Below are 111762 nucleotides of genomic sequence, written 5' to 3'. Positions count from 1 at the left end.
TTGGGTTTCTTGGGTTATCTGCTGCATTAGCAGTATTTATTCTATTGACAAACCTTAACAGAAACCTTATTTTTTCTTCTTCTTTTTTAATCTCAGATTTGTACATTTTATGTTTAAGTTGCTGCACCGTAGACCTTTGAGGAAAGAAATTTCAATCCTGTGTGTTGCACATATCACAATTGACAATAAAGCTGACTTTGACTTTGACTTTTGACTTTGAAAAGTTGTGTTTTAACAACTGAACGTGTGATAAATATTCCCTGACCATAAACATAATTGTGTACAGCTGAAAAAACAAACACTGAAAATATCTTCATTAATGTAATCACACCGAGAAGGATTCTAAAGCCACTCGAGCTGCTACATAACCTAGTTGGAGTTTATTTTTACGGTCACCAGTTTGACCATTTGCAGCATCTCTGACAATGAGGGAGAAGGGAAAAGAAATGGCCTGGTCTGAGTGGGTTTCCTTTTCAGTCGGGGAGACAGATGCTTGTTTACTGGCCTCATTATGTCAGCAGCTGTCCTGAGCAGGTCACTGTGTGGTCCTATGTCCACCTACTGAGACACATACATCCACCACCTGACAGTGGACACACTGTAAAGGGTTTCAAATATGTGAAAAAGCTTGAAAGGCTCATCTTTAAATTGCTGTCACTTGGGCTCTGTGTGCATAAGCATAATTGCAGCACAAAACCTAGCAATGACCTAATAGTTTAGCTTCTGTTGTAGAAAGAAAATATGCCATTTTTTGGCTGATTGAGAACTATGTTCAAATAATTTAATAACTTCCAATACCCATCTCACTCATCTTTTACTCACACTGTACAGAGAATTTAGTTTATTTGAGAAAATTCATACTGGCTATGTTTACATGGGCACTAGTATTCTTCTAATAATCAGAATAATAGCCAGTCAGAATAAAAAGGTCTCATGTAACCACCTCAATCAGAACAGACTGGCCTCATTGGAAGGAATTTTCAATAAGATTGAGAGGGGTGGAGTAAAAATGTGAGAATCCGTTGAATTTCCTGGAGGCATAGAAACATGCCGGTAGCAAAACAACTAGTTTTTGAACATGTGTTTAAAAAAAAGGACTGATGTCGGAATCAGTGAGGGAAGTGCTGCTGAAAACATGAGTCCAAATGGGTTCAACTTCAACCGTCTTCTTTCTCTTCTTCTCAAAATCACTTTGCACATGTTAAAACGCTACGTTCTGATCATTTTATTTAGTATCCATGTGAATAGTTAAGTTTGAACCCCTCATCAGAATACTTTCAGTAATGTTAAAGAAATATTGTCCATGCAAATTGTAGCCACTGTTCAATCAAACGCCAGGTAATTAGAGAAATTATCTTCAAGCTTGTTTGACAGCTTTAACCATCTTATGTGGCTTTTTATTGCACATTTAACCAAGACTATTTTTTTTTTTAGATACAAATCTGTTCATGATTAAACATTTACTGCATTATCTTTTCTGCACTCTAGCTTAAATCATTTTCATGTAGAATAAAACAAAATACATATAATCTAACACTTCAATGTTTATTTCTATGTGCATACTCTCTATTTCTAGCCATGTTTTTACCCCCAATGCGCACACAAACGTGTTGTTGTTCCTCTCTGCAGTCTCCACATCTATAATCCCTTTTATTGAAATCCATGTCACCTGCCGCCTGCGCAGTCCGGCACCCTGAAGCATTAGACGGCTGGCATAGTGACGGGCACTGCAGTGAGAGGAGACAGGGAGGGAGAAACATGACCATAAAGACTTTCATTTCATCGTGAGGATAGGCTTTTAAAAAACACACAAATTTACTTCAAGCCTAAATTTAAACCAGAAGATTACAACTGGCTCATCAGCAGCATCTACAGCGCAGATATACGAGGCAGTAAAAGCAAGTAAATTCTCACTGACAGTGGACCCAAAATTCACTGTGAGCTTGACATGCCCCTGTTGTTATGGCAGCACGCTGTCACCAGGACTGCCCACGACTCTGGTCAGGACGATGGAGTCATGGTGGGCACCTTGGCTGGACGCTTGTTGCCTGTCTTCCCCTATGAGTGCATTAACATTTCATCTTCTCTGGACACATACACAGCAACACCAGAGCGAGCACTGTGTTTGGGTGAAAGATTGAGATGGAGAGGGTGAGATAGCCCACACCACTGGGGAGGTGAAGAAAGAAGACAGAGTGAACGAGGGAAAGGACAGCCAGAGGGAAAAAAGAAGATGGGAGGATTGAGCGTGGGGACCGTAAGGCAATTTTGCAAACCTGTGACGCATTAATTATTGACAAACTTGGGCTAAATGCGTAAACTCTCCCTCCTTGTTCATTCTCTCTTCTCCTTTCTTCACCATCACCTGCGGAAAATGGTCGCACACAAGACATGTACACACACGCACACATAAAACCCAGCGAAGTGGCATGTGACTCTCATAACATGAAGTGGAGCATGTCAAAGGGCTGGGGAAGGTAGCAGGCATAAGGCCCACAAAGAGTGTGAGACAGGAGGGAAGAAGACAGTGAGAGGCAGAAGACAGAGCTACAAAATAAGAGGAGGAAAAGACAAACAGCAGGGTATGGATAGATTGCAGAGACAGTGAATAAAGCATTTGTTTTTTAAAGTAGGTGTAGGGTGATCTTGTCTTTAAGCACTGATGACCAAACAAATATAGACAGCTGAAACATGTAAACATGTGAAACAGAATGGAAAAATAAAAGTGTTGTCTTGAGCATGTATAAAAACCACGCTAAATTCATTCTTCGTTTGGAGAGCAGGATATCTTCCACACACACCTCGGCTTTGCTGCTAATCATTAATAGGTGGCCCGTCTATTTGGCATTCAGTATTCTCTAATCAATTGGCTAGAGTGTTGCAACAGCAAAGCATGAACATGCCTCTGTCTGTGTGTGTGTGTTGAAGCAGGCGCTGCTTGAGCGGTCACTCTGCCCCTCAGGCGATGGTGTGTGTTTGGAAGGGAATGGATCCTCCCCCAGGAGTGCAGGGAGGAGATGCGTGTGAATGTCCCTACAATACTTTTGCTGCAGTCTGTCCTCTCCTACCACAGTCAGGCATCCATGTGCCTTCAAGTACAGACACTGCATTCAAAAATGGCCAACATACACATTTTCTGATCATATAGACAACAAAAATTACTCAGAAATTGATTAAAGTAAAATTGTCAATTGCAATGTCTTCATAATGTGATACAATAAATTGGGTACTACAAGAGTATTTTACAGATTTAACATTCTGGGACATTTTTGAAAAAGTACCCAAATCAATGCGTCAGATCCAGAGGTATCATATATTTTTCCACGTTATCTGATCCTTGTCTAGAACCTGAGAACATGAAAACAATTTGACCTCTAACTGATGCAGTATGCTCGTACCAGCTACTGTAGCCTCAAAACCCCAAGTTTCATGCACATAAGAGGAGCAGACTACGGAGGTCTGCCAAGCTCCCTTCTCTCTAACTCTGCGTCCTCTGGATTTTTTTTTTATTAATTAATTTATTTTTTTAGAGAAATTTCAAACCTCTAGTCTTTAGCCCCAAAAGACACTGACTCAAGTGAATCAGTTCATCAGATTTCCTGCAGCTCTCTGGAGTTGCAAATAACTTTTTTCACACATACTCTTGTCTTTCCCAACATCTGTCAACAGACTAATTATATTGAGAACATTATGCATAGGCTACGCTGCTGACAAGAGCTTGGATGGATCGTTCATCCAGTGCTAGAAATATTCCTCAAAACCCTAAAGATCACTACATAGCAGTATACCAATTATCTGAATAAACCTACATTTATATGTACTGATAAATGTTTGTTTGCCTTGTTGACAAGCATTATTGCTACTTAGCTTAGCATGACTGGGAACAGCAGGAAAAAGCTACACTGTATAAGAAAAATTATTCTTTTCTAATTTTGCCTAGTATTATGCCACACTGTTTCCAATCTCTGGGCTAAATGCCATTTAAGTTGAGCCACTTGAGCAAGTGAAATACGCCATCAGTGACATCAACCAGTCTCTGAGTTAAAGTAAATAAATCAAAAATCTTTTCTGACTCGATTACCATTATTTCTGTTTGCATTCTCTTTTTGTGCAGGCCATATTTTATTCTGTCTGAAAATAAAGACAAAGACATTCACTTTTAGCATAATATCCAATATGCTAATGGCCAAGCAAATGGCCATACATCGCTGTATGCACCTCAGTATCACAATGGACAACTTAACATCACAATGGAGCGCCATTAAGTTATGGTGGCTACCTTGATGCTTACAGCAGGGTGTATGACATTTCTGTGATTTCAAGGGGGACGGGCATTTTGATTCCTGTTGAGATTAGCATAAAAACTATTATGCTGGATTACTATTCAGCCACATGGTGTGTAATGCATATTTGGACTTTTGTGCTTTCTGCTTTACTCATGTCATAATTTACATTAAATTTGCATGTCTACTCTCAGCACATTGTACACATGATATATCAGCAGCTCAGCATTATAAGGTAAAATGGTGACGGACAGAATACATATATTCATGTGCATCACGGAATCTTTACTTTTATTTTGAAAGCTTTGACACACAAAAGGGTGGTCTATATTTGTTCACAATTGCTCAGACTTTTAGCTGTCAACACATCTCAGTGAGTCACTGCAATCAATTTGACCACTTAATCATATTCTGTATCAAGAGCTATTAATATAAGTGCTGATATGAAAATGTCTCATTTGGCTTGTCACAAACCTACAAGTTAATAAAAACAGACTGTACCTCATAGCTTTCTTGTTGTTGTTTTTTTTGTTTGTTTGTTTGTTTGTTTGTTTGTTTTTCTGAGACATGTTCCTTCAGTAAAGAAGAGCCTTCAGCCTTTACCTGCTCCCAGTCCAACTGCGCTGCACTGTACGGTTTTGCCAGTGGTAGCAGTAATGCCATGTTGACTTTTACGCATCAGAACACTTGGGTGGTAGCCAGTTGCTAAGGCACTTAACATCACCTCATAGCTTCACATCACAGCTCCAGCTAAATGAATATAGAGATAGAGCATCATGGGTGGATGGTAAATGGTGACCAAAAACAAAAGTGTGGCAGGATGCATGAAATTTCAGGGCAATTATATCAATAGCACCTGCCAAAAATAATTATTAAGTATACTCAGTTCTGTTCTCAGAAACAGTAATAGTAGGTTACATTGATAGTGACTTAGTATGGACAGTAAGGTGTATGTGTGTGTGGCAGTACAAATACATAAGCAAGCTGTCTGCTGTCTTTTTTTTTTTTTCCTGTTTTGACATACTCCCTGCTGTCTCTCAGAGCCACATGTCACAGGTACAGCCGTCCATTAACTGTGGATTACACACATTGTACAAAATCATCAATGAAAACACAGTCTATTTATTCTAACGAACACCATACAAATTTTTCGCATACTTCGAAATCATTGTGATTGTGAGTTCACACACTTGGTAATTACCAATAGTGATGAAATTATTTATTGTTGTATATCAGAATCAGAATCAGAATCAACTTTAATGGCCAAGTATGAACACATACAAGGAATTTGACTCCGGCAACTTTTCTCTCTAGTACAGAAGCATCTTAAATAAGTGAAATAAAATAAAATAAAATAAAATAAAATAAGATAAAAATAAAATAAATCTCAATTTGTACACATATGTACTGGATGTGCTGATTTCCCCTGAAATGTGTAGCAAGAAACCCCATGGTCACTATTGATAGACTAAAAGATTGAATTAGTGGAATGCAAAGTTACATCTCGCGCAATGCAGGGCTCCGATTCTCACTTATTTACTGCACTCAACAAACAAACAAAAAGCCCGTGATGTTTAAAGCTCCACTACTCTTCATGCGACAAAATGACATATGCCACCATATTAAATCAGAGGATTTGAGTCACATTATGAGGTTAGTCAGAATCTAAAATGTACAAATATCTCTAAATCTGCTAATAATACATTAAGAAATGTCTTAATGGAGAAATTTCACTTGAAATTGTGATAATGTCACATACTGAGTTCTCAGCGTTTTTTCCATACCATGCCAGAGTCTGATGCAAATCTTCATACTGTTAGACAACAACTCAGTTTCACTTGCTCATTTAGACTATTAAAGTCTCAAGTAATGGTCATACTCAACATCAATCTCAGTACTTAGTCTAGAAACCACAAATCAGTAATATGATGAAATGACAACTGACTACATTTTGACTAAAATCTTCACCACCAAACTTCAGCAGGGCCCTATAGTTGACACATTTTTAACACAATGGGTCAATGGCATTTAAAGTTGAAACAGACAATAAAAAACTGCATGGGATATCAACAATAGAGTACAGGTTACAGATATCTATCTTTAACCTATGCGTTTCCAAAGTGATGGGAGCTATATGATACACATGTACACACAATTCAACTGATATACTACTGTATATGTACACTGTCATAGCTGTTATTTAAAGTTTTATTTCAGTTGAAGTCCCCCTCCTCCTCCGTCTTCTTGTGAGTGTCTCTGGCCTGGAGTTGTATGTTTCTGACCTGTGGAGCTCCATTTGTTGTCGTGGTCTCATCAGCCTGCCCAGTCTTGGCCTCCTGCAGTTTTCCACTCCTACCTGAATGAACAATTCTCCAACCTACCTATGATTCCTCTTATATTCTCAAACTGTCATGTAACATCATCAGCTATACGTTGTATTTGTATCACCATCCGATTCTACATGTACACTTTAGTCAGATACACTATATTACCAAAAGTATTCGCTCACCCATTCAAATGATCAGAATCAGGTGTTCTAATCACTTGGCCTGGCCCCAGGTGTATAAATTCAAGCACTCAGGCATGCAGACTGTGAAACAAGACATTTGTGAAAGAATGGGCCGCTCTCAGGAGCTCAGTGAATTCCAGCGTGGAACTGTCATAGGATGCCACTTGTGCAACAAATCCAGTCGTGAAATTTCCTCGCTCCTAAATATTCCACAGTCAACTGTCAGCTCTATTATAACAAAATGGAAGCGTTTGGGAAAAACAGCAACTCGGCCACGAAGTGGTAGGCCACGTAAAGTGACGGAGAGGGGTCAGCGGATGCTGAAGCACATAGTGCAAAGAGGTCGCCGACTTTCTGCACAGTCAATTGCTACAGAGCTACAAACTTCATGTGACCTTCAGATTAGCCCAAGTACAGTACGCAGAGAGCTTCATGGAATGGGTTTCCATGGCCGAGCAGCTGCAGCCAAGCCACACATCACCAAGTGCAATGCAAGGCGTCGGATGCAATGGTGTAAAGCATGCCGCCACTGGCCTCTAGAGCAGTGGAGACGCGTTCTCTGGAGTGATGAATCACGCTTTTCCATCTGGCAATCTGATGGACGAGTCTGGGTTTGGAGGTTGCCAGGAGAACGGTACATTTCAGATTGCATTGTGCCAACTGTGAAATTTGGTGGAGGAGGAATTATGGTATGGGGTTGTTTTTCAGGAGCTGGGCTTGGCCCCTTAGTTCCAGTGAAAGGAACATTGAATGCTTCAGGATACCAAAACATTTTGGACAATTCCATGCTCCCAACCTTGTGGGAACAGTTTGGAGCGGGCCCCTTCCTCTTCCAACATGACTGTGCACCAGTGCACAAAGCAAGGTCCATAAAGACGTGGATGACAGAGTCTGGTGTGGATGAACTTGACTGGCCTGCACAGAGTCCTGACCTGAACCCGATAGAACACCTTTGGGATGAATTAGAGCGGAGACTGAGAGCCAGGCCTTCTCGACCAACATCAGTGTGTGACCTCACCAATGCGCTTTTGGAAGAATGGTCAAAAATTCCTATAAACACTCTCCTCAACCTTGTGGACAGTCTTCCCAGAAGAGTTGAAGCTGTAATAGCTGCAAAAGGTGGACCGACATCATATTGAATTCTATGAGTTAGGAATGGGATGGCACTTCAGTTCATAGAATGAGTAAAGGCAGGTGAGCGAATACTTTTGGTAATATAGTGTATATGTATCTATGACAGACATGTTTATCTCATTCCTCCTGCTGTTCTCTTCTCTCTTTCTTCTGTCTCTACCCGGCTGGCCTTAGGCAGATGGGTCCCTCCATATGAGCTGGGTTCTGCTCAAGGTTTCTTCCTGTTAAAAGGGAGTTTTTCCTTGCCACCGTTGCCTTCAGGCTTGCTCTGGAGGTTTCAGGGCGGGTTTTGTGAAGTGTCTTGAGACAATTTGTATTGTTGTTGACGCTATATAAATAAAAATTTAACTGAATTGAAAAGTGTGCTGCTAATAGTAAATTTTGACATTTAAAGTGATGTAAAAATAAACTTCAATGATAATTAATCAAATAAGACATTTGATTATAATTGTTTACTGTACATAATAAACCAAAGCTAGGGCTGGAAAGGGCTTGTGCTAGACAACAAAATCCACCTACCAACAATGGATTTTCATTCATTCATTCATCTTCTGTAACCACTTGTCCTGTGAAGGGTCATTGGGGGGCTGAAGTCTATCCCAGCTGTCATTGGGCGAGAGGCGGGATACACCCTGAACAGGTCTCCAGTCTATCGCAGGGCTAACACAGAGAGACAGACAACCATTCACACTCATATGCACACCTATGGCCAATTTAGAATCACCAATTAACCCTCCAGGTCCCAGTCGGCCTGGATTCGAACCCGGAACATTCTTGCTTTGAGGCATTAATGCTAACTACCACACCATTGTGCCACACTTAACGGATTTTCAAATTTTCAAAAAATTTAATAAATAAAAGTGTTCACTTGTGAGCTCTAAAGGTGCTGGTAGGAAATGTTTGTCACTTTTGGCTGTTTGTGCTTTTTTGTGTCTGTGCTAAGCTAGGTTTACTTCACAGACAACTGGCTCCAACTACATGTATGCCACATACATCGTTAATGAGTTTTGAGCATATTTGCAATACATCCAACTGTTCCTAGTGTTTGCAGATATTTGGCCAGCACCCTGCCTTCTTTGACAACCCTCAGAGAAACAAACACCTCTTAAGATCCCCCTTCCTTAGCCCGTCACACATGGATGACTACAGCAGACACATTGTAGTTGGACACTGTCACTGTGGCTCGCAGTGGGCTCTGCCTCCGCAGTGCTGGTCCCAGTGGACATGATCTCTGAGGATGTCTAACTCTGTCAGCTGCTGTGTTTGAAGAAAGGGGGAAGAAGGAAGCACAGTTTGAGGTAGCCATTGGGCTTGTGCACTACCGCTGCAGCTGTTTCTCTGTTGTAGAGATTTAAACCTTATTGTTGCATATTTGTGCACAATACAAGTCATTTGTACACACCAGTATTTGCATTACCGGCAAAGCCAGCTGCACTGACCATGTGGACCGTGAGGATGGTCTCTCTGGGCCCGATAGACCAGCTCGCCATGGCAACACTTCCCACTGTGCATGCCCTGCAGCTACATTAGTCTTCTCCACGTTGCATGCAAACCAGGTCTCCAGCATCCTTAACACATATACACAGACAAACACATCCTTTCATAGGTATGTAAACACAAAACATCTGTACACTATATTTTTAAGTTCTCTTACACAAGAATGCTAATCACTTACTATATGCAGAAGGCGGTTATTTCTATTAAGAGTTAACAGAAGTAATACAAATTCTTTTAAAGTGTTTTTTGTAGGCATTAAAGCATCTTGTGAATCCCATGCATTTATAAAAATAGAGGATAAAAAGTTGAAAAGGGGATTTGTTCGAAGTTCATCATGTTTTGCCAGGTTAATTATTGTTGTTAGATTACACATTAAGTCTAGATTAAGTGCTGATGGCTCATAGATGCACACGTTTTGCACAATAAATCCATTGACAATAAGGTGTTCACATTCACATTTTTTTCAGCTAATATGTTTTCATGATTTCATTCGTTCATTCATCTTCTGTACCCGCTTGTCCTGTGAAGGTCTCTCTAACACAGAGAGACAAGCAACCATTTACACTCACATGCACACCTACGGCCAATTTAGAATCACCAATGAACTTAAAAAGCATGTGTTTGGACGGTGGGAGGAAGCTGGAGTACCCGGAGAGAACCCACGCAGACACAGGGAGTACATTCACACTCCACACAGAAAGGCCCAGTTTACCCATGGATTCAAACCCTGAACCTTCTTGCTGTGAGGCATCAGTGCTTACCACCACGCCACTGTGTCGCCCGTTTTCGTGATTTAAAGGTTTAAAATTTTGTTCATGTTAATGCTAAAAGGGAATTCTATTGACAAATCATACAAGAAAAATTTAGTTTTTCTCTTTTCATGTCCTGCCTACTCATCTTATTAGGGTTGAAGTCTTTTCTTTGGCTAGGCCACTCCAAAACTTAAATTGTATTCTTTTTAAACCATTCAAAGCAGATTTACTCATCTCCTTGGAATTGTTATCTCGCTGCATAACCCAGTAGCACTTGAGCTTCAATTCACAGACTGATGACCTGATGTTTTCCTTCAGGACTTTCTATCAGAGAGCAGAATTCTTGTTTCAGTTATTGCAAGTTGCAAAAGCACAGCTTCCTCACAACATCACACTGCCACCTTCATGCTTGACAAGGGGTTTAATGTTGTCTTTGTGGGTTTCTGTGTTTGCTTTACACCAGATGTAAGAGAATCTTTCCTGGCATTTGACTGATCAGTCCATAAATCATTCTCTCAAAAGGTTTCAAGGGCATCAGGCTTTGTTAAAGCCTTTTTTGCCCAGTGTCTTTTGGTCATGAACACTGGCCTTTTTGAGGCAATATAGTCTTGTAGTTCCATGGACGTTTTTCTTGGATCTATCTTGGATGAAGCGTTGGCCTGCTGATGGAGGAATTTGGTTTCGTCAGCCACTTCTGGGAAGTTTCACTATTGTTCCAAGTCTTCCCCATTTGTAGATAATGCCTTTCACTGTGGATTGGAGTCCCAGATCCAAACCTTAGAAATAGGTTAGTGAACCCTCTCAGATTGTTTTATTTCAATCGCATGCTTCCTAATTTCTTCTGGACCTTATTTTATTTTTTTATCTTGTGCTACAGGTGAGGCATTTTATCTTCATGGAACGTCATGGTTCTGAAAATATCCTATTTAAGTTGCCATTGGATTGAATAGGGCATTTAGTAGTAAGGCATGAGCGTGTCTGTTCCAGCTGCAAATAGCTGTCAATACAGTTTGTCCACACAGTTATCCTTGGTATTAGATAACCATTTTCTTTAGTACGTACAATTGTCATTCAAAACGTGTATTTTGTATTTACCCAGATTGGCTTTATTTTGTGTAAAGTTTGGCTTTAAGATTTGACACAGTTTAGCACTGTGTGCTAAATCTGCTCTCCTCTGTCCATCTAGAGCAGACAAGTGCAAGCTCAAGGCACGCAAAATAATATTTTATATCTATCAGAATTGGGTTTGGAATAGTCTGCGGGTACTCCGGCTTCCTCCCACCGTCCAAAGACATGCTTGTTAGGTTAATTGGTGATTCTAAATTGGCCGTAGGTGTGAGTGTGAGTGTGAATGGTTGTCTGTCTCTCTGTGTTAGCCCTGCGATAGACTGGCGACCTGTCCAGGGTGTACCCCGCCTCTCGCCCGATGACAGCTGGGATAGGCTCCAGCAGACCCCACGACCCTTAACAGGAACAAGCGGTTATAGAAGATGAATGAATGAATGAATCTATCAGAATTGGCCTGCAGGTATTTTGCGTTCGCACCATTGATGCTACACCCAAACTACATTGCAATAGCTGAACTTTTGGCATCAGGCAGATACATCAGGCAGCGCCCTCTCTCAACTTTATTGACAAACTCATCAGAGTCTCATGGTTAGCCTGTCGGTAGAGTGCGGCAGCGTGGCACTCGGAAGTCACATCAGTCCATATGGTTGACCCCATAAAGTTCAGGCCACAAGCACTAGAGCACTAAATACTGAAATATGTTAACGGAAATTCTTACACAAAGATCTATTAATGCTGTAACTGTTAGCAGATAACGGGCTGAATCGGTTTGCCTACTGTTCCATGGTAGCACACACAGCAAACAGAAAACTTGACAGCACAACTACAGCTAAACACCAGTCAGTTAACTTATTTACTAACTAACAGACACACTAAAAGTCAGCCAAATATCAGCAGCATGTTTAACATGGCCTTAGCATGCTAATTTAGCCCCGTGGTTAGCTCCGCTCTAATAACCACCATGTTAGCATTGTTTTATTCTGGCATCAATTCAAAGTGTCGATAACAGCAAATTCATACAGACAACCTTAGGAAACCATAACCTTAACCAGCTGTTAAGGATGTCAATGTCTTATGAAAAGTATTGTTGTATTGTCCCCAGTTGGTAAAACAGTCTGGAGAAAAGTATTTGGAACACAACTGCAAGTTTTTGCTTGTGAGACTTTACAGCTAAACACAGAGCAGTTTACATGCCAGGACCACTTCATTGTTGATGTGTATATGATGCTTACTGAAACGAAATGGCTGCTTCGCTAGCGTCGTGGCTCCCTGTGTACATGGAAGGAAGAAGCTGTCTGAAGCAGTGTAGGCACTATTGATTGTCAGGGCAGAGCGAGCTAGCTATGTCACAAATGAGTCAAATTTGAAACGGCTCACTGAAGGACACATTTTCACTCTCAGACTGCTCATAACAAACTGACTGCATGGCTTTTCATCAGCTTTTCTGAGCTGGCAGACGTGCCACACGCCCTACTAAATGTAGAAAAAGCTCAAAAAGTGTGCTTTTCCCCTTTATCCCCCTTCATGTCCCCTTTAAATTTGTTGAATTTGTGAGAAAAAATATTTGAAATAAGTGAGTGGAAATCTCCCAATAGAGTCACACACAAAAATGGCCACAGTTGTGTCTTTTATTTGAAATTACTTGTTTAATCAGTGAGCTTGGTTTTATTCTAAATTTTTTAGTATGGCTTGGAAAAAGTTAATTTCATATTTCTGCAAGAATGATTTCTGATAATATATCTCAAAAGACAAATTTCGTCTCATTTTAAAGAAATATCTATTCTGGTTGGCCCATGATTTGGAGTTAATTCTTAATTTTGGCCCTCTATCTGATTGAGTTTGCTATCACTGATATAGAGTATTTCAAGCAGTCATAGTATATCACATAAATGTGTTCATTATTTTTATTTTTTTTCTTGAACGCATTGCCCATGTTAGTAGCTACTACTTGAAGAAAACATACAAGCATGATAAAGGCCCCTTTTGGTCAAGAGCCAAAGCTGTAATCCAAGCCAGGTGCTGTGACAATGTGTTAACGCAGGGGGGTTAATGCAAGTTTGGAACTTATCTTTTTTCTTACTGATCTTTCTTTTTATTCTGGAGTATGTACACTTGCAAAAAAGTATTAAAATCTGTCTTTGTCCTTATGAAGTATAGGTTTTGAACAGCAAGTAAGCAGATTACAAATCTGGCCATCATGAACTTTATTATGTCACTACAAAAATAGTATGATCCAACATCAATGATCACAGTAGTGAGATGCAATTTGGAGGACTCATTTAGGGATGAGAACTCCGATGGTGGTTTAAAAGTTTGGCATTGTTTTTATAAAGTTTGAAAAAACGTTTTAATGAAGGACACGCAAGGAATTCAGTGATGACAGCAGATTTTATGGATATTTTTAAACCATTTATTAAGTAAAGATACGGACCCTGACTAATGCTGATATCCCTTTCCTTAAGCCTGACCCTAACCCAGGTTAATTGAATTGTATAGATTGATAGGATCATGATTAAAAAAAGAGACCTGTCTGATTTCTACTTCCAGTTGTGAACAACACTCTTCTCCTCAATTCAAATCTGAGGCTTTTTCTTTTCTATCTAAACCCATGTCAGTTCACACCTGAATGATTAGACAAGAACAGTTTCTGTATCTCAGCTCAATTTCCTAATTCAACACAGAAACAAGTTAACAATGCTTAAAGGATTATCTCATCTCATCTTATCTTGCAACTAAGAATATGGCAGAAAAACCTAGGAAATTTTCAGGAAAATGTTCTGTTGATAAAAAAGAAACTCAGTTCAGTGGGAAAATTCAAGTCTGAAAAAAGTTCAACAGTTCAACATTAGTGTTTTTTTTCGTTTCTGGAATGTGCTAAAAGAGGAGAAGACGAAGGAGAATATACCAAAAGGCACCCTTAATTTTATATATATATATATATATATTGTCACATGTTGCTGTAGGTTGACTGATCTGTGTTCATACACATTAAAAACAGTTGGACTAATATGACGACAGCATGCAGTCAGGCTTCAGTTAATTGCATTTATACACTGCATGTAATGCTCTACTATGGCATATCAGATGTAAATACATACATACATGACCAACTGCCAAGGTCCTAAAGTAGATCAGATACACGGACTCTCTCACACACATGCACACATAGTGAGCCCCTGGTTTGTCCCCCTGCCCACTTCCTCTGCAGCCTATGGTGTTTCCGCTGGGGTGAGACAGTGCCAGCTCCCTCCCTCTGCTTCCCAGTGGGGTCCTGCCTCCCGGCATCTGTCAGGGCAGCTGTCTCTCCTCTCCACTCTGCACTGCACCACACTATGCCAGGCCTCACTCAGGATCGTGAGCTACACACTTTATGCATTAATATAGACCAAGACACGATGGGATGTGTCTTCATAATTCTGAAAAGGTTCTCTTAGAATATTTAATCAGTAGATTTAGAGATTGCAATTGCAGACATCTTCATACAAATGAGGTAAAATTAAATGCACTTTTTCAGGGAGAGGGTTTATTAAATTTTGCACGTGTATGTTTTGTGTTCATTAAAAGCAGAAACAGCAAGGTGGACTCAAATATCAAACTGTTAAACTGACACAGTCCTTTCTTTTTCTTCCAATTAGACTGAAACAACATGAAGAAACTGTTGTTTTGTGGAAACTTACACATGGGCCTAAATCATATTTGATTTGTTAGTCAAATGAATAAACCTGAGACACTGAAACATGAGACATGACAAACAGAGGAGAAGAAAAAAGACTGGAGAGCAGAGATGAAAGAAGGAGGGGTAGCTCAGGTCCAGGTGTACCAGAAGCTCCAGGAAGAAAAGGCACCGAGCAACACAGGTGCTGAAAAATGATCCCTTTCCTAGTGAGGCCCAGCAAAGCCGAGGTGTGTGTGTGTGTGTGTGTACAAACTGGGGGCTTGGAGGTGCAGCTGACACTGAAACCACAAGTATATATAACAAAGTGGAGGACAGTGAACTAGAAAAGGTTGTCCATGACTGTAGTTTTGATTGCAAGACTGGAATAAACCCAGCAACAACTTCCTCCCATCTTTGTTGGCAAATACTCACAAAACACACAATACCCCCTTCACACTGTGCACTCTCACAGGTAACATGCACACACACGCCCACGCACACACCCACCCACACACACACACACACACACACACACTTGTGCTCACGTGAATAGACATAAACTGTGTGCATATACAGACAAAAACACCAGCGTCTCTGCTCCACCCCCTCCCCTTGAGGTAGAGGTCCATCCAACACAGATGTAGCCCTGATTAATTGGGCGCAACGCAGGGAAGTGGGTCTGGAAACTACCTGGCAATTTCCTGCAGCCTATCCTCCCCCACTACCTTCTCCCCACCTAAACACCCCTTCCTCCTCAAATTTGGATCACGTAAGTCAGCAGGTGGGCTGCTGGGAGGAGTGTCTGCCGTGTGGCGTTGATATTCTGCCTGCGTCCAGCTTGCTGGGCGCCCTACATTGCAGGCACTCCCTCTGGCAATGCTTGCCTTGGCTCTGGGCTGTGTGCTGGAAACGCTGAGAGTCTGACAGACTCCATGGGCGCACATTCAGGTACACACACACTCACACACATACATGCATCATAGAAAGAGAGAAAGATGGGGCACTGAAGTGAATGAGATGGCAAAACAGAGGAGTTAGATGTAAAAAAATGGACAGACATATTGTATTTACCTCACACTTTTCCAGTAAAGCATGTGGATTACCCAGCACAGCAAGGCTTTTTAATGAAAGCACAGGAAGGAGGCAGCAGCTGGTGGCATGTGTTTGAGCCGAGAGGATAAGACCCCTTGCACTGGGCTCACCAGCCCCCCTTCCTCTCTCGCTTCCCTCATCTCCTAACGCCCCCTTCATCCTACCACCAACACCACCCCACCCACAGAGAATGAAGTCCTTTGTCCGTTCCACTACTGCCTGTCCTGGAGTTAGGCCTTAGCCGCAGGGACCTGCTGGTCAGCCAGCACCAGAACCAGAAGTGAACCAAGTTGAGCCCTCGTAGCGCTGGCTATAGCTTGCCTCCGCAGACCCACACAAATCCCCAGTCACCCTGTGCTGGAAGAGGAAAAAGAAAAATGAGCTAAACAGAGAGAGACATCCACAGAATGTTTGGACAATACCAATGAGAGAGATGGACAACAGAAAAACACAGACAAGACTAGCCAAAACTACAACAGAAAAACGAGACATTTTCCTCAAAGCCATGCAGCCAACAAGATGTCTTATTTTGACTGAAAAAATATGCCCAGCTAAACAGTAAATTATTGGATTAAAGGCCTATTTCCCGTATTACTAAATCTACTACATGCTCAACAAATAGTAACATACTGTACATATCTGGATTGGATATTCTTGGTCAAGAAAGTGAATACAAATACACCAATCAGCCATAACATTAAAACCACTGACAGGAGAAGTAATAATATTGACCATCTTGTTACAATGCAATGTTCTGCAGAGAAACTTTTGGACCTGGCATTCGTGTGGATGTTACTTAGACATGTATCACCCACCTAGACCAGACCAGGCACCCCCACCCCATAGCAATGACACTCCTTGATGGCAGCAGTTCATGTATGTACTGGAACAAGCCTGATCCACAGAGGCCCCTCCCCTCAACCCATAAGTGACCCAAAGGTCCCCACTAACAACATTCTGTTGCCAGACACCACAGGACACCCTCAGAAGGCCCATGTCCATTCTCCTCAACAGTTACAACAGTTTTGGATGCACAAGGGAGACCTACACAATATTAGGAAGGTGGTCATAATGTTATGCCTGATATGTGAATGTGTGTTCAGTAAGAGTAGATGAGAAGAGGTCCACTTATCAGGAGGGGTCAGTGCACAAAAGAGCTTGTGTGTATTTACTAATTGGATCTTTGTCACCTTGTTGCCCCTGAGACCCCAAACTCGTGTTTCAACCTGCTAAAGCTTTACATATAAATGTGCCATCATTATTTCCTGCTAATATTTCTGTGAAACACTCAGTAAAACTAATAAAAGTTTGTTTCCACAAAGCTTTCAAGGATCTTGTGGTTGATAAGAATATCGTATTTGACCCACAGCAACATTGTTTTTGTTGTATTTTTGTTGATAGAATTTACAGGTAGCCAGTCTGTTCAGTTGTTCAGCCAAGGTGGCTATGAGTGCTCATGCTGAGGTCGTGTATTGATTTCAAACAAACTGATGTTGTTGTTTTTTCGGGTAATGGATAAGTTCCCGCGCACCAGAGAGGATTATTCCCAGGAATAAACATCTACTGTATACGCAGCTGTTCAGAACAACAAAATCAACAACTCCAAGAGCTTCTCTGAGTTGGCTGTTATTGTGTTAAAGCAACAAGTCTATCAAAACTGAAAAACAGAAGAGTATTAGTATTACTTTTATCTTTAGGTAGAAATTTTTATAATTTTGTACTGGTAGTTACAGATACCAATTTACTGAGCAAAGTCTTTGAATATCTCTTAAAAAGAAGAATGTTGAATAGTGAATGATTGAGTTTGGACTGCAGAGTAGGCTGCAGAACAGCATGGATCAGGTTAGTCAAACTAGCTGGTCGGTTGAAGGTCTTACATACAGTCCACTGACTCCCCTGAAAATCTGTTTGCAGTAATGTGCAATATAATTCAGTGCCTGTGAGCCTGGGTGAGTTTAAATATCATTAGAACCCATGCTATATAATCAACTCACTGCTAAAAAGGAGATGGTAGTGTATTTGCATTGCTATGGTGTGGTCCAGTGTTTATTGATATACTTCCAGGCTGAAGCTCTAGAAATAAGATGATTGTAACTTCACACCTTAAAGACTTACAGACTTCTTACATTCATGCCACTGTAGTATATGGTACTACTGCAATATCCCATATATCAACTGTAATCATGATAAAGAGCAAACATAAATAATTGGTAATAGTTGTACTGAAGGCTATTTTATTACCAGATGTCTGTTATTGTATGTGTTTCAAAGGAATTATCAAATTGCAAGCTTAATCTGATGGTTGTAAAAATACACAGAATTCCTTTTTATTTGAAATGTGAAATGTGATCGGACAGGAGTGCATTTACCTTAATCTGAACACCGCAAAGGCCAGTATCAATATGCATGATTTAAAAGCAAGCTCAGTTCATGTAAGTAGTTCAAGTAGGTTAACTGTACAAATTTAAAGTGGTTCAGATGACCCGTCGAGTCACCCAAGTGGCCTTTTTATCAAATGGACATCTTCTTTATCTGCTATTCTGTGACTTGTCTCGCTCTGTGTGTACACTCGTGCACAGGGACAGATGATAACATTATTCTGTAATCTGGATTTCACTAACAAAGACCACACCTTTATTGACACAAGGAAGTTTATTGGTAGACAGGACCTGAGGGAGATGGGTGGATGATTGAAAGGGTCGATGGGACAGATGAAAGGAGTTGAAGTGAAGCGATGAGCGGGGTGAAAGGGAAGGGATTAGAGACTCAGGGAGGGGACACATCTCAGGAAGATTCAGCTCCTTGACCCTCAGGTTCCTATGACGAAGGAGGGATGAGGATATGAAGAAAAAAGAGGGACTGGAAGGGTGGGGGTCGAGAACTAAGATGAACAGAGAGAGGAGGAAACACACACCTTTATGTGTAAGTACAAAAAATAGAATGAAATGAGGTCTAGCTTGTTCCTGTACCTAAGTTATAATAACTTCATAATGACTGAGTTGCTGTTTTATAGATGTTTTATAACTTGGGTATGTTTGACACCAATCAAAAGTTTGCTGATCTAAACCACTGCTGCTGATGGCTGCTTCTACACAAACCAGGCTAGAGTTTTCTTAATTCATGCCACATCCCACTGTCTGGCAAACAACCCCATAGCCATTAGGCAATTTCCGTTGCACCTTGACACCTCATCCTCCAGTCCCCTCATGAACCTCACTCACCTCTAAGGAGGATGAACTGACCACGAACGAGGAGGCTCCAATGATCATGCGCCTGTGACATCTATTCTTGGCAGCCACAATGTTGGATTGGTCACAGATCCAAGGAGCAAAAACTGGCTCTGCTGGTCCTGTGACTCAGGTGCTAAGGGTGCCCCCTAGAGACAGGGGAAGTCATTACTAGTCCCTGATGATGATGATGGTCCACTCATTATTTTTTCTATGGCTCTTGAGGTCCTCTCGCACATGCTCCCTGAAGTGTATTGAATCCTTGTCCTCCTGCTCATCAGAACATGGCAGGCAACAACATCCACGCATGGCAACACCAGCCCAACAACCATCTCCTAGCAACATAGGTCCTCTACCCTGGGAGGAATCTGGAGGTCTCTGCTGTAGTCACACTGTGTATTTCCTGGAGGGCAATCAGCATTTTCTCATCTCTTTCCTGGTGTTCCTCTCACCTCGGTACTTCAATCCAGTGGGTTTAGTTGTTTTGGAAGGAGTCTTTCTTGGGATGAAAATTGTAAGTCAAAGAATTTAAAGAAAATTAGACTCATTTCTTAGAAGCATCCTGAAAAAAGTGAAAAGTATTATCTAAAACACAGCAAATAATACAACTAAAACAAAGCTGGAAAAAAGCTCACCACCCATTTTTTAGTTAGAGTTTTACTTATTTATTTTGTCATCACTTTTTACTACCAGAAACTTTTAACTAATGAATAAAACAGTATTCCGTATTTTGCCAAAAGGGAATGTTCCCCATGACCTTGCATGACCTTTTCAAATTTCACTACCAAAGACCATAACAAAGTCCAGTGAGTCTTGGTGTGACAGAAGGTACCCAATCAAAACAGCCTTTGCATGCATCTGCTAATATGCGTGTGCTTTTCCCTTCGGTGCTAGTCTCCTTCTTCCCAGCCCCAACACCACAAACCACCGTTCCCACAGTATTCCCATGACTCTCTGCTGCTCCCCCTCTCTCCCTCCAAGGGCCCAGACTTTACCAAAAGGCAGGAGGGCTGCGTTGGCGAGCAGCGAGCTGCTCTAGCCCACCTTCCTCACATCTGAGAACCTCCGTGAAATCCTAATCCCCAGAGCAGGGTGAAACGCAGGCCCAGCTTGCCTGACCTCTCCGGTTGCCATGGATACAGCGCACTATAAATAAAACAGAGGGGGCTTTTTTTCAAGCAGTTTGGCAGGGCTGTGTGGCCTGCTCACTGGTGGGGCTTATTTTCTCTCTCCCTCCCTCGTTCTGTCTCTCTTCACTCTCATTCTACTCCCCATTTCACTTATTCTCTCAATCATTGAGCGTCTGTCCTCCTTCTCTGTCTTGCGCTTCCTCCCTTTCGTTGTCTCTGTTGCTCATTCAACACTTTCATTCAGCTCCTTCAAATCAATACACCTGGGTTTGTGTCATACCTGGATAGATATATTTATAACATTATTGCAAAGCACTTCAACAAGTCAATGTTTAAATTAAGGGAGTAAAAACACAGAAAGGCAACATCTGAGTAGTAAACCTACAACGAGGAGCATTCAAGTTGGTAAAAAAGAAGACCTATTTTCTTGGTGCTGGCAGAGAGGCAACACGAGACAAGGGAGGCTGCGTGTGCTTGCACACTGAATCAGGACTGCGTTGCAGATTTTTGTCTGGCAAGGCAAATCTCGGGAGGCTGGAAAATAATTCGGTCATGGCTGTGGGAGGTTGTTGGGAGTGGGGTGGGGGGGGGTGAGGGGTTTGAGGGGTGACTGATTGGTGGGAGGGAGGGGGGTGGGGGGGTTTGACCGTCTCGCTGTGGTGAAAACATGCTTGACACTTCATTCCTTTCCAGTTAATGTGGAGCGGACTGCAGAATGTTAACCCTCTGCCTGCCTTTTGATTCTCTGTTTCCACTGTTGTACAAGAGCTCACAACTCCTCCAGCTTTAGTTCAGGACTATAACATTCCAGGACCGTCCAAGTCATGGAATAAGTGCCTTGGACAGTTATGACGGTATCATGTCTACATTAGCAGAGTCTGGATGCACAATCCTTAGACGCTGTCATAGTTATTTGAAAATTTGACCAGTTCGTCTCAGAGAATGTTGAAGAAAAAGCCCCATTTCCTGGAACATCTGCCTCATGTGAATTACACAAAACACAAGACCCCGCACCAAGAAACATCCACAATGTTGCCTGTGAGACAGGGGTCACATGAGAGGATGAGTCACAGAAACCCAGAACTACCTAGAAACCAGCACTATTGAACGGCCTCACGCGTCATGGCACTCTTTACCATTTTCCGACATGTAGAAGGATCCGCGTTGTGTCAGTGCATAAACAACAAGTTACATGCTGCCCTTGGCAAAAGACAAATATACAGTCAAACTTTCAGAATCTGATACCTCAGTAGGAACAAACTTTAGCGGTTGTTTGTGCTAGTTATACACACACATAGCACCATGTGCTGTGTGTATCAGCCTGTGTCTGACCATAGGTCTACTGCTGGTGTGTGAGTTTGTGTGTGTTCATGTGGACCTGGAGAGTAGGGAGTTAATGCAGGCAGGGCTGTGGCAGTCCTCCTGCCCCTCAGCCAGATTAATCATGCAGGAGAGACACAGCAGGCCCCCGTTCATTCTGCCTGGGGGTGAAGCTGTGCCCGCATGCTCTCTGTATCACATGGCCCTGGCCCCCCTCTCTTCTCTCCTCTCTCCTCGCTCACTCTTTCCCTCTCTACTTGGGGTGCTGTGGGGCTGGTGTTGGAGGAGGGGGAGGTAGGGTGGTTATCGGTGGTGTGGTGGAACGCCACAGCACGCAGTATAGCTTTCTTTCTTTCCTCCACATTGTGTTTTTTTTTGTCCCCCCTCCCCCCCACTTACCCTTCTGTGAGTGTGAAACGAGTGAGGCAAAAAAAAAAAAGGAAGAGGGAAACAGGCGTCCATCTCTCCTGCGTGGAGACAACAACAGCCTCTTTTTTTATCTCCCGTCGGAGGGCCCTGACGACAGCAGTGGCCAGGCTCGGTGGATGAAGAGGAGAAGTGTGTGGGGCGGAGGGGGTGAGTGGTGCTGGGGGACATACCAAGGGACTCGCCACAGATATCTCCTGGAAACTGCTCGACGATGTCTCTGTGCATCAGAGAACAGCCACAGCCATTGTTGGGCTCATTGGGAGATGGAGATCTAGGCAGCATAGCACGGTTGCGTGCTTCAGCATTTTCAGTGTGCTGCACAAGAACCTACAGTGTGCACAAGAGGACCTTATATGTTTCACAAGCAGTTACGTTGTAAATCTTAAGTTACTCTTGGTGAATTTGACTGTAAACAATACATGTGAATGTGAACAAAAATAGTGTCACTGATGTCTACCTCTGTATGGGCCTGCAGAGATATAAGTTCCATGTATGTGCAGACAACAGTGCTTAGTTTGCAGTGCATTCTTTGCCACCTGTTATTACTTTGGTAGTGAAACAACACAGAGAATAGGTCAAAAGTTGCTTTACTGGGCTTTTTCAAGTGCATCAAATGAACATTTGACATGCCAGAATTAAGTACTGTCTCAGGATAAGCATTTTTAATACAAACAGTACTGACCACCCTGACTTTTATTCAACAGTGTGTTGAAACCATATGATCACCGTCTCATCTAGTGATAAACACAACCGTGAAAATGGAAATTGATGGAAAGCTCCAAGTTAACAACTGGTAACGTGTCTGTTGACGTTTTCTGAAAAGGCAAAGGTAAATAGCAAGTTGATATGTTAGTCATATTGAGTTGACATCATAATTTCACAATATGTCTGAGGAAAATACTGATATTCCAAACAGTGTCTTTCTACTTCAAGTTACCTGGTCATTAGCTTGCTAAAAGTCAATGACTGCTAGACACTAACATTTGCCTAGCATTGGTGTTCTCAGGACTTATGGCTGATGTTACCACTCGAATACCAAGCATTTCATGTACACAACTTCCCATGTCGTTCCCACGAGCACACAAGTTCAAAGCGCTTTACAGTCACAGACACATCTACCCATTCGCTCACAACAGGAGCAACAGTGTCTTGCTCAAGGACATTTCGGCACTTTCCGGGGATCGAACCCCCTCTGGTTCGCTCTACCTACTGAGCCACAGCCGCCCGCCCACATATAAAAGCAGCAAAACTTTCTTTCTCATCTATGACATTCTACAAACATGAACAGGCAAAAAAATAAAATAGAAACCATTTTACCTGCATCTAAATATAAGATAATAATAGCTACAGTACCATTTAAAATAACAACATTTACAAAGGATGAAGATGATCTCTGATGGTCAAGTGGAGGCGCACCTGGTTCCAGGGGCCAAACACTACATCAAAACTACCAATACAACATTTGTTAAAGAAAAATACAGTAATGGAGGTATTCCAAGTGTTTGTGTTTGTGAATAAAGCACTTGATGAGTCATTATTCTCTTAACTCTGGAGCGACTTCACCCAACTATACCGCATCAGTTGCATTACAGATCTGCTCATTGTAGTGCAATGAAATATGACCATGGTCCCTGTCTTTCTGAACATCTATGTGTACATGCTTGCACTTGTGTGTGTCCATGTGAGTGTGTGGAAGCTCCATTCTTGATTAATTTAAAAAAAAAAAAAAAAAAAAGCCAGCCCACAGGTAGGAAATACATTTCACAATAACATCAACTCTCTCATCTTAAACTGCCATGCTGCATATCTCACATCTTATAGTTCCAATGACACAGGCACCACTGTTGTTTTAACATCAGTGCCCAATTTTATAAAACGGATTTTATTCTGCCAGACAAAACACAGACACAGACTCCTATCTGTCAAAATTTGTTAACAGTGGTACTGTACCACAACAGAGGGCATTTCTCACTCCATCATTAATCATTAAGAGGTGCATCAACTTAAAACATTTTTGGAATGTTGCTTTTATTCCCTGGTTAGCCAAATTTGTTAAAGTGGAGAGTTTCCTAGAACAGATTAGCCCGCTGCCAAACATTAGCCAAAGTAATAGCAATCTGCTATGGAAATCACACACAATACGCCTCAATTTTAGCTTAGGTAAAGATTTTGATTTCTTCTGGAAGCTTGTAGAGCATTAGTGGAAATTAAGATAGAAATGCTCATGCACAGCAACAACTTGCATGGGGGAGTATCAGCTGTTCTGCGGAAATCCAAATTAAAATTTTACACTGACCCTGGTGAAGCACGCAGGTTTATTTGCTGAGACTGGACATTTAAAAATGCATATATTCTCAATAAACCGGCTGCAACCTGCCTGACATAATAATATTTTTATAGATAATTGATGCTACTAACGTGAAATGAGAAAAAAATGGTCTTTTTTCATTATGGGATTATGAAGATAGACATTTGACACATAAAAAGAATAAGAGTGTAAGAGAGTGAGAGAAATTCAAGAGACTACAAAAAAGACAAGGATATTATGTATAGAAGTTATGTAGTTTTATTCTTTCTTTGACTGCACCATACAACCTTGTCGTTAAAGATCAAGATGACTCTATTATATAAGTGAGCAATGTAGTAATGTAGTTAACTATCCCATTACAAAATGTGGTCCTCCATATAGAAAAATGCAAAAACAACAACAACAAAAAAGTCCAACCACTCAAAAATACGATGGAAAGAAAATAAAGAACAGCAACACAGAGTTGGATTATTTGGCAGCGACTGTCTAACTTGCCAGGATTTGATCCGCTGGGAGTGACAGATGAGTGCATTTGGCACTGTCATTGGTCCACAACAGGTCGCAGTGAGACTCCTGCCAGGTGACAGAGGGAGACATACATTGCACTATAACAAATAAACAACCCTACACTATTCCCTGGGAGGAGACAGCAAAATGAAGGAGGACCCTACTGTACCTTCTTTCACCTCATTATGTCTGCCAATGTCCATTCTTTTGTTTAAGGTGACCGAAAACATAGGAGGAAAAAACTAAACCTGACGTGTGCGCATGAGCTAATATATACTGTCTCATAGGCGGTGACAATTATGGAGCTATTGTGTGCATAGGCTTTGAGAAATGGACTGAAATCTGTGTGTCAGAACAACAATGTATTTTTCCATGTTGCAAAAAGGTAGAAAAACTGTCTGATATACAAAAATAATATTCATATGCAATCAACTGCTTTGGAATTACTACAGTACTGCAGCATCCAAAAAGAAAAGAAAAGCATTACATTCAAGCATTTCCATCACTGTGCTTTGGAAGTGATAGCAACCATGTGAACATTACCATTTCTGAGCCAGCTTTGGACTTCTCCGTCCCGATAACGCACTGGCTCCACATTCTGTGTCTGAAAATGTCCTGTGTGGCTTTATTTGACTCACAGGGATGCATGATGCTGGACTGGAGTCCATCCGAGGATTACCTGACAGTGGGTGTGGGAGTGTGACGTAAGTGGTTAGGCTTGTTGGGAAGAGGTGGCTTGATGCCACGGGGAGGGGTCTGTGCTGGGGTTGTGGTGCTATTAGCATTAAAGGCTTTCGTCAGTTGAGCCACACGGCCACGCCCTTTGCAGGTTGGTGCATTCCCTGGTGTCCCGGCCTCCTCCGAGGCAGCACTCCGAGACATTTCTGAAGCAGCAATATCTGAAATAGAGAGATTGTGACGTCCTTAAGTGCCCCATGGGTAACAACTGCCACATTGAGAGAGATGGAACATCCAGATTGATTTACTTTGTTTGTGTTTAAAACTGTCTGAAAACTAGTTTATTTCAAATTTACAAATGACATACATAACATTTCCTTCTTTTATGCACCAAACTTGCATCTTTCATTAAGTGTATTAAAGTAACCTAACATTTTCAGTATCTTCGTGCAGCAGGAAACATATTGAGAGCATGAACAGATGTGCTCCTTTAAAATATACTTATTAACACTATACAGTATATGTGAATGAAAATGAGAGGTGCACATTCAACAACACATGTATGCTATTGTTGCAAAAGCAGAAATCCAGTGTTCCTATGCTTTCAGAACATTTCTGTTCTCCAAATGCTCTGCCTGGATCTTTCTTCACTCTTTTTCTTTTTTTTCCTTTTCATTCGCCTCACTTTATCCCACTCTGGCTGAGCAGAGGTCATCCTCAGTGGAAGTGTAGTGGGGACACAGCTGGGTGCAGTTTATATGTGTGTGCGTGTGTGTGTGTGTGTGCTTGCCGAGATACTGTGTTTGGAAGAGGGTGTAATTGAGGGAGGAATGGAAGGAACAGGAGTAACGAAGGGGAGGGAGGGCCACAGGGACGGCAATGGAGAGCAGACAGACGCTGCTCAGACACCAGAAGGCTTGAGGAGCCACATATTTTTAGCGTCATCCCGGGGGACAGAGATATGTGAGAGCACCCGCGTGCATGGCTTTAGACACACACAAGCTCACACTCTCACACACACAAGTACACAAAATAAAGTGAAAACATGCAAGAGCGTATACACGGTTTCCAACAGTTAAATTTCAGAAGACGCACACATTCTCATGTTACATTCACGTCCGTGCATGCACAGACACGCACCCTCACACATGCTGCTCATGGATTCAGTCACTCATGCAGCCATCTCTGACTAACACCACAGCACACACACAGAGGTGGGGTACAGCCAAAACCACACAGGCACTCCTGGGGCCAGGAAACCTTTAAAGCTCTTGATGTCTTGCAGGCATGAAAGAGAGAGACCTAAAGTAGCCTTTAAGGTTGTGTTATTGTTTATTGTTGTTTACTCTCCTTTCTCTCCTTGTTCTCACTTTCTCTTGCCCCTCTCCCTGTGGCTCCGCCACCTCCCTCTACCTTCCTCTTCATCTTCCTCTCCCCCTGTCTTGCCCTGGCTTCCTCTGCCCCCTGACCCGCGGTTCCTGTGTTAATGTCCTCTCGCCGCGCTGCGTGGGTTTGCCTCTGATTGTCTCGTTGTGTTGTGTGGTCACCACGGAAACCTTGGATAAGCTCCAGCAATTGAGGCTGACACACATTCAGGCACGAACCAAACACGCACATACAGAGATACGCACAAACACAGACAGGCACATAGACACTCATGGTCAGAGAGTTTTTTAAGCTCAGAGCCTTGGTGAAGGTCTGAGCAGAATGCTTAATATATAGAGAGACAGAGAAACAGAAGGAAAAGGTGAGGAATGGAAGGATGAAAGGTTTGATATGGGCGTCTATCGACAGTACATACGTGTGTGTGTGTGTGTGTGTGTCTGTGTGTGTGTATATATATATATATCTATATATCTATATATCTATATATATATATATATATATATATATATATATATATATATATATACATACACACATATATGTACAGATCAGACATAACATGACCACCTTCCTAATATTGTGTAGGACTCCCCTGTATCTCCAAAAAAGCTTATCAGACAATGGACATGAGTCTTCTGAGGGTGTCCTGTGGTGTCTGGCAACAGAACAACAGAGGGGCCTCTGTGGATCAGGCTTGTTCCAGTTCATCCCACTGATACTTGATCAGTTTAGGATCTAGTGGTCAACACCTTGTGTTGTTTTTCATGTTTTTAGAGTTCTTCCTGAACCATTTTTGTGTGTGTGTGTCGGAGGGGGGGCAGAGGGCAGAATTCCCAAGTAGCATGTCTGCACTGAAGGGCAGGGAGGAGGACAAGTGTAGGAGTGTGCGTTTGTGTGTCTGTTAGTGCGTGTGTACGTGGAAGAGTGGGGCCGGGCTCCTGAGTGGGGGCTGAGGCCCCTGTCACTTATCAGCTCTGGCTGAGCGTCGCCCTGGGCTAGAGTTGGGAAGCAGCGCTGGAATGCGTGTCCTTCCCTCTGAAGGTGAAGAGGGAGGAGAGGAAAGCCAACGAACAGTTTATAAACACAAACACGGACGCATGCATGCGTTAACATACCGACAGCTACTAATGACTCACGCAACTATCCTCAAATCATGACTCACACACATGCTGTAACAGCTTACATTTCTGCATCTCTAAGTTTAGTTACAGAAATCTTTCCACTCTCTCTCCACCCTCCACTCACTATCAAAAACGTCATCCATAATATGGCTTCCACTTTCATTTTTATGCAGATGATACACAACTTTAACATAGTGTTCACGTTATTAGTAATATCTATCACTGCTCACCCAGTTTTCAGTGGAATTGGGGGAGAGTAGCAAAGTAGAGAGTAGTAAATTAATTTACACCCGTGGTTTATCCTCTTGCTTCTAAAAGTTTATTTACTGCAAAAACTAAGTTCTTAACAGCTCATGGTGAGAAAGAGTGATTTGTAATTGACAAATTAATTGCTCAAAGTACATAAATAAACTTAAAATTATTATTATTATTATATTTCACTGATCACTTATTTATTTTTAATTTTATTTTAGCTGGTCTTTCTATATGGCAACATAACAGCTAAGTTGAGATATCCTGAATCCTGTACATCAGACCAAAATACAATCAATTGTTTCTAATTATTCTGCTTATTCTGTCTACTATTTTGCACAATATTGTCAATATCTAGAGCTTGTGTCTATCAGATGTCTATCATGGCATCCAACCTCCATACAAAATCCACAATTGCCTCTCGGGTGTTACTAGATTTGGGAGTTTAGAACGTTTTGGTCCAGCTCAAATGGTTGCTTGTAAACACTACAGCAGATTATCAAGCGATTTTTCTACAAGTGCCTCATGGGCCACAGTCCCTGCTCACAGGACACAGAAATCCTTGTCATTACCCGCATTCAAAAAAGAAAACAGCTGAGGCATGAGCCTTATCCTAGTTGGTCTCCTCCCCTTGGAACAAGCTTCCTGTCATGTCAAGGACAGACACTCCGTCAGTATTTTTTTGTCCAGAGTCAAGACACATTTACTCAGCACTGTGTTTGGCCCACCTCAACTCCCACCATACCAGCTGTTCTTTCTTCTTTCTTTCCTCCTCCCTGCATTCATCTGTTATTCGCTGCCCTGGCATTGTCCAAAAATCTGATATCAGCTGCTCATGTGGGTGCAGCTACACACATACCCACACACACACACACACACATGCACAACATGCCAATGCTACCATAATTTATTGATTGTATATTTTTTTCCTTCTTTGTGTCCAGATTTTAGTCATTTGTGCTCTGTGAAATGGTTCCAGTTTCACGTGATAAATCACCTTAAAAGCTCTGAGCTCATTACATATGCCTCTGCAAATAGATTTCTTACTTGACAGAATTGGAGCCGAAATTACTTGCAATAATCACGTATTGGATTGTAATATTCTGACTTTACTTTAGTCAGTAGCTGTGAATTTCACAAAAGGATTTAACAGTGTGATAGCTCACTTGTATTTTGCTTTCTGGGAGATTTGCCTGGCCTCAAAAGTCTACAATGAAGTGAATGTTGAGAATAAACCAGATACTAAAGAGAGAGGAAAATATCGTATATATATTTTTGTGTGTGTGTGGGTGTGTGTGTCTTTGTAAAGCACCAAAACATGCAAAAGAAAACACAAAAACCCACGGACAAAATCCAAAGAAAATGTTACAGTGACACATTTCCTTGTTAAATATGACGCTAACAAACCTATATACTTTGTATTAAAGCTTCTTTGTTGCTTCCTAACTGAAACAAGCAGTCTGGAACCTCCTGATAGTGTTGCAGCGTGTTTCTGTTGAGAGTGTGTTGCAGGATGAGCATTTTTCCAGCAGAGGGACCTTTATGGAGATGACATATTCTGCCTTACTGAACTATTTTCTACAATATCTTTGATTTCCACTGGATGGTGCTAACTTCACCTGTACACTACCAGTTTTTATACATAACTGGGTCATGGTATGGTGACTGAGTGTTTGGCCAATTCGTGAAATTGGCTCCTGGGTTCAATCAGGAAGAAAGGAATTACAATGGTAATTAAGATAAGATAAGATAAGATAAGATAAGATAATCCTTTAATTTATCCCACGGTGGGGATAAAAAGAGTGGCAGTATATAAAGTTTGGTGCTAGACCTACTGACAATAATAATCATGGCAAGGGCCAGGAATCCTGAAAAAGAAATATCTATACAAAAGTACTGAAACACAAGAGGAACAGACCTTATAAAAGATGTTATAATAAAACCTAAAAGACGGATGTAGTGTGGTGAAAAAAATTAATCAGATGTGAAAATTAATTGATGCCTGTAAGAGGGGCAGTTTTGGGCAACTATTGCCAGCACACTGGCCTTAAAGAGGAACTACTGTTTTATACAACCTGGACCTTATTTCTGGCATAAAATACAGTCGCTTCCTCACCCATATAACTTCTGTGTAATTCGTATTCCTTTGGGAGATAATTAGATCTGCGTATACCCATGTAGTGGGAGTGACTGAGGCACCAAAACGCAGCCTCTAAATAACGCATTATCTGCCGCCAAACTCGTTCATTTCACCAATATTTTGTTATCGTACACTAGTGCTATTTGCGAGTTACCTGTTATCATCATCCGGGGTCTGTAGATTGACCTACAGAACCTGGATGATGTCTTCTGACCTGGATGATGTTCATGGCTGAATATTTTTCCGACTCTGAGGTTGTGGACGAACCATAGCAGTAGCTAGAGTTTCGTGGCAGATAATGCGTTATTTAGAGGCTGCGTTTCGGTGCCCCAGTCACTCCCACTACATGGATTTACGCTGATCTAATTATCTCCTGAAAGAATACAAATTACACAAAAGTTATATGGGTGAGTAAACGACCGTATTTTATGCCAGAAATAAGGTCCAAGTTGTAAAAAAACAGTAGTTCCCCTTTATGTCATTACAGCATTACTTGTTTACTCTGGTTTAATGACTGCAAAGACAGGCCTGACAACATAGTGTGATATATAACATAAGTAACATATAGTTTTATACGCTGCTGAATACCAGGTTTGTAACTGAGCACAAACAATATCATTTTCAAATATTATTTACTAATAAGTAATATATAGGTTTAATTTGGAAAATGGTGCATACTCATTTTTTTATTATATTTTTATACAATATTTTTTATTAAGATTTTAACCTTTACATTATGACTGACACTTTTGGAGTGATTTATGCTGCTAATATTAAAATAATATTTATGTAACATTTCTGAAAGACCAGTGTTTTATGCTATATGTTTCCTATGGCATTAAACTTGATCTGGCTAAACTACCACCGACCTCCTTATCTGGAGACAATCTCACTATTAGCATTCACCAAAGACAAAAAAGAAGCTCCCAGACTGAGCAGGTGTGCAGAAAGCGATGCGGTACCAGGGGACAAATCCCAGTCACGCAAGCTCTTTTTTTCTCCCCTTCTGCACAGGCTACTTTTTCTCTGCCAGTCCATAAAGATTCCAGGGGGCTGAAGCACTATTTGGCGAGTGCATTGGGTTTGGGGAAATAAATCCTTCTTCCTTGCTGCAGCGCTCAGAAGCCTATTTAGTATGAACTTTGCTCAGCCTGCTTCTGCTTAGCTCTACACAGCCATTGCTACTTTCAGAAGAAGCAGTAGTGGCGAAGCTAGCTGCAATATGTGGGCTTTATATTTGTTTCTCTCATTTAGCCAAAGAATAATACATGGCAGGGACATTATTAAAAAAAAAGCACATTTGATGGACATGAGGGGGGGGGGGGGGGGGGGCATTCCATATTAGCTGCTGTGTACATGCTTAGTCCCAGGGGCTCTAGAACCTTTCCTGGCTGACATTGGGCAGAAGGCAGCACCCCAGAAAGTGTGCCAGCCAATCACAAGGCATAAAACAATACATTTTTATTTATTTATTTTGACTTTGGATGAAACATGTGCTCTTATATGCTCACTCACCTTTCCCGCCCTGTGATTCCTGGTGCTTCTGAGGTCCCTGTGAGCACAGGCTACCTTTGGTGGCTGACGACATTCCAGAGTCTGTTTTGACAGTGTTGCTCAGGGAAGAGGATGGTGGGGCAGTGGCCGGCCTCGGGTTTGTGAGGCCGGGTCTTGTATTGACGTAGTCTGGTGCCGCATTTGCAGAAGCTGGTCTCACGTTGACAGGGCTAGTTCTCATGGGAGGCCTGGAGCAGATGGAAGGCTGGGGAGTTGACTTCTCCTCAGTCGCACTGGCTGACTTCAACTCAGGCTGCTGAGTGAAGAGTGACAAAAGAGGACAGAGAAGTGGGATCAGTGTTGACAGCTAATTCTCATACAGTAGAATTACTGTCATGTTTGATTAAATCATTGGATAAATGATTCACCAAATTACAGTTCTCCAGTGACAACACTGCGCCATCATGAAACACACAGAACTATGACCACTGATTAAGAGTTTAAAGACGTGTGGAAAGAAAATTATAAGGTGACTTGAAAATCAAGCTTCCTCACTAATCTTCCTTCCTGATCTCACGCCTTCTTAATCAACAATCTCACTCTCCCCTCCTCTCTCAGAACGATTCTTGCTCTCCTCTCTGAATCAACTGGAGAAAACCTGCGGCAGCGTTAGCAACAGCCACTGCTACGGCACCAAACCAGCCCTTCACTGTTTCCCAGAATAAATCACTCCATCTGCAAACAAGACGTTTAACGAAATAATGACTCTTGTAAGGGGAGGCTTAATGCTGTGAATTCCTGGCTGTCACACTGGTCAAACCTCGTAAGGTGTGTATGCTCATTGCCACATCAGTGTGAGTGGGCCAGGGATGTGTTAGGGCCTGTAATATGGAGTGCCGGGTATAGACATAAGAAGTGAGGCATTTTCTTCTATGGCAAAGAGGAGGGAAAAACTGAGAACAGAGGACAGCTCACACGCCCAAACCTCTGGAGACTATCCCACAATCCCATCCATCTGCGACTGACGCATTCTCTATCTATGGCGTTTTAATTCCCTGATCAAGTTCATCAACCATCTGTTCTAGGGCAGTCCAGAAATCCTGCCTTGCCTCTGTGATTCAGCTGTTCTTGCAGAGCGTGTCACCTGCACACACACACACACACACACACACACTCACACACCCACACACACATTGCACGCACATAAACGCAGAAAGAAAGCAAGAGGAGATAGAGAGCAAACTCTCCAGACAACGCGAGGCTGGGGCGATGGTGGAGCCAGTGGGAGGACAGTTCGGTTCAGCTGTTCCCCAGAGAGAGCTGCGAGGGGTGCGGCAGCTCAGACAAGACCAAACACAGAGAGGGAGAGAAAGCTGGGAGAAAGATGATCTGCAGAGAGGCTGGGAGCGAGGGGACAGCTGGCCTTAACCACCATTTCCTGTTACTCAAAGACGGTGGGGCGGCCATGAAATGACATATAGGACACATTTTAAAGAGCCTATTGTTAATCATAATTTGCTGGAATATGAGAGGTGTTCTTTAGCGCAGACGGCATTCAAAAATAAACTCTCCCTTACTTCATCTTGTAAGCCAAAGTAAAGTGAGCAACATATTTTAAAAGCCGGAATTGGATTACAGCAAATATAAAGGCATTACTCTGATTCACAAATACCTTCTGCGCTGCTGTAGTTGGTAAATGCTCGCTCACTGACACCTGTGGGTTTAACAAAGACATTGCATGAGGCCATGATGCAACCCGAGAGCTCAGCTAAAGAAGACAGTTGCTTCAACTCACCGGCAGAGGGAGCAAAGTGCTTGTCTCCTCACATTTCCCCTGTTGGGAGAGACATGTTAGTCGATACCGGGGAAACGACACGTCACCCTCCACAACTTTTGAGTCAGTTCGCTACTTAGACAGCGCTGGGGGAAACAACTAAACAAAGAGCTTAGTCAAGAGATGGAAAGGCTTTAAAAACTTTAAATCTTTAAAAAAAAAAAGTTGTATGCGCAAAGTCGTCAGGAAAACAGGGACCAGCTGCGGACGCTCGTATTTCCACTGAGTGAGCAGCGAGCAGCTCTAGCTGCTCTAGCTGCGGTCAGGCCAGATGAGACCATCCACGCTGGCTGGCTCTTGCTCAGTGTGTGCACGGTTGCCATGACAACGCAGCAAATCTCTTTTTGAGATAACGTGGAGAAAAGGAGGCAGGCCCCACCACTCCCCAAAATCAACACATAAAGCCCACACACTCAAAATATCCCCAAACCTAGAAATCATCCGAAACTTATTTTGAGACAAGGCTGAGAACTAGTTTAACGGGTGGGGTGTGTGTGGGGGGGGGGGGGGGGGGGGGGGGGGTTCATGGGGAGATTGATTTTCACCAGGTATGCTCGAAAGACTAATTGATAGTTTTATGAGTAGGGCCATAAGTGACAGTTAAGTAATGGAAGCATCAGGTTGGAGGATATTACGGAACCAAAAGATCAGTTAGTCTGACAGACAAGTGATTCTTAATCTCTTTTTATATCATGTCATATTATGTAAACATAACTTTCTTGGTTAGGTGTTAGTTGTTTGGTTAAATGATAATACATTTAGCAATGGAGAATATTTTAAGAAGACAAAAAAAAGGATATAGCTACACACCTTTAAATTCACCGATATGCTCGGTTGTATTTTAGGAGGGAGATTTTCTCTCTCAGTTCTAACGAGGTCAGTGTTTTTTCTGCTCTTCAGGATAGTTGGATGGCTGTAAAACACAATCAGACCATGTTATTTTTCTTCATACATACGAGTACATTTATTTTTTTTTTCCATAAAGTTAAATCATAATTATAAATGTCCTTGACCTACGCTGAAACATATACAGATGTTGTTCACACATTTGGCTCTGCCTCTGCTGCTTCTCCTGCCTCTAATCTAATCAGTCCCTGTGTGTTTTATACTAAAAAGGCTATTACTGTGTGTTGTTCTGAAGGTTGGGCTCCTTCTTTTCTACAATTCCTGAGCAGATGAACTTGGAGCTCAGCTCGTCCACCTCCCCGATCACAATGACAGCCACATCTCCATCCCGGCCGAGGAGCCAGTTCACACTCTTGCTGTTGGCTGTTGAAAACATAAACACAAAATGTAATTTAGCCAGCTGTTGAAAAAATAAATCAAAGTTTAAAAGCATAGAAGAGTGAAAGTGGAATATGGCTCACGGTTGTGATGGAAAATATTAAAATCACACTTAATAAAAACAAAAACAGTTAATAAGAACGTCAAGAAAATATGTGAAGTTATTGATAAATGGCTTTGTTTTTATATAGCGCTTTTCTACCTATTGGGACTCAAAGCACTTTACAGTCATAGATGCATTTCGCACACACAATCACACACCAGTGCCACGTACTGGGAGCAACTGGGCTCAACTGTCTTGCTCAAGGACACTTCAGCATGCGGCATATTCTGGGGATTGAACCACTAACCCCCTTGTTCGTGGACAACCCGCTCTACCTACTAAGCCACAGCCGCCCATTGGTCAACACTTAATGTGAACAGTGTCTTTTATAGTAAGTATTCTGATCTCTGAGATGATCAGTTTTAGCTATGGTCATTTTGAAATGAAAACAGCAGTGCAGCTGATCAGTTCAGTCTGTCATTTTGGTTAGACAGAGTCAACAGCTGTGGGGCCCAAGCAGCGCAACACAAATCTATGAGACAGGACGCACATGCTCATACAGACAACATAAACAGATTAATAGTTATAAATCCCTCTCATCATGAAGTCAACGTTACCAAAACCCAATAAAGTAATGTGATCTTTATCTAATGTGATATTGTGTTACCATGTCCACTTGGCTCCTGCTTATCTGTCTTTGTAAGATCACTGAGTCCTAAGAAGCCTAGAAGCACAAAGTCACACACTCTCACATGCATATAAACATATGTCACAGCCCTATGACTATGTTTGGGAATACAGAGGAGTCCGTTTATAGAGATAGAGAGAAACCCAGCTGACACAGGCTCAGGAGGCGAGCTTGTTGGTCGAAAACAGGATAACATACTTTTGTAGTGAACTGGTTTTGCCAGCCTGCCCTGTGGATCACATTCCAGCAAGGCATACCAGGATGACTATGAAAGCAGCAGTCAGAACATACTGTGATAAACAAGCTAACAACATGATAAACAAGCTAACTACCTGAACCGACAGCTAAAACCACAACCTTTGTCAGGTGCACATGACATAATTCATGTCATCTCAGTGTAGTGTTAAAATACAATTTCCAACCACAATCATGTGGTGCACTTCCTTTTCAAAGCGAACAGAATTATTTCTAAATCAACAAAAGATCATTTTCTACACCTGAAGAATAAGATCAAAGTTTCTAATCGGAGAAAAGTCTTGTCACATATATTGTTTTCTGCCTCATGTGAATGTCACCATGTCTGTCTACACATAAACACACCAGCATTTAGCAACAACCAGCTCAATGACAGCAGAAGTCCCATGATCAGAAAAATCTGAAGGCTAAATGTAAGATCTTGACGCCTGGCAAGTGGGATGTTGACTTCACTCTATGCATAAAAAAAAAAACAAAAAAAAAAACAACCTTAGCATGTGAGCTCTCCCACAAGGCCAACCAGATAAACTCAAAGTTTCTCTTTGTTTTTCAAACACATACATTTCCTGCAAGCTTCCCGTTTTGCCCTCGACTAATTGTTTGAAAGACTGAGTCTTGACTTCCTTCCTTGTTTTTTTTTTCTTTTTTAACACTGAAACATGGACTATCCCCCATTTCCTGTGCACACAAGCCTATGTGGGGAAGTTTCGGCCATGTGATCTTCATGCAGCCTCCTAAGGACAGCTGCATTAGTCATTCAGACATAAAAAGAGCACTGTTCTCTCACTCTGCACTGTAGTTGATATCAAGGGCTTAGTGATTAGAAGACAGATCACATAACAGTGTCAATCAGAGGTAATGCACCAACTGCAATGTGCTGTCAATTAGCTTAATATTTTGATATTATTGAGGTTTCAGCAACTGCTGCGTCCATCTGAATCTGGTTGTTTTTCCATGTGGGAGTTCTTCTTTAGAATCTAAAACTAGAACAATTTGTTATGTCAGAGTCATTACACAATGCATTTTTCATACTACGACTCTCTACTTGAACACACAACAGAAAATGCAGACAGGCCAGATTGTGCATTCGTCAAACCAGTTTCAAGTCAGACCTGTGGTTTCTGGTTGTTATGCTTTGTCTGAATGCTCCATGCATACTGTTAACAACTATTGCTTTTGGAGTAAAAGTCAGGATATCATTCACATTTCCCCCTTGCGAGACTTTTTTGCAGCCATCATATCTGTTACATCAGAGTTTTCATATGCTATCCATCCAACACACATTCCAGACATGAATGAAACCTGTGACCACATTGCATGGGGATGAATGAAATTAAGAGTCTAAAAGTACAAGTCTATAGTCTTGATAGCAGCTCTCGGACGCTATTAGCATGTGTAAATATTAACATCATCTGCGAGTGTGATGTTAACATTAGTTCACCAACATCATTGTTCAGCTGTAATTATTTAGAACTCGAAATGAAACTTTATATTGCGAAGTGAAGTATAAATGCTTCTTCAATGTTTCACTCACTGTACATAAGAAACACTTTAATGAGATGCTTGTATTTCACAGAACTAGCCAAATAGATTTCAGGTAATGAAGAGTGTTTGCTTTGGCAAATAGCTTTAAAGATCACAGGGGACATGCAAAACAGATTCACAATCCAGTTCTTAAAAGAGCAGATGATATTCAGCCAAGAGCTTTGTTAACGTCAGTGTTCTTGAAAAACTTGAAGCTACACCCTGTTGCTCTGGACTGACAGGAAGAAGAAAAGTTAACAAAAGGTGAGGATGTGGAGATGTGTCAGGATGCTTACCTTGTCTTGGCTTTGTTCGCTTGGACTCAGTGTCGCCGCCTTCTCTCTCCAGCTTCTCCTCTCGCTCTTTCCAGCGCCTCACCTGCTCTTGGCGCATTTTCAGGAACAGAGTCTTTTTCTGGTCCTCATTGAGAGCGTCCAGCACATCGGGGTCGATGTACATGTCCTTTAAAATCTGCTGCAGCATGTTGGCGGACGTACGGTTTACTTGCTACCACCTGGAACAGCCGTGGGAGGGAGGTGCCGTTGTCCTTTGGCCAGCAGCTTCTTGAGGTGGACAGTTTATAGTGGTGCTTTATAGCGTCATGTTTTTAGTTGAACACTTTGGCAGTTTTTTGATCCTACTTTTATTTAGATGCCTAAACTTCTCTTCCTGAATCAAGACGTATGCTCGTTCTTGCATTTGTACATACAGCACAATCTCACGTAAACATACATACACTCACACTCATGCCTACACTAACACTCATACTAACACTCACACACACTCTCACACAAACACACACACACAATCCTCTTTCCTTTCTGTGTCGTGCTCAGTCTCCCCTCACCACTAAGCTGTCACTTTTCTTTCACTTTGGAGGTCATCGTTGGGACAATCTGAAAGAAAAACAGAATAGAACATTTTGAAGACTGTGTTGTGCCCTTTTCAGTGATGCAATGTCATACATAGTTCTTAATCACAGAAGCTTCTTTCTTTTAGACACTCTTTTGGAAATTCTTTTTCAGACACGGAAAAGTCCATAGGTTCTGTTTCTACACTGACAGAAAGACTGTAGTCCAGAATGGGAGATTCCAAAGAAATGGGACTGTTTCTGTCATCAGCGGCTCGCCTCGCCCCTTCCACTCCCCTCCCCTCCCCGACCCACATCCCTTTCCAAACCCATGTTCCTCCTTTCTTCCTAAGACTCCCACAAGATAGCGGCTCCATTTTGGTCTGGTTGTAAGCAGAAAAAAAAAAAAACAGGGTCATGGACTTGACAGCGTGCGTCAGTTTCTCTAACAAGGGGATTGAAATGGACTCCTCCAATCATAGTGGGTAGTTAAACAATGGCTACCTCTTCCAAGCAGCACTTGGAGGGAAAGAAAGCTTATCTCAGACTGAGAACTATCTCACTGGTGGAATACAGATTTGTGTCTGCTAAACACATTGAAGAGTGCAGAGAAGGAAAACCAGGAAAGTGAGCCGAGAAAGTGAGTGTTACAGAACAAGCAGGGGTTGTAAAAGAAGGGTAAAATTTGCTGAAGTACTCACAGTGGGATGTAGACAGCCGCTCCACAGCAGTGTGTGCTAACTAAGCTGAGAGAGTCAGAGCGCCTGTGGGTCCTCCTCGTCTTTGTGTGTATGACTGGGCTGATGACATCACAGCATTCCATAATCTCTCTCCCTCCCTCCCTCTCTCTCTCTCTCTCTCTCTCTCTCACTCTCGCTCCTTCTCTCACAGCACACACACACACACACACACTTTCTTTAAAAAAAGGGAAGAGGGTAATACAACACATTGAGTGAGTAGTAAAAGAGAGAAGAAAAAAATTTTAAGGTCCTTTCCCACACTTGCCAAAACATTAGGTCCACGCAAAAAGGAACATATTCTCATATATATATATATATATATATATATATACACACACACTAAATTTTAGATTCATGACTGTTCAAATGTTCATCACAAAGGTGGTAATTTAACTGTAGGATTTTTTTGTAGAATTTTGGAGAATGTAGTTTCTTAAACTGGATTGAACTCTTTTGTCATTCAAAATAATAGAAACACGTTTCGATACAACATGACACAATTCATGTACTACAGACCACAGCCTCCAAAATAAAATGCTATTGAGTCAACAGCTCACAGGTTTTTTTTTTAAACAAAGTCTGAATACCATAATCTTCATGAAGATTTAGAGCACAAGTGTTCTGTTAGAATGCATTTGTTTTCAATAGTGAGTCTAATGAACTGTCAAATGAGTGTGTGTCAACAGTGATGGGACAAAAACTATGTTGGTAGTGCACACAAACTCACATGATGACCCAATACTGAATCAGAAGATGGTGTTCAGATTAAACTGTTTATCTTTTTTTCACAATTAGTTGAACCCCCAACATAAAATGCACTTTTTTTTTTTGTATTTAACTTAATTGTAACTTTTCTTAAGTATCCAAATCATCCAAAAGCAGTGCAAAATTGAGGTCTAGTTTCTTGTATTTTCTTCCTTTAAGCAATGACTGTGTGCTGATGAAATATTAAAGACTGATCTCTTGATATAATGCCAAGTACTGTGGCAAAAACATGAGCTCTACAGTTATATAGTGGTGTAAATGTTGCAAGAACTGTAAAGCAGTAGCAGAAGCCCATATTTATTTAAGCATCTATTTACTACTTTACCTTGTCTGTTGCTTGTCACACACACAAAACTTTCTCTGCTCTCCTCTCTCCCCTGTTTCTGGTCCAATCATTTATGGGTGTAGGGCAGCCTCTAGTGGGTAAACTGAGAGAATCCTGGTATGAATTACGTCACCACTAAAGCCAGAGCTGAAGAGGATCAGACCATAGCGCTGACCTAAAGTTCGGTGGAAAAATGGATGAAACATTAAAGCCAAGAAAACATTTTCAAACATATGCCACCACCATATGGCTCTATAAAGCTATGCACCAATATACTACAAATAAACGTGCATGCGTGCAGGCACTTGTACGCAAAAGGTTAAAAAAAATAAATAAATTGGTGTCAGGATGTTGCACATTGCAGCAAGCTATTACTAATATTCAGAGCTGTCAGACAATGCTCTTGAGCTGATGAGCGATAAAATACGATCAATTACTTCACTTGCAGCTTACAGTGTAGTGGTTTGACCAGACAATACCGTTATGATAAATTAGTACATATCGTGCTTTTACATCTTTAGTGATCAAAACCAATCCTCTATGGCTCTCGGATGAAGTCAGACTCTGAGTTGGCATCTGGGCTGGATTCCATCTCATCCAAGCACATCCCCTTCTGTGTTTTCATCCTTAGTCCTGGCAAACAGGCAGATACGATCAACTTAACAACAGAGGCCCACAACAAATGTCCTGCACCATGAGTTAGAGACTCTGGTGAATGTCTATGGTGTTGGGAGAGACAAATTCAGAATACAATGACACACTGAAATAAGAAAGGACTGTTTAAAGTAATAAAAAAACATCTGAATATTGATGACCCTGGCAGTTTCTCCTTATGTAAGACTACTGAAGATCTGGTAAATAATAATAATAATGTCTAACCTATTTCCAATAATTATCAACATTTTCTATATCATAATTTTATTCAATTTAATTTGTGACACGGAATCCATATTTGAAGTGACAACTTTTAATAAAAATATTAAAAAGTAACTTTTGGATGAAGTCTTTCTTCAGCTCAGCTTGGTTATGTTGATCAACTTAGCAGTGAAACAAAAACCTTGTGTCAGGAAAAAATGCTTATTCACAAATAGGTAACAATTGCTGTTGGGTCATGATCAATAAGCTCGTTTCTTCAGCATTATATGCACAGTAAAGCTCATGGAAAGACAGTCGTTGTATACAGATGATCACAAATTGCATAGTCAGGATGATTAGAGAACAAAGTAATGCTTTATTTTACAGCCCGGTGTTACACAAACAGTACTAATGTATAAACCTCTAAGAAGACATGAGTCATTGAGTACTTGTCATTGCAAAGTTTGCATTTTAAAGGCTGTAAAATTAAGCTTTAGTGATTAGTATCATTGCAAATGTGGAGTCTGACACTGCAGAAACACACTACATCAAAATTGAAACATACTGTTCATTAGTGAATTGTAGACATTTTGGAATTTTTTGTTTTCTTCCAACAAGAAATGAAACATGGAAAAGAAAACACATACATTTTCAAAGTAATTTTCCCTCATGGGTAAATTAAATTTATTTTTTAAATTTGTCAAATGTACATAAATTATATTTGATGCATCAAAACCAAATGAGCAAATCAAAGACCCTCTTTGAAAAAGAAAGAGGCAACATAAGAGAGAACGACATTCTTTGTTGAGATCATTTTAAACAAGTATTGGTCAGGCATTTCATTAACCTGGGAAAGCAAAGTGCTACACACAACAACCACTGAAGACAGGTCACCATACACCTTAATGAGGATTGGACTGAAGCACCTTTTCTTAGCTTAAAGCTAAAATGGAGATTTTTATTTTATTTTTTTAACTTTTCCTTTTCACAAAAACTCCATTGTATGTTTACAGTCTACCTTCAACAAACCATAAGCCAAGTTTACCCTTTGCCTTGAGAGGGGAACACTTGCAGTGACAATGTTCTGTTTCAAGTTAAAGTACATATGTGAACTGCTTGACCCAACAGGCTGCTAAGACCTTGGTTTACTATATTTACCTCCAGAACGGAGACTTGAGTGCAAATAAAGGCGTACAACTCCTTCATAAGAAATAAACATGGAATTCAGCCACATGCTTTCAAATAGTAATCATATATTTAATTGATATACATATATTGCCACCATTGGCACATACGATATTGCACACAGTGATGAAATGTTGCACAGAAAAAAAATAGATATATTATTTGTGGGCGAAAACATTCCAAAATTACAAATAATGTGGAATAACGCTGAAAAGTTGGAACTCCATAAAACAAAAGAAACAAAACAAGACATGCTTGCTACTTCCCATTAATTGAGCGCCTTACAACTTACACATAACAACCAAAGCGAGAGAACGAGCATTTCAAGATGGGGGCTTGGCAATAATTGATCACTTCCAGCCACTGCTGATGTTCCCAATCAGCCCCTGCTCTCCCTGCTAATGTGCTTGGCTAGTACAGAGCCAACTCTTCTGCATCATCTTGCATCTAGGTGACCACCCCCTTCCATGTTTACATGTAGGCCGATACCTGGATGGCTGGGGAATGGGGATGGCAATGAAGTTAGGGAAGAAGAAAGGTAGCAGAAAAAAGTTAAGTATTCTGCTCCTGTTTTTCTTTAAGGGTTCATAACAAACCCTTTTAGCACCACGAGTCGTGCGCTAGCACACAAGGGGGCTGAGACACAAAAATGAAAGAAAAAGGAAAAGATAAGAAAAAAAGAAAGAAGCCAAACTGCGATCCAAAGCACCAGGCCAGCGTGTAAGCATGCGGAGTGTTTAAGGCACCAGGTTGTTTATATGCTGAAGAGGATGCTCCCAATCAGGTATCATATAGGCTATACCAGAGGCTCCAAAAATAGGTGGTCAAGGACAGTCTAGTTTGCTGGTTTCCAGTCAATCTAAACATGGGAGCAATCATTTAATTCAATGCTGAGGTAAATCTGACATTTTCTGATTGTTGCCAGTTTCTCTGGAGTTTACTGACAGAGTTTATAAAACTGCTATCACAACATCTATGAGATGCGACTGAACTGGATTAGAACCAGTTGTTTTCCGTGTGGCAGCCCAAATATTTACAATTAGACCAAAACAGAATCTTATCACCCCCAGGTAGATATTTGGGCTTACAATTCTGAAGTAGAGCTATGAGCGTGTATCCAAAGTAGCCCTACTGAACTTCACATATGGGATGGGCACATCAGAAGTCTCAAGGTGAACTGAACCCTCTTCACCTCAGCTAAGCCAAGCGCATTCCTCAGTGGCCCTTCTCATAGTGTAATGGCGATATTTTGATGACTGTTTACAAGGTCGCTCCTTTTACAATCAAAATAACTTCCACTAGAACTACACCAAGCCTCTGGATGGAAATCACTCAGTACTCAAACTTGAGTTTTGTACAGTATAGGCAGATAAAGATACATATGGAAGGGTCCTTGAGCCAATATTTTGGGAGACCAACGAAATCGATCATAGTGCAGATTTAACATGCAGCAACAGCACTCCTTGGCACCATTTAGAATTTTTTGACTAAACAAGATCACAAAATGTTTCGGTTTCAGATACACTAACCCATAATGCTCTTCTGAACATCACTACGCCAATTGACATGGTATGTGTAGGGTGTTTTGTCTTGATAAATAATCTGCAATTCAGGCCATTTGCTACATGTTGTCACTGCATTTCCTCTATCAAATACACATTTAGTACCTTTAAAATGAACACATTGCATTAACAACGAGACACAAAGGTAGTCTATTATATATCCATCTGCATGGCAACAATTTCAACTGAAACAAAACTTACAATATTAATATTTCTTTGAATGCCTCTGGCAAATGTCATCATGTCAATATCCATTGACCAGTTCAATATATATTTGATTTGTATGCAATGCATATTGCACAACAAATAGCGCACTTCATTTCATGAAGATGCCTATATGTTCCTTTTTGTATACTGCATGACATCTAAACCAGTTTCCGAAACAGGCCTAGCCCTCATATGCTTTATGTGTAAACACATCTGTACTCACAGGTAAAGGTAAATAGGATGGCAAGTACATGTGACAAACTTTTACAAAGTTTTTGAATTTTGGTTTTAAAAATTAAAATCTCTGATTTGTGCTGAAGTCATTAGCTCACATGAGAAGGAACGGGTTTTCCTCGAACTCGGCAATAATCCCATTTGAACATTGCAAACACTTTTTTTTTTTTTTTTTTTTACAATAGCTTTAACTGGTACAAAAGTTTTCTGTTAATAAGGGAAATAAACACTCAGTTCAATATTGTTTGTCAAGTAGGAAAACAATGTTCAAATATAATGTTATTACTTTGTTTAGCAGCCTGTTACTGTATTAATGGTGGATAAGTGGGGTAACATCCAGCGATGAGTGACAACATGTCATAACTGTCAGGTTGTGGAGGTTTCTTAAATTGTGGGTGATGCTCCCTTGGAGTTAAACCGTTACAGTTAAAGATTTCTTTCTTTATACAGTAGAGTTTTAATTATAATTCTCGTTATTTTCATTACTTTTGCATGTTTTTTTGCTCTCTATATCAATCCTCGTCTCCATCGTCCGCCTGCATCTCCTCTTGTTGCTGCAGCTCGCATGCCCTTTTCTCCCGCTGTTTCTCCTGGATCTTCTTCATCTCCTCGGCATATTTACAGAAAGTATTCCCAAATTTGGACCACACTTTGTAGGGCACCGTAATTGAGTTGCGGTACGTTGGCTTCACCTCGCTTACCCTCATAAACACACCGTACTTATTGGATCCGACGTCGAAGAAAAAGCGTTTGTTGTCCACAGTCAATGATGACCCTTCGGGCAACTCTGCAGGTTCGTCTTCTACACCGTAATCGTCAATAAGTTTAGCCAAAGCGTCACGAAACTCAATAAGTCCCTGGGCAGGCAGAGCAATCGTCTGGCCTTGCGTGGATCCTAAACCGGGCCCCCGGTTAACGGTCTGTCGAATCCTCAGAAACCGTCCCCTTTGGTTCTCTTTCAGATCCATGTAGTATTTACGATTTTCTCGTACCAAGAACTCGCTTTTGAGTGCTCGCCTGGGTTCGTCTTGTACCAATCCCGGGTTGCTCGGACCCAGCTGGGCATAATGTTCGATGAAGTCCCCCAAGTAGTCACGGAACTCGACTGCCACGGACATGGAGAGAGTGAGGCGGCTCTTATTTCCACCGGCCCCGACTTCTGCTATCTTTAAGAAGCGGCCTTTCGCGTTCTGCTTAACGTCCAAATAGAAGCGTTTGTTTTGGATGTCAACTCTCTTCGACGCCAGCTCTTGTGTCTCATGCTGGAGCCCGGTAGCCGAACCCGCTCCTCCTGTCGCTAGGTGCATGGAACCGAAGCTTGGGCCCGTGGCTGATCCTCCCTGCTCACTTCCACTGTCTCTGTCCGCCATGATGCTGCCTGCCTGCCTTCTCCCTCTGTCTGCTGCAAAGCCACGGCCAGCCACGCCGGAGCTCTCGCGAGATCTACACAGAGAAGTATATAAAAAAAAGGGGGGGGCGTTAATACAGTTTTCGCTCCCACACGAGGGGTAACGTTAATGTCATTAGCTGTCACTTCCACTAAAAACGAAACCAATGGTTACTCGGAAGTAAAAGCCTCTCCGAAAGTGTTGTTAGTTTAATAATACAGCCTCTGAAAACGATGGGACTTTTCCTACCTGGAAAGAACCTAGCTTGCCCTCTAATTTTAAAGGGAGAAAATAGCCTTACCCTGCAGTAGTATTTCAAAAAGACACGTGTCTCCGTGCACTAATGATCTACAAACGATTTTACAAATTACTAATTGTGGTAAGTTAACCTGAATTTTTAGTCCACTTTTATTTGAAAGGTTTTGTATATATAGCTGTACGGAAAATAATAATACTACTAATAATAAATACTGGGACAAACTCGTTGATTTGCAGTCACACGAAACAAACACATATTCAGGTCTCTAACTGTTTAGTCTTGTGTTTCACGTTCTAAAAAAAAACTCATTAGGCCTCGCCAACACCAAATTCAATACGGCTAGTCTTATTGTATCCTATTTTATTAGCATATTTAAAAACACGAGTAGGGCTAAAATAAAATAGTTTAATAAGACGAATAAACCAGAATCAATCATTTGTTTTTACTTTATTATCCATGTTCAGGCAGTGCCACAGTATCTGTAATATATCACATTTAACTAGTCTACATTCATCCTTTATTAACCTGAAAACCAGTAGAAATCGGACTAGATTGAAACGACACGACATTATAATTACATTATTTTAACCCAAGGCCTTCTTAGGTCATTTAGGTGTCACACCCTATTTATTTTTAATCATTGGCCCACATTACATTTTTTTCTGCAGTTTGAATAAAAATTTCTTTCCTGTCGGATATACCAAAGCGGTTCAATCGTTTGATTATAATTTTAGCACGCATCTTCACAACATCGCGCAGCCGTTGTCAAATTTTCTTTCCCAACGGAATACTTACCTTAAGTTTGAAAACCATAAAAGTTATCATGTTAACTCCTTACAACATGCAGATTCGTCTTCGGGAAACGATGGCTGTGGTCAGCTTGAAGGCGTGTCAGATGCGACATTTTTAGAGGTAAGAATCAAAGATCAAAAATATCCATAGAAACTTCGTCCAGACGCTCTTTGTGCCTTCGCTTGTATGACACGCTCTGTGCGTATAAATATCAGCATATTCCGCCTACAAGCGCCTTGATGATGTCAAGCTTAATTTTTTTTCTTTGACCTTTGGATTATCAAGTCATTTTCACTAGTTATCTTTAAAGTAATCTTATTTTACGACTTTTTCCACATCTTAGTGTTAAAAGTTCATCAAAACCCATATAAACCCACCGCTCACATCGATCTGAATGTTGTGATTCAGTCGAGAGCAGCTCATAGGCCTAGCTATTAATTATTTGACATACACAGACGTAAATCTCGTCATTTGTTCAACCGCACATTATATTTCAGACCAGTGGTTTCAAAGCAAACAAATGTATACAAATTTTGCTTGTAATTAAAGATATTCTATGTCGGATAGACTGCTAATTTGCAGTGCCATTGTAGCTACTGCATATTTCTTAAGTCATGTCAAGTCATAATCAAGTCATGTCCAAGATTAAAAGAGGGATGAGCTATGGCCTATTAGATCACACCGTAGAAAACCATCTATTCTAATGGTTGTTCACTTGAAGCTTAAAAATAGATGATGGACATGTGTCGATTGGAATTGTGAGATATTCTGAATTTCCTTATTATTTCTTGCATTTATTTCATCAATAAATATAATAATATATAATAATATAATAAAAACTACTTTTAATAGGCCACACAACATTTATGAAACTGAAATTGTACGAATGCCAGTATTACTGGTCCACCTATAACATCGACTTTGTACTTGATCTAAAGGTCTAATTCTTTTTTTTTTATTGATTGTTTATTTAAAACAATTTTAACCTGAAATGCTCGTTTTAATATTTTTGCTCAAACAAGTCTGTCATTCCTGGCTTTAAGAAACATGTAAATGCTGTTAATGTTTTAACCTTTTTTTTGGTTTCAAGTCATTCAAACCTCAATGCTTGTAGAACAAAATTGAATATTTTTCTCGGCAGATAAAGTCCGTTCAAAAATTCTGTCAGGGAATTAAAAGTCACACATATGCGTATCTTGTACAACCTTGATGTTTAACCTTCATTTCGCTCTTTTAAGGTTAACATGTCTTGACGACTATATTATAAAAGTGGGATAAACTAGAGGCTGAGCAAGCGTTTAAACTTTCAGATCATATCCGTTATGCACTTGACACATATTAACCCATAAAAAGCGTGAGCACAGATCCTGGATCTTTTATTTAGGAGAAAATATGTCGATTATTCTACAATTAACAGATGGGCCAATTATGTATGTATCTTTTTTCAGGTTTTGTGATCATATTCCTTTGACGTCCATTTTATTTTATATTTCTTCATAAAGAAATGGAAAAAACGCAGACAAAATTATAATGAATATACAAAAAAACAACTTCTTTCAACAAGGCCATTTGACACAGTTTTTACTAGGCTATTTAAAAGCCTGCGTAGAGTTCAGTCATACAAACAGAAGTAATCTAACCCGGAAACTAAAACGCTGTAAATCTCTTTATATTTATGGATGTATTTTTATCTATAGACATTCATAATTCTTGAATTTTGTCTCACTGGTAAAAATTAAGATACTTATCATTTCAACCGTTTAACATTCAAATGCTGCACTTCACTGGTATAAATAATTTAAAAATATATACTGAAATTAATTTATTTATCTTAAATATTAGGACAAAGAAATACAAAAATAACAATAAAGATAAATAAAAGACAAATAAAACCATCAAAGCTTTAAAATGCTGTATTAACATAAACAAGCTAAGTGGTAAGTGGCGTTTATGTGCTGAAAATCAGTAGGCCCTTCACCGTCTGGGCCAGAACATACAGCCTGTTCTGCACAACATTTATGGGGAAAAAAGTGAGTTGCTGTCCACCTACGTGTGAGGACAGAAGAGCATGGCTGTATACAGAGTTTGCAATAGGTTGGGTAACGTTTTAGTTCTTCGTTAACCCCTGTCTACATTCAGATTTGTTATATAAAAGCCTTCAGATACTCTTCCTCGGTGAAAAGGTAATCAGTACTTTGTTGTTTTCGGAAGACCAGTTATGTTTTGGGGCGGGAAAGGGTGAATAATAATGACGGATTTAAATAAAGACTATATAAAAATAAAATAAAATTAAAAAAAATCCGAACAAAAGATGCAGGCCTATGGGATTTTATTTATTATTTATTTTTTTGGCAGTTTAGTAGGTTTATCCTCTCCTTAACAGAAGTAAACTACTCTCACAGCAACATTATTTAATTGTCAGATTAATGACGTTTATTTAGGTCCAAGCTTTAAACTATTTGTACTGATTAATTTCTATTTCCATTAAAACAACGCTGCAGATGACTGTGACACTCTTCGTAAGTGCTCATTCTTGCCTGGTTGAGGAGAAAGCAAGGAATGAAAATATGATGTGATGTCTGGATGCATGTAAAATAGATATGGAACTCCTATAGAACATAATATACTCAGAATGACACAAGATTTACGTATGCTGCCCCTAAAGCCTCAATTGCACATAAAACGATTTGATTTTCAACCGTCCCTTTAATCTCAAGGCGATGCGTTACAGTTTTGTCAGATTAACTGTAAAAAGCCGTAGTCCATGTCTCTGCGCACTAGGTTTACTGCTGCTCCATCAGGCCGTAAGCAGCCTGTCAATTTATCCTAATTAATCTATCGTTAGTCGGTGCTTGGCCTGTTTTTCAAACCAATTTTTAACCATGAAGATACATCTGTAATTGCAGTTTTGTGGTGTCCCGAGGCCACGTCCACCGCAGATTTCAACCAGAAAAGGTGTTGTCGCAGTTTGTAAAAGGCAGAAGCAGTGATCACCTCACAAAGTTTCGCCCTACATCCCAGCACAGGAATTCTGTGGCGTCGATCCAAACGCAGCTCCATTATTATATCAGATCAGCCGTACGTCGCGTGTCATGCCTCTGTAAACTCTGCGAAGCAATGTCATATGCTTGGCTGCACGTTAGGACACTCGCAGGACAGTAAGATTCCGAATGACATGTAAATAAAGCCTCATTCCACCAAGCCAGATCCCATAACCTACCTTCCCTCCGCTCAGTCTGCAGGCGCAGCGCCTTAAAACCTCGATGGCGTGCTGCAGAAGACGAGACGAGGCAAAAGACACATATGAAGGTGCTCGGAGGCTCTGGTGACAGCACGGAGGACTTGCCCCTGCTTGCTTCTCAAGATGGACAAGAAACGGCGAGTCGTGGCACGGAGAGCGACACACGCACAAGTTCAACGCCGCACGTTTCACCTCTGATGTCAACACGCAATGTGGGGAAAGATGGTGCACGAGCGCCTCTCTTTGTTCTAATGGAGGAACTGCAGCTTTGTCTTCTGATGGTAACAGGTAGGGCAAGATTATGAACTACTGTAACGGAAGGCAGTGTCTGAGGGAGTAAATGATCTGAGCAGGATTTCGGGACGATGCAATGTCCTTCGTGTCACTTTACAGCACCCCAGACACTGTTTCAGCCATGCACTCTAGATATAAAGTGCCTACCCGGTGTTAGCTCACTTTCACTTCTCGTTCTCTGTGTTACAAGATGACTTAAACTCACACAGTATTAATTTATATATTATGTAATATCACTTGTAGTGTGTGTGTGACAATAGCACTCCATGGACGCAATGTATACGTCTGGTATCGTTTCAGCACCACGGAGAGCAACCAGGTTAGTGCCAGGTCCAGAGGAGACGGTAATAAATAAAACCACAAGTTAAAATGAGACCCATTTTGTCAATTAAAAATGCAGAAATCCTCGCTTCCCTTTGCATCATCTAATACACATATTTATTGACCTAAGCGGTGTAGCTTAAAATTAACGCAATTATTTCACTCCACATTGTACATATTAAAAGAATTCTAAATTGTGTGCCGTGCTTTTTCCTGAGTTAGGAACGTTGCTGTTTGCTGCATGTAGTACAGCAGCATTTATACTACATGTCAATTTGCTCGTAAATACTCTGTGGTCAGCAGATGTCGCTCTTTGTGAATAATGTCACTTCAACATCCTGTATCCGCATTCTATTTGGCATTGAGCTAACCCAAATCAGCTATTATTCAAGCTACAGTGTCAGTGATGCTAATCACATGTGTATCCCTGTTAATGTGTGTGTCTTATTTCGGTCCTCTTCCCCCAAGTTCACACTCGGGGCTACGTTATCAAGTGAACACGTTAAATCAGATTTGTAAAAACGCAGAGAGGCATGCTTTCACAGAATTCCTCCTCACTAAAATGATTCAAACATATCTATTTAATATTTTTTTTGTCTTCATTGGACAGTTTTTAATCTGCTTCAGCTGTAGAGATTTAATGCGGTTCTTCAACATCAGCTTTTTAGAGCAGTGAATGTGACCTGAATGCAGGGCATGGCTTAATGGGATGAGACGCAAAACTCATTCAAAACAGTCTCTTGGAGATGCTTTCTCAGCCTTAGTCATCGCAGCCGTATGATTTCTCCATGCTCGCCAGATTCTATATGCGGCTGCATTTTTTCACGTGAACCTGTTTCATTTTTTTTTTTTTAGTCATGCCTTGGCTACAGTAAGATGCGATTTTGGTGAGGGGCAGTCATGGACTTAGGATTTGATTCATTATAACGTGAGATCAACGCCGGTAAAACACCATGGAGTGATTGACGTACAGAAACTGGGGTTTAGGGAGTGAGGAGATCGACCCTCTGGTCCATCGGTTGCCTGTATCTGAGTGCTCCAATCCTGCGTTTTTGTTGACGGAGCCCCTTGGCAGTCGGTATTATTTTCTCTCCGTCTGTGGCGAGGGGAGGCGGAGAGAGAGCCGCGGTGGAAGGCGGCGTATTAGCGTTGTAGCCGCCGAACAGAAACGTTTGCTTTATTTCTTTCTTATTTTCTTTGGAATGAAACGTGTCTTTTGTTTTGCGGGCGGGCTACCAAACTTGTGGTTCACTGCAGTATTTTGCGTCTTTTCTCTCTGCTGCAGATGATACAGAAAACCATCATAGCGGTACCCAGCCACTGCAATTTTTGGGCAAAGATAAGAGTGGCGTCGTCTTGCAGTTAAGGCTACTATGGCAGCGTAGGGGGCATCTTCTGGAGGGGAGAATCCGCCAATTCCTTGCTTAGCCTGTCTACAATGCCTTATAGTTAGCAGAAAGAAGTGACCGGATTTGAAACCCAAAGTCATCCCGCGGTTTCCTCATTTCCGAGCTGCTGTTTACCCACTGAAAAACACTCGAAAAGCAGCGGATCCCGATGGCATGGACACTTATGCAAGGTCTGCCGCGCTGCCGTGCTACTGGAGCCTACTTGCTGTCTCTTCATTCAACCCAGCTCCATCGCCATCGCCCCGCAGCCGAGAGAGCCCTGCCGCAACGCGACCAGCGACCACCGAGCCAAAGCAGGCGGCATGAGGCTTGATTCAGTACATTTATCCATGCTGGTCATCGGGGTCTCATTCGCCTGCTACTCCCCGAGTTTGAATTCCCTGCAGGACCAGGCTTACAAATCTGCCGTGGTGATCGAGGGCAAGGTGCAGTCTACGCCTGTGAACGTCTCTGCGGAGCCGTATCGTGTGAATGTCAAAGTGCTGGATGTTTGGCCCCTAAACAGCGGAGGTCTGGAGCGAGAACAGCTCGTCACCGTGGGGGAATTTGGATCTGAGACTCCGTGCACCAAAGTGAAGAGGAACCACAAGTACATTTTTTTCATGGACCCCACTGACGAGCCCTTGGTTTTCAAGGCGTCGTTTGCGCCCCTTGACACGAGTGGAAAGAACCTAAAAAAGGATGTTGGGAAGATATTGTGTGAGGACTGCGGTAAGTAGCCTATTGTGGATTACCGGTGAAGTCCAACCCGGAAGAATGAGCGGTCTGTTAAGAGCACCTGGCTTGGGGGCTTTCGGTAACGGGCATTGTGGTGAATTGTGGTTAATACTGTGGCAAGAGCATGGCTAGGAGTCACTTGGTACCAGATAGGAGCCTAAGGGGCGTCTATGCAGCAATTTTCGACAACTCTCGCAGGCTCCCATAGCCCACATGATCAATCAAACTCTCTTTCTCTCTTTCTCACTCCCTGAACTGCATTAGACATGCGCCTCGCACTGTTGCTTGGGAGGAATTGCAGTTTGTATGTATCGAACTTATCTGCACCCAGCAAACCTAAAAATTAAGCACTATCTAATGTACCTTTTATTTCCCATAGCTCAAATAACGATGTCCTGTTTTCCAGAATCGTTATTTAGTCCTGCTCATCAAGCGCAAATATTTAACGGGCCCAATGTCATTTCAGGACCAAGGACAGCGACCTTTATCACCGGTATCACGTGTGGAAAATCACGCTGCCCCAAGCAAATTAGTTCCTATGCTATATTTAGGCACATGCTCCGCTTTAATGCCTTAATACCCCACAACCTGGCATAGCATATTGAAGTCTAAGTCCTGTTCTCTCGCATGTATGTTCACATGTAGAGGGACAGTAATGTGTGCTGTATTGGTTTAACCTGGAACAGGTGGAGTTTTTGTTGAGACCATCAAATTATCAACTTTACCACATGACACTTTAGGGTCTCATTAGTAGTTCAGGACAGTACTTTGATCAGTAGATGTCGCCCTTAGGGAGTTATCTTAAAGCAACATCAGGTAATATCTTTAATTTATCCTTTTTCAGTGCACACTGATTGCTCTCTCGTGGCTTGTTGAACGATTTCATGAAACCTGCTCAGTTGTTTAGGGAAGTGATTGATAAAGAGCAATAGCACTGACAAACTTTGTGATCTTTATGTCTGCAAACAATGGACAAGCAAATTAGTTTAAACTTTGCACATTCTCTATGTGGTGTTATGTCAATGGATTTGCATGACTGTTAACAGTCAAAATGCCACAGAAAGGGCTTTTCTTGCTTTTTACTGAAAGTCTCTACTATTTTAATTATTATGTAGTGTATATGTCTGTAATGGATATTGAATACCTCTCCGTGCTTGTCACTGAGATACTCCTTTACTTGAGTCTACAGATAATATCCCACGTTCCAAATGTAAATGCTCAATAGTAAATGGCCTTGTTTTTATATAGCGCTTTTCTACCTATTGGTACTCAAAGCGCTTTACAGTCACAGACACATCTACACATTCGCTCATACAAGCACACACACATTCACATAACAGTGCCATGCACTGGGAGCAAGTGGGGGCAACAGTGTCAAGGACACTTTGGCATCAAACCTCTGGTTTGTGGACAACCCGCTCTACCTACTGAGCCACAGCCGCCCCATGTCTCTTCCACAGAGTATGTGCCACAAACACAATCAGGCATAATGTTATGACCACTGCCAGGAGAAGTGAATAACACTGACCATCTTGTGACAATGGAATGTTCTGTTGGGAGGCGTTTGGACATGGCGATTGTGTGAATGTTATTTAGACAGGTACCACCCGCCTAGACCAGACCAGGCCCCCCAGCCTCATAGCAATGAAACACCTTGATGGCAGCAGCCATCCCCAGCAGGATGCACCCTGACATAGGCACACACATAAAACGCTTTAGGAACAACTCAAAAAACATGAAGAACACCAGTGTTGACCTGGCCTCCAAATTCACTGGATCCCAAACTGATCAAGTATCTGTGAGATGATCCACAGAAGCCCCTCCCCTCAACCCATAGAACCCAAAGGCCCCCACTAACAACATTCTGTTGCCAGACACCACAGGACACCCTCAGAAGGTTCATGTTCGTACTCTGGTGAGTCAGAACTGTTTTGGAGGCACAAGGGAGACCTACACAATATTAGGCAGGTGGTCATAATGTTATGCCTGATCGGTGTATATCTCCATTGTACATTACACACATTTGGACTTACACTGAAGTGTCCTGTGCTGCTGCCTTCTTAAATCCTCTTAGCTTGTATGACACAAATTCTCCCCTCTCTTCTTGACTTCGCCCCACTCACTACAGCTTTTGAACTCATCATCCCATTTGAGAAGTAAAACAAAATGGACCCTATTACCTCTTGGGTTTTTTTAAGAGCCAAAACACCTCCCGCATTTACCCACATTCAGCATTTACAGACAAACACTAATCATGCACTGTCTTCAAAGATCAGCTGCTGACTGCTTCTTTCATTTATAATAACTTCCTCAACACCATGGCAATGCATTCATATTATGTGTGTATAGATGTTTGCACTTTATTCATTGACATTGACTCCACACCTATTAGCACACCTCTCCACATTGAATCCCTCTTGTGCAGAACTACTGTTAAACACTCAAGTGTGTGAACCAGGAGACTGAACATACAGAGTACAACTGTCAAGGTGATGTGCAGTTGTTGTCATGAAAATCAGGCTACACATAGTACTCATCACCTGCACCACTTCCTCAGCTTGGATCTCTGGGTTTCCGCCAGAGAAGGAAGAAAACAACAAATACTTTTATTCTGATATAGGTTACAACACACCAAGTAAAGTCATGTAATCTGACCTTCATACTGGCTGTCTCAAGCAGACTGTATTGTATCTGAAACATTGTCTCTGACATAACGGTACCATAAATAAATAAATAAATAAATAAATAATACAGATCTCAGGGACTCTATCTTAGCATTAATGCATGACATCTACGGGACTCCAGTGCTGCTTTGCGACAAGTCACTGACGATGACAACACATTATTGTCTCCTCTAAGATGACGTTTGTAATGCAGGTGTAAATACATTTGACATATTTGTTTTATAGAATAAGACACAGGGGACTGTATTTAGTGTGCATCTGAAATGAAATAGCAAGACCCAAAGTGTACGCCATATTCTCTGGTGTACACTTTGCGTTTGCTCCTCTTTTTAGATTTGTGAGTATATATGTGTAGGCTTGGCATGGAATGAATAAACCGGGAGGCCAAAATCACTACTACATTGTTATCCATTTATCATATGGGATAAATATCATTCAAACACTGAATCTTTCAGATGACAAACAGTTAAATCTAGCATATTATTATTATTATTTGCAAATTCCTGTGTAGTATATGTACTGCTTTTTTATCAACTGAGTATAGCATCAAAAAAGAAAATTCCATCTTCCCTAATAACAGTGGATGTGTTTCATTTGGAATAGAGTATGACATTACTCTAACTGTAATTTTGAATATGCCACATCTGCCTTTTAGCTATTATTATTTAACATAACTATAGCTGTTATGTCCAACATGGTTCGGCTTAAATCAAAAGCCTGTATAATGAAAAAAAAATGTGGTAGGTGAGGCCCCTGGCTTTTTATCCATGCATAGACTCCATGGAGGAGGCCCAGATAATTTAATTTTGTGTGTGCGTATGTGGGGCTGTATTCTGACTGGTGGGAGCGTTGTATCATTAAAAACACAAATCTGTGAAACACTTGTGCACATGAAAAGGTACTCTGAGTTGAGGAGTAGCACACTTCATACTTCACAAACATGCATTGCATTTCTGAGGCAAATCAGCGTAACAATGGTGTTCTCAATGCACACTCATCTGTCACTAATCTGAAGTCTCACTGTATACAGGTCGCAGCTGCTGCATTGACGTGGTAGACAGGCAGAGTTTTGCTCCGAGCCATGCATCTTTCTGTGAATTGGAAGTGTTCCTTTAAAGAGCCAGACATGGAGCATGAATGACAGCTGCTGATGGCTACTGTGTTCTGCTGCTACTCTGTGAGTTTGGCTTGTGGCAGTGTAAATCAGCATGCACCTACAGCTTGGTCATTATACCGTAATAGCGTACTCAAGGACCATTTAGCAAACAGTTGTGACAAAGGTGCTCATTGACTGTATTTCACCACCATCAGAATTATGGCTATGAGGTGTATGTTTGTTTAGATAAAACTGACTGAAGTCTTTGCGGCAGTCAGTGTTGTAGCGTCTCCAGATGGAAGCTTTAGTGTGTTTCAGCTGAGGTTATACTGCATGTTTTGGTGTATTGTCTTCTGTGTTCACCGGGTCCGGGTCATTTATGGCCTTTCAGGCCTTGCCGCATCTCTGCCTGCCTATTCTACACTGACAAGATAGCTTGATGTATATTTACAAGATGTGTGGAAAAAAAGGGCATGGCCATTTCCAGTAATTGGTTGCTCATTTTCTTGTCCATTAGGCAGTTTCTCGCAATCACTCAGCCTTGTGCACTTCATTTCTAAAGACACAAATTTACAACCCATTATTATGACAGTGTGAGCATATTGGGTTGTTATCTTTTGTGTGTGCAAAATGCAGTGGTGAGTTTGACAATGACCAGTTGGTTGATACCTGTTTGCACCACACTCTCATCACACATCCCTTGCATGCTTGAGGCTTTATTGCCCATTAAAAATACCAAATCATTTCGGGCGATTGTTGCTGCCAAGTGTTTTGCGTAGTCTTCCTTGAACTTGCACCGAAGATGTAAATAATCAGCTATATACTTTATACAACAATCAGGAGATAAAAGAATATTCATAGCAGAATGAATTCCTTGTTTTCTCAGACATATGTGCCACGGATTTGTTTATTAGTAGTACTTTGTAAGCTAGTTATTTGTCTGGTTCACAACTGTGTCAGTTGATTAACTTATTCTGGGAACAGTGTGGAGGTCTTAAGAATGATACACGGTTGTTGAGGTTAGATGTCTAACACAGGAATAAGGAATTTAAATTCCTGCTCTGCTTCAGCTTCAGTCTACTCAGCATTTATCTTGAAGTGTCCTCACATTCAGCAGTTTTTTCATCATCACACCTGTCCAGGTAGGCTTTATAAATATTATCTTACAAATATTTCAAATTAAACTAATTTTGATAATACAGGGCTATAATACTGTAGTGATGTGATTGTACAATATTCTCTAAACATAAAACACTTTATGTTTGAAACTGCATGAAAAGTTCACTCACTTTTCTGTGCATAAGCAGATGCACAGACAAGTGCAGATGCTATACAGTTGTGTTGTAGTGAGGTATGTGCGTGTACTTCTGCTTTATAGCTGCAGCTAATCCAGACATGCAATGATCAGGCTAAAGTAATAAATTGCTAAAGGGACAGTCTACTGTAGAGCTATGAGGCTGGATGGTCACAACACATCAAGCAGTAAGCCAAACTACATTGTTTTGCTGACATTGCAGATCCTAAAATCGCTTTAACTACAACACTGTGTAAATGTGTTTTGGCAGTTGTTGAAATGTATTTTACTACATGCGTTGCCTCACAAGGTTTTGGATCTGTACTTGCAAAGCCATGCCATACCACAACATTAGCATTCATCTGAACATGTTTTTCCGGCCAACTTCAATCCGATATTCTCTCACCCTCATATGTGTTTTTGGCCTCCACCAGCTGCAACAAAAACAAAACAAAATGTAGAATTTGGGTATTTAGATAGTTTTGTTAGTATTGTTATAGTTGTGTGTACCAAATGGAATCCAGACATTGTTAAGATTATTAGCTACACAAAATGTCTGCCTTGGTCTAAGCAGCTTGTCTGGAAGTTCACACTAGCAGACCCCTGATAAATATATCCAGAATGTCATAACGTCACAGATGAAATCATAAGCACCTGAGGGTGACAAGATTTCACAATATTCCCTCCAATGCCCTTTATAGAGGAAATTAAATCAAAAGTAAGAAAAAAAGGAGAAATTCATTCAAGAGTATGGTAAGGGGACGGAAATTTGAATGTACTGCTTTACTATTATGTGCATTCTCATTTCTAAATGAGTTTTTTTTGTTCCAAAGTTCATACTCTATTGAGCTAAAGACATGCCAAGAACGGGGATTGTGTGCAGGGAGATTTTCAGGATTACCCTCCTAAAATGCTTTCAAAAATGAGTGAAAAAAGTGAAAATAAAGTTTTGATAGACTGCAGTAAGTCCCTGGATTGCACTGTACATACTACTATCATAACAAAGAGATCTAGCATTGAGGAAATAAGACTCACTCCATACGAAGAGCTAAATCACTGTTTGTGATGCAAAGAAAGCCACGGACATAACTTAAAACTAAGTTGTTATCACTTCCCAAATCTGGTCTAATGCGCTGCACCACAGAAGTACTACCAGTTTAGTTCCACATGAGTAGTTTTACCTCTCCACTATTTATGTCCACACTGTGACATAAATAAAAAGAGTTTTGAACATCTGTTCAATATACCCTTTGCCACACTCCAAAGCAATGCTTTGAATGATTATAGATTTCCACGCAGTACTTCAGAATTATGTCTGGGCTCATGGAGAATAATGGGCTTATTCTAAGTTCAGCTGGATAAGAGCTGCATGAACAAGTCTGCAATGCTGTGCAGTTTAAAGCTTGAGATTTTACATCAAATTAATTTTCTCATAACTGAAAACGCTTTCATGGAGATAGTCGAATAATTTAAAAATATTTACTTGATTGAGAGATTGGGGAGTCTGAGGAACCTGCAAAATGACAGCAATCAAACATGTTTTTTTAAAATCTCCTAACAGCATGTATTAATAATTAATAATAACATCTTTTATATCTATGTCTGGTTAATAATATGTATGTCTTAAAGTTAAGGGTAAAGCAACATGCATTTTGTTGGTTCTTCTACACATTCTGCTGCACAAGAGCACTTTGTAGTTTTATGAACTAAGGATACATGCATTACAATACTCTAAGGTCAAAGAGGTTTGTATTGTCACTACTATATATAGCAGATGCAGTACATCGTGAGATGACTTTTCTTCAGAACCATGGAGCTACTTGTAGATATTGGACTAAGTACATTTTCATTGGAATCAACAAACAGGCTACCTGTTTTTATCATTACAGAAAATATTAATGTTTTACATATAACTAATCTTGTTTGTAAAGCCACTAATACATGTGTCATAACTGCTGTGTTGCTACAGCTGGCTGAAATCATTCATCAGAAGGAGAAGCAGGACAGGGTTGGTGTGAATGCAGAATAGTTTTACAGTTGATACCTAATCTCACAGCCGTTAATCTCCATTAATCTCTGGATTGCTTGAATTCATGTACTTTCATGAAAGCTGCCTTTGAAAAAGCTAAACTATTTAGAGTTGAATTGTAGTATTTTCAACAAGCACAGTTTGCATTTGTTTTATGCTAACAGTTTTAAATCATCAGATTAATCTGGTATTTGTGTGTGATTCCAAAGGTGCATCCACGAGGTCTGAATGAAGAATTTGCCTTATATGAAAGTAATTCACAGTAGGCCTGTAATTAGACAGCAGTCAGTGACTATAGATTCTTTTATGGTCTTTATTATCACGGCTACCGTTATAGAAATGTCAACTTGATGTGTTAAAGGGTTAATAGCTACAAACTGAAATTTTATTGCATACCAACTGCCACGCTGAGTCCAAAAATTTTCAGAAACCTACGACTAAATGCTTCAAAAATTCTTGTTTATGCAGCAACAATAAATAAAACATTGTCTTTTGTAGATTTTGTTACTCCTCTAAAGATTGGTCATGCCCGGCTAATCACAAATTAGCACATTAAATAAGATAACTTCGTGTCTTGTATGACTTCACAAAATGGCATTTGCTAGCTCCCACTAGAAAGGTGGCAAACATTAGAAATGATACACTACTCTGATACTTCAACAGCTTCATTTACTTCATATTTTGCTAAACATAACACAGCTTAAACATTTTGCTATATTTTTAGCCTCTTAGCAGCACAGTGGCCGACAGGGGCCTTTCTGTGTGGAGTTTGCATGTTCTCTCTGTGCCTGCATGGGTTCTCTCCGGGTACTCCGGCTTCCTCCCACTGTCCAAAGACATGCTGGTTAGGTTAACTGGTGATTGGTAAATTGGCCGTAGGTGTGCGTGTGAGTGTGAATGGTTGGCTGTCTCTAAGTGTTAGCCCTGTGATAGACTGTGCAGGGTGTACACCTCTCGCCCGATCACAGCTGGGATAGGCTCCAGCACACCTTGCGACCCTTCACAGGACAAGCGGTTACAGAAGATGAATGAATGAATATTAGCCTCTTAGCTATTAGCCTGTATAATAGCCTCCATTGGCATTATCCCCACTGCAGGATATATAAAGGATTATCTTATCTTATATACTGTATAACACATATGTAGTTAACTTTAAAGTTGACAAATACCAGATGTAGGTAAGACACAAAAGGGCTCTGTTTGTATGATTTTATACTTTGGAGATGTTATGATATGATATAAGAGCTGTATACAGAGAACATATAAAAATCTTCATTCATTTTTATAGGCTACAGTTATTGCCAAGAAATTTAGTAACAAGATATATGCAATGTTTATAGTACAATAACTATAATGCAGGATAAAGAAAGAAAAGAATGTATTGAAAATATTCCACTAAACAGTCTAACAAAAATAGTTTGGCATTAGCCACTGTGATTACAGTTTACACCATGCCTCTGTGCTTTTTTAACAGTTAGGACTATTAGGAATATTTCAACCTATTGAAGAATGTTGCCTTCACCACAATGAGGCAGTATATGATCAGGATCAGGGAGCAGGAGAAACAGAAAAGTTGAAAGGGATGAGTCCGCTGGGAATGTCACAGCACTCTCCCTGCCCCTGCAGCTGGAGCACTGTCAAAAACACTCAAAAGCCCTCAGTTGTCGCACAGTCCGAAAGATATGTGTGTAAAAGATAACTGTGAAAGTCAGTGCCATTTCAATTTCACTTTGATCACAAAAGGAAATAGTCTTTCTAGTGTTAGACCTAGTTGCTGTTAATTCTGCAGTCAGCTTTAAGCGAATGTGTTATTTTGGGTAAACTAACTGTGATGGTGTCCCTCGGGGAGAAGCAGTCATGTACAGTGTTAGACTGTGAACAAAAAATATGCCTAGTAGTAACTCTGTGCAGACAGATGTGTAGACAAACACATCCATGCCCCTAGTGCAGGGTATTCTAAAAATACGAAGAATCAGTAACTTTAAAACAACACTATTACTTAAGATTGAATAACCAACGGGAATACTTAGTTAGTTAGCAATGAAAATTATAAAGCTTGTGCCAAAAGTAAAATATCACTGTACAAAAATCACTTAAAAAACAGAAAGTCTATAACGAAACAAAAAACATAAAATACAATGTAGCCTATTCAATTACCTGACATGTTTGTATTGACCTGCTCTTTATGACTTGTATCCTACTGCTCTGTGAATGCAGTTTAAGTTTACCCAGCCTTTTGAATCATACAGTAATTTGCAGCTATCTTGGGCTGCAATGCTCTTCCTTCAGAGGCCGCAGCCAGTGCATTTAATAAATATTTAAAACGTTGGTTTCATGCTGTGCAAAAATCAACCTTTTAAAGTTGCAGCTTGTATCAGCAGAACCAGAAATCATTAAAATAAATAAATAAATAAATAAATGAATGAAAGGCAAATATGTAATCTGAACATAAACTACAAATGCCCCTCTGTCTTCTGTATTTTACACTGCCTGGCCAAAAAACAGTTGCCACCAAATAAAAGGTCACACACTCTAATATTTCGTTGGACCGCCTTTACCTTTGATTACAGCACGCATTCGCTGTGGCATTGTTTTGATAAGCTTCTGCACAAGATTTATTTCTATCCAGTGTTGCATTCATTTTTCACCAAGATCTTGTACTGATGATGGGAGAGTCTGACCACTGCGCAAAGATTCTCAGTGGGGTTAAGGTCTGGTGGCCAATCCATGTGTGAAAATTTTGTCTCATGCTCCCTGAACCACTCTTTCACAATTTGAGCCTGTTGAATCCTGGCATTGTCATCGTGGAATATGCCAGGAATATTCTTCTAGGGAAGAAAAAATCCATTGATGGAATAACCTGGTCATTCAGTATATTCAGGTAGTCAGCTGACCTCATCTTTTGAGCATAATATTGGAACAGGGTAAATCTGGACCCATTAGACCACATGACCTTCTTCCATTGCTCCCTGAGTTCTTCTGTTGTTTTTCTTCGATTTGATTTCCCCAAACGTTTCAGTGATCACCGATCACAATCACTAGGGATTTTTTTCCGACCACATTTCTTCCTCAAAGACAATGATTCCCCACTATCCTTCCAGTTTTTAATAACGCGTTGGACAGTTCTTAACCCAGTTTCAGTAATTTTTCTACAATCTCCTTAGATGTTTTCTTTGCTTGATGCATGCCAATGATTTGACCCTTCTCAACATCTTTTCCATGACCACAGAATGTGTCTTTTGACATGGTTGATTAACAAATGAGAAGCTACTCATTACATCAGTTGGGGTTAAATAACTTGTTGCCAGCTGAAAGATAATCACCCACGCAGTAATTATCCAATAGGAGGCTCGTACCTATTTGTTTAGTTAAATCCAGCTGGCAAATTTTTTAGGCCAGGCAGTGTATTTCTACATGGAAAAATCAGCAAAGCATTTACCCAACCAGCAGCCAGAGAATGATGACAAAACTGAAAACAGATCAATCCTTTAGCCCATTAATAAAGCATTGTCTCTTGTCTGTTTTGGAACTATGGAATGTGATTTTTTATTTTTATTTTTATTTTTTACCCTACCTTTAAACTACATGCATAGCTCGTACAACAAGTTGACAGACACGAGAAAAAAACCTTGTTTCGTTTTGTGTCTTTCCTTTTTTACATTTATTGGCACAAAATATTAAACCTGCTTATCCTGCTAATGTAGCTCTGCATCACTGTATGTAAATGGATTACATTTTCAACTCATTTTTGGTGACCTGTAACTTTGTTGAGCTGCTTGCCAATATTAACCTGGTTTCTTTGGCTTATAAAATGATTTTATATTCGCTTCTGATGCCTGTTTTTTCTGCAGAGTGAGGCATACTTAGATTCAGATTTGATGGATATTTTTTATGAACACTATAATGCTTGTAACCCAAAGCTTGTAGTCCGAAGTGTCAAGATCACACAAATTACTCTTGAGATCGACATTGTTTTGGCATGTTGTAGAAGTAATCAACTGTTGCTCAGTCCAAGGAAGGAGGGTTAAAGCTGGCACGCACACATTTTCATGTGGATATTTCTAGCTGCGGGCGTAATTCAGAAGAAAACACCTTCCATAAAGTATCATAAACTGGTTCGTGTTAGATGTCAGTAAGATTCTTCAATCACAAGGTATTAAGGGTTTGTGTAAACAGCTTAAGGTCTTCTGTGTCGCCTTTAGCTTTCCTTTGTTTATGGTACAACGCCACACAAAATTAAAAAAGTAAGCACATTATTTTGTTGCCAGTGCCAAGCAATAACTTGCTTGGGAGTTCAGAATTGAGCAATCTTGCATGCTTTTGCAGTTGAGGAGGGATATAATAACGTGGAAAAAAAAAAAAAAAAAAACATATCATATTTCTTGGAAATTATGAGGTAGTGCTTTTGTTCCAGTTACAAGGTTACAACATTTAAGCTGAAGCTAATAGTAAATGCACATCTTTTTTTGTGTTTGTTGCCATGGTGCTTTGTCTGTTTAAAAGTTCATATGTGTCAGTGTTTATGAGCATGTATATTGGTTATTTTATTTATTACAGCAGTGCCATATGTAGATGCAACCTGCTCGTTGGCTGTCCATTTGTAGCCGGAGTGGCTTCTTGGTTGCAGTGTCTCCTCACCAAGCCGTCAGGTGGATTCAGAGGAAGCAACATGACACTGAAGGACAGTGCAGGAGATAACCTTCAACTGCAGACTCTCTCTCTCTCTAGCATTCATTTAGCCACTAAAGCCCCCAGGCCACTGCTTCACTTTCTTTACGCACCAGTTCCTAGTCCTCCTCTGGTTTCATCTGTAGATTTTGTCCACATAATGATTTGATAGCAGAAACAACAATGCTTTGGACATTTGTTAGGCCATGCTTTGTATTAAAGATTGTATTTCTAACACAGAAAATTGAGAGTTGCCTTGAACATGCTGCATTAACGGGAGTTAACGGGACTATGTTTGCGCACATTTTCTCACTAAAAGTTGTAGCTTTACAATTTTTTTAAACACACAGAAACTAAAATTAGTCTTTTCCAACACTATTTATGTACAGCAAGACTAAATTTATCTCTAGAGATTTTGATTAGGAATGCAAACATCTCTAGGTCTCTGTAGATGCTTGCCGCTGCTTGTGCGTGTTATTCTTTGGGTAATTGTCAGAAATTGTCAGAAAAGTACATTTGCTATAAATTTGAGTCGGCAAGCATACACATGTTTTCCTGCATCAGTCGTAAGGGTGGCTAAATTAAGAATTATATGTGTGGTGATTCTTGTGTGATCAGTGACATACAGAATTGATAAAATATCATATGTTAAGATGACTGTTTATCCAAAAATGCAATATAACTGTCAGTTATAAATGACCAAAAAAAGCTGACAGTGTCCATGACAGGAACTCCAACAAAAACAATAGGGAACAAAAGGACCATGGGAAGGGCAACTGTGTTTGTGTTCAGCGTGCCGAAGTGTTGAAAAGAGGGGCTGCCGGCACTCCTGCTGGGCGCCTCCCGGTGTGTTTAAGGGACGTGTCCGGCCATGTTCACCCCACACACACAGTACATATCCTGAGAGAAGGTTTGTTTCCTCAGGTATGTTGTAGGTGTGGATTGATGTGTGTCTTAACATGAAAAGACTTTACACAGAATGGAATGGCTTGTTAGCAGCGTTTGGAAGTGGACCAAGATAAAATCATGTTTACCTCAACAGGGGTCTCCTGCTTTAAGACAGAGGTTTATTTCAACAGTTAGAGAAAACACGCATTTATAGTGGAGAGGAGATGAATTGCTTAATTCTGTGGCCGGTGTTTGGATGAAACACAGAGGAGGAGCTGATAAAAGATTATGACATTGCTGACTCACAGAGGAATAACTTGTCAACAACTCAACACAGTCATTCCTCTGTATTTACAGTAGGAGTGCAGATATTTAAACATATTAAAGTCCGCCATCGTCCGAATATAAGATGACTCGATACTTGACACCCACACACACAGCGGCTCTTGCGTGCTGTCTGTGTTTCTACAAACTGTGACGCCATCAGGTTGTAAATCCTGGAGCTTTTCCAGATTGAATGATATGGAGGGGAAAAAAACTTACGAGATTGTAAATCTAAATAGAGTATTCATTCGTATTTAAAAAGGTTGTGTTCTAATACTACAAATAACTATTCTGAATGGTAAACTTAATGTGCAAAGTAAGTACAAAATGAGGTTAGAATTTTAGACAATGATTAAATATTAAAAGACAACAGCTAAAAGCAGGCATGTCTGTCTGTGATTACTCTTGCATCTGTGATGCGTGTGTGTTTTGGTAGTAGGCTGTTCTTCTGTCCTTTACCCTTGCTTTCTCCTGACCTTCCACCAGTCCTCCTGCTCATTATTGTGTTGCTCTAATCTGGAGGGGACAGGACTGGGTGCAGAAGTGTATTTATCTTCCTGCACAAATAGGACCTCTTTCCGTCTGGTCCCTGCTCAGCTTGTTGTTGAAAGATAGTGAGCAGCGCAGCGCAAGTGCGTGCATGCGTTTGTGTGTGCACGGGAGAACTGAGATGTGTCCCAGCTGGCCCACAGACCAGCACACTAAGCATCACCTCACTGCAGCAAATGCAGACAAAAGAGGAATATATCTCCCTTGTGATATTGATACCCCTTAACTCCGGGGGTGTTTTACCCTAAATGAGAAAGCAACATTCCGCACAGAGGTCTGTTGTACTTTTGAAAACCAGTAAGATCAGTGTTACAGAAAGTCTCTGTAGTGTGAGCTCTGTTGCCCTGTTTCCGCCTTTTCTCCATCACATCTGTTGGATGTGTACTTTTGCTATTCATTGTCTAGGCATGTTTCTTTTCCTTCCCTTGTTGTCTCCATGACATTAGGCTCACAAGCAGGCAGTTATCACACTGCAAATGGCCACAGGCCAGGAAACCACTGCAGGCAAGCCGACATTACAGAACAACACAAAACGAACCATGAAAAATAATACAAAACATGGCCTCTCAACATGGCACAGTGGCGAGGTGGTTAGCACTGATGCCTCACAGCAAGAAGGTTCCGGGTTCGAATCCAGGCCGGCTGGGGCCTTTCTGTGCAGAGTTTGTATATTCTCCCTGTGTCTGCATGGGTTCTCCCTGGGTACTCTGGCTTCCTCCCACTGTCCAAAGACTCGTTAGGTTAATTGGTGATTCTAAATTGTGCATGTGAGTGTGAAAGGTTGTCTGTCTCACTGTGTGACCTGTCCAGAGTGTACCCCGCCTCTTGCCCGATGACAACTGGGATAGGCTCCAGCCCCCCCGCGACCCTTCACGGGACAAGCGGTTACAGAAGATGAATGAATGAATGAATGGCCTCTCTTTTTATCCTGTTGAACCCCTGCAGTGTCATTCTGATAAAACCACTGGTCAGCTTTTTACCACAGATTTAGTCAGTGTAGTCAATGAGACACTAACCTCACGCACACCTACCTCACATGTATTATCTTCATTATTTAAACATGCACTAGTGTGAAATTATTACTACATGGCTTTTTAAGCAACAATTAATACTCCGTTGGCTTAAACTCAACCTTTACATTTTAGGCTAAAGCTTTGGTACTCCACCCCCACTAGTAAGCTGCTCACACTGGCGGTGGCTTGCCTATTTAGAACAATTACAGCTTTAGCTAGCTTTGACCTCCTTCTTAGCACCAGGATGTCAGTCAGTGGTGCACTTGGTGATGGGTTTAATTGCTTCTGGAGCGCCAGAGACGTTTTGTGTGTGTGTGTGGGTGGGTATGTGTGTGTGTGTGTGCAGTCATCTTGCCGCTCTGAGATGACCCATCCACAACCCTGGCTTCCTGTCAGCCATGTCTGGCTTGCCAGAGCACAGTGTGCGGCCATTCTGGCACTGTCAGCTGGGGCCACTCTCTTGCCCACTTATCAAGCTCACTCAATTTGAGACCGCCTTGATCTGGGCTTGTGCCGCCAAAGCATGATCTAAGCTTACACATGCGTAGTGGCATGTTTTCCAGGAAAAGCCTACATTGCCGAAAAACAAACAAAGAGATAAGGACAACTCTTGATAAGCCCGTGCTCGGCCATGAGAGGCAAAAAACAGAAATGTAAATGACCAAGAAGCTGGTTTCACTCTGTGTGAAACTCCTCACAGTGTCCTCATTGTGACATGTTTGTGTTGCTCTAAAAGCACATTCTGGAGATAAAGGACAAGCGAAGAGCGCAAAAGGAATTTGATTTGATGCGAAGAATGCAAAGCAGACAGCGGATGCGTGTATGTTTTTGAAAGGGCGGTTGGTTGCTGATAAGAGCTAAACCTTCCCATGTTTTCCCTCGTGTAAATGTACATTTGTGGGATTTAAACCAAGTCTAAAAAGTTAAGTGATACTTTTATTAAATCCGCAATTTTAATATTTATTCACTGTTGCATTTAGGAAAAGGAATCATTCTGAGGTTAAGATGGAAAATAATTACCAAGACAACAAAAATAATAACAGTTATGTCTGTACGTCACATTTCATTCAGTCAGAACATGATATAACAGCTGTAAAACTCACTAGAATTTGTATTGTTGGTTTAAGACGTAATGGAAAACACAGTATACCGTAAGTGTGGTGTGATGCCGTGATTCAGATGCAGTTTCTTAGAAGTCCATTTCGTAAATGAAGTATGCTTTCAAAGAGGCAAGTAGTTTGTATTCAGTACACCATGAGTGGAAAAAAAGCCCCTTCTGAACGCATCAGTGACACATGTGCTTCTTCTATTTACATATGGATGCACCTGTGTGTTTGTATGCGTATGCGTATGTGCGTGTTTGAGGGGGTCTGTTTGTATTTGAGTGTGACAGTGTATACTTTGTCAGCCTGAGGACACTTAGATTGCGTGTGTGTTGTTCTCACTGGTGAGAGCGCACATATGTGTTTGCGTGAAGACCTGGTTCTATGTGGGTGTGTGTTTGATAAACTGTGAGAGCATGTGGGAGACTGTTTGTCTATTCATCTGGGTGAGAGCAAGAAAGAAAGAGCAGAATGAGGAGGTGGAAGAGATCTGCTTCCAGCCTCTATCTTCAAGTCAATCTGCTCACAGTCACACAAACCTCTTTATCTCTCCCTTAGACCGAAGGGAAGAAGACAGGCAGAGAGAGAGAGACAGAAATCCAAGAGACTCAGAAAATATATATGGTTAAAAGGAGGAAAAATACAGAGATTCAATCAGACAGCCTTAAAAGGATAGAGCTGATTTTTGTTTAAGAGGATCAAAGTCATGCTCAGACAGCATCTGTCATTAAATTTGTGCTATTCCAATAAATCAGTCAATCTCTCTCCTCTTTAAAAGAAAGCAAACATGTAACACATCGACTAATTTTTATCAGAGAGCAGAAAATAGTTTTAATGTTGTTTCCACTTTAGCCATAATGGAAGTTGAGCGGCAGCTGACATCCTTTACTGCTTTATTTTTCGAATACACCACGTACTCTCCTGCACAACACATTTAGTGCACTCACAAACTTTGTCTCTGTCTCTCTCTCACACAAACATCACCTAACACTTCATCACGTAACCACAACCGAAGCCATAGAGAGGCATCAGTTTTCAGTCATAAAGCACATAATTGTGTTTCAGGGTGGGCGGGTGGTGTCTGCCTGCCTGCAGAACAAGAGGAAAGAGAAAAAAAAAAATGAAATAAATCAACAAATACAAGTCCGTAGCTGTCATTCAACGTTCTCTCTCTAGAAACCATTCAGAGTCAGTCAGAGTCAGAGTTTGGTGGCACAGAGATTACATCTGGCGGTGTGAGGCTGCTGTGCTGCTGGCCTGTTAATGCAGTATCATGCCCCATTGGCTGATGAGTTGCTATGCTCATCTCTTGTTCCTCCCCCAATCAAATCTGTCACAAAATGAGTCAGTGTGGCCATAACTGGGAAAGATGCCTCTTACCGTTAGATCAATCAGTCATCAATCAAATTTAATCTGGTGTGCAGCCACGTCTGAGGCAGAGAGAGGCATTGGTGGTGTCATGTGCTCATCAAAGATGACGAGTGACAGATGGAGACTGGAATGGACCTGGAGAACTGAACAAAATGCGAGTCTAAAGAGCTGAAATCCAATTTTCTCAGTGGCCTTGAGAGTGGAGCATGCTCAGTGCTGATGTTTGTCGTCTCTCCCTCTCTGATATGCTACTGCAGTGCATTTCCAGCAAGCTTGGCACAGGCTTACTCATGGACATCTCTCTTATGGAGTGATACAGTGGCCAGGCTGCAGCTGCTCTGTAGATACCTCTACTTTGTTTCACTCTCTCTGGTTTGCCTTGTCTCCTCTCATTGCTCTTCTGTCTTACCTGTCTTTTATTCCTGCTGCTCTCACTCTTCCTCTCATTGTATTTCTTTCACATTATCTCCCACTTTCTCTCTTGCATCCTCTCTTGTTTCTCTCCCCTGTCTCTCATTCTCACTCCGCCCTTCCTCATCTCTCTCACCAACTCTAGTTGCTACCCTTAAGACTGTGGTTACCATGGTGACAGCTATGTGCTGCGGAAACGTCAAAGAGCTTAATCTACACAGGATCATTTGTTTAACGCTTAAATTCTTCCTTACCGCTTCTCTTTGATTTCTCGCAGCTCTTTGTTAACACCAAATATCCATGCTTATGTTTGAACTCACCCATTCATTTTCTACATTGTAAATGACGCAGTGGCTGTGATTTCTGGTCTCTGTTCATGAACCTGATCTCAGCTGTTGCTGAGCACAGTCATTAGTAACACTCAGATTTGGGATATCAGTTGACCTTGGCACAGCCGACCTTGACAAAATAGCCCCTTCCTCAGGCCTCCAGATGCCACTGATATTGATTTGTGTCAGTCGCCCCCCCCCCCCCCCCCCCCCCCCCCCCCACCACCACCTTTAGGGGGCTTCACCAGCCTGCCCAGTGAAATAAATGAAATATTCATTGACAGCTACAGATAATTACGCTAAATAAATTTAAACACAAGTGGAAAGCAGTGAGGCCGTGACCATCAAGCGCACTTTATTTATGCTGAGAAATGTGTGTATATGCAATCTCCTTGGCCTCTTCTACAGCCAGATGAGCAGGTTTTTATCTCAGCAATCGGGCAGTCTGTCTCTGTTGTTCCAACAACACATCGTAGTGCATGGTCAGCTGAGGAGGCAGATGCCTTGTTAAAAGGAGAATATCAGCAGGTGGGGCTGTTTTCTGTCATCTGATCAAGAGGACATTATTTCCACTCCCAAATCCTTCCATCATACTTTTTTGCCTTCCATACTTCCCCTTTCCTCACCCCACTCTTTTTCCATTTATCCTAATGGTTGTTTCGGTTTCTTTCAGAGCTTTTGTCCTCTCTCTCCCTTTGGCCCCTGCCTCACCACTGAGAATCAAACCTACACGTGTGCGTTTAAAGCAAGCACTATACCCTACTTTAAGCTGCCCCGTCCTCATACATCCATATACCCTTTGTTGGCAAAAAAGCAGACAAACGTAAACAGCATGACCTAATGGCTGTTTAAAGCCATTATGTCTGAAAAGATAAACTCTCTCCTGTGAAAGGGCAGGAGTGCTGTTGAGCAGTATGATGATGTGCAGGTATGCTATTGTTAGGAGGGAGCTGCTCAGCTCCATCATACGGGAAAACTATTTCCTTTTTTCTAAGAGCAGCATGGATGGATTAGGAGACAGGCAGAGATGGGGTCTGTGAAGCGTTTATGAGCAGGGCATACAACCAATCCATGTAAGAACTTTTAGGAGTTGCCTCCAATTTTTTTTTTTCTTTTTTTGTGGATCTGCTCTCTAAGTTGTGCTCCTCCCACACTGGCCCATTGTGCCCCTCCACCTCCGGACCCCGATCCAAGGACAGCCCACAACTGCTGAAAAACAGCAGATGCTTTTGAGTAGTATAGAAAAAATAGAAAGAGGTTTAGATGCACATGTCCATTACTGTATTTGTTTCTGGGTGGGAAATATTTGGGGAATAGTTTGTTTTAGACTCATATTGTACTACACAACTCATATGCAAAAGCTTCAAAGCTTGATCAGATCTAGTCACAGTGGACAAAAAAAAATCCACCCTAATGCTCTTACTGTGTAATGTTCTATAACTTTATTTACCTCTTTGTCGTATATGCAGTTTTTGCTTATTTTCTTTCTTTCTTTCTTTATATTTCACAGTTGTGGCAACTAATGATTATAAAACACTTACACATTTGCATCCACACTGAAATATCCTTCAAAGTTTACAATTTGTGTGCATCTCAGCTCAGTTTGACAACTTTACAGAAACTTTGACATAAAAGCAACATGTTAGTCCAAGGTTATTATGTTCCTGCAGTTATATCCAGTACACGCTTGTAACTCATCTCATATAACATTGCACTTCACTAATTTGCGTCTTGTGCGACTCATATTCATGACAGTTATGGAATCCTGAAGAACCCGGGTGAATAACGCTGTAAGTGGCAAATCTTGTTCTAAATCTACTTCACATGATCTTGAAAGTCACATTTCTTTAGACCTGACGTCATAACTACTCACAATTCTGACACATACATAAACTACATGCCCACCCACAGACACGCAGGCTTGGGAACAAGCCTCATCTTGTCAAATAGTGGTAAAGGAAGTCAGTGCTGAGACTGGTGGGGTTGGGGGGGGGGGGGCATCTTTCTGTCACAGCACTGCCCCTGTCAGCCCTTAGTTACCTTCTTGTGAAGGATTAGATCATCGAGAACAACCATGAGCAGGAGAGGAGTGAGTCATTTTAATCTTGAAGTAGGAGAAGCAATGCATTGGGCCTGGTTGGTGTGTCAAACCTTGGCCCCAATATCACCTCTCCGGGTCGCCCTAGCACAAGTTTCACTGAGAGTTACTCTACTTTTGTGTCAGTGATTCTTTCACTGCTAGTACTAAACCTTTCCCTGATATTACAGTTTAAAATAAAATGGTGTAGTCATCAAATGAAGATGAACAGATTGGCTGCAGCATTGTTGTCAAACTTATATTTGGATTAATCTTTCACCGAAACCTGTGTTACATCCTCTTTTGCCATATTCAAGTCGGACAGGGAGCTCATTTTTTTCTTCCACTCCTGGAGCCACAGATTTTCAACTTTGCCCTGTCCTCCTGTCCTACCTTCATTTCCCATATGACTCTACAAAACTGTGTGAATACCTAGAAAACATCAAAAATACCAAAGATTCTCACTCTACTTCCATACATAAAATATATTAATTTGATTCTTTGTTAAGTCTAACAATCTAAATTCTTGTTACTGCATGGACATTGATGACACCTGGCTATCAGAGCGACAGTGTAAGAGGGAGATGTAACCACAGACATGTTGTGTCTCGCCCGTAGTGCCGACAGAGGTACTGACAGATGAGAGAGGTGAGGAAGAGGAGCAGCCCAGGAAAGCCAAAGATGATTTTGAGAAATTTTGCAAGCAGTCTGTCACAGATCACAATCTGACATTCAGTACCTCACACGCCGCTCTCTTGCACATGTCCGCAGAAGCAGTGCTCAGCAAATGTGAACCAGATGTGAAGTGTTTTGGAACCCCGACATCAACCTGGCAAGGGCAGGTCTCCGTCTGAATTTTCTGGGTGGGGTCAGCAGTGCTAAGGGGACAGCTTTACTGGTCTCGCTTCACTTTTGCACGGTCCATTACGAAGGAGAAGATGCTATTGTGGCGGACGAAAAAAAGTTGGTTACAAGCAGGGCTGTGGAGATTAAATTGGCCAGCTTCAGATTTTTGTGTGGACTCTTTGGGATCTCTCTGTCCTCAGTTGTGGCTGTAGGGCCTGGAAGAGCCACTGCTTATCTGTTAGATCCAGTAAAAGGAACAGTTGATTGCCTTAAAGCAATGGGAAATGCCTTCCACGCTCCCTCCCTCTTTCTTCCCTCCCTCCCCTTATTCTCTCACTTTTCCCGTTTTGCCTTCTCTCTCTACCTTTCTTTCCCTATTTTCCTCCCTCCCTCTCCCTCTCCCTCTCCCTCTCTCTCCTTCTGCCCTGCTGTGAGTAGGTGGTTCCTTGCGGTACTTGATTGGTGCAAGTCTATATAGGAGGAGAGACGCTCTAACAAGCTCAGAGTTTGGTGGTGCCCACTTGCCATACGTTCCCAAAAGGAGTACCTTTTTTTTACTTTGTCTTTTCCTGAGAGGATTTACTTTCTTCTGACAGCATGACGGACAACAGGAGGAAAGATAGGAAAGGGAAAAAGAAGGGAGGAAAAAAAGGACAGAATGAGAACGAGGGCAATCCCATTCCAGGTAAAATTAAATTAAAGGTGGTTTCTGTGTAACATGTGGTGACTTGTGTGTGTGGGAGCGAAGGAGAGAGTGACAGAGAGAAAGAGACTTAAGGGAAAAAGCGTGAGATTAACGATACGGAAGTGTGGGAAAAAGTAAGAATCCTATTGTCAAAGCTTAGTGGAGGGTTGCCACATGGACTGGTCTTTTGGTCAGCATGAAAGAGATGCATCTGGTTTTGGCAGCACTTTACAATTGTATGTAAGCCAAATGATAGGATTTGTATACAAAATCTGATTAATCCTTTAAACAAATTCTGGACCTCACAGAGTACAGTCTTATAATGAGCTCTCTAATAAACTAGTTACTGACTACAACCACATGTTCTGCCACATGCCGCATGCTTGAAAATTGTGTTTTTAGGTGACGTTTGTATGGCAGAAAAAACATATTTGATTACGCGCCCCGACGTGGCTAATAATTTAAGGCACGCTACAGTTTTTTTGGTGCTGATCTTAATTGGTGGTGGTGAGTCATCCAGCGTTAAAGTCTGTCTGTATTTTTGCTAGGATCTACTTTGACATTAGAATAGCTTGGGAGCTGTTTGTCTTTGGCAGTCACAAAGGTAGCTGTGTGGCTGCTCAGTAGTGGATCCTACAAGCCGCAGCATGTCACTGTAGTTTGACCTCAGGTCATGGGAAGCCCAACCCCCATTTCAGTGACACTTTAAGGACAATACCATGATCATGACTGTATGTATGTATGTGTTATTCTTGGTTTGATCAGATACTGTATCTTCTCTAGCATCTCTTCATCTTGATAGTCATTTTTACCTGCTGAAGTCACTCCTGTCAGCCTCCAGAAGATAACCCTCAGTTCGTTTCAACTCATAATTTCCCCAAATTGGGATTTTTAGGTCATTTTGATTATAAGTTGCACAAGTTTCATCTTGAATATGCAAGTCTAAGCTAATTAGCGTCTATTGTTTTGCAACACATCTTAAGTTCAAAATACAGATAATTACTAGTCCTCATTCGAAGTTTGACTGTAATCTATAAACATGTAAGATAAACTACTCCCCAAATGACACTGGACGCAGAGTACTTTCAGAATATGTTTTTGGCATCTTTGTTAATCAACAGCACAGCTGCCATACACACAGAGAACAGCTGCGCGTAATGTGAATATTCTGGTTTATTTTCTGTACTATTCACAAAGTGACACATGAAAATAAACTGTGCTTGCCTATTGTTGCGTTCCATGTTGTTCCTGTATGTTCGCAGCTGCTATCAACTGATACGCAGTGTCATGTGTCATGTTGGTTTTAAATGTATGTTCCAGTTGGATAGTTGGATCTTGAATCATCTTTTTCTTTTGAATTTTTTATTTAGCAAATATGACTGCATAAATTGGTAATCTGTGTGAAATTTTGTGCTCATCCTTTTTAAAATGGAGCTTTAAAAGTAGGTCAAAATGAAGACATGCTCATGGGTGATGCTTGTTGTGTCTGTACTTCTGACTTCAGGTGTGTTTCAGGCCTAAGGCTCCAAAGTGGGTCATTTTAAATAAAAAGGGAGCAATAACAGCACACTTTTAGAGTTAAATCTTACATTATTACTTAAGTCTGATCTGGAACTTAAATACATGTTGGCTTTTAATTACAGCGATATCACTTTGTTGAGGATGTGGTTTATCAGTTATCCAAATGGGAATAATGAGTGGAAATGTCTACACTATCAGAATGGTGCGACAGCTTTTTATATACTATCTGTGTTGTCTGTGGTTAGTTCAAAAATAATCAATATAATATTTCAACTAGCTGATACTCTTTGTGGTACCTGTGTAGCACGCTTGTGAGGTGGTCAGACAAATGTAGATTAGCTGTCTGCTAGCCTAAACATTCACCAAGACATGGATATTTAATGGTCAAAATTGGACTGTGCTATCTCGACATGTTATACACCATACTGTGTGTGGGTGCATTTGTACACATGCTTATGTGGATGGGGTGTGTCAATATATAATTGTACATAATCTAACGTAAGTGCTCTGAGGATGTTAAACTGTCAGTCAGCCATCACAGACTTCACATCAGAACAAGACAGTGTTTCTCTTGTGTTCCTCAAGTTTCCTGGAAATGTAGTTTTTTCTACATATCAATCATAGATTGTCTCACAGCAGGGTTTCCATAATGGCATAATGGCCATTTTATGGCAGTCTGAATTGCAGCTGTAAGTTGGCACACAGTTGTATGACTTCTCTAATGAAGCAGACGCAGGATCAGAAAGGGAGAACTTCTACAGACCCTCACGTTTCTTAGGTCTGAGTAAGACAAGAGAGCCAATGACACGGATTATTAATCAAATTTGCCATCCATTCAACACAACATGTCTTCTTTAAAGTAGTAATTACATATTCCTTTGCTAGAGATGATGATATAATCCATATACTTCCACCTCCTTCTTATCTCATGCCAAGGCAAAACGCAACAAGTTCCTTTCTGTGTGGCTGGGTTTGCGTGCATAGAGAGGGTGGTAATAATTAGTTACGGAAGTGAAAAGTTAACTCCTTCATTTTGCGCCAGATGCTTTTTATCATGTACTAACACCTACCACACCTTCAAACACAACTACTTGTCTTAGTCAGTAACAGAATGTTTTATTTTAAAATTTGTTTTTTAACAAAGCAGTGATGAAGCTTCAGACAACTTAGTTCAAATCTTGTCTCTAAGGATTACTTAGGTTCTTGGTGTGCCAGTCTTAGCAGCTACTGGAAAAAGGAATAATATTCAGAAAGCTAGAGATGCAAAGTCCTGTCTCTTTCCTGACAATAGGACCTTTACTTTGGAAAATAAACTGCATGTAAGGTAGTCAATGGTGGAGACAAATAATTTTCCATCCTGTCTGTATTGCCAATTTAAAAGAAAGGCGAGGAATTTGAAGTTTATCTTGAAATATAATACTGTGAGGACACATTAGAAAGACTACACAGCTCAAACTTGAGTGGTGTCATTATACCTATGTCTCTCCACAAGCTATCTAGAGGTAGCCTGGTAACATATTGTTTCACCCACAAAGGCACATCTGGATTTTTTTGTAAACAGTGTCACTGTTACTCTTCTGTCTGTCACCGCAAAAAGCCCAACCAATCAATTTGATTGGCCCAGCAGATCCGACTCCCTAATACAGTGGTTCCCAAACTTTTTCTGTCAAGACTCCTTTGATGATATGATATGATTATTTGATAACTTAACAACAGGTTTTTCAAACTGAATTAGTGTGCAAGAAAAGTGAAAATCCTACATAAAAAATAATGACTGATCAAAGACAAGATGTTCAAGTGACTCAGTGCTTTAGAGAGAGGAAACAGTGAATACCAATAAAGTAGATGGATTTGGCCTGGGTTGTTCTTACTGTACACTGGGGTCTCTCTTCTTGGCCGACCATTGTGCTTGTAAAGCCTAGGGACAGAAATGCTTTATTATATTTTCTTGCTTTTACCTTTTTTTGTGCCGTTGTTGTGGTGGTCGTGTCGCCTGTTCCGACTGTAACAGACTTGCCATCTGATTTATACTACCAGTCACAAATCTCTCTGGTACATCACTTCCTTCCTATCTTTTCTTTTTATCTGTCCTTTTCTGTGTCTTTCTCATTCTCTTTGTCTCTCTCTCTCTCTCTCACTCCCTCTCTCTCTCTGTTTTTTCTGCTAGTCAGTCTGTAACATGAGCTGCTCTGGGGGGCGTGGTTGGAACAGTGCATGTCAAGTTGGTTCCACTGGATTTCTTTTTATTTCTTAGGTGCAACCATAGGATATAGTGCCATATCCTTACAACTTGTTTTCATTTGTATTTGTTATAATTCTATAATTCTCTATAATTCTGTTATTGTTATAATTCTATAATACTGTGTGTGTGTGTGAACGCATGTGTGTGTGGGTTGGTAATGAAGTTGTTGTTGTTGTTGTTGATGGCGGAGAGCCTTTCCACGCAAATCTTTACAATTTTACAACAAACTATAACTTTCTTGACATCTTAAATTATCTTTTAAATATTATTTATGGTACACTTTCAAAACCATAGTAACTAAAACAACACAAATCGGTAAGCAAGGTGAATCTTTTTGATATTGGCTCTCAAAGGAAGTGCTGAGAGACTAACTGTGCTAAACTTTTATTTGAAACCAATCTTAAGATGAAACATGTGAAATCTCTTTAAATATATATGTCAGTCAGTAGTCCAGTTTAGAAGATGTAGGTTTAACATAACTGACAATGGCTGTCAAACAGAAACAGAGTAACAAGGCTAGCCCATTGATAAGCTCTCTTGCTCTCTACAGCTGTTGCTCAGGTTTGACTAACTCCAGAAAAACATTTCTTTCTTGCTTTCGTGACATGTGTCTTTCTTCAATGGTCCTTTCTAATGTTTATCATCATTTTGGGCATAGATATCAAAAAGGAGTGAATATCCAGTGTGTGTCAGTTGAAGTTATTTTGGTAAAGTAAAGAGCCAGAAGGACCCAACAAACTCTCAACACATTTCCAGAATTTCCAACTTGTTTTTGTCTTCAGTCTGGCATTGCCTCGTACCGTTTCCCATTTACATAAGGGGATTTCCCTAATCAATTACTACATATCAATGTATCCGCCTCAGTCATTTTAAGCCAACAACAGCTTGACAAAGACGTTCTGTCTATGCCACTGATTAGATCATTGGACTGATTGGACCTTTTTTTTTTTTTTAAAGAAGCAGCTTTTCAATGTCGCAGTGCCAGATGAATAAGTGCATTCAGTCAAGCAGACAGATTCAAAGGCCTACTAATGAAGGGACAAAAGTAATCAAATGCTAGGTCGAACTGTACACTGGGGTGCGGATTCTCAGTGGAATCAGAAGTATTAACAGCTCTTTCACAGTACAGGTCTGACTGCCTTATTGAAATAACTTTTGTAACAATATTTTGCTTTGCACATTGTGTGGCTGCAGGCAAATGTCAAGGAAATGATTATTTTTATAGAGTATTTGCATCCAGCTTTTTGAAGCACAGTTGGGACATTCAACACAACAGTGACAGCAGTGTGAAAAGTTCCTGGACAAAAATATCTTTTACTGAGCTGTGAGAACAGAGCATGGGTCTAATATTGTGTTTATCTTCTTATATATGTATAAAATAAATATAGTTTTGCAATTAAATTAAATTAATACATAACTACTATGCAGTTGCAACTAGTTAGAGTATAGTGATACAATGTGATTCATTAAATCAGTTACATCTAAACCATTACTGATTGGGGAAATGCAATAAATTGCTGCAAAATTATAGATTTTGAGGATTATAAACAAACAGGCCGTCTTTTCAACACTTGATAAATTATGACAGTAACACTCTCTGAGTCTGAGCTCAAGATACCTTATGTGTGAACCATAGACATTAGGACAGACAATCTACAAAAAGTTCAACTATTCCAATGTCCTTAATGTTCGAGTACCATTGCAAACAGTTTGCAATACAGTGCTGATTAATAATTGGAGCAATTGTAGACACACTTCTGCAATCACTGGCTGTAGATGTCAACCAATGCAGTGTGGAGAGCAGCATGGTGAAACAGGGATTGCTGAAAATCTTTGCTCCAGTATATTCTCCAGTTCACTCATCACAGAAGCATTAACGATGGGTAACCTCTTCAGTTCTTAGTGGCTGGTTAACCATCACTTTTCTTTACACCTCACCTTCACTTCTGTGTCCTTTGAACTTCAAAACAATATACTCTACTGTATTGTAAAATGTGGGTTTGGTCCACTCATTGTTCAACCAAAGACAATAAATAAGAATCATTATGTGATGGAACCAGTAAACCTGGCTATTTAAATCCGTCAGTGGTGGGAGTAATTTACTAACATTGTGAAATTTGACTTTTAAATAGTGTCAGTAAAATAGAATTTTGGGTAATATCGCTAGTAGCTGAAATCAGTCAGAACAATTAAAGTTTTGACATGCAGTGCTGGTAACATGAGTGTATTGAGTCATATATAAACAATGTGCCAGATAATTATTTGGAAGTGTATTGGTTGTGGTGGGAGACTGTTGAAATGATCTCTTTGAACAGATGCTGTGTTACAGTGGCTAGAGTGTAGTGTCTGAAGACAATTCCCACATGCAAAAGCCATTTCTCTGGTTGTCTCACCATGTAATTTGTCTTTTGCAGGCGTGTAGTGAAGTGACATAACACCAGAGTAATCAGAGATACTTTGTCTAGGGAGGAAGCACAAAGGCATGCCTCAGATTCCTTTTCTAAGCTCCTGGAAGTAAAACAGAAATGTTAACTCAATAATAAGACCAATGCATTGTTAATTCATCAACCAACTTTGTTTTTGAACAACCTTCTGGGCTAAGGTTTCCAACCGTTACCCAAGGCATGAGCTGTTGACACGCCGGATATGCTTCTATTCTCAAATTGGGTTTTTATAGTCCATGTCTGCAGCTGCCCCTGTGCTTCAAAAAGAGAGAATCAGGCTGTTGTTGAGGCAAGGGTTTATCATTACTGCCTGACACTTCTTCCACTGTGGTAATGGAAAATGAGCCTACCACTTGTCTCCAAGAAATTATTTTCAGTGAGATTAACTCGTTATTTTCTTTTTGGAAAACATTAATTTCAATCAGTAAAATTAACATGTGAAGTACACTTTATTGTACTGCACATAAATTGCATCTCTTGATTTCGTTTTCATTTCTCATTCCAAACTTCTTCATCTACAATATATCACTGACCAAGAAGTTTATGAACATTAGAAACAAAGATAAAACAACTGGCAAAACACACATTATTTAATAAGGACCATTATTATTATATGGTTTCATGTTACCATTAAATTTATCTCAACCCTACAACGTCCGATACATTCCTGTGTCTTCACTGAAGCTGTATGTTGTAGATGAGATCTCCTTACACATCTGGCTTTCTGTGTTGACAAGAAGTGCAGTCTTGTGTTTCTGTAACTCCTCCAGTCAAGGACAGGGCTTGTTTAATTTGCTTGGCAAGGACAGACAGAAAACTAAACATTTTTCTATATGGTGCGACCTCATTCTGCTGTTCTCTGACTGTGACTGACAAGACTTTTCCCGGGGCAGAGTGCTGCCCTGAGTCTGCCAGAGACTGTATGTAAATTTTGTACAGTTCTTCAATTATGCAGATGGGACCATGAGCTCATGCAGAGTTCTGTAAGTTTTGTAAGTCATTAGAAACGGCAGAAGGCACTGATTTTGAAATTTGTTTCAAATGGAAGTTTATCAGAATCAGAATCAGAATCAGCTTTAATGGCCAAGTATGTGCACATACAGGGAATTTGACTCGGGTAACTTTGCTCTCTTGTACATAAACACACGGAATTTAAATAAGTGAAAGAAAAATAAAATAAAATAAATCTCAATCTGTACACATAAACTATAGTAGACATTATGACAATGTCTTATGATCAAACAAGATGCATGAGCATGTTGTATTAATCAATCAACCATGTAGTTACAAAGCTCTGTGTTAGTACTTACTGTAAAGCTGATGCACTGTTGGTGATTTTCCATATGGTAGTACTTATTATATTTTCAGTCTATATGACATCATGACTTTCACCAAAAAACAAAACAAAAAAAAAACCCTCAAATTTATACCTGGTCGCATAAATGAGGGTTTTATTTTCCCCAAACTCTTGTGCCTGTAAAATCTTGAAAAAACTGCAATTGCAGCACAGAGATCCATCTTGAGACTAGAAGCTTATTAAAGTGACAAAGTCCCACATTATGACTGCACATCTGCCTCGTTAGAGTCTTTTGTCTTTATTTTCCAAATGCCATGGATATCGTCACTCATGTTTTCCAGCAGGATGATCTGCACAGATAAAAGTCACCTGTCTTACAAGGAGCAGAGTAATTTTAGCATCAAATGGCTGTTATTGAACCAGAAATAGTTGCTTTTCCATTGATCTGATTTCAATTCATGATCAATCAATGCATGCATCAGAAAGACAATTCACTTTATACATTTACAAAAAAATCACTTTTATATATATATATATATATATATATATATATATATATAGTGATTTTTTTTTTGTAAATTGCAAATCAGTGATTACAATGTTTATTATTTCTTAAGAGACAGTGTGAGAAAAGGTGTGTGCATCTTTGCACTGTGTAAATGTCATCAACAGCGCCTGATACCAAAGAGATCCATGACTGGGACTGGAAGCTGTGACCTCTTGCTCCTATCTGGAGGATTAGTGCCAAGTGACCAGAGGAGGCAGAGAAGAGCTTCAGTGTCAGGATGTAGAGTGGCACACTCACAAGCTTGGCGTAGAAAGAGTTCATTAATATTCACATCCACCAGGCTTACACAGCCTAAGAAAGGGCTGCTATTTTTATAGGAATACTTCTGACTTCAACTGTAAGTTGAGCTTGTATCAGTAATAACCATCAGGGCCTTCTGCAGAACTGTTAGGGACAATTTGTCACTATTTAACAATAACCAATGTATATGTTTTTGCAACTGTTATTGGCAGTGTCAAACTTGTGTTGTCATTGATGCAAACCAAACTGTAGCCTGAATCTGTCACCACCGTCTACTTAAGTCCACACACACAAAAAAAGATGAATACTGCAACATCAATAGAGTTTTTCTTTCTGTGCAGATGTGTCGCCTTTGTCAGGTCAGTGAAGTAGGACAGTCTCTCCAAAAAGAGGACGATGGGGGATAATTTTAGTGCACTGCTCTTTTAGTGTTTAATTGATGTCATTACCTGTGTGTACTTCATCTTGCTTGTCATGCTTTCTTTGTCTTCATGACTGTCATCCTTTAGAGGTGATGTGCAGCAAACAGCTGCAATTTGCAGGACAACTCAGTTCAGCATATGCATGAAATTGTAAATGTTACAGATGGGAAAGAAGAGTGTGTTTGTGTGTGTGGGTGTGTGTGTGTGTGTGTGTGTTTGTATGTGTTTACTGAGGGGGGTTGTCTTGGCCAGCCTGTGGCTGACCCTTGTTCACCCCTTCTCTCTTGCTCCTCCCTGAATGAGTCTTTTCCTAAACATGTGTGCAGCTGTCAGCTGGCAAGTGTTTGTGCGAGTGTGTGTTGTGCGTGCATGTATGTCTGGACCGAGATCATTTTCATGTTTCAATTAAAATATATATTTTTTTAAAATGTCAAGAGACAGCACATGATAGCTGGAAAAAGTCAGTAAGTTGTTAGAAATTATAATTTATGAGAGTTATTATTAAAGCATTTTCCTTTTTGTTCTCTTCATCACAACAAACCACTTGTTATGAAATCACAATGTCACCGTCTTTTCTTGTTCACAGTTTGCATTTAATTGTGCATGAGTTTGTGGTTGCAGATTTTCGGCATCAGCTGGTGGATGTTTCCTAATTTTGCTTCAGGTGTTTTTATAGAAGCAAAGCCAGAGTGAAAATCAGCATATTTATTAGTCTGAGGCAAAGCTGATAATGTCCCTAGTGACAACATCTGGAGGTCACATGAGAGACTTGCTGGCTCAGTCCACAGAGATGATGATGCCGCTGCGTTTTTCTTTATTGTCTCCTAAAACACACGACCTTGCAGAAACCAAGCCATAATCAAGTCTGCGTCTGTATACTGACATTGAGTTTTTCTCTTTATCTCTTCTCAGCTGCAGCTCCAAAGTTAAAACCGATGAAGAATCCAATAATAGTGGACGAGGGAGGCAAGCTCACAGTTAAGTGTGAAGCCACAGGAAATCCTCTCCCTACCTACAGATGGTTCAAAGATGGAAACGAGCTGAAGAAAAGCAAAAAAGTCAAAATAAGGAACAGCCAGTGAGTACAAATCACCCATGTCCTAAAAACTTAACTCAAGGAAAATATGATGAAAAGAGCTACTCCAAAGGTGAAGCATGGTTGTTATTATGAGCAGACTGGGCTAATGTAGTCTTTATTTAGTGTCTGAGATTATAAAAAGCTTATTCTTTTCTTACTATAATGACTGTAATGCAAAGATGTGTATATATTATTAATATTACTGTTTTCCCAAGATGGTCAACTTTCATTTGAAATATTAAAACAGATAAAATTATATTCAATATTCTATCCCACAATTGCCATTTATGGCCACAGTGATTAAGTATGAGCAAAAATAATATCTTTGGATAATATCTTTTTGGTAGCAAATAGTCCAAACAGTAAAACATAAATAAAAATTCAAACAGATAGCACAGTTATAGTAGTGATGTAAGTGATGTAGTGATATAAGGAGCTATACAAGTCTATCCTATATTATTATAAGCAGTCCTTCAGAGTAAATCAGACCAGAGTCTGTGCCATGCTGCTGCTTGCCCTGCTGTCTACCTCTCTGTTCCCCATGCTTCCACTGGTTGCTATTTCCTCCCTGCCCTGATTCCCTTGACTCAGCTGTGTGAGTGTTGTCACCCACAGGAAAAACTCCAGAGTCCTGATCAACAGAGCAAAACTGGATGATTCTGGGAATTACACGTGTGTGGTGGAGAACCAACTGGGAAAGGACAACTCCACTGGCACTGTAAACGTCCAAAGCAGTAAGTACCAACTCCTAAGCAACAAGTGAAGTGGCACAGATGTACTTGCATTGTTGTTGTTATGACTGTTCTCTTGCCAGTTCAGAGATCCAAAGGAGCCATCACAAACAGCCATGTCACAGTGCTAACACGCATGAAGAACAACTGTCCACACATGTGGTTTTGGCCCATTTATCAGTGGAACTGTGCATTTTACTTGGAGGTGAATGGAATTGAAATGAAGTGCTTGGCGTGTTATCTCTGTTTGTCATTCATTACAGTTTGATGGCAGAATGAAATTCCACAAAGCGACACTGCACAGTTCCTTTGACCCTTACTACCACATAACAAAAGGCGGACACTGTAAGATCAAAATCTTAAACATAGAGTGGGTGATGGAATCCAACAGGCCTGTTCAGTGGCCGTGTGTGCGCATTGCAGATTTGTGCAAAGTACTGTAGCAGAAGAAAGAGTTTTGATAACAGCTGCTTCCATTTGGCGGGGTGGTGAGTTTGTGTTTGATCCAAGCAGTGTGGGTAGTGGGTTTGTGGCTGCTGTGGGTTGCTTGTTGTCTGAGTGGATGGAGCCAGTGTGAAAAGTTTACAGGACCTTACAGAGCTGATATGATTCATGTGGCCTGAACCCTTTTTAAAGAAAGGACTTGATCTTATCTGATGCTGGCCTGTCAGGGAGCTATACTACAGGTTGTCTGGCACTTAAAAGTCAGAAACTGCTTGATGTGCTTGAGGAAATGCAACTTCATGCTGGTAGAAAATTACCTGGCAGCTCTAAGTGTAGATAACTAAATAATGGCTTTTATATTGTTCAAAGGAAGAGCAGTGATGCAGTTGTAAATGTTCTCTATGTAAACTTTTTGTGTACTTTTTGCATCCATGCTATGGTAATTGAACCATGTCTGAGTTGACACATAGCACTGAGTTGATACATACACTTTTTTTGAGATGAGCAAGTTAAAAAATAATGTGGCACAAACAGAGGAGATCACACTCACAGTCTCATTGTTGACCTTGACAGGAATGTTATTTCTCTGTAGATTCTACACTGGCAGAGGTGTAGCTGCCATAGAAAAGTTGAGGGACTCGGAGCCATCACTCAGTGTCCTCTCTTTTGCATTCAGACATAATAATCACTACCCCTTTCTTTTTTTTACATTTGTCAATGCTATTGTTTACAACAAGCAGTCTTAAGCTGAGCTGCGTTATTAGAGAAGCGTCGTCTTTTTTTCAGATGAAGAAAGGAGCCATTGTGTTTGGAAACACAGAGATTCTCAGGGGTTCCAACATGTTTGATTTTCAGCAAACAATCATGCAGAAAAGAAGTCATCCATCTTGTATTCAAATGGGCCCGCACATTGCCTCGTTTTATTCTCTGACATTCAAAAAGCTTCAGTTGAGTTTTATAGCCAAATTGTTTGACTATAACTGTATGCCTGTTATGACACTTAGCTTTGTTCCACTGCAGTGATATATTTCTTTTTGCTCATGCAATATTTAAGGGGTCAGTGATGCACAATCCCGAGGCATACTGTGCTAACATTTATGAAACATTAATATCATGAACGGTAATCATTGTGTTGGGTTTAATGGAAATTAAAAATAAAACAGGTTAAATTGTGCCCTGCAAAGGTTGAGGAACCCCTGGCAGTAGCACCTGTTTGAGTCTTTAATGTAAGCTTAAGAACATGTGACGGCTGGCCCATGAAACTATATATGATGATCTTAGCAACAATATCAAAGAAAATATAACATTACAAAGCAATGAACATGTGGGCTGAGTCACAATAGATTAACTATGACTCAACAGTGAAACAATACACTGCACAATGTTTTCACTTACAGCACACATTATATTGATAATTAAGTGAGTGATGATATTATGATACCACTACATATGATGATACGAATTGGGTGCCAACTGTTTAAGCTTATGCAAAAGCACATTCATGCATTCATGAAAATGTCTTGGATGTCATCCAATGTTGCACATTTTTGCGTAAATGCATCTGTGTATGTTCTTTGTGAGATTTGTGAGGTTATCTGTCAGCACTGTCATTTCCTTAAATCACTCCTGGATGCTCCAACAATGGCATCACTGTGTGTCCTTTCATGTGACATGATCACTAGATGTCTGTCTCTGTTAGTGTGTTTTTGTTTGTGTATTTGTGAATGTGTTTGTTCGCCGTTCAATAGTAAAGTCCCATTGTGTTACAACAGCAAGCCTAGTTCTCTCATGCTTCAGGGGAGAAGGCAAGACATGGTGAATCAGGGATGATATGTCCATAAGCAGGGGGAGGGCTTCTCTGAAAATACACACGTCAGTAAAAGGAATTGGCAGCAAACAGTGCGTGTGCATGTGATAGCCTGAAATCAGCAGATATTAAGAAAAAAGACACTTTTCCTGTGTATGGAACACTGCCTGGCCAAAAAAATAAGTCGCCAACAAAAAAAGGTCACACACTAATATTTCGCTGGACTGTGTTTAGCTTTGATTACAGCATTGTTTTGATAAGCTTCTGCAATGTCCCAAGATGTATTTCCATTCACTGTTGCATTCATTTTTCACCAAGATCTTGTATTGATGATGGGAGAGTCTGACCACTGCGCAAAGCCTTCTCCAGCACATCCCAAAGATTCTCAGTGGGGTTAAGGTCTGGACTCTGTGGTGGCCAATCCATGTGTGAAAATTATGTCTCATGCTCCCTGAACCACTCTTTCACAATTTGAGCCCAAATCCATTGATGGAATAACCTGGTCATTCAGTATATTCAGGTAGTCAGCTGACCTCATTCTTTGGACACATAATGTTGCTGAACCTAGACCTGAGCAACTGCAGCAACCCCAGATCATAGCACTGCCCCCACAGACTTGTACAGTAGGCACTAGGCATGATGGGTGCATCACTTCATCTGCCTATCTTCTTACCCTGATGCCCCCATCACTCTGGAACAGGGTAAATCTGGACTCATCAGACCACATGACCTTCTTCCATTGCTCCAGAGTCCAATCTTTATGCTCCCTAGCAAAATGAAGCCTTTTTTTCCTGTTAGCCTCACTGATTAGTGGTTTTCTCAAGGCTACACAGCTGTTCAGTCCCAATCCCTTGAGTTCCCTTCTCATTGTACGTGTGGAAATGCTCTTACTTTCAGTATTAAACATAGTCCTGAGTTCTACTGTTGTTTTTCTTCGATTCGATTTCACCAAACGTTTAAGTGATTGCCGATCACGATCAATCTGGATTTGTTTCAGATTTTTTTTTCTTCCTTGAAGATGATTGGACAGTTCTTAACCCAATATTAGTAGTTTCTGTAGTCTCTTTAGATGTTTTCTCTGCTTGATGCATGCCAATGATTTGACCCTTCTCAAACAGACTAACATTTTTTCCATGACCACAGGATGTGTCTTTAGACATGGTTGTTTAAGAAATGAGAAGCTACTCATTGCATCACTTGGGGTTAAATAACTTGTTGCCAGCTGAAAGATAATCACCCATGCAGTAATTATCCAATAGGAGGCTCCTCCCTATTTGCTTAGTTAAATCCAGGTGGCGATTATTTTTATTTTTTTATTTTTTGGCCCGGCAATGTATTTCACTTAAAATAACCAGTTTGAATGAAATGTTGCTCTGTTTTGGATCAAGGGGACATGCCTTTTATTTAGACGCAGCGATGCTTTTCATCCTATTGTCATAAAAGAAATAGCAATTGTGTTAAAAGGCCGCAATGGAGTTTGCCTGCTTGCTATGTTGCAGAAGAAGCACGTAGCCACAGCATTATCTGTGTATGTGTGCCTTCTAGGGAGGGAGAGTGAAAGGAGGGGTGCACATGTAGATGGACAGAGAGAGCAAAGAGAAATAAGAAGAAAATGTGGATAAAAATATAAAAATGTAGGTAAAAGTATGAAGAGGAGGAAGACATGAGCCTGCTGTGTTCCAGAGGAGAGTTTCACACCCATTGTATAACGCAGTTGGTGTTTGCTAGCTTTGTCTAAGGCACTTTCCTGTTCTATCTGATGTCTGCATTCAAGAGCGTGGCCTTCTCTGCCTGTGTGGCACCACTGACAGTATCTTACATGTAAACATGCTAACACGCTTGGCAACGCTTTATCAAAGTGATGTCTCTGAGGAAAACGATCAGCTGTCATACTGACGTGCACAGACAGAAAGTAAAATGTAAGACTGAAGATAGTCAAGTCAAACAGCAGCTCTGTACAGTATCATAATTGCAGCCCTCACATTCAGTGACAGTGTAGCACATGGTTGTAGCTGCTTGCTATCTGTTCTGGTGAATGCAGACTTTGGGAACCGGCACTCAGCTCCACCACATGGTGAATACAGGCCACCACAGCCAAGCTCAGCAGCTCACACAAGATCCTGCATGGTGCCAGTCACTGATTAACTCATTGTTGCGTTTTTGTGCAAGGTGGGGAGTTGCAATAATACATATTTTACAAGTTATTCATTTATTAGATATTTTCTTTCCTGGGGTCAATGGTGGAGTGGGTGTCATTTTTAAATGTGATCAACTCTTGCAATATCCTTTGAATTTCAACTGTTGTGGATTGTTGCTAAGACTGAAAAAGTAGTTTTCTGCTGTTGCAAACAAAACATTTCACCAACCAGCCTCAATAGGTATTTTGATTTATGCATGACATCAATTACACAAGGAGTGCCAGACAAAGCCGACATGTAGCCATGAGGTGTGATTAAATAGGAGTTGCCGAAACATTCCTATTATTTAAAAGTGATAGCTTGTTTAGTGCAAAACCAAGAATCATAGCCCTTGATGTTAAAAACATGAAAACATGTAAGCCCTTTTTGTTGATACTGCACAAATGCTCATTACTCGGGCCAAGACATGTCAGTCTTTGTAGGAGCTACATGGATGTTGCATGCAACTTCGAGTTGTGCAGCATGGTGTACGAATTGCCCCAGGTTAGGAAAAACTAGCAGTATGTTAAGGGCTGAACCTTCCCTCAAAGTAAAGCCGTTTATGCATTCTAAGGCATGCAGTACATTGTGGCTTCACGCCAGCCATGCAGTTTGCCAATAACATTGGCTGATTGGACTTGTGTGAGGATTTTACTTGTGTCTTTCTGTCGGACCAGTAGAAGAGAAACACACACTCAGTGCCAGTTACTGTATAATTATTCGGCACAGATGGTTGGATGTTCTGCTGAGTTGAATGTTTAAGTTGCTTGTTATCAGTGTTTCAGACTTAAGACCCATTTAATACTCTCTCCATTTCTTTGGCTGCTTTGGCTCTGTTTTAGCTGCGTGGGAGTTTTGAAACACAAGATCAATCAGCAGTTTTTACATTCTTTTCCAAGTCCACAAGACTTGCTTCCATGTTTTATTGTTTGTATTTTGCCAACTTCGGCATTGTGACAAAACGCATAACAGTATACAGCATGTGTGGACGTTTGGAATATTGTACGTCTTTAAAGCAGTCTCTGTATGAATTTCTGCCCTTTCAAGAGTAGTTTTTTCAGCCCTATATGCCCAACCCCCAGGGTAGAGGGCCAAGAACCATTTGTTGTCCATGTGGTCTGACCTCTACCCTGTAATCAGTCTGGCATGGTGAGACCTGCTGGCCTTCTGCAGAATGGTGTAGTATATCATTGACTGTTTTCTATAAGGCCAGCATGAAGGAGCAACACTAGTCAAAGTTTGCTTGGCTCCACGTGGCTTCAGATTAAGGCCTCCCATTATCCTACAGGCTGCTGTGTTGTGATAAGCGCTTGTGAGGCAGCCATGTGTCTGCAGGCTGCAGGTCACATCCTTGGGGGGTGCTGTGCACAGCTCCACTGAGAGAGTGTGTGAGCGTCCAGGAATGTGTTGATGGAAATCACAGCTGAACATATGATTGCTCCAACTTCAGCAGTCATGCTGAGGCCCACCAGCAACACTTTTGCACATGCACGCACGCATGCTGTCCCTCCTCCTCCTCTCCTCTTCCCCAACCACGCAGACACATATATGCAAATGTACACCTACATGTTTTCACTCCTTATCCAAAAGTCAAACATGGTCCCACTGTCAAAAAAGGGTTAACTAACTCTAAATATCTGAATCAATCACACTCAAGCATCTCTGCAGTGCCATGGCATGTTCAGTTAGGCGAGACTAAAACTTTAATTCAATTCAGTTCAGTTCAATTCAGTTTTATTTATGTAGCATCTCTTTACAAGAAGTCACACACTGTGACTTCAAGTAGTCTGTTCCGTCACATCCTGCACATCAAGATTCTGACATCAGACCACAGCAGGAGGCTATATTTATTTTTGTGATAATGCACTGTGCTTAATTCATCAGTTATTTGTCGATACATACCTTAAAAAAAAAAATCAAAGGTTGCTTCTGATTAGGTCTAATTTCCAGAAAACAAAACAACGGCAAAAACATAATCAGGACATTTTTCAGTTTTCCTAAACAGATAAGAAGATAACTTGGCACATGCAATTGCAAAAGTACAAGACATGATTCAGTGCTAAATGCTTTGATTCGCGCATTTGTATGCTTTGATTCATGCATTTGTTTGCTATGATTCAGTAACATTTGCCTTGGAATGGAAAGCAATTATTTCACAGGTTTTTAAATCAGTGTTAAATGTTACAGAGGACATGATTTACACAAATAAATAAACACCAGAAAATACTGTCTTTCTTCCAGTAAGTCCTGATATCTATTCTACGTAAGCAAAACATTACAGTAAATACTACTTTGCTCAAGATAAACAATAACATCCTGGTCTCCTTTTATGTCGGTCCTTATTTCACATAGTAAAAACAAAACCTACTCACTCCTACTTTGCAAGCTACAAGATAAACTCATCCCTAATGATGCTAAAGGATGTTAGTTGTGGCCTTGGCTGAATGTGGAGTATCTGTAGGCCATTGATTGCTGTGGCTATGCGGCAGCAGTCATGTCTGAGAGGAACAGACTTTCACATCTGCCGTTTACAAGCCGCTGGAGAACAGCTTGTCAGGTTCCGTGGATCAAGCTGCTTAGTTATGCCCACTTTTTCAAAATACACCAGAGTCCTCAGGTCTGGACAGGCGTTCTTTCAAGGTGGCTGTCTGCACCAGAATTACTGGCATTGTGAGTTTGATGATGAGTTTGACCACAAAACCAAGATCAAGTCCAGGATCTACAGAGCAATACTATAAAAGATACAATAAGCAAGAAACAAATTATTATAAAGAAGGCCACTGTGCTTTTGAAATGTTTCAGAATGTATCCTTTTTCAAATTAGCAAAAAGCTGAACAGCGAAAGTAGCTGTTGTCTTCAAAGTTCTTTGGTGTTGTTCCTGACAGCCTGCAGGCAAATTTACAAAAGATCTTAACCCAGATATTAAAAAGAACTGGATTCATGTAGCTCTTCTTAAGTGTTTTTAAAAAAAACCTGTTTTATCAGCTGAAATGTTTATTTTGTCTGACATTATGTCATGTACCTCATAACAGCGGGAGTGTGTCAGACTTTAGATGTTGTATTCTTGAGGCAGTCATCAACTTGGCTACGCTGCAGTTTGTTTTTGTTTATCGTTAGGGCCTTTCTGTTTTAGTGGGCAGCATCTGGTACATTGCAATGGTTCGGAGCAAACGGAAGGGTTTGCGTCATGAGCAAACAAACTCCCACGGAATCTTCACCGAGCGACCAGGGCACAGCATGCGATGGGTTCCGTGTTTACATTCAGCGGCTTAAGACTTGAAACCTACGTTTAAGGTTTCATTCAAAATCAAAGAGAAGCACTAAATCAATATCAAGAAATTTTCCTTGAGAAATGTTCTTAGAAATTCTGGCACAAGCTAGCAACCACACTACTGTATGCTGGTAATGCCTCGAAGCAAAGAAAACATCTCTGTGTATTAGCTGCTCTTTTGGCATTCTATTGTACATATTTTAATACGAATTAAAGCCTGGGCATGTGTTTTGTAATTATGTTGGTTAACGCTTTATATGTACACCTTATCCATTTTCAGTTGTGCTCACGTGCTTTTCCTTCAACTCCACAACCTGAAGTGAATCCGACAGAAGACGAGTAATGTTTGACTCATAAAACATAAATCAGCACCCTAATATGCAGAGAATGAGTTATTGCCTTTTATATGTGCTAATGTGTCAGAGAAGGAGCAGCTGTTGAATCCTATTATGGTCAGAATCAGAGAAAAACAAGTAAAAGATCTTAGATAAAACTAAAACTTCTCACTGCATTATTATGTTTTGCTTGTTCCTTTAATTCACTTTAATCCCTTCAATCCCATGTGATAAATGGGCGTCCTCAAACAAATATTTGATAACAATTAAGTTATTCAAAATCAAAACACATCTCACTTCTTAGGATATCCAGTAATCTCGCTGTGTTATGTGGGACAGTTAAGCCATCAGTGTGAATGAGTGACGATATTGCTATGTGAGGAAGGAAGCAGCTGTTACACTTGAAGAGCTGAGTGATGTGAGCAGGAGGTGACACAAAGTTTTGCTGTGTGCAGGGCTTTGTTAACGCTTCCAGGGTCCCGACTATCTCAGCCTTAATTTAATAGCATAATAAATTAATCCCTTTCAGCCCTCCTCAGCTGTCCTGGTGGTCTTTTCATGTGAGGTTGGCCTCTACTGCGGGTGACTGTGCAAAGTTCTGTTTTAACTTGCCAAACAACCAACAAGTACTGCCGTGTTCGTTAATACTTTCAAAGAGGAAAAATTATCGCCTAAAAGTTATTCATTGTAATGTAAAGGCTTATTTGCACTGAGTCAGTAATAATTTGCAGTTAAAGTGCAGTGAACAGAGCGAGAACACTGAAACGGGCTCTGTGAGTAAACCATTGTTCACTCACATCAAACAAAATCCTTGCTCCTCCTGTTACCTTGCATTTTTTTCCAAATAGGCCATGACTAATTCTGGGTGTCTTCAAACTTTTTAAAGTTTCTTTGAGTCCGAGAGGAACGTATACTTACCATTCCATTGCTTAAAGCTCAAGAGAATAGTACTTTGGTTGCCACAGCTGTCTCTCATCCTAAACCTCCCATTACTCTATCATGCTGCTTCCTTTTGTTGGTGATTTAGCAACTGTATTCATTATGTCTCTTAGGTTCTTCCCCATAGATTCTGTAGCCGGTATGGAGTAATCGCCAGCAACGTTAAAGCCATTTCCATGTGGGTGTTTAGGTGTGAATGGTAAATGGAGCAGGCCTCACTTCAGTGAATGATACACTCACAGTAAACTCACCCTTTAGTATACAATGGGCTGGCTGCCTAACAAAACACCCTTGCTTCGTCGCCTGTTTTCAGGACAAGTGTGGGTGGTGTGTGTTTACGAGTGAAGGAGGGCTGCAGCGCACACATACATACCGGCTGTGTGCTTTCTGGCTTTCAGGGAACAGCAGGGGGAAAACCTTTCCTCCTAGCAGCTGGCCACTACTGTAGCTGTGAGCTGCTCAAGACCCAAATATGGAGCTGTGGTATATGTCTTCTGTATCTGGTACAAGGTTGCAAACTCTGTCCTTCCTCCAAAATGAGGGCCAGCTGTTGAAGATGAAGGGCAAGAAACATAAGTGGATACCTCACATGCTCTTCCTTAAAAGTAATTAAATGCTCTAGATCAGGGGTATTCAACTAAGTTTTAAAGAGGCCCAGTTAGAGGATATTTCTTGAGGCAAAGGTCTGTTTAACTAGTTAGTGTGAAGTACATTTAAGTAGCCTAGTAGTTATAGCAACATCTGCATGCAATCAATACCTGCTTGTCAAATCAAATAAATTCAGTGCGACTAAAAAGCGTTAACATGCGCTTACATTAATCCTTTTAAAGAAAAAAAGAAAAGATGGGCACATCAGATTTAGCAGAAGCTAATTTCCATCTGTAGTCCCTTGTCACGTGACCTGAACATATATGTATGACTGCAGATCAGCATAATGTTCTCCTATTAACTGAATAAAAGTGAGAAATAAATACAATGTGAAAATTGTGCATGTTCAAATAAAGTGCTTCAGAAAAATAAAATGGAGAGGTAGAGCTTGAATTTCCCTTTTTCTCTCAACCAATTTTACATATAAATCTCAACACTTCATTAGCTATTGAACACTCGTCTTTTTCTCTCCCTTTCTCCGTTTCACTCCTCTTTCTTTAGCTTTCTCAGTCCGCTATTTCTCTCCCTTTGTTTTTTCTCCAAGTATCGCTATCTTTCTTTTTCTGTCTACCGTCTTATCATGTGTAACTTGCCTCTAACTCTCTCATCTCTCTGTACAGTCCCACCTGGAATGCACAGACTTCATTGGCTGAGTGTTATCACATGGGGTGGCTTATCTCTCACGCAATCGGTCTGTGCGTTTTCTCATCCACCAAACTACTACCGAAAACTGCGCCGGTCAAAATAAATAAAGCGCCCCGTAAGATTTTAAATCGTAAGGTCCGTACTCCGTATCTGTATGGGACGGCTTCTGCGTCTGGACCCGGACCGTGGTCCGCCTGTCCAAAGCAGCTACATTTGCTGTTTCTGTCATTCTAACTTATAATAAACATTTTACCTAGGTGGTGTTTGTTTAATTACATTGATTTGTTTAAAACTACAATTTTTTTTTATCTTTCGTGATATTTAGAATTTTATAAATACTTGCAGTTTCTTAAAATTCATCTTATATTAGTCATTACAAGGAAGTTGTCAAATAAGATCCTCTTATAAAACTCTGAGCTGCTTCGAGGTGTTGAAACATTCTGCTGAATGGCCCTTCATCTGCAACGCTGAAGCAATGTTTCACAGATCACGCCTCTTGGCCCTCTGGTTCAAATGTCTCACCTTCAAGTTGCATATCTGCCTCTTCAACCTTTGCATACTGTAACCATCAGAGCTGCTGCCTGTCAGGTGAGTTTACACCAAAGATGTTGCTGAAGTTTAGTAGCTCTTTAGTGGATGACAGTATGTCCTGGAGACATGTGGTGGATTTCCCTTTTCCCAGTGCAGTGATTCAGCTATTTGAATCTTGGGTCAGTTTACTTTTGCTCCCCATGTGTGACTGCAGTGGCCGCATCTACAAGCTCGAAAAGATTCCAACTTAAAGATGCAGTAAACAACAGTATCTCAGGTCAGAGTGGGAAAACGAAAGAAAGAGACATGATCACGCTGAAAACATGGAAGCGGTGCAGCAACCACACTGCTCCGTGGCTGTTCCTGAAAAGACAGAACAGACTTGTCTGGAACTGTGCTGCAGAGAGCACCATGTGTCACTTTCTTGCCAACTGCACACATACCGGTGCCCATCAGTGGCCATACCAGCACCCGTTTATACACCCGCACTGTGCCCTGGCCTTCCTAAGTGCACTTTGCTCCTTTGCAGTGCACGAGCAGCTGTTGTGCAATCACATATTAGGTTGCTCTTTGATTTGACTTTGGCGCTGAGACGATTGAGGCAGGCAAGACCAGGCATATCAGCTATGTGACTGAAAAATGGTAATAGGAGACAAGAATATAAAAGAAGACACACTAGTTGTGGCTGTGGCAGTCTTGCTGAAGAGTGGGTGGTAGATTAATGTTCCTGGCAGGCTCCATTTTGTTCATTTCTAAACATTCCTGTTTGATTCTGGAGGTGTTTGAATTGTGGATAATTTTCTTTTGAAAAAAAGCTTTAAGTGCTCTCTCATTCATAATGGGCTCGTTTGCACACCATACCTACAGTAAATAGTAATTTAATTCCGCTTTGGGTTTTTGACATGAAATCTTTCTTGCTCATTTTGAACTGGGTGCAAAATGCTCGAAGGCACAGATGCTGTATATTGCCATTGACTGGGTGTGGCAATACTTTTTGTGAGGAAGTAGCATGCTTAGTTCTTGTTGGCTTTGGCAAGCTGAAATATTTTCCAACTTATGATCCTGTCAACAAACTATCTTTTCTGAGCCCTCCTCTTCCTTGTTCTACTGCTGTATCCATCTCTTGTTTTGGCCTTTTTTTCTCATTTGTTTCTGTTTCTTTCATTGCTTCTGTTTGTCTGGACTTGTGCTCCTGTTAGAATACATTTTGATTCTAAATCTGAAAAGGATTCTTGTATGATAAACCTTTTATTCTTTAACTGATTAAATTCTAAAAGCAAATGAATTTGCCTATATGACAGAGCCTTCTTGTGGTTAAGTCATTTCTTTTGCTTTGTTACTGATGCAGTTTCTCTCAGGCTGCATTTCTATAAAACTGTAACACTACTATTCAATATCTCCAACAATTAAAATAGCCAAACCCCTTTTTTTCCCGTCATGCGTCAATTATCTTTAACCTCACTGCACATCCTCTTTCACCACATCAGACCCAGCTGTCAACAACTTTATATTGAACAACCCACACTTCCAAATTTAGTCTTTTGTACCTCTCCTTATCTGTTTCTCATATTTATTCATTCCATTGAGGATAGTCAGTCTTTGCAGAACAGCAGAAAGGAACATAATGCAGCGCACACAAGTGTGGCAAGAACGCCATAGAAATATGAACAGGGCTTTAGTATTGAGATAGAAAATCTTGGTCCCAGCTGTAACAGGAGACATGTCAGACATTAACTGCCAAGAGTCAGGAGGTGAGGGGACGTGGGCTCTCAGGGCTTTTTGCTTTTTTGTCGTACATAAAACTGACTTGTGGAAAAGCATGTCTGGGTGGCAGAGCTATTACAAATACCACCCTCTTTATGTGTCTGCTGGTCTATACTTCAGACATTTATCACATTCACTTCTGATTTTTATGGCCTGACATGAACACTTCTCCTTGTTGGAATCATGATGAAGATTTACATGATCAGATAAAACAAAGAGTTGCCCCTGTGTGATACTGCAGTATGATGCTACTTATTGTAGTACTGTATTATAGTATAGTAGACTCATCAGCATGTGACAGATTTATTTATATATATAAAAGTTCCCTTGCTTAATTAATTGCTCTGTGAGATTTTGAACATTTCTAATCTACTTTGCTTCACTACAGAAGTATACTGTCACAGATGAATGTCTGCAAATTGTTTTCACTCAATGACATACTCCCAAATAGGCTTCATAATTTATGTGTTTTATTCTGATAACATTGGTTTTAAGAGTGAAAACTAAAAGCCATAACAAAGTCCAGATGGATCTGGTCCACCGCTGGTTAAATAACTGCCTTGGCTTCCTCCCTGCATGGAATTAGATTCTTGACTTGTGTTTTGAGATGCCTTTCAGTTCAGATGCACTGCTGAGGTGAAAGAGATTAAGCCAAGCTGAAGTAAATTATCAACATTTGTCATAAATTAGGAGGACATGTGCCAGTTGAAAGTGCATTTCATTGCACAATTCAGTGTGAGTCGGGTTGCGAGGTGCATTGCAGGGCTAGAATTCAGTATGAGCACTTTCTGTTTGCTGCATATTCACCGGGTGCCTCAAGGGGAAAAAACTTTGCAAAAGGGACCTCTCTTTTCATTTTTACGATTTTCCTAGAATCCTTTGGAGAGCGTGGAAAGACAGGCATGTTTATGAAGGTTTCCAGATGGTCCGGCTTGCACCCCCAGCTTTTCTTTTCAGTTCTTGGGCCATGAAGGATTAATCAAAGTCAGTGGCAAGGGCTGATAGCTAAACACTGTGGCTCTTTCGAACCCAGAGGAGACCTCTCCTCAACTTCCCTCAACTCAGATTCAGCCCCTGGGCTACAGTGCCAAGGAAAGTCGAAACCCGAGGTTAAAAAACCATGCAAAGTTAACAAAACCTTGGCTGCATAAGTTTAGATAAACAAACTCTGCCCCCAGCTCTGTTTAGCAGAGCAGCTGATCTGCTCCTTAGGTTAAAGGAATTTGTCTCCAACATCCAGCAAGGAGTCAACCTGAACAATACACCTGAACTCTGATCCCTTTTGTGATGTTGGGGAACAGTGCAGCATGACTGGAGACAGACAGCACCATATGGCACAGCCCAAAAAAATGCACCAGAACAAATCGATGGTAGTTGAGTCACTTAGACTGAGGTATTTATAAATTCACTCTTACATGTAAAAGATTTAATTAATGGAGCTTTTAAAAAAGTAATTCTGACTCAGGACCATTTTTAGTGATTGAATGCATTATCACAAGATGAACTGAAAAGATTTCAGGGGCCGTATTCCTAAAGATTCTTAGCTCAAAGAGTTGCTCCTAGTGGCCAAATTCTAAGAAAATTCTTAGTATCATGGTGTTTTTGATGAATTTCCTCTCAAAGTTAAGAGTAGATCCTGGTAAATATAAAAGGTATTCCTAAAGAATCGTAACTCTTAAGAGTGCTCCTAAGGTGAGATGTGTTAAGAGCAGGGAGGAGGACTTTTAGGAGGCTTAGGAGTTTCTTAAGCAGAGGAGAAAATGGCAGAAAGGAGGCATCTACCTATTGTGCTATATTTTCCCATGCCTGCTTCTTGTCTTGTAGTCTGACATTGGGGCCAAATCTACCTCTCAAAACACTTTTATTCTCATTGACCAATTGAGCCAGAGGCAAACACTGTTCCTTTGTCCAGTTGGGCTTCCTACTTCTTTTCTTCTCCATTGCTGTTTCGGTTTGTGGAATATTTGAATGCCAACCAACACTGCTTCTTACAGGCCGGTTAGCAATCACAGAAACTGATGAAGTGCAAAAATTACCAGCATGGTAAATGAATGTAAGCAAATAAATATAACTCAGCATGTGAATACTGTGCAAGTGGGCTTGAGTTTTACACATATTGTAGGAACATTTTAAAGTATAGCTTACTATTTATTTAACAGAGATTTTCTGTTTATGTAAAATATTATTTAGAACTACACAGTCTTCACAGATTAGATTCTATGATTAAGTCTATTGATTTGACAGTCCATTCTATGCCCATTATCACTAAAAGTGTATTTTTTTCTAGCTTTTAGGATCAACCAATCACACCTTTTGAAATGATGACTCATACCTAGCAACAGGAATAACCACACCTCCTCACTAAGATCAGAGTTTCTGTCCATTCCTTGCTCAGAGTTCTCTGAGAATGTTCTGGAATCACTCCGAAACTAAGACTCCTTGCTAGGAATTTTTAGGCTAAGTTAGGAGCTCTCTGAGAGAATCTTTAAGAATACGGGCCCAGATTGCTATGATCAGTCTCAGGTCTCTCTTTTTGTAACTTTTTTTAGCCTTACCATTAGTGTCTGGCCTTTTGGGGATTGGTGCAAATGAAAGCGCTGTCTCTGGAAAGAAGATGACAACAGAAAATAACTTATTAGACAAAGCTATTTTTGTTAAAAGTGCTGCCCACTGTTGTCTTTCCCTTAATTATAACTTCAAACACTATATCAAGACAACAAGCCTTCAATTTGACAGGACTGACTTGAGCAGGTGGAACAGAGGACAGAATGTACAGTATGTAAAGCAACATATTGTACTGATAAAAATTTCCTTTATCAGACACAAGACAGAAAACACTGCCACCCTGCTGAACAGCTGTTTTGCAAGGTAGTGATGAACATGTACAACTGTCGACAAACATTACTGTGGTCTTTTCACAACAGTCTCACAAGAGTCCATCCTCTTTCATTTGCTCAATATTATTAATATTATTCACATGCAATAACTTACTTTGATATAACAGTAACTTCCAAATATCTATGTTTGCATAGTATTGTAGGGAGAACTCGACAGAAGACACTTCAGAGGATAGCTGACTGATGCGAAATGAATGATTTCATCTAATTAATAAATGAAATTTTAAAAAATGACAAAAAAAAACACCTTATCAACTGAGCATTATAAAACAATACACGCCTCTGTATGAAGCTCTGATTAAGAAAAGAAATACTGCATACCTTACACCCATATCACAATCAGTGGTTATGTATGTAACCCAGGTTCACGCAACTTCAACATCTCGGTAGTCCAACTAAAGCAATTTATTGAAAATAAAAGGGTATCTGTTGCAGTTGATAACACTTGTTTAAACATACAGTGCCCAAGACTAATGACATACTGTCTGAAAGATTGTATGAATCTAATATCTCATCCAGTCAAAGGAATATATTTATTGGCATGCTCGAAGTTGTGTTGTGTTTATTTTAAAACAATGTATTACCTTACTGAGAGTCAACTCAAATTTGCAAAATCGAATTAAATGTTAACACACTGCAGCAATTTCAGTGTAATTTGGTATTATTTTTTTATTCCGAGTCAAACACCCTTAGATTCGGTGCTCGTCTGTTGTTTAAGTGTGTATCTCTAAGTATGTCAATAAATTTTTAGGCCTTGTCATGAGTTTTGATCTCGAGTAAACATGTGGTGCAGCCTGAGTAAACATCGTATTGGCTGAACCATATAACCTCAAAAAGAAAACACTGCTCTTGTTACATCACAGGGTCTGTGTGCACCTCTCCTTGTATGGGTTTCCCAGTAACCAAAGTAACTGATCTACTACCTGCGATGTGTGATGTTTGTGTTGTGACTCTGATATTCTTCTGATTTGTTGGTTTGTCATGTTATAGTTCATTCAGACTCAATGTAAGGGGCCAGGAGGAGCTCTGTGGGTCACTACAGAACTTGCTGTGCGTTATACGGACCACATGTAAAGGGTATGGACGTGGTTGTTGTATGGTATGCATGCAAAGAGCAAATCTTTGACACTAGAAACTGTCTCGAGTCCTTGGTGTATATGTTGAGGGGAACAAAAGCACTCTGGGTAAGCTTATTCCACATTTAACCCAGTCACAAAATGACCCCAACCTAATGTGGGAAATGAAAAAATAATTATACTTTGGTTTAAAGAAACCAAACCCTTTGAGAGAAGCTCAAAAGAAGAGTCACTGATTTTTTTTTCTTTTTGGGTGAGGATTATTTGTTGGCTCCGCTTTCATTTGCACACATTGTGCTCTTTGTCTACGCTTGTAATGCTGAAGTGCATCCAAATGCTGCTGCGTTTCTGAGTCTGGATCACACCACCTGCCTAGCTACTCTAGTCTACCGATGACCTGAAAGTGACACGTTTAGAAAACACCATTAAACTGTAGCTACGTGGGAGGGTTATACTATTTCCCTCTAAACTGCACAAGGCTCTGCATATACATCGGTTACGGTTCGTGCCACCCACCATCACAAGTAAATTCTCAACCTGTGGGAGACACTGCAGTGAAATCTAGCACTGAACAATAAAATCAACAACTCTCACCAAGCATGACTTAGTCACCTTCTTGTGGTTTGCCAATATTACACCACTAAATTAGTTGTTACAGCAGATAATTGAAGGTAAATTCAACATATGCCACTCAATGTTTCCTCAATTGTGTAATTCAAAACTTATTTCACGTGTATTACAATTCTTTATAAAAATATATGCACTTGCAAGAAGAAAAAATATGATGGATATTCCAACAAACTGATCAGTTTGTTATTGCTGATTAAATTATTTATCAAGAGGATGTGTGCACTCAGCCAGAAACCACCTCTGGCTGCGGATGTAGAGAAGAGGTGCTAAAAAAGTCTCATTAAGAAAGACAGGGTCATCTCAGGTCCTGTCCTGATATTTTACTGCAACTCAGCAGATTTTTAGGTACTCTTTGTCAAATTTTAAATGCTTATTATATATCCTGAAGTAGTTGAACATGTGTTATACGGCCATCAAGCATAACATTATGACTGCCTGTCTAATATTGTGCCTCCAAAACAGTATCAGAGAATGGACATGGGCCTTCTGCGGATGTCCTGTGGTGTCTGGCAACAGAATGTTGTTAGTGGGGGCCTCTGGGTCCTATGGGTTGAGGGGAGGGGCCTCTGTGGATCAGGCTTGTTCCAGTGCATTCCACAGATACTTGATCAGTTTGGGATCTAGGGAATTTGGAGGCCAGGTCAACACCTTGTGCTGTTTTTCGTGTGTCAGGCTGCATCTTGCTGGGGATGGCTGTTGCCATCGAGGAACGTCATTGCTATGTACTATGGGTTAGTTATACATGGGCCAGACCCTAGCCACACTATCAGGAATATGATCAATATTCACATAAATACTGTTTTTTATTTTACTTTACTGATTATAGTTATGTCTATTCCCTTTGTACGGTCATATAAATCAGGATGTCTAAATATTCTGCTCAAGATGTAACAAAACCGAATTTCTGCTATGGGGGAATAACTGGAAGACAAGATGAAAAAAAAAAGAGAGGACAGCAGAGAAAAGGAGGCCAGCGGGAGAAAACTGGGACTCTTACTGTGCAGTGTCATAGATTAGATGTCAGATGATGACTGCAGGCCTGTAAATGTTCCCAATTGGATTGTTTTGTTAGTATTGGGATACGTGCCATCTTTGAAGCCACTGAAGGCAGCAGCACTTGTGAAGAAACGTTTTTTTTTTTCTTTATAAAACTACTGCGTGTTTCGAAAGGTTTGGCATTCGTCCATGCTGCTGCGACACAGTTTAGATCTACAATGATTCATGATCATTTATCATAGTTACGTTTGCTACTGTTAACTACATTTAATAGACATCAAGAGTGAAATACAGGTAGAGTTTTTTCTGCAGGACCCTTTAGAACTGAACTTTGGGAGCTCTTTGCCAGCATGTTAAGCCGTTATGTAATAAATTGTTTTGGTATTGTTTAAAGTGCTACTGTATCCTTTCAGAGATATCATTTAAGAAGATTTACAAATGAATAGCTACAGATCCAAGACAAATACAGACTTCCTTTGGTGTGTATTGTCCCAAGAAGGCTTTTATTTTTTGCTGCATTTAGATTAAATTAATCTGCACAGAAAAGTGTTTCTGGTCTTCCCAGAAGCTCTTGAATACAGGCAGGTGGTGTTAAGTCTGGACAGTGTGTGTGTAGGTGGTGGCAGAGTTTGCTGGCACATGCTCCGTAGATGGTCTCATTTCCCAACTTGGGAAGCGTTTTTGTTTGTTTGTTAGTTTTTTTTTTTATTTCGGCGTGTTCGTGTAAATTGCCCTAACCTAAACATTAAATTGAAGAAACATGCCAACAAATGACAAATAACATGTATTATTGTGATTGTTTTGTTTTTTTGCTCCAAGCATTGCACTGGTCAATGTATCGAGATGCTTGCCCATGGAGACATAATGTAAAAAGGAACATATGAAGAGCAGAGAGTATGTTGTTTTTCAATTAGAATTTATTTGAAGTTAGGATTAGCAGTAAGCTAATTTGGGTCTAAGAATAGTTCTAAAAGTACATGTTGGAAATGTTGAAAACAGGACAAAAAAGACTGCAATGAGACAGATCTGGTATGACCAGTAACCAAATAAACTTTGACAGCAGACCTTGTCCGCGGTTCAAATATCAGTCCTGATCCTTTCTGTGTGAAGTTCACATGTCCGCCACCTACCTGTGTGGGTTTTCTCCGGGTCATCTGTTTTCCACCCACATGTAAGCCAGGTGGACAGGAGATGATGTGTTGAGTATGACTGTGGGTGTGTTAACCCGCCCTGTGCAGGACTGATGATCTGTCCGGGATGTTTCCCTCCCTTCCACCAGTGCCTTCTGGGACAGGCTGTCATGGTTCTGGGTTTTTTGATTCCTGTGTTCATGTTTTGAGTTTTGTTCATGTTTCATGTTTTTCAGTTTCCTGTTTTATTTTGTTAAGTTCTTGATTTCCTGCTATGTGTTAACTCCCTGTGTTTTTCGTTTTGATTGGGTCATTGCTTTCTCCTTGTGTTATGTCTTGGATTTGCTTCACCTGTGTCTCGTCACCCCTCTGTTCCCTGTGTGTATATATAGCCCTGCCTTCCCCTTTGTTTCTTGTTGTGTCATACTGTTTTTTTTTTGTTTAGTTTTTTTCCATTTCTCTGTGTTTCCAGTGTTCCCAGTGTTCTTGATCTCTTGTCTTGTGATGTTACGTTTTTTGTCCTTTTGAAAGTTTTGATTTTTGTTTTTGGAATACCTGCTGTCTCAGCAGTGCTTTCTGTTTGGTCTTGTTTCATTTTTGTTTAATTACATTCAGTTTTTGCCTACTCCTGCCTCCTCACCTACTGTCCAGCATTTGGGTCCTACCTCTCCTTGAAAAACCGTGACACAGGCTGCTGTCCTATATAGATGTTGTGTCGCTTTTTTTTGCTGCGTTTTGTTTTTCGTGTTTTACAATGGAGGCCTGCACAAAGCTTTTATTTTGGGCATGGGGTGTTTTATTTTTTTTACAATGTTGTGAGCTTAGTTTTTTTATTGACAGCTTCATCTGATCTTTTCATGAGATGCTTAACATGCCTGCACTAAAAGTAAAGGTCAGGTGATGATAAAGTATTTCTAAATAACTGGTGAACCTGGAAAAGTTATTGGAAAATTGTCACCAATAAGTGTTGCATTTTAAGGAAGCTTTGAAACATTACAGCTTATGATTTGAGGCTAAATGAAATACATTATTACCTCTAAAACATGAAAGGTCATCTAAAAACCACAGCTCAAATTAGCTCATCTTGAGTTTGAGTTTGTCTAGACTTTATTTTTGAATATAATGCAGAGAGATGACATCCTATTCTAGGGCTGACTTACATTTACTAAAACAAAACCTAACATTTCAAGCTTTTCTAATAATATTGTGTTTGGACTTTGCAAAGTGCTGACTAATTCATGTTCGTCACATACCGGAAAGTGAAGTGCAGACTGATCTCATCTGTTTGCTTTGCTAACTAGCATGGGAATTAACCTCTGTTGTTTTAGCCAAACCAGAAGTCTGCCTCTGAACAAAGCTGCACACTTCTCCAGTCAGAAGAAAGTGTTTCTTTTTAACTGTTACTGGAGTTGTGAAATCTTGTTGTGGTGGCAAACAGCCTGCTACATGTCCGAGCCTAGCAGTGTACCGGGTGAATTAAAAACCCTTGTCGCCTTTCTCATCACAGCACTCCGCACCACATGAGCTGCCGAAGCTAACGCACTGTAGCTGTAAAGCACTACCAACTGGAAATTTCTGTTTCCTCACCAACAAATTATCACATTCTGCCAAGGTGCTAATAGTGCCTGACAACAGGTTGCAATCACGTGTCAACGTCTGACATGTGAAGCACACTCCTCCCGCCTCAAGCCCAATCCTGCCACAGTGCACTCCTGCGCTCAGCACTCCTCTTCCTTCGATCGGTCCCACTTCTGATTAGCAGACTTCATCCCAAACACATTATATCTATTCAGCCTAGGGAATAAAGTGCAGAGACATGACATGTTGGGCCATTCCAAGAACCTGAGTCAATGCATAAACAACTCCTACGCTGTGTCAGGGAAATATTTATCTTTGCTCGTAGAACTTCTTGAGATAGTGTCAACACTGCTTAGGGACACAATTACATTTCAGGATGGAAAACTAAGAGTGCTTGTGGAAATACAAGTGTATAATACGAGTAAAGCTCTGAATGCTTGTGTAGATATCATGTGGACAACCAATATCATATTAAATGAAAAAGTCTCATTTATCATGGTGTTTCTACATTTATTCATCTTAGAGTGGCTATTACGGAACTAAAATGGATAGCTTGCTTTTCTTTTTTTTTTTTTTTCTTCTTTCAGTAACCACAACACTGTCTCCAGGCTCAGGCCACGCCAGAAGATGCAACGACACAGAGAAGTCCTACTGTGTGAATGGCGGCGACTGTTACTTCATCCATGGGATAAATCAGCTTTCCTGCAAGTGAGTAATCTCCTCTATTGTTTTTTGCTCTTTGAAAACTTAATTTCCATTCTCAGTGTTTGTTCTTTGACCGTTTTTTTTTTTTGTTCCACTCTCTGAATGAAGTCTTTCTTTGTGACGCCTTCACTATTCTTTAACATTCTAACTAACATTTTTTTTATCTTGCTACTTATTTTCATGAGATCGCTTTATTCCCGTATTCTTTCTTTCAGCAGCAGCAGCAGCAGCAGAAACACATCACAGGAAAACACTGCCTAACTACCCACCTGTTGTGTATTTTAACACTAATAATGGAGGGAGGAGGTGGTGTGCTCATCCTTTTAAGTCATGTTTAGTGTATAGGAGGGCTGCACATTAAAAGCCTTTTTTAAAAATGTCATGAGTCACTGGTTTAGTAGTGAGCAAATATTTATGCCTGTTAGAGGCCCCCAATGAGGTAAATAGAATCATTGCTTACATTTAGCGGAGGGGATCAAGACCTGTGTGTAAAGTGTGCTGGAGGAACCATGTATCTCTGCTTTTCAGGAAGAAAACAGGTTGACATTATCACAGAAACAACCTTTTTTTTTTCTTCTTTGACATTTACATATTAGTTTGTTTAAACTCAAGGTCAAGACACGTTACTTGGGATGATGGTCAAAAGAGATGAACATAAGCAATTGCTTTCTTGCTCTCATTATCAGAAGCCATATTTTTTTTTTATTTAGATGCAATTATGAGTCAGATACTAAATTAGAAAATCATCAGAAAATTGTCGCACTGATTCACCTATATCATTGCTATTCACTATTTTGAAGCAAAACCGTCCAGTGTTCAAAGAAAATAGCCATTAGTGCTAGCTATTTGAAACAGTAATAGAGTTCCAACAACAGAAAATATAAGCAACACATTGTCATGGCTATCAGAAAATATGCTGCATGTATTGTAAGACCATATGTCAACGTAGCATAAGTCCTCTGGCTGGTTTGATATACAGCCGAAACATTGGCTCTTGTGCCCAGTTGGCCAGGGGAAGAATGCTCAACAAGCAATGAGGACATGGCTGTGACAGCCGTTCAATGTGCTCTGTACAAATTGGAGACAGCAGTAACTCAATTGCTGTGGCTAATTCACTCATGGCTGGGGCATGGGTCCAGAAAAGTTGGATAATACAGTGAAGGTCTGCAGCGATGTGTTGCCCCACAGACATCTCATTCCATATAGGCCAGGCTTCAGTGGGTATTACTATTACACCAGCTAAACGAGTCCTGCAGACAGCTAGCCCTACTTTTACAGCCAGATCCTCCACTTTGAGATGTAAACCTTGTGTTAGGGAGGCGTGAGGTTAATAACTGACCAACAGAAAGTAACTCGCTAAACTAAACTAAAATACATTTCATCTGATGATTTCCTACACAACATTGTCATTAACACTAGAAGTCCCAGAGAGCAGCCATTTGGCTTTTCTACCTATAAAACCCAGAGGGCAGCCGATCGGCTGGAAGGCTTTTAGCTAATATCCTAAATCACCTGTGAACCCTCCTTTGGTTATGTAAACGAGGCAATCACTGGGGCACCACAGGAGGGGACATGCTGAGCCACTTCAAGGAAACTTGTGGGGAGGGGAGGGGGAGTGGGCCCAGAGAGCTTATGGGGGACGGGGTTGGTACACAGAGCAGTGTTCACTTCTAACCTGGCAACACCTTGGCTGCGTTCAGACTGCAGACGGATCTGATTCAAATCTGATTCCTTCTCATATCCGATTTTTAGGGCTGACTGTTCACACTGCCTTTAGCAAGTGTCCAAATCGGATATGGTTCTGTTCAGACTGGGCCACATTCTTCACCGGTCTGATAGGTTGCTGTAGCAACGAGCGGAAGCGTCATTCAGCACGTGTATTTGTCAGACGTTATATAATTGCGACAGCGACAAGCAAAACAACAACAAACAACACATGGATGTACGTCACGTCAGTGTAAAGATTTATAAGGCATGCAGTTTCTTCCTCTGTCCAAGGCGAATTGTTTTCAAAGTCCTCCTCCATTGTGATAGCTGTAATATCACTGTCCGTGGCCGTAACGTGGCTCCTCCACAACGGAAATAGGCATCCAGTCTGGCGCATTGGTTCTGGCCTGGCGTCGCGTAAGTGACGTCACGGACAGTCAAAACCCATCTGAGTGTTGGGAGCTGTTCAGACTGAGACGCATCTGTCCATATCCGATACGAATGCGATATGAAACTACCTCTGGATGTGGTTTGCAACCGTTTGGCAAAAATCGGATTTCATGTGATCTGTCACTGTTCAGACTTCAAAATCGAGATCCGATTCAAATCTGAATGGGCTAAAAATCGGATTTTGGCTGGCAGTCTGAACGCAGCCCTTGAGACAGAAACTGGTTCATCCCAAAGACAAAACACCTTGACATAAAATGGGGGAGGGGGGAATCAGAGAGGAGCAGGATTGCTGGGGGTTTGGAGGCCAGAGTGTGTGGGGGAGGGAGGCACACCTGAGGGCTGTGAACTCATTTGCTCTGTCCGGGCTGCTAGTGACTGTCTTTCTTTCACCAGTTTCACCAGGTGGCAGCCTGGGCAGAACAAATGAGCTGAATCAAAATGTAATATATGTAGAAGGATGTAGAAGTTATCAGGACCCTACAACACTGGGCTTCCAACATCCCCACCAGACACATAGGAAAAGTAAAAGAACAGAACCACATCAAAAAAGCGCTCAAAATCTGTGGTTATCCCAACTGGGCCTTCATGATATTTACACATATTTACAAATAATAATTAAAAAAAATGCATTATCAGGATACAGTGTTAGAGAGTGGAAGTGAGTGAGACTTAGACTTAGAACTTAGACTTAAAACTTTATTGATCCCTTTGGGGTGACTCCCTCAGGGAAATTTGAGTTTTCTGCAGCAGCAAGCACGCAGAGCAGTTTGCAGACAAACAACAGCAGTGGTTTGCAAATAGTTATAGAAAAAGTGATTGAATAATAAAATGGTGAACATTAAATAATGAACGGTGAACTTCCTTTGAGTGGGATTAAAATAAGCTGTAGTAAAACTCTAGTAGGGAAAAATAAACAGTAAGTAACAGTAAGCTCGGGTGGGGACTGACCGGACAGAGACGGGCGAAAGATGGCACAGTGTAGTGTGAAGAACAGGTGGGGACAAGTCTCCATTTCACCCCTCCATCTCCATACGACGCAGATGGAGAGCCAACGGCTAAGGCCAGGAGGTCCATCTTGAGTCTTCTTCAGAGCTTCCTGTGTTTTATCACTCTGGAAATGCTTGGTTCCATTCGAGACTGTACTGTTGAACACACACAGCAAACGGAGCATGTGGACTGGTTCATGGCCCTCCTTGAACTAATGGCATTTATTGCTATTGTCATCTTGCGGGGGCTGACCAAGGTTCCATCACTGCGTGACTGCTGGTCAGCAAACCTGGGAAACCCCCAGATCATTGCAACTATGTCCCGAAATCGCTTCCAAGACATCATGCGACACCTACGCTTTGATGACAAGGACACCCGCAGTGAGCGAGCAAAGACAGATAAGTTTGCTGCAATTTCCGGTGTGTGGGGATCGTTTGTCACCAACTGCATCACATCCTACAACCCTGGTCGACACATCACCATTGATGAACAGCTTTTCCCGTCAAAGACTCGCGACAAAACCTGACAAGTTTGGGATCAAGTTTTGGGTGGCTTGTGACTTGAAATCCAAATACATCTGCAATGTCCTCCCATATCTTGGAAAGGACCCCAGTCATCCCAGTGGGGAGAGACTGTCCGAGAATGTAGTTATGAGGCTGATGGAACCATTCCTGGACAAGGGCAGAAATGTAACCACGGACAATTTCTTTACATCGCTGTCACTTGCACAACGACTGCTTAGCCGGAAAACCACCATTATCGGCACAGTCAACAGGATTCGGCGAGAAATTCCACAATCAACAAGACAGAGGGACCGCGATGAATTCACCACTCAGGTATTTTCAACCACTGGTGCCACGCTGATGGTGTATGCGCCCAAACGGAAGAAGACAGTCTACATTCTCAGCAGCATACACAGCGTGGTTCAGACTGAGAATACCACCAAAAGGAAGCCAAACACTGTCACCCTTTACAACACCACAAAGTGCGGCGTTGATGTGATGGACCAGATGGTGCGGGAGTACACTGTCCGCACAGGAACACGGCGCTGGCCAGTCGCTGTGTTCTATAACATGATTGATATGGCAGCACTGAATGCATATGTGCTCTATCAAGCATGCACCGGGAGGCATGCAGAAAGGAGATGGCTTGGCAGTGCTAGCATTGTGCGTGATTATTGAAATGTACTCACCTCACTCACTGTTACTTACTGTTTATTTTTCCCTACTAGAGTTTTACTACAGCTTATTTTAATCCCACTCAAAGGAAGTTCACCGTTCATTAATGTTCACCATTTTATTATACAATCACTTTTTCTATAACTATTTGCAAACCACTGCTGTTGTTTGTCTGCAAACTGCTCTGCGTGCTTGCTGCTGCAGAAAACTCAAATTTCCCTGAGGGAGTCACCCCAAAGGGATCAATAAAGTTTTAAGTCTAAGTCTAAGTCTCACTCACTTCCACTCTCTAACACTGTATCCTGATAATGCATTTTTTTTATTATTATTTGTAAATATGTGTAAATATCATGAAGGCCCAGTTGGGATAACCACAGATTTTGAGTGCTTTTTTGATGTGGTTCTGTTCTTTTACTTTTCCTATGTGTCTGGTGGGGATGTTGGAAGCCCAGTGTTGTAGGGTCCTGATAACTTCTACATCCTTCTACATATATTACATTTTGATTCAGCTCATTTGTTCTGCCCAGGCTGCCACCTGGTGAAACTGGTGAAAGACAGACAGTCACTAGCAGCCCGGACAGAGCAAATGAGTTCACGGCCTTCAGGTGTGCCTCCCTCCCCCACACACTCTGGCCTCCAAACCCCCAGCAATCCTGCTCCTCTCTGATTCCCCCCCTCCCCCATTTTATGTCAAGGTGTTTTGTCTTTGGGATGAACCAGTTTCTGTCTCAAGGTGTTGCCAGGTTAGAAGTGAACAGCCACCCTCTCCCCCATAAACTCTCTGGGCCCACTCCCCCTCCCCTCCCCACGGGTTTCCTTGAAGTGGCTCAGCATGTCCTCTCCTGTGGTGCCCCAGTGATTGCCTCGTTTACATAACTAAAGGAGGGTTCACAGGTGATTAGGATATTAGCTAAAAGCCTTCCAGCCGATCGGCTGCCCTCTGGGTTTTATAGGTAGAGCAAAAAATGCTGGGACTTCTAGTGTTAAGTACACAGAAAGCATAAACAAGAATTTATTTTTTTCTACAATGTAAAATAGCATTTGACAAGTGAAATGATGCCTCCCAATTGCTTCTTTTTGTCTACCAACACTTTAAAACTCAAGGATCTTCAGTTTGGGTGAATTACTTTCCTGTCATGTGACAGTTTTATCACTGGTTAACTGGTTATTTTGTCTTTGTTGAGAGGAGAAAATAAAATAAG

At 40.8% G+C, this 111762-nt stretch overlaps 3 protein-coding genes across 5 annotated transcripts in view; 1 reads left to right on the top strand and 2 right to left on the bottom strand.

The window, feature by feature from the left end:
• Positions 1–23960: 23960 nt before the first annotated feature.
• LOC311502916 (uncharacterized protein) lies at positions 23961–39242 on the bottom strand. 3 transcript variants are annotated; one of them, XM_084565366.1, is made up of 8 exons: positions 39162–39242; positions 37907–38506; positions 34941–35085; positions 34627–34729; positions 33778–33816; positions 33655–33696; positions 32004–32298; positions 23961–25810 (listed from the first exon to the last, which is right to left on the bottom strand). In XM_084565366.1, exons 2-8 carry the CDS (start codon positions 38091–38093, stop codon positions 25587–25589), a joined length of 1035 nt encoding a protein of 344 aa, XP_084421492.1. In that variant the 5' UTR covers positions 38094–38506; positions 39162–39242; the 3' UTR covers positions 23961–25586. The 3 variants fall into 3 exon arrangements, with proteins under 3 accessions (XP_084421492.1, XP_084421493.1, XP_084421494.1); XM_084565367.1 differs by having other exon boundaries at positions 32004–32295; XM_084565368.1 differs by lacking the exons at positions 33655–33696; positions 33778–33816.
• A 2050-nt stretch (positions 39243–41292) lies between these two features.
• puraa (purine-rich element binding protein Aa) lies at positions 41293–50134 on the bottom strand. Its single transcript, XM_084564952.1, has 2 exons — positions 49993–50134; positions 41293–45776 (listed from the first exon to the last, which is right to left on the bottom strand). Exon 2 carries the CDS (start codon positions 45701–45703, stop codon positions 44846–44848), a length of 858 nt encoding a protein of 285 aa, XP_084421078.1. The 5' UTR covers positions 45704–45776; positions 49993–50134; the 3' UTR covers positions 41293–44845.
• A 23730-nt stretch (positions 50135–73864) lies between these two features.
• nrg2a (neuregulin 2a) overlaps positions 73865–111762 on the top strand; it is a 53876-nt gene continuing 15978 nt past the window's right edge. Inside the window, exons 1-4 of the mRNA XM_084564751.1 lie at positions 73865–74121; positions 83768–83933; positions 84549–84667; positions 106121–106241. Coding sequence (XP_084420877.1) covers positions 74034–74121; positions 83768–83933; positions 84549–84667; positions 106121–106241 — 494 coding nt within the window. The 5' untranslated portion in view covers positions 73865–74033. The remainder of the gene's footprint in view (positions 74122–83767; positions 83934–84548; positions 84668–106120; positions 106242–111762) is intronic.

Source organism: Chelon labrosus (assembly GCF_963514085.1).
Source record: "Chelon labrosus genome assembly, chromosome: 17".
Lineage (NCBI taxonomy): Eukaryota > Metazoa > Chordata > Actinopteri > Mugiliformes > Mugilidae > Chelon > Chelon labrosus.
The sequence above is the reverse complement of the archived record's forward strand: the minus strand, read 5'-3'. Positions and strand labels throughout refer to the sequence as shown.

Coding starts and splice junctions, on each gene's coding strand:
- puraa (XM_084564952.1), bottom strand. CDS start 45,703: ATGGCGGACAGAGACAGTGGAAGTGAGCAGGGAGGATCAGCCACGGGC.
- LOC311502916 (XM_084565366.1), bottom strand. CDS start 38,093: ATGCTGCAGCAGATTTTAAAGGACATGTACATCGACCCCGATGTGCTG. Junction 35,086..37,906: donor GCGAACAAAGCCAAGACAAG/GTAAGCATCCTG, acceptor TGTTTTCAACAG/CCAACAGCAAGAGTGTGAAC. Junction 32,299..33,654: donor CAACTACAGCAGCGCAGAAG/GTATTTGTGAAT, acceptor CTCTTCACTCAG/CAGCCTGAGTTGAAGTCAGC.